At 44.8% G+C, this 143,041-nt stretch overlaps 4 protein-coding genes across 4 annotated transcripts in view; 1 reads left to right on the top strand and 3 right to left on the bottom strand.

The window, feature by feature from the left end:
• Positions 1 to 22,645: 22,645 nt before the first annotated feature.
• On the bottom strand, positions 22,646 to 87,603 carry LOC311221794 (zinc finger CCCH domain-containing protein 11A-like; the record flags this gene model as incomplete). Its single annotated transcript, XM_084307191.1, is given in 26 exon segments — positions 22,646 to 22,787; positions 25,061 to 25,203; positions 73,728 to 73,844; positions 74,179 to 74,266; positions 75,495 to 75,517; positions 76,040 to 76,102; positions 76,783 to 77,052; positions 77,326 to 77,408; positions 78,277 to 78,539; positions 79,084 to 79,145; positions 79,560 to 79,729; positions 80,370 to 80,559; positions 81,135 to 81,140; positions 81,248 to 81,324; positions 81,549 to 82,040; positions 82,560 to 82,625; positions 82,829 to 82,930; positions 83,194 to 83,256; positions 83,988 to 84,098; positions 84,396 to 84,473; positions 84,979 to 85,098; positions 85,695 to 85,784; positions 85,787 to 85,897; positions 86,328 to 86,451; positions 87,227 to 87,346; positions 87,550 to 87,603. Coding segments are annotated over 26 exon segments (3,228 nt in total), but the record flags the coding sequence as incomplete, so codon positions are not given.
• Positions 87,604 to 91,732: 4,129 nt separating this feature from the next.
• LOC311221793 (zinc finger CCCH domain-containing protein 11A-like) lies at positions 91,733 to 106,260 on the bottom strand (the record flags this gene model as incomplete). The annotated part of the gene is given in 25 exon segments (XM_084307190.1): positions 91,733 to 91,780; positions 92,373 to 92,489; positions 92,824 to 92,911; positions 94,140 to 94,162; positions 94,685 to 94,747; positions 95,428 to 95,697; positions 95,953 to 96,035; positions 96,903 to 97,165; positions 97,710 to 97,771; positions 98,186 to 98,355; positions 98,996 to 99,188; positions 99,779 to 99,784; positions 99,892 to 99,968; positions 100,193 to 100,684; positions 101,204 to 101,269; positions 101,473 to 101,574; positions 101,847 to 101,909; positions 102,644 to 102,754; positions 103,052 to 103,129; positions 103,634 to 103,753; positions 104,353 to 104,442; positions 104,445 to 104,555; positions 104,986 to 105,109; positions 105,884 to 106,003; positions 106,207 to 106,260. Coding segments are annotated over 25 exon segments (2,994 nt in total).
• Positions 106,261 to 110,328: 4,068 nt separating this feature from the next.
• Positions 110,329 to 126,848, bottom strand: LOC311221792 (zinc finger CCCH domain-containing protein 11A-like; the record flags this gene model as incomplete). The annotated part of the gene is given in 23 exon segments (XM_084307189.1): positions 110,329 to 110,376; positions 110,968 to 111,084; positions 111,416 to 111,503; positions 112,630 to 112,702; positions 113,275 to 113,341; positions 114,022 to 114,291; positions 114,539 to 114,621; positions 115,490 to 115,752; positions 116,297 to 116,358; positions 116,773 to 116,942; positions 118,353 to 118,358; positions 118,767 to 119,258; positions 121,800 to 121,865; positions 122,069 to 122,170; positions 122,434 to 122,496; positions 123,230 to 123,340; positions 123,638 to 123,715; positions 124,221 to 124,340; positions 124,940 to 125,029; positions 125,032 to 125,142; positions 125,573 to 125,696; positions 126,472 to 126,591; positions 126,795 to 126,848. Coding segments are annotated over 23 exon segments (2,778 nt in total).
• Positions 126,849 to 136,769: 9,921 nt separating this feature from the next.
• LOC311221796 (phosphoenolpyruvate carboxykinase [GTP], mitochondrial-like) overlaps positions 136,770 to 143,041 on the top strand; it is a gene marked incomplete at both ends in the record, with an annotated part of 12,063 nt that continues 5,791 nt past the window's right edge. The window contains 2 exons of the mRNA XM_084307192.1: positions 136,770 to 136,905; positions 140,147 to 140,283. Coding sequence (XP_084163318.1) covers positions 136,770 to 136,905; positions 140,147 to 140,283 — 273 coding nt within the window. The remainder of the gene's footprint in view (positions 136,906 to 140,146; positions 140,284 to 143,041) is intronic.

The following is a 143,041-nucleotide window of genomic DNA, read 5'->3' as shown; positions in this document are numbered from 1 at the left end:
GACCCTAAACCTACCTGATGTTCTCCAAAACCAACAATTTACAATTTTTCACTATGATGACCATAGAAAAACCAACGAAACCCAACGGAGACCCCAAAACACGTCAAAAACATGCAAAGCAAGAACGGGATAACACCCAAAAAAGAAATAAAACACCAAAAACTATAGATCCACCCCAAAACCACCCTGAACTCACCTGATCTTCTCAAAAACCCACAATCCACTCCCATTTACCTTAACGACCAAGGAGAACACAACAAAACCGAACGGAGACCACAAAACACATCAAAAACACCACAAAAAAGAACAGGATCAACCCCAAAAAAGAAAGAGAACGCCAAAAACATTAGATCCTCCCCAAAATGACCCTAAACTTACCTGATGTTCTCCAAAACCCACAATTTACCCTTTTCCACATGATGACCACGGAAAACGCAACGAATTCCAACGGAGAACCCAAAACACGTCAAAAACACCCCAAAAAAACAACTGGATCAAAAGAAAAAACAGAAGAAAGCCCTAAAAACGATGAATATGCCCCAAAAGTCCTCATAAACCTACCTGATGTTCTCCAAAACCCACAATGTACCATTTTGCACCATGATGACCACGGAAAACCCAACGAAACCCAACGGAGAACCCAAAACATGTCAAAACCACACCAAAAATGAACTGGATCAGAAGTAAAAAGCCCCAAAACTATGAATTTTTCTACAAAACCACCCTAAACTCACCTGATCTTCTCCAAAACCCACAATCCACACCCATTTACCTTACCGACCAACGAGAACCCAACAAAACCCAACGGAGACCCCAAAACACGTCAAAAACACCCCAAAAGCAAACCGGATCAGAAGAAAAAACGTGATTTAACCCCAAAAGAACCCTTAAACCTACCTGATGTTCTCCTAAATGTACAATCCACACCCAACCACCAGAAAACCTAATGGAAACCCAGTAAACAACAATGGAGACCCCAAAACAAGTAAGAAAAAAAAAAAAACAACAATAATAAAAAAAAAAAAAAACGAACTGGATCAAAAGAAAAAACACCAAAAACTATGAATTTCCCCCGAAAACCAGCCTAAACTCACCTGATCTTCTCCAAAACACCCAATCCACTCCCATTTACCTTAAAGACCTGCAAGAACCCTACGAAACCCAACGGAGACACAAAAACACGTCAAAAACACCCCAAAAAAGAACGGGATCACCCCCAAAACTGGAAGAAAATCCACATAAAAACATAGGTCCACCCCAAAACCACCCTAAACCTACCTGATGTTCTCCAAAACCCGCAATTTACACTTTTCCACCATGATGACCACGGAAAACGCAACGAATTCCAACGGAGAACCCAAAACACGTCAAAAACACCGCAAAAAACAACTGGATCAGAAGAAAAAACAGAAGAAAACCCTAAAAACGATGAATCTGCCCCAAAAGTCCTCATAAACCTACCTGATGTTCTCCAAAACCCACAATTTACCATTTTGCGCCATGATGACCACGGAAAACCCAACGAAACCCAACAGAGAACCCAAAACACGTCAAAACCACACCAAAAAAGAACTGGATCAGAAGTAAAAAACCCCAAAACTATGAATTTTTCGACAAAAGCACCCTAAACTCACCTGATCTTCTCCAAAACCCACAATCCACTCCCATTTACCTTAACGACCAACGAGAACCCAACGAAACCCAACGGAGACCCCAAAACACGTCAAAAAAAATCCAAACACGAACGGGATCACCCCCAAAACTGGAAGAAAATCCCACAAAATCATAGACCCACCCCAAAACCACCCTAAACCTACCTGATGTTCTCCAAAACCCGCAATTTACATTTCTCCAACATGATGACCAACAAAAACACAACGAAACCCAACGGAGACCCCAAAACACGTCAAAAACATGCCAAACAAGAACGGGAACACCAGAAAACTGGAAGAAAATCCAAAAACCAAAAAGGATCCAATCCCCAAAGCAACCTAAACCTACCTGATGTTCTCCAAATCCCAAAGTCCACTCCCAACCACCATTAAACCCATTAGGAACTCAACGAAACGCAACGGAAACCCCAAAACACCTCAAAAACACCCCAAAAAAGAACTGGATCAGAAGAAAAAACACCTAAAACTATGAATTTCCCCACAAAACCACCCTAAACTCACCTGATCTTCTTCAAAACCCACAATCCACTCCCATTTACCTTAACGACCAACGAGAATCCAACTAAAACCCAACGGAGACCCCAAAACAAGTCAGAAACACCCCAAACAAGAACGGGATAACCCCCAAAAAAGAAAGAAAACCCCAAAAACCATAGATCCACCCCAAAAACACACTAAACCTACCTGATGTTCTCCAAATCCCAAAGTCCACTCCCAACAAACTTAAAACACAGTAGGAAATCAACGAAACGCAACGGAAACCCCAAAACACGTCAAAAACACCACCAAAAAAAAGCGGGAGCACCCCCAAAACCGAAAGAAAACCCTAAAAGCCATTGATCCACCCCAAAAGTCCCCCTAAACCTACCTGATGTTCTCCAATACCCACAATTTACCCGTTTTCACCATGATGAACAACAAGAACCCAACAAAAACCAATGGAGACCCCAAAATATGTCAAAAACACCCCAAAAAAGAACGGGACCACCCCAAAAACAGAAGAAAACGCTAAAAGACAAACAGAAGAATTCCCCCAAAACCATAGATTCACCACCCAAAAAAACTTAAACTCACCTGATGTTCTCCAAAACCCGCAATTTACACTTTTCCAACATGATGACCAACAAGAACCCAACAAAACCCAACGAAGACCCCAAAACACATCAAAAACACCCCGAAATATAACGGGATCACCCCAAAAATAACAGAAAAAAAAAAAACAAATACCATGAATCCACACCAAAAGTCCCCCTAAACCTACCTGATGTTCTCCAAAACCCACAATTTACAATTTTCCACCATGATGCCAACGGAAAACCCAATGAAACCCAACGGAGAACCCAAAACACATCAAAAACACCCGTAACAAGAACGGCATCACCCCCAAAACTGGAAGAAAATCCCGAAAAAGCATGGATCCAATCCCCCAAAAAAACGTAAACCTACCTGATATTCTCCAAATTCAAAGTCCACTCCCAACCACCATAAAACCCAATAGGAACTCAACGAAACGAAATGGAAACTCCAAAACACATAAAAACACCCCAAAAAAGAACTGGATCAGAAGAAAAAACACCAAAAACTATGAATTTCCAACCCCAAACCACCCTAAACTCACCTGATCTTCTCCAAAACCCACAATCCACTCCCATTTACCTTAACGACCAACGAGAACCCAACGAAACCCAACGGAGACCCCAAAACACGTCAAAAAAAATCCAAACACGAACGGGATCACACCCAAAATTCGAAGAAAATCCGCCAAAACCATAGATCCACACCAAAACCACCCTAAACCTACCTGATGTTCTCCAAAACCCACAATTTAATCTTTTCCACTATGATGACCACAGAAAACCCAACGAAACCCAATGGAGAACCCAAAACACATCAAAAACACGCCAAACAAGAACGGATCACCCCCAAAACTGGAAGAAAATCCCCCAAAATTATAGATCCACACCAAAACGACCCTAAACCTACCTGATGTTCTCCAAAACCAACAATTTACAATTTTTCACTATGATGACCATAGAAAAACCAACGAAACCCAACGGAGACCCCAAAACACGTCAAAAACATGCAAAGCAAGAACGGGATAACACCCAAAAAAGAAATAAAACACCAAAAACTATAGATCCACCCCAAAACCACCCTGAACTCACCTGATCTTCTCAAAAACCCACAATCCACTCCCATTTACCTTAACGACCAAGGAGAACACAACAAAACCGAACGGAGACCACAAAACACATCAAAAACACCACAAAAAAGAACAGGATCAACCCCAAAAAAGAAAGAGAACGCCAAAAACATTAGATCCTCCCCAAAATGACCCTAAACTTACCTGATGTTCTCCAAAACCCACAATTTACCCTTTTCCACATGATGACCACGGAAAACGCAACGAATTCCAACGGAGAACCCAAAACACGTCAAAAACACCCCAAAAAAACAACTGGATCAAAAGAAAAAACAGAAGAAAGCCCTAAAAACGATGAATATGCCCCAAAAGTCCTCATAAACCTACCTGATGTTCTCCAAAACCCACAATGTACCATTTTGCACCATGATGACCACGGAAAACCCAACGAAACCCAACGGAGAACCCAAAACATGTCAAAACCACACCAAAAATGAACTGGATCAGAAGTAAAAAGCCCCAAAACTATGAATTTTTCTACAAAACCACCCTAAACTCACCTGATCTTCTCCAAAACCCACAATCCACACCCATTTACCTTACCGACCAACGAGAACCCAACAAAACCCAACGGAGACCCCAAAACACGTCAAAAACACCCCAAAAGCAAACCGGATCGAAGAAAAAACGTGATTTAACCCCAAAAGAACCCTTAAACCTACCTGATGTTCTCCTAAATGTACAATCCACACCCAACCACCAGAAAACCTAATGGAAACCCAATAAACAACAATGGAGACCCCAAAACAAGTAAGAAAAAAAAAAAAAACAATAATAATAATAAAAAAAACCGAACTGGATCAAAAGAAAAAACACCAAAAACTATGAATTTCCCCCGAAAACCAGCCTAAACTCACCTGATCTTCTCCAAAACACCCAATCCACTCCCATTTACCTTAAAGACCTGCAAGAACCCTACGAAACCCAACGGAGACACAAAAACACGTCAAAAACACCCCAAAAAAGAACGGGATCACCCCCAAAACTGGAAGAAAATCCACATAAAAACATAGATCCACACCAGAAGTCCCCCTATACCTACCTGATGTTCTCCAAAACCCAGAATTTACACTTCTACAACGTGATGATCATGGAAAACCCAACGAAACCCAACGGAGACCCCAAAACACATCAAAAACACCCCATAAAAGAACGGGATCACCCCCAAAACTGGAAGAAAATCCACATAAAAACATAGGTCCACCCCAAAACCACCCTAAACCTACCTGATGTTCTCCAAAACCCGCAATTTACACTTTTCCACCATGATGACCACGGAAAACGCAACGAATTCCAACGGAGAACCCAAAACACGTCAAAAACACCGCAAAAAAACAACTGGATCAGAAGAAAAAACAGAAGAAAACCCTAAAAACGATGAATCTGCCCCAAAAGTCCTCATAAACCTACCTGATGTTCTCCAAAACCCACAATTTACCATTTTGCGCCATGATGACCACGGAAAACCCAACGAAACCCAACAGAGAACCCAAAACACGTCAAAACCACACCAAAAAAGAACTGGATCAGAAGTAAAAAGCCCCAAAACTATGAATTTTTCTACAAAACCACCCTAAACTCACCTGATCTTCTCCAAAACCCACAATCCACTCCCATTTACCTTACCGACCAACGAGAACCCAACGAAACCCAACGGAGACCCCAAAACACGTCAAAAAAAATCCAAACACGAACGGGATCACCCCCAAAACTGGAAGAAAATCCCACAAAATCATAGACCCACCCCAAAACCACCCTAAACCTACCTGATGTTCTCCAAAACCCGCAATTTACATTTCTCCAACATGATGACCAACAAGAACACAACGAAACCCAACGGAGAACCCAAAACACGTCAAAAACATGCCAAACAAGAACGGGAACACCAGAAAACTGGAAGAAAATCCAAAAACCAAAAAGGATCCAATCCCCAAAGCAACCTAAACCTACCTGATGTTCTCCAAATCCCAAAGTCCACTCCCAACCACCATTAAACCCATTAGGAACTCAACGAAACACAACGGAAACCCCAAAACACCTCAAAAACACCCCAAAAAAGAACTGGATCAGAAGAAAAAACACCTAAAACTATGAATTTCCCCCCAAAACCACCCTAAACTCACCTGATCTTCTTCAAAACCCACAATCCACTCCCATTTACCTTAACGACCAACGAGAATCCAACTAAAACCCAACGGAGACCCCAAAACAAGTCAGAAACACCCCAAACAAGAACGGGATAACCCCCAAAAAAGAAAGAAAACCCCAAAAACCATAGATCCACCCCAAAAACACACTAAACCTACCTGATGTTCTCCAAATCCCAAAGTCCACTCCCAACAAACTTAAAACACAGTAGGAAATCAACGAAACGCAACGGAAACCCCAAAACACGTCAAAAACACCACCAAAAAAAAGCGGGAGCACCCCCAAAACCGAAAGAAAACCCTAAAAGCCATCGATCCACCCCAAAAGTCCCCCTAAACCTACCTGATGTTCTCCAAAACCCACAATTTACAATTTTCCACCATGATGCCAACGGAAAACCCAACGAAACCCAACGGAGAACCCAAAACACATCAAGAACACCAAAATTAAGAACGGAATCACCCCCAAAACTGGAACAAAATCCCCAAAAAGCACGGATCAAATCCCAAAACCACCCTAAACCTACCTGATGTTCTCCAATACCCACAATTTACCCGTTTTCAACATTATGAACAACAAGAACCCAACAAAAACCAACGGAGACCCCAAAATATGTCAAAAACACCCCAAACAAGAACGGAATCACCCCCAAAACTGGAAGAAAATCCCCCAAAAACATAGATCCACCCCAAAATGACACTAAACCTACCTGAGGTTCTCCAAAACCCGCAATTTACACTTTTCCAACATGATGACCAACAAGAACCCAACAAAACCCAACGGAGACCCCAAAACACGTCAAAAACATGCCAAACAAGAACGGGATCACCCCGCAAAAAAAAAACAGATGAAAACCCCGAATACCTTGAATCCACCCCAAAAGCCCCCCTAAACCTACCTGATGTTCTCCAAAACCCACAATTTACACTTTTCCACCATGATGACCACGGAAAACCCAATGAAACCCGACGGAGACCCTAAAACACGTCAAAAACACGCCGAAAAAAACCTGGATCAGTAGAATAAATCAGAAGAAAACCCTAAAAACCATGAATCTGCCCCAAAAGTCCTCATAAACCTACCTGATGTTCTCCAAAACCCACAATTTACACTTTTCCACCATGATGACCACGGAAAACCCAATGAAACCCAACGGAGACCACAAAACACGTCAAAAACACCCCAAAAATGAATTGGATCACCCCCCCCCCAAAAAAAAACCCAAAAAACCAGAAGAATCATAGAATCATAGAATATCCTGAGTTGGAAGGGACCCTTAAGGATCATCAAGTCCAACTCTTGACACCGCACAGGTCTACCCAAAAGTTCACACCATGTGACTAAGTGTACAGTCCAATCTCTTCTTAAATTCAGACAGGCTCGGTGCAGTGACCACTTCCCTGGGGAGCCTGTTCCAGTGTGCAACCACCCTCTCTGTGAAGAACCCCCTCCTGATGTCAAGCCTAAATTTCCCCTGCCTCAGCTTAACCCCGTTCCCGCGGGTCCTGTCACTGGTGTTAATGGAGAAAAAGTCTCCTGCCTCTCGACACCCCCTTACGAGGAAGTTGTACACTGTGATGAGGTCTCCCCTCAGCCTCCTCTTCTCCAGGCTGAACAGGCCCAGTGACCTCAGCCGTTCTTCGTACGTCTTCCCCTCCAGGCCTTTCGCCATCTTCGTAGCCCTCCTCTGGACACTTTCCAACAGTTTCATGTCCTTTTTATACTGCGGTGCCCAGAACTGCACACAGTACTCGAGGTGAGGCCGCACCAGCGCAGAGTAGAGTGGGACAATCACCTCCCTTGACCTACTAGCGATACCGTGCTTGATGCACCCCAGGACACGGTTGGCCCTCCTGGCTGCCAGGGCACACTGCTGGCTCATATTCAACTTGCTGTCTACCACGACCCCCAGATCCCTCTCTTCTAGGCTGCTCTCCAGCGTCTCATCGCCCAGTCTGTACATGCAGCCAGGGTTTCCCCGTCCCAGGTGCAGGACCCGGCACTTGCTCTTATTGAACTTCATGCGGTTGGTGATTGCCCAGCTCTCCAACCTATCCAGATCCCTCTGCAAGGCCTTTACGCCCTCATTTGAGTCCACAACTCCTCCAAGTTTGGTGTCATCAGCAAACTTGCTCAAAATACCCTCTATTCCTACATCTAGATCGTTTATAAAAATATTGAAAAGTACCAGCCCTAAAATGGAGCCTTGAGGGACCCCACTGGTGACCACCCGCCAGCCTGATGCAGCCCCATTTACCATAACCCTTTGGGCCCTGCCCGTTAGCCAATTGCTCACCCATCGTATAATGTTTTTATTTAGCTGTATGGTGGACATTTTGTCCAGTAGGATCCTATGGGAAACCGTGTCAAAAGCCTTGCTGAAGTCCAAAAAAATCACATCAGCTGGTTTCCCTTGGTCCACCATACGGGTGATCTTATCATAAAAGGAAATCAGGTTAGTTAGGCAGGACCTACCCTTCACAAACCCATGCTGGCTGGGACCAATGACTGCTTTGTCCCCCAGGTGCGCCTCAATAAGTTCGAGAACCAACTTCTCCATGATTTTACCAGGCACTGACGTGAGACTGACAGGCCTGTAATTGCTAGGGTCTTCTTTCTGACCCTTCTTGAAAATCGGCACAACATTTGCCAGCTTCCAGTCTACCGGGACCTCTCCAAATTCCCAGGATCGTTGAAAAATAATTGAGAGAGGTTCCGCGATGACGTCCGCCAGCTCTTTCAGCACCCGGGGATGAATCCCATCCGGACCCATGGACTTGTAGGGATCCAGGTGGAGTAGCAAATCCCGCACACGTTCAGGGTCAGTTGGGAGTTTGTCATCCCCACCGTCCCGGTCCTCCAGCTCAGGGCACCCTGGGTCCCGAAGCCCATCATCGGCATTGAAGACAGAGGCAAAGAAGGCGTTAAGCGTCTCTGCTTTGCCTATGTCATCGTCTGTGAGGAGACCTTCCCTATCAAGGAGCGGCCCTATGTATTCTTTAGTTCTCCTTTTTCCATTTACATATCTAAAAAAACCCTTTTTATTTTCTCTCACAGACACAGCCAGCTTCAACTCTAGCTGTGCTTTGGCCACACGAACTTTCTCCCTACAAACACGAACAGCATCTCTGTATTCTTTCCATGACGCCTGGCCCTCCTTCCAGTAGCGAAACACTCTCTGTTTCCGCCTAATCTCCATTAGAACGTTCCTGGTCAGCCACGCCGGCCTCCTGCCCCGCCTGCCTGACTTGCGATATTTAGGAATTGCCTGATCTTGTGCTTCTAGGAGGCATCGCTTAAAGAGTGACCAGCACTGGTGGACATCGAGGCCTTCAAGAGCAGTTTCCCAGGGGACCTTGCTGACTAGTTCCCTGAGCAGCCTGAAGTCTGCTTTCCCCATATCTAGGGATGAGGTTTTGGTGGCACTTTTCCTTCTGTCACCATAAATTTTGAACTCAACCACTTCATGGTCGCTATGACCGAGGCGGCCACCAATCACCACATCTCCCACCAGACCCTCTCTGTTTTCTAGCAACAGGTCTAGGAGGGCACCTTTCCTAGTTGGCTCCGTTAGCACCTGCACCAAGAAGTTATCATCTAGGTGCTTCATGAACCTCCTGGACTTGCTCGTGTCAGCCGTGTGGCACTCCCAGTTAACGTCCGGCAAGTTGAAGTCCCCCATAAGGACAAGAGGAGTTAATCTCGAGGCCTCTCTTAGTTCTGTAAAGAATAATTTATCGGCGCTATCGTCCTGGCCAGGCGGTCTGTAATAGACTCCCACAACGACATCCCCTTTATTCGTTCATCCCTTGATCCTTACCCAGAGGCTCTCAACTTTGCCATCGCCGACCTGAAGTTCCACACAGTCCAGCCCCTGCTTCACATACATCGCAACCCCACCACCTCGCCTACCCTGCCTGTCCCTCCTGAAGAGCCTGTAACCATCTATCGCAACACCCCAGTCACAGGACTCATCCCACAAGGTTTCGCTTATGCCGATGATGTCGTAGTTGCGGGACTGGGCCAGGACTTCTAGCTCATCCATTTTATTCCTCATACTGCGTGCGTTTGTGTAAAAGCATTTCAAGTGCATCTCCTTGACCCCAAATACCATGAATCCACCCCAAAAGTCCCCCTAAACCTACCTGATGTTCTCCAAAACCCACAATTTACACTTTTCCACCATGATGACCACGGAAAACCCAACGAAACCCAACGGAGAACCCAAAACACATCAAAAACACCCCAAACAAGAACAGGATCACCCCCAAAACTGGAAGAAAATCCCCCAAAAGCACGGATCAAAACCCCAAAACCACCCTAAACCTACCTGATGTTCTCCAAATCCCAAAGTCCACTCCCAACCACTATAAAAACCATTAGGAAATCAATGAAACGCAATGGAAACCCCAAAACACGTCTAAAACACCCCAAAAAAGAACGGGATCACCCCTAAAACCGAAAGAAAACCCTAAAAGCCATTGATCCACCCCAAAAGTCCCCCTAAACCTACCTGATGTTCTCCAAAACCCACAATTTACCCGTTTTCACCATGATAAACAACAGGAACCCAACAAAAACTAACGGAAACTCCAAAACATGTCAAAAACACCCCCAAAAAGAACAAGACCACTTCAAAAACAGAAGAAAACGCTAAAAAAAAACAGAAGAATTCCCCCAAAACCAATATATTCACCACCCAAAAAATCTTAAACTAACCTGATTTTCTCCAAAACCCACAATTTACATTTTTCCACCATGATGCCAACGGAAAACCCAACGAAACCCAACGGAGAACCCCAAAACATGTCAAAAACAACCCAAAAAAGAACGGAATCACCCCCAAAACTGGAAGAAAATCTCCAAAAGCATAGATCCAACCCCAAACCACCCTAAACCTACCTGATGTTATCCAAGACCCACAATTTACTTTTCTCCAACATGATGACCAACAAGAACCCAACAAAACCCAACCGAAACCACAAAACACGTCAAAACCACCCCAAAAATGAATAGGATCACCCCCCCAAAAAAAGAAAAAAAACCCAAATACCATGAATCCACCACAAAAGTCCCCCTAAACCTACCTGATGTTCTCCAAAACCCACAATTTACACTTTTCCAACATGATGACCACGGAAAACCCAATGAAACCCAACTGAGACCCAAAAACACGTCAAAAACACCCCAAAAAAGAACAGAATCACCCCCAAAGCTGGAAGAAAATCCCCAAAACCATAGATCCACCCCCAAAACCACCCTAAACCTACCTGATATTCTCCAAAACCCACAATTTACACTTTTTCAAAATGATGACCAACAAGAACCCAATGAAAGAAAACAGATACCCCAAAACACGTCAAAAACACCAAAACAAGAACGGGATAACCCCCCAAAAAGAAAGAACACCCCCAAAACAATAGATCCACCCCAAAACCACCCTAAACTTACCTGATGTTCTCCAAAACCCAGAATTTACACTTTTCAACCATGATGACCAAGGAAAACCAAACGAAACTCAACGGAGAACCCAAAACACGTCAAAAATACCCAAAAAAGAACTGGATCAGAAGAAAAAACAGAAGAAAACCCTAAAAACCATGAATCAGCCCCAAAAGTCCTCATAAACCTACCAGATGTTCTCCAAAACCCACAGTTTAACACTTTCCACATTAATGACCACGGAAAAAGAACGAAACACAACGGAGATACAAAAACCGTCAAAAACACCCCAAACAAGAACGGGATCCCCCCCAAAACTGGAACAAAATCCCCCAAAACCATAGAACCACCCCAAAACCACCCCAAACCTACCTGATGTTCTCCAAAACCCATAATTTACACTTTTCCACCATGATGGCAATGGAAAACCCAACGAAACCCAATGGAGAAAACACCAAAACACGTCAAAAACACGCCGAAAAACAACTGGATCAGTAGAAAAAAACAGAAGAAAACCCTAAAAACCATGAACCTGCCCCCAAAGGCCTCATAAACCTACCTGATGTTCTCCAAAACCCACAATTTACACTTTTCCACCATGATGACCACGGAAAACCCAACGAAACCCAACGGAGTACCCAAAACACTTCAAAAACACCCCAAACAAGAACAGGATTACCCCCAAAACGAGAGAAAATCCCCCAAAAGCCCGGATCCAATCCCAAAACCACCCTAAACCTGCCTGATGTTCTCCAAATCCAAATGTCCACTCCCAACCACCATAAAACCCATTAGGAACTCAACGAAACCCAACGGAAACCCCAAGAAACCTCAAAAACACCCCAAAAAAGAACTGGATCAAAAGAAAAAACACCAAAAACTATGAATTTCCCCCCAAAAGCATCCTAAACTCACCTGATCTTCTTCAAAACCCACAATCCAATCCCATTTACCTTAATGACAAAGGCGAACCCAAGGAAACCCAACGGAGACCACAAATCACGTCAAAAACACCCCAAACAAGAACGGGATCAACCCCAAAACTGGAAGAAAATCCCGAAAAAAACATACATCCACAGAAAAAATCCCCCTAAACCTACCTGATGTTCTCAAAAACCCACAATTTACACTTTTCCACCATGATGACCATCAAGAACCCAAGTAAAACCCAACGGAGACCAGAAAATATGTCAAAATCACCCCAAAAAAGAACGGGACCACGCCAAAAAAACAGAAGAAAACACTCAAAAAAAATGGAAGATTTGCCCCAAAACCATAGATTCATCACCCAAAAAAACTTAAACTCACCTGATGTTCTCCAAAACCCACAATTTACACTTTTCCAACATGATGACCACGGAAAACGCAACGAAACCCAACGGAGAACCCAAAACACGTCAAAAACACCACAAACAAGAACGGAATCAGCCCCAAAACTGGAACAAAATCCCCAAAAAGCACGGATCAAATCCCAAAACCACCCTAAACCTATCTGATATTCTCCAAAACCCACAATTCAGCCTTTTCCACCAAAATGAACAAGAAAAACACAACGAAACAAAACAGAGACCACAAAACACGTCAAAAACACCCCAAACAAGAACAGAACACACCCAAAACTGGAAAAACATCCCCCAAAAACATAGATCCACCCCAAAACGACACTAAACCTACCTGAGGTTCTCCAAAACCCACAATTTACACTTTTCCAACATGATGACCAACAAGAACCCAACAAAACCCAACGGAGACCCCAAAACACGTCAAAAACACCCCAAAAATGAATAGGATCACCCAAAAGAAAAAACTGAAGAAAACCCGAATACCTTGAATCCACCCCAAAAGTCCCCCTAAACCTACCTAATGTTCTCCAAAACCCAAAATTTACACTTTTCCACCATGATGACCAACAAGAACCAAACTGAAACCCAACGGAGAACCCAAAACAAGTCAAAAACACCCCAAAAAAGAACTGCATCAGAAGAAAAAACACGAAAAACTATGAATTTCCCCCCAAAAACACCCTAAACTCTCCTGATCTTCTCCAAAACCCACAATCCACTCCCATTTACCTTAACGACCAACGAGAACCTAACGAAACGCCACGGAGACCACAAAACAAGTCCAAAACACCCCGAAAAAGAACAGGATCACACCCAAAAAAAAAAAGAAAACGCCAAAAACCATAGATCCACCCCAAAACCACCCTAAACCTACCCGATGTTCTCCAAAACCCACAATTTAACATTTTCCACAATAATGACCACGGAAAAAGAACGAAACACAACGGAGACCTCAAAACACGTCAAAAACACCCCAAAAAAGAACGGGATCACCCCAAAAAAAACAGAAAAAAAAAACAATAAATACCATGAATCCACCCCAAAAGTCCGCCTAAACCTACCTGATGTTCTCCAAAACCCACAATTTACAATTTTTAACCATGATGCCAACGGAAAACCCAACGAAACCCAACGGAGAACCCAGAACACATCAAAAACACCACAAACAAGAACGGAATCAGCCCCAAAACTGGAACAAAATCCCCAAAAAGCACGGATCAAATCCCAAAACCACCCTAAACCTACCTGATGTTCTCCAAAACCCACAATTCAGCCTTTTCCACCAAAATGAACAAGGAAAACACAACGAAACAAAACAGAGACCACAAAACACGTCAAAAACACCCCAAACAAGAACGGAATCACCCCCAAAACTGGAAGAAAATCCCCCAAAAACATAGATCCACCCCAAAACGACACTAAACCTACCTGATGTTCTCAAAAACCCGCAATTTATACTTTTCCAACATGATGACCAACAAGAACCCAACAAAACCCAACGGAGACCCCAAAACACGTCAAAAACACCCCAAAAATGAATTGGATTACAGAAAAAAAAAAACTGAAGAAAACCCAAATACCTTGAATCCACCCCAAAAGTCCCCCTAAACCTACCTGATGTTCTCCAAAACCCACAATTTACACTTTTCCACCATGATGACCACGGAAAACCCAACGAAACCCAACGGAGAACCCAAAACACGTCAAAAACAACCCAAAAAAAAAACGGGATCACCCCAAACTGGAACAAAATCCCCCAAAACCATAGATCCACCCCAAAAACACCCTAAACTTACCTGATGTTCTCCAAAACCCACAATTTACACTTTTCCACCATGACGACCACGGAAAACCCAATGAAACCCAACGGAGACCCCAAAACACGTCAAAAACACGCCGAGAAACAACTGGATCACTAGAAAAAAACAGAAGAAAACCCTAAAAACCATGAATCTGCCCCAAAACTCCTCATAAACCTACCTGATGTTCTCCAAAACCCACAATTTACACTTTTCCACCATGATGACCACGGAAAACCCAATGAAACCCAACGGAGAACACAAAACACGTCAAAAACACCCCAAAAAAGAACGGGACCACCCCAAAACCAGAAGAAAACGCTAAAAAAAAAGAATTCCCCCAAAGCCATAGATTCACCACCCAAAAAAACAGAAACTCACCTGATATTCTCCAAAACCCACAACTTACACTTTTCCAACATGATGACCAACAAGAACCCAACAAAACCCAACGGAGACCCCAAAACACATCAAAAACACCCCAAAAAAGAACGGGATCACCTCAAAAACTGGAAGAAAGACCCGCAAAACTATAGATCCAACCCAAAACCACCCTAAACCTACCTAATGTTCTCCAAAATCCACAATTTACACTTTTCCACCATAATGACCACTGAAAACCCAACGAAACCCAACGGAGACCCCAAAACACGTCAAAAACACCCAAAAAAACAACTGGATCAGAAGAAAAAACAGAAGAAAACCCTAAAAACCATGAATCTGCCCCAAAAGTCCTCATAAACCTACCTAATGTTCTCCAAAATCCACAATTTACACTTTTCCACCATAATGACCACTGAAAACCCAACGAAACCCAACGGAGACCCCAAAACACGTCAAAAACACCCCAAAAAGAACTGCATCACCCCAAACCTGGAAGAAAATCCCACAAAATCATATATCCACCCCATAACCACCTTAAATCTACCTAATGTTCTCCAAAACTAACAATTTACACTTTTCCACCATGATGACCACGGAAAACACAACGAAACCCAACAGAGAACCCAAAACACGTCAAAAACACCCCAAACAAGAACAGGATCACCCCCAAAAACGAAAGAAAACCCCAAAAAGCACGGATCCAATCCCAAAACCACTCTAAACGTACCTGATGTTCTCCAAATCCAAATGTCCACTCCCAACCACCATAAAACCCATTAGGAACTCAACGAAACCCAACGGAAACCCCAAAACACCTCAAAAACACCCCTAAAAAGAACTGGATCAGAAGGAAAAAAAAAATAAAAACCTATGAATTTCCCCCCAAAACCACCCTAAACTCACCTGATCTTCTCCAAAACCCACAATTTAACCTTTTACACCGCAATGACCACGGAAAATGAACGAAACACAACGGAGACACAAAAACCGTCAGAAACACCCCAAACAAGAACGGGATCACCCCCATTACTGGAAGAAAATCTCCAAAACCATAGATCCACCCCAAAACCACCCTAAACCTACCTGATGTTCTCCAAAACCCACAATTTACACTTTTCCACCATGATTACCACGGAAAACCCAACGAAAACCAACGGAGACCCCAAAACACGTCAAAAACACGCCAAACAAGAACGGGATCACCCCAAAACTGGAAGAAAATCCGAAAACAAAAAAGGATCCAATCCCCAAACCAGCCTACACCTACCTGATGTTCTCCAAATCCAAATGTCCACTCCCAACCACCATTAAACCCATTAGGAACTCAACGAAACGCAACGTAAACCCCAAAACACGTCAAAAACACCCCAAAAGCAAACCGGATCAGAAGAAAAAACGTGATTTAACCCCAAAAAAACCCTTAAACCTACCTGATGTTCTCCTAAATGTACAATCCACTCCCAACCACCAGAAAACCCAATGGAAACCAAACAAAACCCAACGGAGAACCCAAAACAAGTCAAAACAAACAAACAAACAAAAAAAAACGAACTGCATCATAAGAAAAAACACCAAAAACTATGAATTTCCCCACAAAACCACCCTAAACTCACCTGATCTTCTCCAAAACCCACAATCCACTCCCATTTACCTTAACGACCAACGAGAACCTAACGAAACCCAGTGGAGACCCCAAAACACGTCAAAAGCAGTCCAAACACGAACGGGATCACCCCCCAAAAAAAGAGAAAATGCCAAAAACCATAGATCCACCCCAAAACCACCCTAAACCTACCTGATGTTCTCCAAAACCCACAATTTACCATTTTTCACCATTATGACCATGGAAAACCAAACGAAACCCAACGGAGAACCCAGAACACGTCAAAACCACACCAAAAAAGAACTGGATCAGAAGTAAAAAACCCCAAAACTATGAATTTTTCTACAAAACCAGCCTAACTGACCTCACTTTCTCCAAATCCCAAAGTCCACCCCCAACCACCATTAAACCCATTAGGAACTCAACGAAACGCAACGGAAACCCCAAAACACGTCAAAAACACCCCAAAAGCGAACTGGATCAGACGAAAATTCGTGATTTAACCTCAAAAAAACCCTTAAACCTACCTGATGTTCTGCTAAATGTACAATCCACTCCCAACCACCATGAAACCCATTAGGATCTCAACGAAACCCAACAGAGACCCCAAAACACCTCAAAAACACCCCAAAAAAAGAACTGCATCAGAAGAAAAACCCCAAAAACTATGAATTGCCCCCTAAACCACCCTAAACTCACCTGATCTTCTCCAAAACCCACAATCCACTCCCATTTAACTTAACGACCAACGAGATCGCAACGAAACCCAGCAGAGACCCCAAAACAAGTCAAAAACACCCCAAACATGAACGGGATAACCCCTAAAAATGAAAGAAAACCCACAAAACTATAGATTTACAACAAAAGTCCCCCTAAACCTACCTGATGTTCTCCAAAACCCAGAATTTACAATTTTCCACCATGATGACCACGGAAAACCCAACGAAACCCACCGGAGACACCAAAACACGTTAAAAACACCCCCCAAAAAAAACAGGATCAACCCCAAAAACGAAAGAAAACACCAAAAGCCATAGATCCATCCCTAAAGTCCCCCTAAACCTACCTGATGTTCTCCAAAACCAACAATTTACACTTTTCCACCATGATGACCATGGAAAACCCAACGAAACCCAACGGAGACCACAAAACACGTCAAAAAAACACCCCCAAAAAAACAGGATCAACCCCAAAAAAGAAAGAAAAACCCAAAAGCCATAGATCCACCCCAAAAGTCCCGCTAAACCTACCTGATGTTGCCATGGCACCCCATGGCTGCCATGGCAACAGAAACCATGGTTACCTTGGCAACACAACTGACTGGTTGCCATGGCAACACAACCCTATAATTACTATGGCAACACCACCCCATGGTTGCTATGGCAACAGAAAACCTTGGTTGCCATGGCAACGCAACCACATGGTTGCCATGGCAACACAAAACCATGGTTCCCATGACAACACAACCCTATGGTTACCATGGCAACACACCCCCATGGCTGCCATGGCAACAGAAAACCATGGTTACCATGGCAACACAAAGACATGGTTACAATGGCAAAACATCCCCATGGTTGCCATGGAAACAGAACCCCAGGGTTGCCATGGCAGCACAACCCCACGGTTGCCATGGCAGCAGAAAACCATGGTTGCCATGGCAACACAAGGCCACGTTGCTGTAGGGACCATTACAGTGTTGCCATGGCAACATCCCCAGAGACTTCTTCCATGTTTGGGGGAATCCTGGTGGCTTCACACTACCAAGCTGATACAAATCCTCATGGATAAGGTGGTTGTGCTTTTGCAGCTAGGTGTTTTTTTGAAAACAACCTAGAGCATATTACTGAGCCACCGAATGGGTCTCTGCTGAGCCAGGATGGAAATAACTAAACTAAGGCAGGATTTGGAAAGGCAGAAAGACCCGTGACATTTCTCAACCAACCTTTGATCCCCTTTTATGTCTGTGTTCTGCTGCAGAGCCAATGCTGATTGATGCTGGAGTGTCGAATCCTTCTAGTTTGATTTTTCAAAATTCAGGAGCCCCGCAATTGTTTTTAATGATGCTCTGTGGCATACACCTTTACACGAAGGGAAAGTGCCATGGGCAGCATCACACAACCTGGGTTGTCTAGTACCTGTACAGTGCTTTGTACATAAACAGAAGAGTTGGCAGGGATTTTTGTATCGTTCTTTTCTACTTCTTTTCTACAGTTTTTCAAAGACTGTATGCAAACTGTGTTTACAAATTGATTTTGCTGTCAGTATTGTAGATTATCGCATGTCCATTTTGCTGTTTTCTACCGTCTTGTGAGTACTTGTGTGTTACGTGTTGTCCTTCCTTCTTAAAAAGAATTCATACGCTTCCATCCAACATGTCCTGTGGCCTTCTTAAATATATCCCATTCCCCATGGTCCAGTGTGAGCTGTAGCTTGTAGAATGCATGAGAAAACACCGCACATATATTAATATAAATATGATATGCTCAATACTGATGTAGTTATTAATATAGGTTTTAGGGGGTTGTACTTGTTCTCTGGAAACTACAGTTTAGACTGAACTAAATTGCCTAGTATCTGTAATTTACAGACACTCATATTTTCTTATAATATTTTCTATATGACCATATAAGATAGGGGGATAGGCCTTTAAAGGTGATCTGTACCTTAGAACAAAACCAGTTTTCTCATAGCATTTAGGATCAATGAAATGTTTCTGTGTTATGTTTAGTGATGAATTATAAACAAAGCACAAAATGCAAGAAGCAAAAAGGAATTTCAAGATGTCCTTAAATGCCGCAGTTCATTACAGATCAACGTTATAATAACCTGAACAATCTTCTAGATTGACTGTCTTGGGCAATTGCCCCTCATTTTTGTCATTTTTCCCGGTATTACCTTTGCCAAATCTTGCAGTTCTTTCTTACGACCTGATCATGTGTAATTGACTCACTCAGACTTCTGATGAAAGAAAATTGCAGATCTGGGTAGACAAAAGATAGGTTGTCAGTTACCTAGTCCATCTTGCTATAATGTAATGTACTTGAGTTTAGCCTGCAGAAAGACTTCATGACTTGGCCACCAAGCTTTGCCTTCTTGAAAGGGGACCAACAGAACCATCATGGGACCACTGCAATTGGGTAGCATCTGTACAAATACCTCCTGCATTCTTATGTATTTTAAAGAGATCAAACACTATTTTTTTGACCAGGACAAGTAAAGGTTGCTTCTCTTTTATGGTCGACTGTTCCCATTAGGCAAATACCTATTGGCATTAAGGCCATGGTTACAATAATTTTATTTAATGAACAAAGGACGGTTTGGAGAGGAATAAACATGATTTAATATAAATATTAATAACACTTACATCACAGAAGGTTTCCCTTATGGTCAACAAGTTCGTGATTAAAAACGAAGAAAACATTGAACAGCTAGTATTGCTACCGCAGTGTGACTGATAACTGGGCAGCTCTTCATCTATTCAGAAACCTGTGGGTTGTGTTATTGTGCTGAGGTTTTGGAGACTAAATTTCTGGTAGATATACATGTAGGAAATGTGTTGATGTACCCTTGTATTTTAATCTCTTTCTTGTATTTTAAATCAGTTTTACCAGGTATTATCTTAATAGGAACTGCAGGTAGAATAGAGCTAAGTGAGTCACTGATAGCTGTAAAACCTTATTGATACCAGTTTTGACATTTTGTTGAAGCATGATGTCCAGTGCCTCTCCGCACTTAGTGTAGATAATGCAGCTATCAATGTGTAATTTCAGTGAAATGGTGTATACAGTATGGGTAGCGGTGCTTTAATTTAAATTTACTCGTTGGTGTGTATTGAACAGTAGCATCAAATTAGGCCATCTTTTAAAACTCTGTTCCACTTTTGTTTTTTGTTCTTTTGTCTGAGTTTGTTTTCCTTCTGGCCATTCAACTGAGTCAATTATGTAGTTTAGTAGCTGCTTTATCCTTCAATTATGGGCTATCTTGTTCTGATAACATTCAGAATAATGTATTCAGTCAAGTTATTGTAAATACATTGGTTTTACTTTTCAGGTCTCTAACCAGCATGGTACGTGCTAGTACCTGCATGGGTGTGTTTCCCTGGCAGTGAGCGAAAGTGATGCCAGCATAGATGTGTTCGTCATGAGTACGTTTGTTATGACACTAAAAATTAATGCACGCATAGAATGATTAGTTTATGTTTTGTTTTATTCTTGTTTGTCTGATGCGCTGGGACTCTACCACCAGAAGTTCAGTAAGTCACTGCTTAAATTAGCACAATGAGTAAGGGAGAAATCAATCTAGCTGCCTTATGCTGGATACCCTGTCTGCTACTTGCGCAGCGTGCTGCATGCTGCGGGCAGCAAGGGTCTGCCTGTCCTCTCTGGAGCACCAGCCCCTGCTGTGTCCCCTTGGTAGGAACAGACTGTAAGGTAAATTCACAGACTCATGGGCAAGGATCCACTGCTTCTGACATTGTTAGACGAGGATATTGATAGCTACTGGAAATTAAGTGTAAAGCTAAGTGCTTCTCAAGCTACTGTAGTTGATGTCCAGGATGCCTGTTATATACAAGAAGGATGTCTTTTCATAAAATAGATAATAAAACAGACATACGTATTCAGTGGCAAAATTATTCTGAAATCAGGGCTATAATCTGTAAGAAAATTCCTCTTTTTTTGTGGACAAAAACTGAAAGTGGTTCTTAAAGATTTTGTCACAGCAAGAAAAAAAAAATCTGGATCATGCCCAGGGTACCTGAGCCTGCTTCTCGTAAATACATATGTTCATTCCCCGTTTTGATCCCTGCCCAGTGATGGGCAGGGCTATGGGGTGTCTCTGAGGTCACAAAGGGCAGGCGAATGCTGCACCAGACCTCGCCTAGGAGGCTATAGGGACGGCCTCCACTGTTACTTTGCAGTCTTATGGGCCTTCACCTGCTGGCTCTTCACTGTCTCCCTTGTCATTGCAGAGACCTGTTTAGAACAAAGACTCCTCAGATTCAATTATCCCCCTAAAAGATACACCTAAAGATTCTTCTTCGGATGGTCACTCATTTTACGAGGTCCTAATGGAGTGGGTCCTACCCATTGAGCACTGAGCACGTTGTTCCTGCAGATCCCCTGACATGTCCCGACAGCTCCAAATTCCTCTGCAGGCCTTCATCGGCCATCAGCCCCACTGCAGGAGGTGCAGTCCCATCGAGATCAATCCACTCGTCTACTTAGGCAAGTGCCACCATAAAGAGAGCTCTTGGTGCAACCCTTGATCCCTCACAGAACACTCTGGGACTTTTTAAGGCTGAACTCCACAAAGATGCCCAGAAAATAGAAGAGCAGAGAGCAACCCCTTGGCTGTGTTCCTGGCAGCAGCTTTGGAAGAGGCGTCTGGGCTTCCGGGTTTGCCCTGAGCAAGACCCTCTTGTTACTGTGGTCCTAGCAGGGAGGCCAGCTGTGACCCAGGGCTGCACTGTACTTGCTGCTTCCTGCAGCCACAGAGATGCCACTGTAGAGACAATAGGACTGTCACATAGGTACACGAGATCTGATGGCTTATCCAAATAAAAGAGAAAAGGAAAAAATGTGGAGACCAAAAGAGAGTAGCAGTGAAAAGGCCACGTTCTGCTGCTGGCCATGGCCCTGGCTCCAGGGAAGCAGCAGCCCTGATCCAACCTCCATGTGACAACAGGGCTCCTGGTCCAGAGCCCCTCCTGCATGCTGGGGCTGCTCCCCCAGCTCCAGAGGAGATGGGAAGAGATGATAACTGATAACAATGTGGTTCTGATGTTTGTTTTTGTTTTAGTTTTTCTTTTTGGATGTGTTTCTCTACATGGTAATCCTGCTTCTTTAGGTAATCAGAAGATTGGGTATTTTAAATGAAAAAAAATCAGGTAGCAGGTTAAGGATAACATTATTTAAATCAAAAGAAATAATTTGAAGTAAATATTGTAGAGAAATGGAATAATTATTTTTTCTTTGCAGTTCCTGAAATAATCAGGGAACTCACCGTCAGTTTTGATTCCAAAAAAGCAGGTTTCCAAAGAGTTTCCTTACTGCATCCTTGAGCTCCTGGTTCCTCATGCTGTAGATGAGGGCGTTCACAACTGGAGGTACCACTGAGTACAGAACTGCCACAACAAGATCCATGGATGGGAAGGAGATGGAGGGGGGCTTCAGGTAGGCAAACATGGCAGTGCTGATAAACAGAGAGACAACAGCCTACAGGGTTTGGATTAGGGTTAGGGTTAGGGTTTGAGCGTTAGGTTAGGGTTAGGGTTAGGGTTGGGGTTGGCTTAGGGTTAGGGTTGGGTTAGGGTTCGGTTTAGTTTCTGACTACAGAAACTGGAACAACCAATAAAAATCATCCTTGTTGGCTTTACGAGCAAATCAATGGCTTCTATATCATCAATTAATTGTACATGCCCTTGGAAAAAGCCAAGGCAATACCTCCCTTGCTTGGACCTGTATCCAAACGCAGTTATGGATACAATCTGTAGCAGCAGCTATTATTAGACAGGGAGAAGGAGGAACTTTGCCCACTGAAATTCGAAAATTGATTTGGGATACTGCTTCAGAATTTGAAAAAGATTTTCAAGTGTGGTGGCAATTAGTCAACTTTACCCTTTATGCAGAAAATGATCAAATTGTTGCCTTTATACTTACTATAAGTAATGCCACCGTATGCAATGTATAGCCAGTCATTGCATTAGGACTCAATCATAATGGAACTATACTTTATCCTAAAGGGCATAATGTATGGGCCCATCAAAAGGGAGGAAAGTGGCAAACGATGTAAATGCATGCATTGTGCGTGAACAAAAAGGTTCCATCTGTGAAAGTAACACGCTGGAATCCCAAGATATTTGTCTTGACACTGAGCAAAATATTTGCCACTTTGAGATACATCCTAATGAAACCCTTGATACTGTACTTGTACATATTGGGAAAGGTTGTGTTTGCATGAGAACTCATTGTGATTCTATAGTCGTAGATAATGCTGTGGTAGGTACCAGTAATCACTCTAATGTTTGTGTTTGCAATTTTACCAAAATCTCAACCATATCACACTATCAGGTAGACCTGCGCAACAGGTATAAGGCCCTGGAGGCCGAAAGGCAATCGATGGATGGAAAAGGCTACAATCCCTCTCCACCAGAGATATTGGCAGGGTTGGAAAAGCTAATCCCCCCTGTATAGTGACCACAGGCAGCAGGAAGAAAAGGTGAGTTTTAGTTGTGGGTGATTTATCAATCAGCGGAACAGAGGGTCCAATATGTAGAAGGGACCCTCCTCTAAGGGAAATCTGCTGCCTTCCTGGGGCCTGGGTTAGGACATCACAAGGAGGCTTCCCAGCTTGGTTCAACCGTCAGACTATTACCGATTGCTCGTCCTATATCTGGGAGGAGAAGGAGTGGCAACGCATAGCCTGCGAGCAATCAAAAGGGACTTCAAGGATTTGGGATAAGGAACTCGGGTGTGCAGGTCGTCTTATCCTCAACTCTCCCTGATACTTTCTTGCCCTTTTTGTACCAATTTTCCAATTGGCTATACGTACAGACTGGGCGACAAGACTCTGGAGAACAGCCTCACAGAGAGGGATCTGGGGGTTGTGGTTGTCAGCAAGTTGAATATGAGCCAGCAGTGTGCCCTGGCAGCCAGGAGCGCCAACCGTATCCTGGGGTGCATCAAGCACAGCATCGGTAGTCAGTCAAGTGAAATGTTTGTACCGCTCTGCTCTGCACTGGTGCAGTCTCGCCTCGAGTACTGTGTGCAGTTCTGGGCAGCACAGTACAAGAAGGCAATCTATGGGCCCTGATGTGATGCAACTTAGGGTGCTGAGAGAGTTGGCAGATGTGATTGCTTGGTCGCTGTCCATCATCTAACAGTGGTCATGGTCATCCGGAGAGGTCCTGGATGACTGAAGACTTGCTAATGTGATGTCCATTTATAGGAAGTGTTTTAATGAGGAACTGTGGAATTATAGCCTCGGTGCCATCAAAGGTGATGGAACAGGTCATCTTGAATGCAATCATAGCATATGCAGGACAACATGGGGATCAAGCCCAGTCAGCATGGGTTCATGAAAGTCAAGTCCTGCCTGACCAACCTCATGTCCTTCTATGACTGGGTGACCCTCCTGGTCGATGAGGGAAAGGCATGGTCTTTCATAGTCTACCCAGACTTCATCAAGGCCTTTGACATGGTCTCCCACAGGATTCTCCTAGAGAAGCTGGAGGCCCATGGCTTGGACAGGTACATGTTTTTCTGGGTTAAAACCTGGCTGGATCACCAGGCCCAGAGAGCAGCAGTGAACGGACTGAAGTCCAGCTGGCGACCAGTCATCAGTGGTGTTCCCCAGAGGTCGGTGTTGTGGTGCATCCTCTCTAATATCTTTATTGATGATTTAGACAAGGGAATTGAGTGCACCCTCATTAAGTTTGCAGATGACACCAAGCTGGGGGAAAATACTGATCCGACAGAAGGGTGGAAGGTCCTGAAGAATGACCTGGACAGGTTGGATCGATGCGCAGAGGAACAAGAGGTTGAGGTTCAACATGGCTAAGTGCTGGGTCCTGCAATTCGGCTACAACAACCACATGCAGCACTACAGTCTGCGCAGAGGGAAGGGATCTAGGGGTGTTGGTCAACACTTACCTGAACATGAGCCAGAAGTGTGCCCAGGTGGCCAAGAAGGCCAATGGCATTTTGGCAATTTTCAGCAGCAGTGTAACCAGAAGGAGCAGGTGAAGGCTTGTCCCCCTGTACTCTGCTCCGGTGAGGCCACCCCTCAAGTACTGAGTACCTCTTGCTCTGGCCTGGGCAGAGGGGCTGGCCCAGAGGGGCACAGGCGCTGTGTGCTAGGGCTCTGTTGGACCCGGCAGCAGGGGTCCCGGCATCTCACAGACCTGCATTTCCTGGTGCCGTGGCTGACCCTGGACCTGGGGCCGCTGGGGAGGCTGAGTAGCTTTTGTCCCAGCAGCTGCGGTGCCTTGTGAGGGACTGGGGCTGCGGTGGCCATGCCCTGAGCTCTGCAGCAGCCTGTGGCAAGGCAACCGTGAGTGTGTTTGCCACAAGCCCTGCCTGCCCTCCTCCTGCCATGCTCCGTCAGGCGGCTGCAGCAGAGGGGTCCCCCAGCCAGCCCCTGGCTGGGCTCTGCCACTCACCTCGCCAGTGTCATCCCTGCTGCCTTGGGGTGCTCTGTGCCACTGCCTTGCCCACTGCCTGTTCCTGTCTGCACTCCCAGCACAACCCCACAGCAGCACTGGCACCAAGTTCCAGGAGGAGCCAGGCCTGACCCCACCAGCAGGGCTCAGCAGGACAGGGCGTCAGTGGCAAGAGAGCAGCGCTGCATGCCCCAAGCGCTGGTGCTCCCTGGCTGTGCTGCTGGGACGGAACTCTTTTCCTCTGCACCCCTGCACACGGGCACTGCCCCTGCAGAGCCAGACCAGGTCTCAGAGGAAGGATGTCAGACAAAAAAGGCAGTTAAATCTTAACTTCCTTAAGGTTAAATTCATATAGAGCATAGCTTCACATGCACAGAGCCTATGAGCTATGTTCAAATGTACATCCATATCATTTTAATGGGTGTTTATTAGCTGACTTAATGTAATAAGAACATGCACCAACACAACCACAAACATAAACAAAAAAAAAAACCACAAATAAAACACAAACAGGTATACTGGCTCTTCCTCCAATTATTGATATTCCAAGTCATTTACAGAAGCAGATCAGAAATTTCTTGCATCCAATACACATCTAATCATCAATTTCTAAAAGGCATGCTTGAGCTCTTGGATCATTAAGGTACAGATGGGGAAGTGCTCTGCTGGAGGCACCACTGAGTTCAGAACTGCCACCACCACGTCCAGGGATGGGGAGGAGATGGAGGGGGGCTTCAGGCACGCAAACATGACAGGCCTGAGAAAGACGGACACCATGGCCAGGTGAGGGAGGCACGTGGAAAAGGCTTCTTGCCAGCCCTGCTATAGAGACAAGAGGACTCTCACCTAGATACACTAGTTCTAATCCAAATACACTGTGTCACGTTAAGGGGTGTAGCTGATTAACCGTTACGGGCGCGGTCGGATTCAGAGCACTGAACTGGTCGGACACTCACCAAAAACACGTCAACCGAATGGGGGTCCGTCAGACGTTCATCATCAACGCATTAACGGTCTGGGGGTCCGTTCAGACAGTCAACAAAAATGCATTAACCGTCTGGGGGTCTGATTGGATTCAGAACACTGAACTATCACTGATAACCACCCTCACCCTAGTTGCACTTTCCATCATTCGATGTATTTCTTGTGTATCATGATGGACAGTAATCGGAGTCTTTTGTCTATTTCCTCGGGCTTGTATCATCAGCTGCTTCAGGTCCTCATGTACCAGCAATTTCTTCACAAAGGTGAGGTTCATTCCTATAGGAGTAGGCAGCAGTTCATGAAGCAGAATATAATTAGATGCAATAAGTTGATAAAAAATGACAGGAATTGAGTATTTAAAATAACAACCTAGAATTTAGGTAAAATTGCAAACACAAACATTAGAATGATTACTGGTACCTACCACAGCATTATCTACGACTATAGAATCACAAAGAGTTCTCATGCAAACGCAACCTTTCCCAATATATACAAGTACAGTTTCAAGGGTTGCATTAGGATGTATCTCAACGTGTCAAATATTTTGCTCAGTGTCAAGACAAAGCACCCTAAGTTGCATCACATCAGGGCCCATAGATTGCCTTCTTGTACTGTGCTGCCCAGAACTGCACACAGTACTCGAGGCGAGACAGGTAGGTGTAGGCTGGTTTGGGGATTGGATCCTTTTTTGTTTTCGGATTTTCTTCCAGTTTTGGGGTGATCCCGTTCTTGTTTGGCGTGTTTTTGACGTGTTTTGGGGTCTCCGTTGGTTTTCGTTGGGCTTTCCGTGGTAATCATGGTGGAAAAGTGTAAATTGTGGGTTTTGGAGAACATCAGGTAGGTTTAGGGTGGTTTTGGGGTGGATCTATGGTTTTGGAGATTTTGTTCCAGTTTTGGGGGTGATCCCGTTCTTGTTTGGGGTGTTTCTGACGGTTTTTGTGTCTCCGTTGTGTTTCGTTCATTTTCCGTGGTCATTGCGGTGTAAAAGGTTAAATTGTGGGTTTTGGAGAAGATCAGGTGAGTTTAGGGTGGTTTTGGGGGGATATTCATAGTTTTTGGTGTTTTTTCTTCTGATCCAGTTCTTTTTTGGGGTGTTTTTGAGGTGTTTTGGGGTCTCCGTTGGGTTTTGTTGGGTTCTTGTTGGTCATCATGTTGGAAAAGTGTAAATTGTGGGTTTTGGAGAACATCAGGTGAGTTTAAGTTTTTTTGGGTGGTGAATCTATGGTTTTGGGGGAATTCTTCTGTTTTTTTAGCGTTTTCTTCTGTTTTTGGGGTGGTCCCGTTCTTGTTTGGGGTGTTTTTGGTGTGTTTTGGGTTCTCCATTGGGTTTCGTTGGGTTTTCCGTGGTCATCATGGTGGAAAAGTGTAAATTGTGGGTTTTGGAGAACATCAGGTAGGTTTAGGGGGACTTTTGGGGTGGATTCATGGTATTTGCTTTTTTTTTTTCTTTTTTTTTTGCGGTGATCCCGTTCTTTTTTGGGGTGTTTTTGACGTGTTTTGGGGTCTCCGTTGGGTTTCATTGGGTTTTCCGTGGTCGTCATGGTGGAAAAGTGTAAATTGTGGGTTTTGGAGAACATCAGGTAGATTTAGGGTGTTTTTGGGGTGGATCTATGGTTTTGGGGGATTTTGTTCCAGTTTTGGGGTGATCCCGTTTTTTTTTTGAGTTGTTTTTGACGTGTTTTGGGTTCTCCGTTGGGTTTCGTTGGGTTTTCCGTGGTCATCATGGTGGAAAAGTGTAAATTGTGGGTTTTGGAGAACATCGGGTAGGTTTAGGGGGACTTTTGGGGTGGATTCATGGTATTTTGGTTTTCTTCTGTTTTTTTTGGGGGGGTGATCCAATTCATTTTTGGGGTGTTTTTGACGTGTTTTGGGGTCTCCGTTGGGTTTTGTTGGGTTCTTGTTGGTCATCATGTTGGAAAAGTATAAATTGCGGGTTTTGGAGAACATCAGGTAGGTTTAGTGTCGTTTTGGGGTGGATCTATGTTTTTGGGGGATTTTCTTCCAGTTTTGGGGGTGATTCCGTTCTTGTTTGGGGTGTTTTTGACGTGTTTTGTGGTCTCTGTTTTGTTTCGTTGTTTTTCCTTGTTCATTTTGGTGGAAAAGGCTGAATTGTGGGTTTTGGAGAACATCAGGTAGGTTTAGGGTGGTTTTGGGATTTGATCCGTGCTTTTTGGGGATTTTGTTCCAGTTTTGGGGCTGATTCCGTTCTTGTTTGTGGTGTTTTTGATGTGTTTTGGGTTCTCCGTTGGGTTTCGTTGGGTTTTCCGTTGGCATCATGGTTAAAAATTGTAAATTGTGGGTTTTGGAGAACATCAGGTACGTTTAGAGTGGTTTTGGGATTGGATCCGTGCTTTTTGGGGTTTTCTTTCGTTTTTGGGGGTGATCCTGTTCTTGTTTGGGGTGTTTTTGACGTGTTTTGGGTTCTCCGTTGGGTTTCGTTGGGTTTTCCGTGGTCATCATGGTGGAAAAGTGTAAATTGTTAGTTTTGGAGAACATTAGGTAGGTTTAGGGTGGTTTTGGGTTGGATCTATAGTTTTGCGGGTTTTTCTTCCAGTTTTTGAGGTGATCCCGTTCTTTTTTGGGGTGTTTTTGATGTGTTTTGGGGTCTCCGTTGGGTTTTGTTGGGTTCTTGTTGGTCATCATGTTGGAAAAGTGTAAGTTGTGGGTTTTGGAGAATATCAGGTGAGTTTCTGTTTTTTTGGGTGGTGAATCTATGGCTTTGGGGGAATTCTTTTTTTTTAGCGTTTTCTTCTGTTTTTGGGGTGGTCCCGTTCTTTTTTGGGGTGTTTTTGACGTGTTTTGTGTTCTCCGTTGGGTTTCGTTGGGTTTTCCGTGGTCATCATGGTGGAAAAGTGTAAATTGTGGGTTTTGGAGAACATCAGGTAGGTTTATGAGGAGTTTTGGGGCAGATTCATGGTTTTTAGGGTTTTCTTCTGTTTTTTTCTAGTGATCCAGTTGTTTTTCGGCGTGTTTTTGACGTGTTTTGGGGTCTCCGTTGGGTTTCGTTGGGTTTTCCGTGGTCGTCATGGTGGAAAAGTGTAAATTGTGGGTTTTGGAGAACATCAGGTAGAATTAGGGTGTTTTTGGGGTGGATCTATGGTTTTGGGAGATTTTGTTCCAGTTTTGGGGTGATCCCGGTTTTTTTTGGGGTTGTTTTTGACGTGTTTTGTGTTCTCCGTTGGGTTTCGTTGGGTTTTCCGTGGTCATCATGGTGGAAAAGTGTAAATTGTGGGTTTTGGAGAACATCAGGTAGGCTTAGGGGGACTTTTGGGGTGGATTCATGGTATTTTGGTTTTCTTCTAGTTTTTTTGGGGGGGTGATCCAATTCATTTTTGGGGTGTTTTTGACGTGTTTTGGGGTCTCCGTTGGGTTTTGTTGGGTTCTTGTTGGTCATCATGTTGAAAAAGTATAAATTGCGGGTTTTGGAGAACATCAGGTAGGTTTAGGGTGGTTTTGGGATTTGATCCGTGCTTTTTGGGGATTTTGTTCCAGTTTTGGGGGTGATTCCGTTCTTGTTTGGGGTGTTTTTGACGTGTTTTGTGGTCTCTGTTTTGTTTCGTTGTGTTTTCCTTGTTCATTTTGGTGGAAAAGGCTGAATTGTGGGTTTTGGAGAACATCAGGTAGGTTTAGGGGGACTTTTGGGGTGGATTCGTGGTTTTTAGGGTTTTCTTCTGTTTTTTCTAGTGATCCAGTTGTTTTTCGGCGTGTTTTTGACGTGTTTTGGGGTCTCCGTTGGGTTTCATTGGGTTTTCCGTGGTCATCATGGTGGAAAAGTGTAAATTGTGGGTTTTGGAGAACATCAGGTAGGTTTAGGGGGACTTTTGGGGTGGATCAATGGCTTTTAGGGTTTTCTTTCTGTTTTGGGGGTGCTCCCGCTTTTTTTTGTGGTGTTTTTGACGTGTTTTGGGGTTTCCGTTGCGTTTCGTTGATTTCCTACTGTGTTTTAAGTTTGTTGGGAGTGGACTTTGGGATTTGGAGAACATCAGGTAGGTTTAGGGTGTTTTTGGGGTGGATCTATGGTTTTTGGGGTTTTCTTTCTTTTTTAGGGGTTATCCCGTTCATGTTTGGGGTGTTTTTGACTTGTTTTGGGGTCTCCGTTGGGTTTTATTTGGATTCTCGTTGGTCGTTAAGGTAAATGGGAGTGGGTTGTGGGTTTTGAAGAAGATCAGGTGAGTTTAGGGTGGTTTTGCGGGGAAATTCATAGTTTTTGGTGTTTTTTCTTCTGATGCAGTTCTTTTTTGGGGTGTTTTTGAGGTGTTTTGGGGTTTCCGTTGGGTTTCGTTGAGTTCCTAATGGGTTTTATGGTGGTTGGGAGTGGACATTTGGATTTGGAGAACATCAGGTACGTTTAGAGTGGTTTTGGGATTGGATCCGTGCTTTTTGGGGTTTTCTTTCGTTTTTGGGGGTGATCCTGTTCTTGTTTGGGGTGTTTTTGACGTGTTTTGGGTTCTCCGTTGGGTTTCGTTGGGTTTTCCGTGGTCATCATGGTGGAAAAGTGTAAATTGTGGGTTTTGGAGAACATCAGGTAGGTTTAGGGGGACTTTTGGGGTGGATTCATGGTTTTTAGGGTTTTCTTCTTTTTTTTTTGGGAAGTGATCCAATTCATTTTTGGGGTGTTTTTGACGTGTTTTGGGGTCTCCGTTGGGTTTTGTTGGGTTCTTGTTGGTCATCATGTTGGAAAAGTGTAAATTGTGGGTTTTGGAGAACATCAGGTGAGTTTAAGTTTTTTTGGGTGGTGAATCTATGGTTTTGGGGGAATTCTTCTGTTTTTTTAGCGTTTTCTTCTGGTTTTGGGGTGGTCCCGTTTTTTTTTTGAGTTGTTTTTGACGTGTTTTGTGTTCTCCGTTGGGTTTCGTTGGGTTTTCCGTGGTCGTCATGGTGGAAAAGTGTAAATTGTGGGTTTTGGAGAACATCAGGTAGAATTAGGGTGTTTTTGGGGTGGATCTATGGTTTTGGGGGATTTTGTTCCAGTTTTGGGGTGATCCCGTTTTTTTGGGGGGTTGTTTTTGACGTGTTTTGCGTTCTCCGTTGGGTTTCGTTGGGTTTTCCGTGGTCATCATGGTGGAAAAGTGTAAATTGTGGGTTTTGGAGAACATCAGGTAGGCTTAGGGGGACTTTTGGGGTGGATTCATGGTATTTTGGTTTTCTTCTGTTTTTTTTGGGGGGGTGATCCAATTCATTTTTGGGGTGTTTTTGACGTGTTTTGGGGTCTCCGTTGGGTTTTGTTGGGTTCTTGTTGGTCATCATGTTGAAAAAGTATAAATTGCGGGTTTTGGAGAACATCAGGTAGGTTTAGGGTGGTTTTGGGATTTGATCCGTGCTTTTTGGGGATTTTGTTCCAGTTTTGGGGGTGATTCCGTTCTTGTTTGGGGTGTTTTTGACGTGTTTTGTGGTCTCTGTTTTGTTTCGTTGTGTTTTCCTTGTTCATTTTGGTGGAAAAGGCTGAATTGTGGGTTTTGGAGAACATCAGGTAGGTTTAGGGGGACTTTTGGGGTGGATTCGTGGTTTTTAGGGTTTTCTTCTGTTTTTTCTAGTGATCCAGTTGTTTTTCGGCGTGTTTTTGACGTGTTTTGGGGTCTCCGTTGGGTTTCATTGGGTTTTCCGTGGTCATCATGGTGGAAAAGTGTAAATTGTGGGTTTTGGAGAACATCAGGTAGGTTTAGGGGGACTTTTGGGGTGGATCAATGGCTTTTAGGGTTTTCTTTCTGTTTTGGGGGTGATCCCGCTTTTTTTTGTGGTGTTTTTGACGTGTTTTGGGGTTTCCGTTGCGTTTCGTTGATTTCCTAATGTGTTTTAAGTTTGTTGGGAGTGGACTTTGGGATTTGGAGAACATCAGGTAGGTTTAGGGTGTTTTTGGGGTGGATCTATGGTTTTTGGGGTTTTCTTTCTTTTTTAGGGGTTATCCCGTTCATGTTTGGGGTGTTTTTGACTTGTTTTGGGGTCTCCGTTGGGTTTTATTTGGATTCTCGTTGGTCGTTAAGGTAAATGGGAGTGGGTTGTGGGTTTTGAAGAAGATCAGGTGAGTTTAGGGTGGTTTTGCGGGGAAATTCATAGTTTTTGGTGTTTTTTCTTCTGATGCAGTTCTTTTTTGGGGTGTTTTTGAGGTGTTTTGGGGTTTCCGTTGGGTTTCGTTGAGTTCCTAATGGGTTTTATGGTGGTTGGGAGTGGACATTTGGATTTGGAGAACATCAGGTACGTTTAGAGTGGTTTTGGGATTGGATCCGTGCTTTTTGGGGTTTTCTTTCGTTTTTGGGGGTGATCCTGTTCTTGTTTGGGGTGTTTTTGACGTGTTTTGGGTTCTCCGTTGGGTTTCGTTGGGTTTTCCGTGGTCATCATGGTGGAAAAGTGTAAATTGTGGGTTTTGGAGAACATCAGGTAGGTTTAGGGGGACTTTTGGGGTGGATTCATGGTTTTTAGGGTTTTCTTCTTTTTTTTTTGGGAAGTGATCCAATTCATTTTTGGGGTGTTTTTGACGTGTTTTGGGGTCTCCGTTGGGTTTTGTTGGGTTCTTGTTGGTCATCATGTTGGAAAAGTGTAAATTGTGGGTTTTGGAGAACATCAGGTGAGTTTAAGTTTTTTTGGGTGGTGAATCTATGGTTTTGGGGGAATTCTTCTGTTTTTTTAGCGTTTTCTTCTGGTTTTGGGGTGGTCCCGTTTTTTTTTTGAGTTGTTTTTGACGTGTTTTGTGTTCTCCGTTGGGTTTCGTTGGGTTTTCCGTGGTCGTCATGGTGGAAAAGTGTAAATTGTGGGTTTTGGAGAACATCAGGTAGAATTAGGGTGTTTTTGGGGTGGATCTATGGTTTTGGGGGATTTTGTTCCAGTTTTGGGGTGATCCCGTTTTTTTGGGGGGTTGTTTTTGACGTGTTTTGCGTTCTCCGTTGGGTTTCGTTGGGTTTTCCGTGGTCATCATGGTGGAAAAGTGTAAATTGTGGGTTTTGGAGAACATCAGGTAGGCTTAGGGGGACTTTTGGGGTGGATTCATGGTATTTTGGTTTTCTTCTGTTTTTTTTGGGGGGGTGATCCAATTCATTTTTGGGGTGTTTTTGACGTGTTTTGGGGTCTCCGTTGGGTTTTGTTGGGTTCTTGTTGGTCATCATGTTGAAAAAGTATAAATTGCGGGTTTTGGAGAACATCAGGTAGGTTTAGGGTGGTTTTGGGATTTGATCCGTGCTTTTTGGGGATTTTGTTCCAGTTTTGGGGGTGATTCCGTTCTTGTTTGGGGTGTTTTTGACGTGTTTTGTGGTCTCTGTTTTGTTTCGTTGTGTTTTCCTTGTTCATTTTGGTGGAAAAGGCTGAATTGTGGGTTTTGGAGAACATCAGGTAGGTTTAGGGGGACTTTTGGGGTGGATTCGTGGTTTTTAGGGTTTTCTTCTGTTTTTTCTAGTGATCCAGTTGTTTTTCGGCGTGTTTTTGACGTGTTTTGGGGTCTCCGTTGGGTTTCATTGGGTTTTCCGTGGTCATCATGGTGGAAAAGTGTAAATTGTGGGTTTTGGAGAACATCAGGTAGGTTTAGGGGGACTTTTGGGGTGGATCAATGGCTTTTAGGGTTTTCTTTCTGTTTTGGGGGTGATCCCGCTTTTTTTTGTGGTGTTTTTGACGTGTTTTGGGGTTTCCGTTGCGTTTCGTTGATTTCCTAATGTGTTTTAAGTTTGTTGGGAGTGGACTTTGGGATTTGGAGAACATCAGGTAGGTTTAGGGTGTTTTTGGGGTGGATCTATGGTTTTTGGGGTTTTCTTTCTTTTTTAGGGGTTATCCCGTTCATGTTTGGGGTGTTTTTGACTTGTTTTGGGGTCTCCGTTGGGTTTTATTTGGATTCTCGTTGGTCGTTAAGGTAAATGGGAGTGGGTTGTGGGTTTTGAAGAAGATCAGGTGAGTTTAGGGTGGTTTTGCGGGGAAATTCATAGTTTTTGGTGTTTTTTCTTCTGATGCAGTTCTTTTTTGGGGTGTTTTTGAGGTGTTTTGGGGTTTCCGTTGGGTTTCGTTGAGTTCCTAATGGGTTTTATGGTGGTTGGGAGTGGACATTTGGATTTGGAGAACATCAGGTACGTTTAGAGTGGTTTTGGGATTGGATCCGTGCTTTTTGGGGTTTTCTTTCGTTTTTGGGGGTGATCCTGTTCTTGTTTGGGGTGTTTTTGACGTGTTTTGGGTTCTCCGTTGGGTTTCGTTGGGTTTTCCGTGGTCATCATGGTGGAAAAGTGTAAATTGTGGGTTTTGGAGAACATCAGGTAGGTTTAGGGGGACTTTTGGGGTGGATTCATGGTTTTTAGGGTTTTCTTCTTTTTTTTTTGGGAAGTGATCTAATTCATTTTTGGGGTGTTTTTGACGTGTTTTGGGGTCTCCGTTGGGTTTTGTTGGGTTCTTGTTGGTCATCATGTTGGAAAAGTGTAAATTGTGGGTTTTGGAGAACATCAGGTGAGTTTAAGTTTTTTTGGGTGGTGAATCTATGGTTTTGGGGGAATTCTTCTGTTTTTTTAGCGTTTTCTTCTGGTTTTGGGGTGGTCCCGTTTTTTTTTTGAGTTGTTTTTGACGTGTTTTGTGTTCTCCGTTGGGTTTCGTTGGGTTTTCCGTGGTCGTCATGGTGGAAAAGTGTAAATTGTGGGTTTTGGAGAACATCAGGTAGAATTAGGGTGTTTTTGGGGTGGATCTATGGTTTTGGGGGATTTTGTTCCAGTTTTGGGGTGATCCCGTTTTTTTGGGGGGTTGTTTTTGACGTGTTTTGCGTTCTCCGTTGGGTTTCGTTGGGTTTTCCGTGGTCATCATGGTGGAAAAGTGTAAATTGTGGGTTTTGGAGAACATCAGGTAGGCTTAGGGGGACTTTTGGGGTGGATTCATGGTATTTTGGTTTTCTTCTGTTTTTTTTGGGGGGGTGATCCAATTCATTTTTGGGGTGTTTTTGACGTGTTTTGGGGTCTCTGTTGGGTTTTGTTGGGTTCTTGTTGGTCATCATGTTGAAAAAGTATAAATTGCGGGTTTTGGAGAACATCAGGTAGGTTTAGTGTCGTTTTGGGGTGGATCTATGTTTTTGGGGGATTTTCTTCCAGTTTTGGGGGTGATTCCGTTCTTGTTTGGGGTGTTTTTGACGTGTTTTGTGGTCTCTGTTTTGTTTCGTTGTGTTTTCCTTGTTCATTTTGGTGGAAAAGGCTGAATTGTGGGTTTTGGAGAACATCAGGTAGGTTTAGGGGGACTTTTGGGGTGGATTCGTGGTTTTTAGGGTTTTCTTCTGTTTTTTCTAGTGATCCAGTTGTTTTTCGGCGTGTTTTTGACGTGTTTTGGGGTCTCCGTTGGGTTTCATTGGGTTTTCCGTGGTCATCATGGTGGAAAAGTGTAAATTGTGGGTTTTGGAGAACATCAGGTAGGTTTAGGGGGACTTTTGGGGTGGATCAATGGCTTTTAGGGTTTTCTTTCTGTTTTGGGGGTGATCCCGCTTTTTTTTGTGGTGTTTTTGACGTGTTTTGGGGTTTCCGTTGCGTTTCGTTGATTTCCTAATGTGTTTTAAGTTTGTTGGGAGTGGACTTTGGGATTTGGAGAACATCAGGTAGGTTTAGGGTGTTTTTGGGGTGGATCTATGGTTTTTGGGGTTTTCTTTCTTTTTTAGGGGTTATCCCGTTCATGTTTGGGGTGTTTTTGACTTGTTTTGGGGTCTCCGTTGGGTTTTATTTGGATTCTCGTTGGTCGTTAAGGTAAATGGGAGTGGGTTGTGGGTTTTGAAGAAGATCAGGTGAGTTTAGGGTGGTTTTGCGGGGAAATTCATAGTTTTTGGTGTTTTTTCTTCTGATGCAGTTCTTTTTTGGGGTGTTTTTGAGGTGTTTTGGGGTTTCCGTTGGGTTTCGTTGAGTTCCTAATGGGTTTTATGGTGGTTGGGAGTGGACATTTGGATTTGGAGAACATCAGGTACGTTTAGAGTGGTTTTGGGATTGGATCCGTGCTTTTTGGGGTTTTCTTTCGTTTTTGGGGGTGATCCTGTTCTTGTTTGGGGTGTTTTTGACGTGTTTTGGGTTCTCCGTTGGGTTTCGTTGGGTTTTCCGTGGTCATCATGGTGGAAAAGTGTAAATTGTGGGTTTTGGAGAACATCAGGTAGGTTTAGGGGGACTTTTGGGGTGGATTCATGGTTTTTAGGGTTTTCTTCTTTTTTTTTTGGGAAGTGATCCAATTCATTTTTGGGGTGTTTTTGACGTGTTTTGGGGTCTCCGTTGGGTTTTGTTGGGTTCTTGTTGGTCATCATGTTGGAAAAGTGTAAATTGTGGGTTTTGGAGAACATCAGGTGAGTTTAAGTTTTTTTGGGTGGTGAATCTATGGTTTTGGGGGAATTCTTCTGTTTTTTTAGCGTTTTCTTCTGGTTTTGGGGTGGTCCCGTTTTTTTTTTGAGTTGTTTTTGACGTGTTTTGTGTTCTCCGTTGGGTTTCGTTGGGTTTTCCGTGGTCGTCATGGTGGAAAAGTGTAAATTGTGGGTTTTGGAGAACATCAGGTAGAATTAGGGTGTTTTTGGGGTGGATCTATGGTTTTGGGGGATTTTGTTCCAGTTTTGGGGTGATCCCGTTTTTTTGGGGGGTTGTTTTTGACGTGTTTTGCGTTCTCCGTTGGGTTTCGTTGGGTTTTCCGTGGTCATCATGGTGGAAAAGTGTAAATTGTGGGTTTTGGAGAACATCAGGTAGGCTTAGGGGGACTTTTGGGGTGGATTCATGGTATTTTGGTTTTCTTCTGTTTTTTTTGGGGGGGTGATCCAATTCATTTTTGGGGTGTTTTTGACGTGTTTTGGGGTCTCCGTTGGGTTTTGTTGGGTTCTTGTTGGTCATCATGTTGAAAAAGTATAAATTGCGGGTTTTGGAGAACATCAGGTAGGTTTAGTGTCGTTTTGGGATTTGATCCGTGCTTTTTGGGGATTTTGTTCCAGTTTTGGGGGTGATTCCGTTCTTGTTTGGGGTGTTTTTGACGTGTTTTGTGGTCTCTGTTTTGTTTCGTTGTGTTTTCCTTGTTCATTTTGGTGGAAAAGGCTGAATTGTGGGTTTTGGAGAACATCAGGTAGGTTTAGGGGGACTTTTGGGGTGGATTCGTGGTTTTTAGGGTTTTCTTCTGTTTTTTCTAGTGATCCAGTTGTTTTTCGGCGTGTTTTTGACGTGTTTTGGGGTCTCCGTTGGGTTTCATTGGGTTTTCCGTGGTCATCATGGTGGAAAAGTGTAAATTGTGGGTTTTGGAGAACATCAGGTAGGTTTAGGGGGACTTTTGGGGTGGATCAATGGCTTTTAGGGTTTTCTTTCTGTTTTGGGGGTGATCCCGCTTTTTTTTGTGGTGTTTTTGACGTGTTTTGGGGTTTCCGTTGCGTTTCGTTGATTTCCTAATGTGTTTTAAGTTTGTTGGGAGTGGACTTTGGGATTTGGAGAACATCAGGTAGGTTTAGGGTGTTTTTGGGGTGGATCTATGGTTTTTGGGGTTTTCTTTCTTTTTTAGGGGTTATCCCGTTCATGTTTGGGGTGTTTTTGACTTGTTTTGGGGTCTCCGTTGGGTTTTATTTGGATTCTCGTTGGTCGTTAAGGTAAATGGGAGTGGGTTGTGGGTTTTGAAGAAGATCAGGTGAGTTTAGGGTGGTTTTGCGGGGAAATTCATAGTTTTTGGTGTTTTTTCTTCTGATGCAGTTCTTTTTTGGGGTGTTTTTGAGGTGTTTTGGGGTTTCCGTTGGGTTTCGTTGAGTTCCTAATGGGTTTTATGGTGGTTGGGAGTGGACATTTGGATTTGGAGAACATCAGGTACGTTTAGAGTGGTTTTGGGATTGGATCCGTGCTTTTTGGGGTTTTCTTTCGTTTTTGGGGGTGATCCTGTTCTTGTTTGGGGTGTTTTTGACGTGTTTTGGGTTCTCCGTTGGGTTTCGTTGGGTTTTCCGTGGTCATCATGGTGGAAAAGTGTAAATTGTGGGTTTTGGAGAACATCAGGTAGGTTTAGGGGGACTTTTGGGGTGGATTCATGGTTTTTAGGGTTTTCTTCTTTTTTTTTTTGGGAAGTGATCCAATTCATTTTTGGGGTGTTTTTGACGTGTTTTGGGGTCTCCGTTGGGTTTTGTTGGGTTCTTGTTGGTCATCATGTTGGAAAAGTGTAAATTGTGGGTTTTGGAGAACATCAGGTGAGTTTAAGTTTTTTTGGGTGGTGAATCTATGGTTTTGGGGGAATTCTTCTGTTTTTTTAGCGTTTTCTTCTGGTTTTGGGGTGGTCCCGTTTTTTTTTTGAGTTGTTTTTGACGTGTTTTGTGTTCTCCGTTGGGTTTCGTTGGGTTTTCCGTGGTCGTCATGGTGGAAAAGTGTAAATTGTGGGTTTTGGAGAACATCAGGTAGAATTAGGGTGTTTTTGGGGTGGATCTATGGTTTTGGGGGATTTTGTTCCAGTTTTGGGGTGATCCCGTTTTTTTGGGGGGTTGTTTTTGACGTGTTTTGCGTTCTCCGTTGGGTTTCGTTGGGTTTTCCGTGGTCATCATGGTGGAAAAGTGTAAATTGTGGGTTTTGGAGAACATCAGGTAGGCTTAGGGGGACTTTTGGGGTGGATTCATGGTATTTTGGTTTTCTTCTGTTTTTTTTGGGGGGGTGATCCAATTCATTTTTGGGGTGTTTTTGACGTGTTTTGGGGTCTCTGTTGGGTTTTGTTGGGTTCTTGTTGGTCATCATGTTGAAAAAGTATAAATTGCGGGTTTTGGAGAACATCAGGTAGGTTTAGGGTGGTTTTGGGATTTGATCCGTGCTTTTTGGGGATTTTGTTCCAGTTTTGGGGGTGATTCCGTTCTTGTTTGGGGTGTTTTTGACGTGTTTTGTGGTCTCTGTTTTGTTTCGTTGTGTTTTCCTTGTTCATTTTGGTGGAAAAGGCTGAATTGTGGGTTTTGGAGAACATCAGGTAGGTTTAGGGGGACTTTTGGGGTGGATTCGTGGTTTTTAGGGTTTTCTTCTGTTTTTTCTAGTGATCCAGTTGTTTTTCGGCGTGTTTTTGACGTGTTTTGGGGTCTCCGTTGGGTTTCATTGGGTTTTCCGTGGTCATCATGGTGGAAAAGTGTAAATTGTGGGTTTTGGAGAACATCAGGTAGATTTAGGGTGTTTTTGGGGTGGATCTATGGTTTTGGGGGATTTTGTTCCAGTTTTGGGGTGATCCCGTTTTTTTTTTGAGTTGTTTTTGACGTGTTTTGGGTTCTCCGTTGGGTTTCGTTGGGTTTTCCGTGGTCATCATGGTGGAAAAGTGTAAATTGTGGGTTTTGGAGAACATCAGGTAGGTTTAGGGTGGTTTTGGGATTTGATCCGTGCTTTCTGGGGATTTTGTTCCAGTTTTGGGGCTGATTCCGTTCCTGTTTGTGGTGTTTTTGATGTGTTTTGGGCTCTCCGTTGGGTTTCGTTGGGTTTTCCGTTGGCATCATGGTTAAAAATTGTAAATTGTGGGTTTTGGAGAACATCAGGTAGGTTTAGGGGGACTTTTGGGGTGGATTCGTGGTTTTTAGGGTTTTCTTCTGTTTTTTCTAGTGATCCAGTTGTTTTTCGGCGTGTTTTTGACGTGTTTTGGGGTCTCCGTTGGGTTTCATTGGGTTTTCCGTGGTCATCATGGTGGAAAAGTGTAAATTGTGGGTTTTGGAGAACATCAGGTAGGTTTAGGGGGACTTTTGGGGTGGATCAATGGCTTTTAGGGTTTTCTTTCTGTTTTGGGGGTGCTCCCGCTTTTTTTTGTGGTGTTTTTGACGTGTTTTGGGGTTTCCGTTGCGTTTCGTTGATTTCCTACTGTGTTTTAAGTTTGTTGGGAGTGGACTTTGGGATTTGGAGAACATCAGGTAGGTTTAGGGTGTTTTTGGGGTGGATCTATGGTTTTTGGGGTTTTCTTTCTTTTTTAGGGGTTATCCCGTTCATGTTTGGGGTGTTTTTGACTTGTTTTGGGGTCTCCGTTGGGTTTTATTTGGATTCTCGTTGGTCGTTAAGGTAAATGGGAGTGGGTTGTGGGTTTTGAAGAAGATCAGGTGAGTTTAGGGTGGTTTTGCGGGGAAATTCATAGTTTTTGGTGTTTTTTCTTCTGATGCAGTTCTTTTTTGGGGTGTTTTTGAGGTGTTTTGGGGTTTCCGTTGGGTTTCGTTGAGTTCCTAATGGGTTTTATGGTGGTTGGGAGTGGACATTTGGATTTGGAGAACATCAGGTACGTTTAGAGTGGTTTTGGGATTGGATCCGTGCTTTTTGGGGTTTTCTTTCGTTTTTGGGGGTGATCCTGTTCTTGTTTGGGGTGTTTTTGACGTGTTTTGGGTTCTCCGTTGGGTTTCGTTGGGTTTTCCGTGGTCATCATGGTGGAAAAGTGTAAATTGTGGGTTTTGGAGAACATCAGGTAGGTTTAGGGGGACTTTTGGGGTGGATTCATGGTTTTGAGGGTTTTCTTCTGTTTTTTTCTACTTATCCAGTTGTTTTTCGGCGTGTTTTTGACGTGTTTTGGGGTTTCTGTTGGGTTTCGTTGGGTTTTCCGTGGTCATCATGTTGGAAAAGTGTAAATTGTAGGTTTCGGAGAAAATCAGGTAGGTTTATGGTTGTTTAGGGGTGGATCTATTGTTTTGGTGGATTTTCTTCCAGTTTTGGGAGTGATCTTTTTCTTTTTTGGGATGTTTTTGATGTGTTTTGGGGCCTCCGTTGGGTTTTAGTTGGATTCTTGTTCGTCATCATAGTGGAAAATGGTAAATTGTGGGTTTTGGAGAAGATCAGGTAGGTTTAGGGTGGTTTTGGGGTGGATCTATGGTTTTGGGGGATTTTCTTCCAGGTTTGGGGGTGATCCCGTTCTTCTTTGGGGCGTTTTTGACGTGTTTTCGGGTCTCCGTTGGGTTTCTTTGGCTTCTCGTTGGTCATCATGTTTAAAAAGTGTAAATTGTGGGTTTTGGAGAAGATCAGGTAGGTTTAGGGTGGTTTTGGGGTGGATCTATGGTTTTGGGGGATTTTCTTCCATGTTTGGTGATGATCCTGTTCTTTTTTGGGTTGTTTTTGACGTGTTTTGGTGTCTCCGTTTGCTTTCGTTGGGTTTTCCGTGGTCTTCTTGGTGGAACTGTGTAAATTGTGGGTTTTGGAGAAGATCAGGTAGTTTTAGGGTGATTTTGGGGTGGATCTATGTTTTTTGGGGTTTTCTTTCATTTTTGGGGGATATCTCGTTCTTGTTTGGGGTGCTTTTGACGTGTTTTGGGGTCTCCATTGGGTTCTGTTTGGGGAGGAAATTCAAGTTTTTTTTTTTTTTTTTTTTTTTTTTTTTCTTCACGTCTAGTTCTTTTTTGGGGTGTTTTTGACGTGTTTTGGGGTCTCCGCTGCGTTTCGTTGGGTTTTTGTTGTTCATTATGTTAAATAGGACTTTGGGATTTGGAGAACATCAGGTAGGTTTAGGGTGGTTTTGGGGTGGATCTATGGTTTTGGGGATTTTTTTCCAGTTTTGGGGGTGATCCCGTTCTAGTTTAGGGTGTTTCTGACGTGTTTTGGAGTCTCCATTGGGTTTCGTTGGGTTTTCCGTGGTCATCATGGTGGAAAAGTGTAAATTGTGGGTTTTGGAGAACATCATGTAGGTTTATGGTGGTTTTGCGGTGGATCGATGGTATTTGGGGTTTTCTTCTGTTTTTTGGGGGTTATCCTCTTCTAGTTTGGGGTGTTTTTGACGTGTTTTGGGGTCTCCGTTGGGTTTTAGTTGGGTTCTTTTTGGTCATCATGGTGAAAAAGAGTAAATTGTGGGTTTTGGAGAACATTAGGTAGGTTTAGGGGGACTTTTGGGGTGGATCTATGGCTTTTGGGGTTTTCTTTCGATTTTGGTGTGATCCTGTTCTTTTTTGGGGTGTTTTTGACGTGTTTCGTTCTCCATTGTGTTTCGTGGGGTTTTCATTTATCGTTAAGTTAAATGGGAGTGGATTGTTGGTTTTGGAGAAGGTCAAGTGAATTTAGTTTGTTTTTTTGGGGGGAAATTCTTAGTTTTTGGTGTTTTTTCTTCTGATCCCGTTCTTTTTTGGGGTGTTTTTAACGTGTTTTGGGGTCTCCGTTGGGTTTCGTTGGGTTCGCGTTGGTCATCATGGTGGAAAATTGTAAATTGTGGGTTTTGGAGAACATCAGGTGAGTTTAAGGTTTTTTGGGGTGTGAATCTATGGTTTTGGGGGATTTCTTCTGTTTTATATATTTTTTTTCTGTTTTTCGTGTGGTCCCGTTTTTTTTTGGGTGTGTTTTTGACATGTTTTGGGGTCTCCGTTGGGTTTTGTTGAGTTTTTGTTGGTCATTATGTTAAATAGTAGTGGATTGTGGGTTTTGGAGAACATCAGGTAGGTTAAAGGGTTTTTTGTGGTGATATCATGGTATTTTGTTTTTTTTTTTAGGATCTGGGTTGATTTTGGGGTGGTTTTAAGGTGTTTTCAGGTCTTCATTGGGTTTCGTTGGGTTCTTGTTTGTCATGATGGTGAATGGGAGTGAAATGTGGGATTTGGAGAAGATCAGGTGAGTTTAGGGTGGTTTTGGGGGGAAATTCATGGTTTTTGTGTTTTTTTTTTTCTTCACGTCTGGTTCTTTTTTGGGGTGTTTTTTATTTGTTTTGAGGTCTCCGTGTGGTTTTGTTGGGTTTCCATTCAGTTTTCTGGTGGTTGGGAGTGGATTGTACATATAGGAGAACATCAGGTAGGTTTAAGTTTTTTTTGGGGGTTAAATGACGTTTTTTCTTCTGATCCGTTTTGCTTTTGGGGTGTTTTTGACGTTTTTTGGGGTTTCCGTTGGGTTTCGTTGAGTTCCTAATGGGTTTTATGTTGGTTGGAAGTGGACTTTGGGATTTGGAGAAGATCAGGTAGGTTTAGGGTGGTTTTGGGATTGGATCCGTGCTTTTTGGGGATTTTCTTTCAGTTTTGGGGGTGATGCCGTTCTTTTTTGGGGTGTTTTTGACGTGTTTTGGGGTCTCTGTTTGGTTTCGTTGTGTTTTGCGTGGTCATCATGGTGTAAAAGTGTAAATTGCGGGTTTCGTAGAACTTCAGGTAGGTTTAGGGGGACTTTTGGGGTGGATCTATGGTATTTGGGGTTTTCTTCTGTTTTTTGGGGTGATCCTGTTCTTGTTTGGGAAGTTTTTGATGTGTTTTGGGGTCTCCGTTGGGTCTTAGTTGGGTTGTTGTTGGTCATCATGTTAAAAATGGTAAATTGTGGGTTTGGGAGAACATCAGGTAGGTTTAGGGGGATTTTTGGGGCAGATTCATGATTTGCGGGGTTTTCTTCTGTTTTTTGGGGGCTGGTTCCGTTCTTTTTTGGAAACTTTTGTGGTTTTTGGGGGTCTCCGTTGGGTTTTGTTGGGTTCGCGTTGGTCATCATGGTGGAAAGTTGTAAATTGTGGGTTTTGGAGAACATCAGGTGAGTTTTAGTTTTTTTGGGGTGTGAATCTATGGTTTTGGGGGATTTCTTCTGTTTTTTTTTTTTTTTTTTTTTTTTTTTTTTTTTTTTTTTTTTGGAGTGGACCCGTTCTTTTTCGGGGACTTTTTGACATGTTTTGGGGTCTCCTTTGGGTTTCGTTGGGTTCTTGTTGGTCATTATGTTTAATAGGACTTTGGGATTTGGAGAAGATCAGGTAGGTTTAGGGTGGTTTTGGGATTGGATCCGTGCTTTTTGGGTATTTTCTTCCAATTTTGGGGGTGATCCCGTTATTATTGGGGTGTTTTTGACATGTTTTGTGGTTTCTATTGGGTTTTGTTGGGTTTTCCGTGATCATCGTGGTGGAAAAATGTAAATTGTGGGTTTTGGAGAAGATCAGGTAGGTTTAGGGTGGTTTTGGGGTGAATCGATGGTATTTGGGGTTTTCTTCTGTTTTTTCGGGGTGATCCTCTTCTTGTTTGGGGTGTTTTTGACGTGTTTTGTGGTCTCCATTGGGTTTTAGTTGGGTTCTTGTTGGTCAGTATTTTAAATAGGAGTGGATTGTGGGTTTTGGAGAACATCAGGTAGGTTTAGGGTGGTTTTGGGTTGGATCTATGCTTTTGGCGGTTTTCTTTCATGTTTGGGGGTGATCCTGTTCTAGTTTGTGGTGTTTTTGACGTGTTTTGTAGTCTCCGTTGGGTTTCGTTGGGTTTTCCATGGTCATAGTTTTGGAAAAGTGTAAATTGTGGGATTTGGAGAACATCAGGTAGGTTTAGGGTTGTTTTGGGGTGGATCTATGGTTTTGGGGGATTTTCTTCCAGTTTTGGGGGTGATCCCGTTCTTGTTTGGGGTGTTTTTGATGTGTTTTGGGGTCTCCGTTGGGTTTCATTGTGTTTTCCGTGGTCATCATGGTGGAAAAGTTTAAATTGTGGGTTTTGGAGAACATCATGTAGGTTTAGGGTGGTTTTTGGGTGGATCTATGGTATTTGTGGATTTCTTCTGTTTTTCGTGGTGATCCCGTTCTTTTTTGGGGTGTTTTTGACGTGTTTTGGGTTCTCCGTTGGGTTTCGCTGCGTTCTCCTTGGTCGTTAAGGTAAATGGGAGTGGATTGTGTATTTTGGAGAAAATCAGGTGAGTTCAGGGTGGTTTTGGGGTTGGATCCGTTCTTTTTGGAGATTTTCTTCCACTTTTGGGGGTGATCCCGTTCTTGTTTGGGGTGTTTTTGACGTGGTTTGGGGTCTCCATTGGGTTTCGTTGGGTTTTCCGTGGTCATAGTTGTGGAAAAGCGTAAATTTTGGGTTTTGGAGAAGATCAGGTAGATTTAGGGTGGTTTGCGGGTGGATCTATGGTTTTGGGGGATTTTCTTCCAGTTTTGGGGGTGATCCCGTTCTTGTTTGGGGTGTTTCTGACGTGTTTTGGGGTCTCCGTTGTGTTTCGTTGGGTTTTGCGTGGTCATCATGGTGGAAAAGTGTAAATTTTGGGTTTTGGAGAGGATTAGGTAGGTTTAGGTTTGTTTTGGTGTGGATCTATGGTTTTGGGGGATTTTCTTCCAGTTTTGGGGGTGATCCCGTTCTTGTTTGGGGTGTTTTTGACGTGTTTTGTGTCTCCGTTGGGTTTCATTGGGTTTTGCGTTGTCATCGTGGTCGAAAAGTTTAAATTGTGGGTTTTGGAGAAGATCAGGTAGATTTAGGGTGGTTTTTGGGTGGATCTATGGTTTTGGGGGATTTTCTTCCAGTTTTGGGGGTGATCCCTTTCTTGTTTGTGGTGTTTTTGACGTGTTTTGGGGTCTCCGTTGGGTTTCGTTGGGTTTTCCGTGGTCATCGTGGTGGAAAAGTTTAAATTGTGGGTTTTGGAGAAGATCAGGTAGATTTAGGGGGGTTTGCGGGTGGATCTATGGTTTTGGGGGATTTTCTTCCAGTTTTGGGGGTGATCCCATAATTGTTTGGGGTGTTTTTGACGTGTTTTAGGGTTTCTGTTGGGTTTTGTTGGGTTTTCCGTGGTCATCGTGGTGGAAAAGTTTAAATTGTGGGTTTTGGAGAAGATCTGGTTGGTTTAGGGTGGTTTTGGTGTGGATCTATGGTATTTGGTGTTTTCTTCTGTTTTTTGGGATGATCCTCTTCTTTTTGGGGGTGTTTTTGAAGTGTTTTTTGGTCTCCGTTTGGTTTCGTTGGGTTCTCGTTGGTCATTAAGATAAATGAGAGTGGATTGTGGGTTTTGGAGAAGATCAGGTGAGTTTAGGGCAGTTTTAGGATCGGATCCGTGCTTTTTGGGGATTTTCTTCCAGTTTTGGGGGTGATCCCGTTCTTGTTTGGGGTGTTTTTGACGTGTTTTGGGGTCTCCGTTGGGTTTCGTTGTGTTTTGCATGGTCATCATGGTGGAAAAGAGTAAATTGTGTGTTTTGGAGAACATCCTGTAGGTTTAGGGTGGTTTTGGGATTGGATCCGTGCTTTTTGGGGATTTTCTTTTTTTTTTGGGAGTGATCCTGTTCTTGTTTGGGTGTTTTTGACGTGTTTGGGGGTCTCTGTTGGGTTTCGTTGGGTTTTCCGTGGTCATAGTTGTGGGAAAGTGTAAATTGTGGGTTTTGGAGAACATCAGGTAGGTTTAGGGTTTTTTTTGGGGTGGATCTATGGTTTTGGGGGATTTTCTTCCAGTTTTGGGGGTGATCCCGTAATTGTTTGGGGTGTTTTTGACGTGTTTTGGGGTCTCCGTTGGGTTTCATTGTGTTTTCCGTGGTCATCATGGTGGAGAAGTTTAAATTGTGGGTTTTGGAGAACATCATGTAGGTTTAGGGTGGTTTTTGGGTGGATCTATGGTATTTGTGGATTTCTTCTGTTTTTCGTGGTGATCCCGTTCTTGTTTGGGGTGTTTCTGACGTGTTTTCGGGTCTCCGTTGTGTTTCGTTGGGCTTTGCGTGGTCATCATGGTGGAAAAGTGTAAATTTTGGGTTTTGGAGAGGTTTAGGTAGGTTTAGGTTTGTTTTGGGGTGTATCTATGGTTTTGGGGGATTTTCTTCCAGTTTTGGGGGTGATCCCGTTCTTGTTTGGGGTGTTTTTGACGTGTTTTCGGGTCTCCATTGGGTATCGTTGGGTTTTCCGTGGTCATAGTTGTGGAAAAGCGTAAATTGTGGGTTTGGGAGATCATCAGGTAGGTTTAGGGTGGTTTTGGGGTGGATCTATGGTTTTGGGGGATTTTCTTCCAGTTTTGGGGGTGATCCCGTTCTTGTTTGGGGTGTTTTTGACGTGTTTTGGGGTCTCCGTTGGGTTTCGTTGTGTTTTGCATGGTCATTATGGTGGAAAAGAGTAAATTGTGTGTTTTGGAGAACATCCTGTAGGTTTAGGGTGGTTTTGGGATTGGATCCGTGCTTTTTTGGGATTTTCTTTGTTTTTTGGGCGTGATCCTGTTCTTGTTTGGGGTGTTTTTGACGTGTTTTGGGGTCTCTGTTGGGTTTCGTTGGGTTTTCCGTGGTCATAGTTGTGGGAAAGTGTAAATTGTGGGTTTTGGAGAACATCAGGTAGGTTTAGGGTTTTTTTTGGGGTGGATCTATGGTTTTGGGGGATTTTCTTCCAGTTTTGGGGGTGATCCCGTTCTTGTTTGGGGTGTTTCTGACGTGTTTTCGGGTCTCCGTTGAGTTTCGTTGGGTTCTCGATGGTCGTTAATTTAAATGGGAGTGGATTATGGGTTTTGGAGAAGATCAGGTGAGTTTAGAGTGTGTTTGGGATTGGATCCGTGCTTTTTGGGGATTTTCTTCTGTTTTTGCGGTGGTCCCGTTCTTTTTTGGTTTTTTTTTGACTTGTTTTGGGGTCTCCATTGGGTTTCTTTGGGTTTTTCGTGGTCTTCATGGTGGAAAAGTGTAAATTGTGGGTTCTGGAGAACATCAGGTAGTTTTAGGGTGGTTTGCGGGTGGATCTGTGGTTTTGGGGGATTTTCTTCCAGTTTTGGGGGTGATCCCGTTCTTGTTTGTGGTGTTTTTGACGTGTTTTGAGGTCTCTGTTGGGTTTCATTGTGTTTTCCATGGTCATCATGGTGGAAAAGTTTAAATTGTGGGTTTTGGAGAACATCATGTAGGTTTAGGGTGGTTTTTGGGTGGATCTATTGTATTTGTGGATTTCTTCTGTTTTTGGTGGTGATCCCGTTCTTTTTTGGGGTGTTTTTGACGTGTTTTGGGGTCTCCGTTGGGTTTCATTGGGTTCTCGTTGGTCGTTAAGTTAAATGGGAGTGGATTGTGTATTTTGGAGAAAATCAGGTGAGTTCAGGGTGGTTTTGATGTTGGATCCGTTCTTTTTGGAGATTTTGTTCCAGTTTTGGGGGTGATCCCTTTCTTGTTTGTGGTGTTTTTGACGTGTTTTGGGGTCTCCGTTGTGTTTCTTTGGTTTTGCGTGGTCATCATGGTGGAAAAGTGTAAATTGTGGGTTTTGGAGAAGATCAGGTAGGTTTAGGGTTGTTTTGGGGTGTATCTATGGTTTTGGGGGATTTTCTTCCAGTTTTGGGGGTGATCCCGTTCTTGTTTGGGGTGTTTTTGACGTGTTTTGGGGTTTCTGTTGGGTTTTGTTGGGTTTTCCGTGGTCATCGTGGTGGAAAAGTTTAAATTGTGGGTTTTGGAGAACATCATGTAGGTTTAGGGTGGTTTTGGGGTGGATCTATGGTATTTGGGTTTTTCTTCTGTTTTTTTGGGATGATCCTGTTCTTTTTGGGGGTGTTTTTGAAGTGTTTTTTGGTCTCCGTTTGGTTTCGTTGGGTTCTCGTTGGTCATTAAGATAAATGGGAGTGGATTGTGGGTCTTGGAGAAGATCAGGTGAGTTTAGGGCAGTTTTAGTATTGGATCCGTGCTTTTTGGAGATTTTCTTCTGTTTTTGCGTTGGTCCCGTTCTGGTTTGGGGTGTTTTTGACATGTTTTGGGGTCTCCTTTGGGTTATGTTGGGTTGTCCGTGGTCATCATTGTGGAAAAGTGTAAATTGTGGGTTTTGGAGAACATGAGGTTGGTTTAGGGTTTTTTTTGGGGTGGATCAATGGTATTTGGGGGATTTTCTTCCAGTTTTGGGGGTGATCCCGTAATTGTTTGTGGTGTTTTTTACGTGTTTTGTGGTCTCCGTTGGGTTTCGTTGGGTTCTCGATGGTCGTTAACGTAAATGCGAGTGGATTGTGGTTTTTGGAGAAGATCAGGTGAGTTTAGAGTGGGTTTGAGATTGGATCCGTGCTTTTGGGGGATTTTCTTCTGTTTTTTTGGGATGATCCCATTCTTGTTAGGGGTGTTTTTGACGTGTTTTATAGTGTCCGTTGGGTTTCGTTGGTTTTCCGTCGTCATAGTTGTGGAAAGTGTAAATTGTGGGTTTTGGAGAACATCAGGTAGGTTTAGGGTGGTTTTGGGGTGGATCTATGGTTTTGGGGGATTTTGTTCCAGTTTTGGGGGTGATCCCGTAATTTTTTGGGGTGTTTTTGATTTGTTTTGTGGTTTCTGTTTGTTATAAATGGCTCAGGATTCAAATTAGAATTAAATGAAAAATAGGATTTATTAAAGGATATAAAGGAATAGAGGTAAGCAAACAGCGCTGGGTGCACCGGGAGTCTCCGCTCCACCAGGACGCACCCCAATTACATCAAGCAACTGATTTTTATGCTCCTAGACTAATACATATTCATTACTACTTCTAAAAAAAATAGATTATTAAAATTAGCTTCCGGGGTGCAGTCCCTCCTACTGGAGCATGCGCAGTCTCCTCTGGGGTCTCTTCTGGGGGTCTCTAGGGGTCTTCCATGCTGAAGGCTCGCAGTCTTCCTCTTCCCCTTTGTACTTACTGGGCACCATCCCAAGTTTACGGAACACCTTCTTCAAAACACCTTCTTCAAATCTTGTCTCCCAGCCGCTTTTCAGCTTCTTTCTCAGCCCCCCCCTAACCAGATACCAAAGATCCACATAGTATCCCATAACAGTCATTAGTTGTTATCAGTTGTTCTGAAACTCCCAGACACACGGGTAATTAAAACATTCTTCCCCAGCCATTCACAGACACATCTATAGCAGTGTTAGAAATAGAAGTCTGGAACAAAAGAAAACAGGTTCATAAATTTAAGAAGTGATAAATTGGCTAGAATGAGGAATGAGGGGGAGACTGGGACACACTGCAGCTGTGGTTCAAGCATTGAATTGCCAGTGCAGGGCCCAGAGGCAGACAGGGTTCAAACATTTCAAACAGAATTGTTCTTTATGGACACGAATTGTTAAAACATTCCTCACAATCCCTTATCTTCTTTTCAATATCCCCAATTCGTGTCTCTTCTGTTATCAATAATTGGATTTCATCAGTTTGTTCTTGGAGGGTCCAATTCTTAAGCATCATAATTGACATATTCCCTTCTTTTTTTAATGAAGTTATTACTAATGTACTATTTATCACCCGGCGTATTAATAGTGTAAGACAAGGTATCATACAAGGTACAAATAATAACGTCATTATACCACATAATAATAAAAATAACACCCTTTTAACCCATGGTCCACCAGGCAGCCATGAAAATAAATCCCATTCCATATCCTTCCAGGTTTGTGTTGGGACGTGGGCTAATTTTCTAATTTCCTTGGTTATCTTTTTAACTACTTTCCCATTATCGTCAATTTGTAAACAACAATTAGAATAATTTAGTTTACCACACACACCCCCTTCTTCTGCTAGTAAATAGTCCAAGACCATTCTATGTTGGAAAATAGCATTCCTCATCTGGGTAGATTGGTCAGCTAGGAGATCCAGAGCTGTTGCTGTTTGATTAGTTATTATTTCGAGAACTGCTTGTAACCTAATTATGCGATTCAAATTATAAATAGGTTCTCGAGCTCCAGATATTACTTCATTCGGATTCCATGTAGCTGGTCCATAATACTGTATGATTCTTTCAGGGGGCCATTCATTTTCTCTCCATTTTTGAGCACTACCTCCAGCTAAAGAGGTATCAATATATCGTTTCTCCCTATTGAGATCATCATATAATTTTACTCCTAAGTGATTCCCTTGTATTTGAGATAATAAAAAGAATAAAGGTCTTATGTATCCCACGTAGCATATTCCTGACCAATCTTTTGGTAACCTTTTATAGGCCCGTTTGCCACATATCCAATAATGTCCTTTTAAAGCCCACGTCCCATTTGGAAAAGGACCATCCCAGTTTTTTCTATTCCTTGGGGCATGAAAATACAAGGTGTTCTCGTTACCAAGTGGCCCAGTTACAATGTTTGCTTCCTTAATACTCGTATATATACACTTCCAAGCCCCTACACTAGATTCCCACTCACAATTACAGCTAATTTCTCCTTCACGACTTGTCATATTATTGCCTGACCAGAAATGTTTAAAAAACACTTGCGTCCCGTTCTCATTTTGCCACCTCCAGCGATAGATCTTTACCACATGCTGTTCCCTAGTGGTGTTATCTCGCTGACAACTCAAGATTTGAACATCGAATTGTCCTTTTGATTGTGCTCTTGCCATGGCTTTACACCCAGGTCCAAAGAATTCCTTAGATGAGCATTTCAGCCAAGTCCCATTCTTCAGCTGGACATGTGTAGCATTCCATTTTCCTTTACTTGCTGTACAGTTTATAGGTCTACATTCAGGATCAGTACATTCATATCCAGGGGACAGAGTCCATTTACAAATGCTTTCTCCCACCTTTACTGTCCCTGTTCTGTTTAAACAATATATACCTTTTTCTGATGAATACAATTGCCACGGGCCTTCTTCCTCTTTCCAGAATTGTGTTCCATTATGAACTTCACTTAGATTACTAACCCACCATTTAGGTTCAACTGGGCCAGCTACCCAAGGCCAACTTTCAGCTCCTCTTGGTCCCCCACAAACCCAGCAATTGCTAAGATTAAAAGTCTTAGCCACTTCCTCCCCCAGAATAAAAAAGTTATTCCCATGGCTTAATTGCCCTTGTAAGAATAGTACCAGGAAGTATAGCATCCTTCTCATCCTTCTACGTCGTCCGGGGGGGAGGTATGTAGGGATGTGAGAAATGTCCTCAATCAAGGGGTTGGATCCACTTCCAGAATCTACTTAAACTGGTGTCACTGTTCAGCCTTCGAGGGTGGTTCAGCTCCTGGAAAACTAATTACAATAGGTTAAAAAAACCTCTTACTACATACATACATTTTTCGTCTGCTCATTTGTTTCTTTTTCTGGGACAGCTTGATTTCAGTGCGGGAGAAGTCCGGTCGAGGCCCTCACACTCGGCAGTCAATACCCGTAGGGGTTGCCTCCCTCGGTAGACTATACACACTATACACACCGCAGTGGAGAGTCCTGCCCCGGTCTTGCCTCCTCCCCTTTCTTCATTGCAGGCTTGTCCCCTTCTTCTGGTATTTCATGCAGAGCAGGTCCTATTTCCGGAACATTAGTTTTTTTTTTTTTTTTTTTTTTTTTTTTTTTTTTTTTTAACTTCAGTTCCCCAGGAGCGGACTCAACCTTCCAGGTTTTGGGTATTTATTGGTCCTTTCACTCTGGATGCATGGGTCCAACCCCTTTCTGCTGTTCTCACAGCTGTTTCAGTGGTAAGTAAAACAAGATACGGTCCCTCCCACCGGGGTTGTAAGGATTCTTCTTTCCAAGTTTTTATTAAGACCTTATCCCCTGGTTGTATTTGATGGATGGCAAACCCTAAAGGTGGTGTCTGAACCAGTACTCCAATTTCTCTTAGTTCTTGCAACCTCTTCCCAATAGTAATTATATATTTCTGGATACTTCGATCCTCAACTACATTATCCCCCAGGGGCATTCCCTGTGAGTAAGGCATACCGTATAACATTTCATATGGTGATAATCCAGTCTCACTGTGTGATTTAGTTCTTATGTTTAAAAGTGCCAATGGTAAACATCGAGTCCAGGGCAGTTGTGTCTCAATCATCAATTTAGCCAATTGCTGTTTTATTGTTTGATTCATTCTCTCTACTTTCCCTGAGCTTTGTGGGTGCCATGGAGTATGATATTCCCACTGAATACCTAATGATTGACATAATAATTTTATTATTTTAGAAGTAAAGTGTGTGCCTTGGTCAGAATCAATGTACTGGATTATCCCATATCTAGGTATCAGGTGTTCCAATAAAATTTTTGTCACCGTTTGTGCCGTAGCTCGTGCCACAGGATAAGCTTCCACCCATTGTGTTAAATGATCAACAATTACCAATAAATACTTGATTCTCCCTACTTTAGGCAATTCAGTAAAATCAACTTGTACTCTCTCAAAAGGCCGATATGCTGTTTTTCTTCCTCCCGCTGCTGCCTGTCGAAATATTTTCTTATTTATTTTCTGGCAAGTTAAACAACCTTGTGTGATTTGCTTTGCTATTTCAAAAACCCCTATACAACCAAATTGTTTAAGTAAGTGATTACTTAATGCTCTTGTACCCCAGTGTGTTTGGGTATGCAAACGTTCCAATATTTGTCTTGCATAAGCTTTTGGTAACATTTCTCGTCCATCTGGCAATGTCCATTTTCCTTGTTCTAATTTAGCACCTATTTTCTCCAGTTTTGTTTGTTCTTCAGGAGTAAACTTCTTTTCTTCTTGTTGTTTTTCTTCTTCTTGTCTTACTTCTTCCTGTACTATATTAATTTTAGCAGCCTGAATTCTTAAAGCTGCTTCCTGAGCTTCTTTATCTGCTAGATTATTTCCCCTAGTGTGGTATTCCAATCCTTTCTGATGCCCTCTTACATGTACTACTGCTATTTCTTTAGGTTCCCTTAAAGCTTTTAAAATTTTCCTTATTAATTCTTGATGTATAAGATTCTTCCCTTGAGTATTAATTAAACCTCTTTCCTCCCAAATTTTTCCAAAGGTGTGAACCACTCCATATGCATATTTAGAATCTGTATATATAGTTCCACTTTTTCCCTTTAATAGTTCCAGGGCCCTGTATAGGGCATACAGCTCACAAGCCTGAGCTGACCATGATGGACTCAGGGGGCCTGATTCCACAGATTCCAGGTGTTTATTAATTATGGCATACCCTGTTTTTCTTTTTCCCTCTACTACTCGAGAGGAACCATCTATGAATAGTATCTCTCCCTTTTCTAATTCAGTATCTCTCAAATCGGGTCTCACTTTAGTCTGGGTCTCGATTACCTCCAAACAATTATGTTGTAGTTCCTCTGAGGGTTTTCCAAATAAAAATTGTGCTGGGCTCTGAGCAGAGGTTACCTTCAGTTCTAAATCAGGGGAGTCAATTAGTATAGCTTCATACTTTAGGATCCGGCTGTCCGTTAACCATTTCTCCGCTCTCTGTTGTAAGACACTTCTGACATTGTGTGGAGTATACACTTTTAAGGGAGCACTAAAAGTAATCTTTCTCACTTCTTCTATCAATAATGCTGTAGCAACCAAGGCTTGAAGACAAGCAGGCCACCCCCTACTTACTGGATCAAGTAATTTGGAACAATACCCCACGGGTTTTTTAATTCCTGCCCAATCTTGAGTAAGGACTCCATAGGCTGTCTGGTTTGATGTGTTCACAAAGAGATAAAAGGGTTTCTCTAGATCTGGGAGACTTAACACAGGTGCTTGTATTAATGCTTTTTTTATTTCTTCAAATTTTTGATCATCTTCTGTGGACCACTTGAATCGATTATCAATTAGTTTTTCATATAAAAATTTAACTTTTTCACTGTAGCCTTCAAGCCACGGTCTACAATATCCTAATAATCCCAATACTTGCCGAATTTCCTTTTTAGTTTGTGGGGGTCTTAAGGAGAGGATCCCAGATACCCTGTCAGGATCCAATTTCTTTTCTCCCCTGCTTAACCAGTGTCCTAAGTATTTTACCTCCTGTTCCACAAATTGTAACTTTGATCGGGACACTTTTAATCCCTTTTCCCCCAGAAAATTTAACAAATTAATAGTGGCTTTTCGGGTTCCTTCTTCAGTCTCTCCAGCTATTAACAAATCATCCACATATTGCAATAACTTTACCTCCCCAGGTAATGTAAAATCTTGTAGAACTTTTTCCAAAGTTTGTCCAAATAGATTCGGTGACTCAGTAAACCCTTGTGGTAGCACAGTCCACCTTAATTGTTGTTTTCGTCCTGTCTCCGGGTCTTCCCACTCGAAAGCAAAGTAATCCCTGGAATTTTCATCTAAAGGACAGGTCCAAAAAGCATCTTTCAGATCTATTACACTATACCAAGTATATTTGGGAGAGACATGACTCAGCAGGGTGTAAGGATTTGCTACCACAGGGAATTTAGTGATTGTTCGCTGATTTACAGCTCTCAGATCCTGTACCAGTCTGTATGACCCATCCGATTTCTTCACAGGGAGGATGGGTGTATTATGAGGTGACATACATGGTTCTAAAGTCCCTTCCTCCAAAAGTCTATCAACTATAGGTTTTAATCCCCTTCGACCCTCCATTGGTATAGGATATTGTTTAATTCGAATAGGACGATGTGGATCCATTATCTGAACATTTATGGGGTCCATTTCCATTTTTCCAATTTCTCCCTCCTTATACCACACTAAAGGGTTAATTACTTCTTCATCTTTTTGGGTTAAAGTGTATAATTTGATTTGCAATTTATCCCCTTGACTCTGAATGCTTAAGTTCAATTTTAAAATCAAATCCCTTCCTAGTAAATTGTACCCCGCTTCAGGAAGCAAAAGTAAATCATTAAGACAAATCTTTTGATCAGTTTCTATTTCCACATCTTTTAAAACAGGAACCTTAAAGGGCTCCCCTCTTGCCCCTATTACAGACGTATAACTCTTCCCTTCTTTTATTCCCTCTGGGAGCTTTTGAATAGTCGATCTTTCAGCTCCTGTATCTACTAAAAATAGTACTTCTTCTTTATGGGGACCAATTAATAGTTTTATCAAGGGCTCTGTTGATGTTGAAGTCCCCAGAAGATATAGCCCCTGACACCCCTATTCTTCTTTAAACATTTTCTCGTCTTGTTCCCGCTTACGACAATTCTTCTGTAAATGTCCTCTTTTTTGACAATAGTAACAAGTGGGGATCGCTGAATTCCCTTGAGAAGGCTGACCTCTAGGGGTTTCTTCTATACTTCTTCTCTTCTCCCTCTCCCCTAACAAGGGCTTTTTCTGACTTTCTTTTACTGCTGCTACAAAGATCTTGGCTTTTGTTTTTTGTTTCTCCTCATCTCTCCTGACATATACTTTTTGCGCTTCTCTAAGCAACTCTTCTAATCCTCTCTCTTGCCAATTTTCTAACTTTTCCAATTTCTTTCTTATGTCCACCCAGGATTTGGCTACGAATTGTGTTCTAAGGAGTGCGGTTCCAATTGCTGTATTCGGATCGATCCCCGAATACATTTGTAAACTTTTCTTTAATCTCTCCAACCATTCTGTTGGAGATTCCTCTTTTCCTTGTTGTTCATTGAATGTTTTATTAATGTTTTTTCCTCGTGGAACCGCTTCTCTGATCCCTTGTATAATCATTGTTCTCAAATCTCTCATGTTTTGTCTTCCCTGGGGTTGCTGGTGATCCCAGTGGGGATCCACATTTGGCCATTTTTGATCTCCTGGGGGTCCAGCTTGATTTTGTCTTTCCCAAATCCTCATTCCAGCTTGCCTAATCATTCCCCTTTCCTCAACAGTAAATAAGATTGCTAAAATGGATTGTATTTCTTCCCAGGTATAAGTGTTAGGACCCAGGAATTGATCTAGTCTTTCGGCTACTCCGAGGGGGTCATTTAACAGAGTCCCCATTTCTTTCCTAAAAGATCTCACCTCTGTGGTGTTTAAAGGGACTGCCACGAACCCAAATCCTCCCTGATTGCCTCCAAGGGGTACTTCTCTTAATGGATATAGAGAGGTTTCTTCAGGTACGGCAGTCTTACTTCTTGTGCATGCAGCCGGAGGCAGGTCTAATGGTGCTGTTTGTGGTGGGGGCAGGGACCATGGCTGCACTGCCAGAGAGATTACCAGAGGGGGAGCCGGGAGAGCCGGGAGTGTGTTATTAGGACCCAGAGGTGGTGGTGGTGGTGGTGGTAAATTATCCAGCGGCTCCCATTCATCATTCTTTCTTTTTTCCTCCCCTCCAGAATCCTCATTTGTTTTTAGTGCTAATATTGAGGCTGGACGTGGAGTCCCAATCCACAATTCTGCATACTCACTTTCTTCCTGACAGAAAGGCTCTTTTGAATTAACGTATATATTCAAAGCCTGACAAATCCAATCATCAAACGATCCAAAAACAGGCCAGGAAACACACGGTCTTAAAGGTTTTTTTGGCCATTCTATCATACAGTAATGAACCAATTTTAATTTATTTTTTCCTTTTCTGGGGCCCCTATTGTTCCAATTTCCAATCTTTATTCCTAATGGACTTTCTGGTGGTATATCTGGTATTTCGCTCCCTTTCTGGTCCTTGGTCTTTGATTTTATCTGACCCATCTGGGAATTTTACTAGTGGCAATTCCCACAGCCCTTGGTTGCCCCGAGTGAGAGTGTCTTGCAGGGGGCTTAGGACCTATCACCCACCCACGTATCACTCCATTCACCAGCCCAGCCCCCCCCGACAGGAGATTAGAACCAGTGAGAAAACAAAAAGGCTTCTACGCCTCAGACTTTAGAAGCCTCAGTCACACTCTCACACACAAACACGGGCAACCGTACCTTTACCCAACCGGACGGTATCTTACGAATCAGTCGTCTTCGTCCCGAGTCCAACCGGACGGTATCCACAAGTGTCTTCGTCTGGGATCGAACCAGATGGTATCCAAACGACTGTCGTCTTCGTCCGGTTCGATCCCGGACACCGGAACCCAACCAAACGGTATCCAAACGATCCTGTCGTCTTCGTCCGGATCTTCGCGCGCAGAATTACGGGCACAAAAACACAGCCGGCAAGGGAGCTCAAAAAAATCAAAATTCTTTGCTTACCTTTATTCAGGTTCAGGATGGCATTAGTCCCGATCTGACTCAAACAGGAGCCACCAAATGGTGGGGTGCCCCTCCTAGAGTAAATCAGAATTCAGGAACTATAGCCATCCCGGACGAGCCCCCAAATTGTTATAAATGGCTCAGGATTCAAATTAGAATTAAATGAAAAATAGGATTTATTAAAGGATATAAAGGAATAGAGGTAAGCAAACAGCGCTGGGTGCACCGGGAGTCTCCGCTCCACCAGGACGCACCCCAATTACATCAAGCAACTGATTTTTATGCTCCTAGACTAATACATATTCATTACTACTTCTAAAAAAAATAGATTATTAAAATTAGCTTCCGGGGTGCAGTCCCTCCTACTGGAGCATGCGCAGTCTCCTCTGGGGTCTCTTCTGGGGGTCTCTAGGGGTCTTCCATGCTGAAGGCTCGCAGTCTTCCTCTTCCCCTTTGTACTTACTGGGCACCATCCCAAGTTTACGGAACACCTTCTTCAAAACACCTTCTTCAAATCTTGTCTCCCAGCCGCTTTTCAGCTTCTTTCTCAGCCCCCCCCTAACCAGATACCAAAGATCCACATAGTATCCCATAACAGTCATTAGTTGTTATCAGTTGTTCTGAAACTCCCAGACACACGGGTAATTAAAACATTCTTCCCCAGCCATTCACAGACACATCTATAGCAGTGTTAGAAATAGAAGTCTGGAACAAAAGAAAACAGGTTCATAAATTTAAGAAGTGATAAATTGGCTAGAATGAGGAATGAGGGGGAGACTGGGACACACTGCAGCTGTGGTTCAAGCATTGAATTGCCAGTGCAGGGCCCAGAGGCAGACAGGGTTCAAACATTTCAAACAGAATTGTTCTTTATGGACACGAATTGTTAAAACATTCCTCACATGTTGGGTTTCGTTGGGTTTTCCGTTGTCATCGTTGCGGAAAATTGTCAATTGTGGGTTTTAGAGAACATCACGTAGGTATAGGGTGGTTTTGGAGTGGATCTGTGGTTTTGGGGGATTTTCTTCCAGTTTTGGGGGTGATCCCGTTCTTGTTTGGGGTGTTTTTGACGTGTTTTGTGTTCTCCTTTGGGTTTCGTTGGTTTTTCCGTGGTCATCATGGTGGAAAAATGTAAATTGTGGGTTTTGGAGAACATCAGGTAGGTTTAGGGTGGTTTTGGGGTGGATCTATGATATTTGGGGTTTTCTTCTGTTTTTGGGGTTGATTCCGTTCCTGTTTGGGGAGTTTTTGACGTGTTTTGGAGTCTCCGTTGGGTTTCCTTGGATTCTCGATGGTTGTTAATTTACAAGGGAGTGGAGTTTGGGTTTAGAGAAGATCAGGTGAGTTTATAGTGGTTTTGGGATTGGATCCGTGCTTTTTAGTGATTTTCTTCTAATTTTGCGGTGTTCCCTTTCTTTTTTTTCTTTTTTTTTTTTTTTTTTTTTTTTTTGACGTGTTTTGGGGTCTCCTTTGTGTTTTGTTGGGTTTTCCATGGTCATCATGTTGTAAAAGTGTAAATTGTTAGTTTTGGGGAAAATCAGGTTGGTTTAGGGTGGTTTTTGGGTGGATCTATGGTTTTTGGGGATTTTCTTCCTGTTTTGGGGGTTATCCTGTTCTTTTTTGGGGTGTTTTGTGGTCTACGTTGGGTTTCTTTGGGTTTTCCGTGGTCTTCATGGTGGAAAATTGTAAATTGTGGGTTTTGGAGAAGATCAGGTAGGTTTAGGGTGGTTTTGGGGTGGATCTTTGGTATTTGTTTTTTTTTTTTCTGTTTTTTTTTTTTTTTTTTTTTTTTGTGATAATATTGTTCTTTTTTGGGGTGTTTTTGGCTTGTTTTGGGGTGTCCGTTGCGTTTCCTTGGGTTCTCGTTGGTCGTTAATATAAATCAGTGTGGATTGTGGGATTTGGAGAAGATCAGGTGAGTTTAGGGTGGTTTTGGGGTTGGATCCGTGCTTTTTGGAGATTTTCTTTTAGATTTGGGTGTGATCCCGTTCTTTTTTGGGGTGTTTTTGATGTGTTTTCGGGTCTCCGTTGGGTTTCGTTGGGTTTTCCGTGGTCATCATGTTGGAAAAGTTTACATTGTGGGTTTTGGAGAAGATCAGGTAGGTTTAGGGTGGTTTTGGGGTTGGATCTATGATTTTGGGGGATTTTCTTCCAGTTTTAGGGGTGATCCCGTTCTTTTTTGTGGTGTTTTTGACGTGTTTTGGGGTCTCCGTTTGGTTTCGTTGGGTTTTCCGTGTGATCATGGTGGAAAAATCTAAATTGTGTGTTTTGGAGAACATCAGGTAGGTTTAGGGTGGTTTTTGGGTGGATCTATGGTATTTGTGGATTTCTTCTGTTTTTGGGGGTCATCCTATTCTTGTTTTGGTTGTTTTTGACGTGTTTTGGGGTCTCCGTTGGGTTTCGTTGGGTTTTCCGTTGTCATAGTGGTGGAAAAGTGTAAATTGTGGGTTTTGGAGAACATCAGGTAGGTGTAGGGTTGTTTTGGGGTGGATCTATGGTTTTGTGAGATTTTCTTCCAGTTTTGGGGGTGATCCCGTTCTTGTTTGTGGTGTTTTTTACGTGTTTTGTGGTCTCCGTTGGGTTTCGTTGGGTTCTCGATGGTCGTTAACGTAAATGGGAGTGGATTGTGGTTTTTGGAGAAGATCAGGTGAGTTTAGAGTGGGTTTAGGATTGGATCCGTGCTTTTTGGGGATTTTCTTCTGTTTTTTTGGGAATGATCCCGTTCTTGTTAGGGGTGTTTTTGACGTGTTTTGTAGTGTCCGTTGGGTTTCGTTGGTTTTCCGTCGTCATAGTTGTGGAAAGTGTAAATTGTGGGTTTTGGAGAACATCAGGTAGGTTTAGGGTGGTTTTGGGGTGGATCTATGGTTTTGGGGGATTTTCTTCCAGTTTTGGGGGTGATTCCGTAATTTTTTGGGGTGTTTTTGATTTGTTTTGTGGTTTCTGTTGGGTTTCGTTGGGTTTTCCGTTGTCATCGTTGCGGAAAATTGTCAATTGTGGGTTTTAGAGAACATCACGTAGGTATAGGGTGGTTTTGGAGTGGATCTGTGGTTTTGGGGGATTTTCTTCCAGTTTTGGGGGTGATCCCGTTCTTGTTTGGGGTGTTTTTGACGTGTTTTGTGTTCTCCTTTGGGTTTCGTTGGTTTTTCCGTGGTCATCATGGTGGAAAAATGTAAATTGTGGGTTTTGGAGAACATCAGGTAGGTTTAGGGTGGTTTTGGGGTGGATCTATGATATTTGGGGTTTTCTTCTGTTTTTGGGGGTGATTCCGTTCCTGTTTGGGGAGTTTTTGACGTGTTTTGGAGTCTCCGTTGGGTTTCCTTGGATTCTCGATGGTTGTTAATTTACAAGGGAGTGGAGTTTGGGTTTAGAGAAGATCAGGTGAGTTTATAGTGGTTTTGGGATTGGATCCGTGCTTTTTAGTGATTTTCTTCTAATTTTGCGGTGTTCCCTTTCTTTTTTTTTTTTTTTTTTTTTGACGTGTTTTGGGGTCTCCTTTGTGTTTTGTTGGGTTTTCCGTGGTCTTCATGGTGGAAAATTGTAAATTGTGGGTTTTGGAGAAGATCAGGTAGGTTTAGGGTGGTTTTGGGGTGGATCTTTGGTATTTGTTTTTTTTTTTCTGTTTTTTTTTTTTTTTTTTTTTTTTGTGATAATATTGTTCTTTTTTGGGGTGTTTTTGGCGTATTTTGGGGTGTCCGTTGCGTTTCCTTGGGTTCTCGTTGGTCGTTAATGTAAATCAGTGTGGATTGTGGGATTTGGAGAAGATCAGGTGAGTTTAGGGTGGTTTTGGGGTTGGATCCGTGCTTTTTGGAGATTTTCTTTTAGATTTGGGTGTGATCCCGTTCTTTTTTGGGGTGTTTTTGACGTGTTTTCGGGTCTCCGTTGGGTTTCGTTAGGTTTTCCGTGGTCATCATGGTGGAAAAGTTTACATTGTGGGTTTTGGAGAAGATCAGGTAGGTTTAGGGTGTTTTGGGGTTGGATCTATGATTTTGGGGGATTTTCTTCCAGTTTTGGGGGTGATCCCATTCTTTTTTGTGGTGTTTTTGACGTGTTTTGTGGTCTCCATTGGGTTTCGTTGGGTTTTACGTGTCATCATGGTGGAAAAATCTAAATTGTGTGTTTTGGAGAACATCATGTAGGTTTAGGGTGGTTTTTGGGTGGATCTATGGTATTTGTGGATTTCTTCTGTTTTTGGGGGTCATCCTATTCTTGTTTTGGTTGTTTTTGATGTGTTTTGGGGTCTCCGTTGGGTTTCGTTGGGTTTTCCGTTCTCATCGTGGTGGAAAAGTGTAAATTGTGGGTTTTGGAGAACATCAGGTAGGTGTAGGGTTGTTTTGGGGTGGATCTATGGTTTTGGGGGATTTTCTTCCAGTTTTGGGGGTGATCCCGTTCTTGTTTGTGGTGTTTTTGACGTGTTTTGTGTCTCCGTTGGGTTTCATTGGGTTTTCCGTGGTCATCGTTGTTGAAAAGTTTAAATTGTGGGTTTTGGAGAATATCAGGTAGGTTTAGGGTGGTTTTGGAGTGGATCTGTGGTTTTGGGGGATTTTCTTTCAGTTTTGGGGGTGATCCCGTTCTTGTTTGGGGTGTTTTTGACGTGTTTTGGGGTCTCCGTTGGGTTTCATTGTGTTTTCCGTGGTCATCATGGTGGAAAAGTTTAAATTGTCGGTTTTGGAGAACATCATGTAGGTTTAGGGTGGTTTTTGGGTGGACCTATGGTATTTATGGATTTCTTCTGTTTTTGGGGGTGATCCCGTTCTTGTTTGGGTTGTTTTTGACGTGTTTTGGGGTCTCCGTTGGGTTTCGTTGGGTTCTCGTTTTTCCTTAAGGTAAATGGGAGTGGATTGTGGGTTTTGGAGAAAATCAGGTGAGTTTTTGGGTTGGATCCGTTCTTTTTGGAGATTTTGTTCCAGTTTTGGGGGTGATCCCGTTCTTGTTTGGGGTGATTTTGACGTGTTTTGGGGTCTCCGTTGGGTTTCGTTGGGTTTTCTTGTTCATCATGTTGTAAAAGTGTAAATTGTTGGTTTTGGAGTACATCAGGTAGGTTTTGGGTGACTTTTGGGGTGGATTCTTGGTATTTGGGGTTTTCTTCTGTTTTGGTGGGTGACTCTGTTCTTTTTTGTGGTGTTTTTGACGTGTTTTGGGGTCTCCGTTTTGTTTCGTTGGGTTTTCCGTGGTCATCATTTTGAAAAAGTGTAAATTTTGGGTTTAGGAGAACAGCAGGTAGGTTTAGCGTTGTTTTGGGGTGGATCTATGATTTTGGGGGATTTTCTTTCAGTTTTGGGGGTGATCCCGTTCTTGTTTGAGGTGTTTTTTACATTGTTTTGGGGTCTCTGTTGGGTTTAGTTGGGTTCTTGTTGGTTGTTACGGTAAATGGGAGTGGATTGTGGGTTTTGGAGAAGATCAGGTAGGTTTAAGGGTTTTTTTGGTGAAATCATGGCATTTTTTTTTTTTTTTTTAAGATCTGGGTTGATTGTGGGGTGGTTTTGAGGTGTTTTGGGGTCTTCATTGGATTTCGTTGGGTTCTTTTTGCTCATGATGGTGAATGGGAGTGAAATGTGGGATTTGGAGAAGATCAGGTGAGTTTAGGGTGGTTTTGGGGGGAAATTCATGGTTTTTGTTTTTTTTTTCTTTTCTGATCCATTTGTTTTTTGGGGTGTTTTTGACGTATTTTGGGGTCTCTGTGTGGTTTTGTTGGGTTTCCATTGCGTTTTCTTGTGGTTGGGAGTGGATTGTACATTTAGGAGAACATCAGATAGGTTTAAGGTTTTTTTTGGGGTTAAATCACGTTTTTTCTTCTGATCTGGTTCGCTTTTGGGGTGTTTTTGACGTTTTTTGGGGTTTCCGTTGCGTTTTGTTGAGTTCCTAATGGGTTTTATGGTGGTAGGGAGTGGACTTTGGGATTTGGAGAACATCAGGTAGGTTTAGGGTGGTTTTGGGATTGGATCAGTGCTTTTTGGGGATTTTCTTCCAGTTTGGGGGTGATCCCGCTCTTTTTTGCGGTGTTTTTGATGTGTTTTAGGGTCTCTGTTGGGTTTCGTTGTGTTTTCCGTGGGTTTTGGAGAACATCAGGTAGGTTTAGGATGATCTTGGGACGGATCTATGGTTTTGGGGAATTTTCTTCCAGCTTTGGGGTGATCCTGTTCTTGTTTGTGGTGTTTTTGACGTGTTTTGGGGTCTCCGTTGGTATTTAGTTGGGTTCTTGTTCGTCATCATGGTGAAAAAGTGTAAATTGTGGGTTTTGGAGAACATCAGGTAGGTTTAGGTGGACTTTTGCGGTGGATCTATGGCTTTTGGGGTTTTCTTTCGTTTTTGGGTGTGATCCTGTTCGTTTTTGGGGTGTTTTTGACGTGTTTTGGGGACTCCGTTGGGTTTCGTTGGGTTCTCGTTTGTCGTTAAGGTAAATGGGAGTGGATTGTCGGTTTTGGAGACGATCAGGTGTGTTTAGGGTGATTTTGGGGGTAAATTCATAATTTTTGGTGTTTTTTCTTTTGATCCCGTTCTTTTTTGGGGTGTTTTTGATGTGTTTTGGGGTTTCTGTTGGGTTTTGTTGGGCTTTCCGTGGTCTTCATGGTGGAAAAGTGTAAATTGTGGGTTTTGGAGAACATCAGGTAGGTTTAGGGGGACTTTTGGGGCATATTCATAGTTTTTGGCGTTTTCTTCTGTTTTTTTTTGGTGTGGTCCCGTACTTTTTTGGGCAGTTTTTGAGGTGTTTGCCAGTGTCTGTTGGGTTTCGTTGGGTTCGCTTTGGTCATCATGGTGGAAAATGGTAAATTGTGGGTTTTGGAAAACATCGGGTAGGTTTAGGGTGGTTTCGGGGTGGATGTATGGCTTTTGGTGTTCTCTTTCTTTTTTGGGTTTGATCCTAATCTTTTTTTGGGGTGTTTTTGACGTTTTTTGGGGTCTCCGTTGAGTTTCGTTGGGTTCTTGTTTGTCGTTAAGGTAAATGGGAGTGGATTGTGGGTTTTGGAGAAGATCAGGTGAGTTTAGGGTGGTTTTGGGACAAATTCATATTTTTTGGTGTTTTTTCTTCTGATCCTGTTCTTTTTTGGGGTGTTTGAGGTGTTTTTGACGTGTTTTTGGGTTTCCTTGGAGTTTCGTTGGGTTTTCCATGGTTATCGTGGTGGAAACGGGTAAATTGCGGGTTTTGGAGAGCTTCAGGTAGGTTTAGGGGTCTTTTGGGGTGTATTCATGGTATTTGGGGTTTTCTTCTGTATTTTGGGGTGATCCTTTTCTTGTTTGCTTTTTTTTTTTTACGTGTTTTGGGGTCTCATTTGTGTTTTAGTTGGGTTCTTGTTGGTCATCATGGTGAAAAAGAGTAAATTGTTGGTTTTCGAGAACATCAGGTAGGTTTAGGGGGACTTTTGGGGTGGATCTATGGCTTTTGGATTTTTCTTTCGTTTTTGGGTGTGATCTTTTTTATTTTTGGGGTGTTTTTGACGTTTTTTGGGGTCTCCGTTGGGTTTCGTTGGGTTCTCGTTTGTCGTTAAGGTAAATGGGAGTGGATTGTGGGTTTTGGAGACGATCAGGTGAGTTTAGGGTGGTTTTGGGGGGAAATTCATAGTTTTTGGTGTTTTTTCTTCTGATTCCGTTCTTTTTTGGGGTGTTTTTGACGTGTTTTGGGGTCTCCGTTGGGTTTTGTTGGGTTCTGGTTGGTCATCATGGTGGAAAAGTGTAAATTGTGGGTTTTGGAGAACATGAGATGAGTTTAAGTTTTTTTGGGGGGTGAATCTATGTTTTTGGGGGATTTCTTCTGTTTTTTAGGGTTTTCTTCTTTTTTGGGGGTTGTCTCATTCTTTTTGGGGGTGTTTTTGACGTGTTTTTGGGTTTTGTTGGGTTTTTGTTGGTCATTATTTTAAATAGGAGTGGTTTGTGGATTTTGGAGAACATCAGGTAGGTTTAAGGTTTTTTTGTGGTGAAATCATGGCTTTTTTTTTTTTAGGATCTGTGTTGATTTTGGGGTGGTTTTGAGGTGTTTTGGGGTCTTCATTGGGTTTCGTTGGGTTCTTGTTGGTCATTATGTTGAATGGGAGTGAAACGTGGGATTTGGAGAAGATCAGGTGAGTTTAGGGTGGTTTTGGGGGGAAATTCATGGTTTTTGTTTTTTTTTTTTCTTCACGTTGTGAGGAATGTTTTTGATTAAGAGCAATTGATTAAGAATGAATATGTGCTGCATTTGTGCCTGCACTTATACCACCAGATAACAGGAGCCTCTCGGACCCCGAGAACCAGATCAAAAACAACCTCATGGTTCAGATTTTAATCAAGGGGTCTGAGATAAGGAGGACTGTTCACAAAGGGACAGGTTAGGAATATGTATATGTATAGGAATGTTTATGTATATGTAACTCTTTACTAAAGCAATTTGCCATGTTAGGCGTGTACGACTTTGGTGGGACTACCCGCCCCGTGCTGCATGGAACTGAGTAAACATACCTACTTTACAATCTTACGGATTGTGGAGTCAGCTTTCTGTGAGTCATTTTGGTGAGCCAGGCAGGAGACACTCTGCTCGGCTGTGGGATCGGCTGCAGCGTGGACACCCCTAGGTGCACCCTGAGCGTTTTGCTCGGAGGGGACTCCACTCTCGGCTGCTCACCGCAGGAGCAAAGATCTCCCGAAACTGCAGACAAACGGTATGTTTTCAGCTGCTGGAGGGATACTAACTGGAGTGTTAATAATTGTATGTGTTTTTATGTATGTATTTTGTGTTGAAAGTATTTGTGTAAGTGTAAGGGTTTGAAACAAAGTGTTACAAGTCACTTCACGAAGAACACAGTCAGAGACAACACTTGTTTGGTTGGTTTGGTTGGTTATCATTCTAAATTATATTCCTGTAGTATGAATGAGATGTGCTGGAGGCCTCCGTGTGCGATTGTGCTGTGTGAGTGAGACGCAGCGTTGCTGCAAAGCGAGTGCAGAGTTCCGATCCGTGGTTCTGTACTCTCCGCAAGGGGAGTGGGCAGAGATGAACAAAGTGCTTGACAGACTGAAAAGAAGTGCTGTTTTATCCAAGTTTGAGTGGTGGTGCCTAATATATGGGCCCGGTGTATCTTGTGTATCTCGTGTATCCTATTTTTGCTCTTAAATGTTTTGACTGTGACAAGAACAAGGCAGGAGCATGATCTGACTCTACTGGTGCTTTCGGCTGTGCTTCCTGCAACATATGAGGCCCGCACAGGCCGAGACCTGGACTCGCTGAGACCTGAACAGGCCGAGAGACTGGAGCGGCGCCGAGAGACTGGAGCGGCGCTGGGAGACCAGAGAAACTACGGAGGGACTACCGCTGGACGGAGAGAGCCCTGGGACGCTGCAGAGCCACGGACGGCTCTGAGAGACAAAGAATAGACCTGACAGAAGCTGCAAAACGCGGGGAAATTGAAGTAATTGCGGAACATCCGAGATCGAGTTGCTACGGGAGATCAGAGGCGTCAGTGGACACCGGCAGTCGACTCTCACCGTGAGGCGAGTCGGCACAGAGCAGAGGGGCGGACATCAGGACCCTGCAGCCTGTCTGACGTAACCATGGAGGCAGCGGCAGCAGCGGCTGTGCTGCTTCACTCTAGCATTCTTTTTATAAAAGGTTTATCTTGCAATGCAAAAAGGACTATTAGTCCCCAGATTGGTGTTATAACCATTACTAATGACGACTTAGCTCTATTGCAGGGCAGGAGTGCAGAGACGCAGATTACACTGCCAAATGACCACCAGCAGGCTCTTTCACAAACCTAAGGTTGCAGCTGGCACTGCCTGCAGCCGTATAGCAGACGTTACACTCTCTTTCCTAACTAGTAATCATATGTCTCATCCATTTGTGGTGAATGGTCAGTGGCAAAAAGGAGGATGCCACTGACACTAACAGCATGGGTAATAGGAGTAGTATAAGTGACACAGGTGACGGTGCGGAGCGCTCTGCCTGCTGCTCACCTTCGCCTGACAATGTGACTTGTATCTACAAGAATGTATCTACAAGAAGTGGCGATGTGACAGAGATCCTTATTGTAAGGATGGAAGTGATGAAATTAACTGCCCTTCCTGGACCTGCAGGCCAGACCAGTTCAGATGTGAAGATGGGAACTGTGTCCATAGGAGTAGGCAGTGCAGTGGTGTGAGAGACTGTCTGGATGGCACTGATGAAACAATGTTATTCAGTGCTCTGGACCTGGCAAATTCAAGTGCAGAAGTGGAGAATGCATAGATATCAATAAAGTGTGTAACCAGCAGAGAGACTGCAAGGACTGGGGTGATGAGCCCCTGAAGGAATGCAACATAAATGAATGTGACTGTCCAGCTGAGTTTGAGTTTGTAAACAAGAGAAACTGTGGAGGTATTGATGAATGCCAAAACCCTGGTATCTGTAGTCAAATCTGTATCAACCTGAAAGGTGGCTACAAATGTGAATGTAGCCGTGGCTATCAGATGAATCCTGCTACAGGAACCTGGAAAGGGCCATACGGCAAAGCAAATTAGATAACTGTTATTTAACTTGTCAGAAGATAAAAAAGAAAGTGTTTCAACAAGCAGCCATGGGAGGGAAGAATCACTGAACCCCCGATGTGGGGTGACCTTATCGCTCTTTTTAGGTACCTCAAGGGAGGCTGTAGCGAGGTGGGGGTTGGCCTGTTCTCCCACGTGCCTGGTGACAGGACGAGGGGGAATGGGCTTAAGTTGAGCCAGGGGAGTTTTAGGTTAGATGTTAGGAAGAATTTCTTCACTGAAAGGGTTGTTAGACATTGGAACAGGCTGCCCAGGGAAGTGGTGGAGTCACCATCCCTGGAAGTCTTCAAAAGACGTTTAGATGTAGAGCTTAGGGATATGGTTTAGTGGAGGGCTGTTAGCGTTAGGTTGGAGGTTGGACTCGATGACCTTGAGGTCTCTTCCAACCTAGAAATTCTGTGATTCTGTGATTCTGTGACTGTACCTTGTTTTACTGACTACTGAAACAGCTGTGAGAACTGCAGAAAGGGACCCACGCATCCAGAATAAAAGGACCAGTAACTACTGAAACTTGGAGGGTTGAGTCCGCTCCTGGGAAACTGAAACTCAAGCTAAGGGAGAACTAATATTCTGGCAACGAGGCTCTGCATGAATTAAGGATGCTAAATAAAGGGGACAAGCCTAAAGGGAGAAAACGGAGAAGGCAAGACCGGGGCAGGACCCTCCACTGCGGTGTGTATGGTCTACCGAGGGAGGCAACCCCTATGGGTATTGACTGCCGAGTGAGAGGGCCTCGACCGGACTTCTCCCACACTAAGATCAGGTTGTCCCGAGAAAATAACATAAAAAAAACTTTTTTTTTAAACCTATATAAAATTGTGATTCGTTTTACAGGAGCTGGATCACCCTGACAGGCCGAACGGTAACACAAGCCTGAAGTGACCCTGAAAGCGGGCCTAACTCCTTGACTGAAGGCGTTTGCCTATTATGATCCAGCTACGTGGGCAGAAGACAGATCCTGGGACTATAGGACCCCAGTATATATACTTAATAGAATAATTAGGTTATTAGCTGTAATAGGAATAGTTATAAACGATGAGAACTGATTTAAATGAGTTATAAAGATGAGAACTGCTTTGTATCAAAATTGCCTAGCTTTGGATTATTTACTAGCACAAGAAGGAGAAGTCTGTGGAAAATTTAGCTTTAGTAATTGCTGTTTAAAGATTGATAAAAAGGGTGTTTCTTCCTATTAACTGATAGAATGTTATGTTCTGGTTTAGGATGAGAAGAATGTTAATAATATGCTGGTGTTTTAATTGTTTTTAATTGTTACAGAGCAGTGCTTACACCAAGCCAAGGACCAAGACAAATTCAGCTTCTCACTGTCCTGTCAGCAGGCAGGCTGGGAGGAGAGCTGGACTGCTCGGGGTTAGGTTGGGCATCGGACAGCAGGTGGTGAGCAATTGCATTGTGCATCACTTGTTTTGTACACATTATTACTAGTAGTACTATTATCATCATTGTTATTATTATTATTGTTATTATTTTCTTGTTTTTATCTCAACTCACAGGCTTCACTTTCCCATTTCTCTCTCCCATCCCAGAGAAGGAAGGGGGGGAGGTGAGCGAGCAAACACAAACCTGGAAGGATATGGAATGGGATTTATTTTCATGGCTGCCTGGTGGACCATGGGTTAAAAGAGTGTTATTTTTATTGTCATGTGGTGTAATTATGTTATTGTATATACCTTGTATGATACCTTGTCTTACATTATTAATACACCGGGTGATAAATAGTACATTTGTAATAACTTCATTAAAAAGGGAAGGGGATATGTCAATTATGATGTTTAAGAATTGGACCCTCCAAGAACAAACTGATGAAATCCAATTATTAATAACAGAAGAGACACGAATTGGGGATATTGAAAAGAAGATAAGGGATTGTGAGGAATGTTTTAACAATTCGTGTCCATAAAGAACAATTCTGTTTGAAATGTTTGAATCCTGTCTGCCTCTGGGCCCTGCACTGGCAATTCAATGCTTGAACCACAGCTGCAGTGTGTCCCAGTCTCCCCCTCATTCCTCATTCTAGCCAATTTATCACTTCTTAAATTTATGAACCTGTTTGCTTTTGTTATTCCGGACTTCTATTTCTAACACTGCTATAGATGTGTCTGTGAATGGCTGGGGAAGAATGTTTTAATTACCCGTGTGTCTGGGAGTTTCAGAACAACTGATAACAACTAGTGACTGTTATGGGATACTATGTGGATCTTTGGTATCTGGTTAGGGGGGGGCCGAGAAAGAAGCTGAAAAGCGGCTGGGAGACAAGATTTGAAGAAGGTGTTTTGAAGAAGGTGTTCTGTAAACGTGGGATGGTGCCCAGTAAGTACAAAGGGGAAGAGGAAGACTGCGAGCCTTCAGCATGGAAGACCCCCAGAAGAGACCCCAGAGGAGACTGCGCATGCTCCAGTAGGAGGGACTGCACCCCGGAAGCTAATTTTAATAATCTATTTTTTTAGAAGTAGTAATGAATATGTATTAGTCTAGGAGCATAAAAATCAGCTGCTTGATGTAACTGGTGTGCGTCCTGGTGGAGCGGAGACTCCCGGTGCACCCAGCACTGTTTGCTTACCTCTATTCCTTTATATTCTTTCAATAAATCCTATTTTTTTATTTAATCCTAATTTGAATCCTGAGCCATTTATAACAACGTCTAGTTTTTTTTGGGGTGTTTTTGACGTGTTTTGGGGTCTCCATTGGGTGTCTTTGTGTTTTCCGTGATCATCATGGTGGAAAAGGGTAAATTGTGGATTTTGGAGAACATCAGGTAGGTTTAGGGCTGTTTTGGGGTGGATTTATGTTTTTTTTTTGTTTTTTTTTTTTTCTCCCAAGATCCATATAAATTACATGCAAATCATTTTACATAGGGATTTATATCAAAATGCAATACACATCACGTGCACTTTAAGCTGGACTCTAGTATATGGCAAACACACCAGGGTACATATTGCTTTGAAGCCACCATTTTTTTTTAATATCATGCATACCACATAATATTCAGTCTTTTGTTTTGTGTTTCTCTGATTTTATACAAAAATACCAGTGCTTATTACACTATTTACTGGAAAATAAAAAAAAAATCAGATCTGTGTGCCCTCTTCAAATCAAAATTTTGTTGTGAGAACAACAAAATGTGTTGAACCTTTTGTACCAAAGAATTAGAGATGCGCTACAGTGCCAGTAGCTGGGGGTCTGGAAATACACACCAACAAGTGTCATAAGCTTTGCCTTTGCTGAAGGAAGATGAATAGTACAAAGAAAATCTGTCTAGTTTGTTTTACAAGCTTGTCTTTCTCAGTACGGAACAAACTGACCTCCCTGGTCTAACTTTGCAGTTGCCTATTCTGCCTTTGTCCTGCAGAGAAGAGCAAGAAAGGAACAAATCTATTTTTGCACCCCAAAAACGCATTAGAGGAGGATTATCACACCCACCTAAGGGTACTGCCTTGTTTGTTTATAAAGCACAAAGCATTTCTCTTGGACAGTCTCTGTTGCTGGCCTGTTTTGTGCCTTCCATTTATAATAAAGATATTAAGATGCTTACCCCTTGTTTTTTTTTGTTGTTGTTTGTTTGTTTTTGTTTTTTTTTTTTTTGAAGAACAGTGGAAGTGGAGAGTCGGATGACAAGCAAGAACAAACACTAGAAACACCTTGTTCCGCCCCTGCTTTTTAATCACCCAGCATCACCCTGGCTGCAAAGCAGCCTCTGCTGATTTACCTGCTTGTTAAAGCACCCCACAGGCTGCAAGTGCGGTGTGCTAGGTGTCAAGTTATATTTAACGGTGCACACGTAACCATTCATCTTCCCACAGTCGAAGCACAGAACAGCCTCTTGCTAACAGAACTCATCCCTGCTGCTGCAAGAAACCTCATGGCTTGCAGGAAAACCTCAAGCTAAGAGTTCCAAAGCAAAAGCAGAAAACGCATCATTTGTACTCTTTCTATTTGAGGGAATTCTAGCTGCTAAACGCTGCCTACATCTGAGGGCACGGTCTGAGGCGGGGGGGACGGACACTCAACACCGACTGACAGCAGGAGTGCAAAGATGCCAGCCAAGAAGGCAAAGGTTAGAGCTGAACGCTGCCTCAGCTTCCTCCAGCAGCCAGCTGGGGGTCACCTTTCACCACGCTCTCTGAGACTCGGAGCCCCGAGTTACTGCAGCCGCCACGTACAGCTGCTCCTTGCTGGCCCAAACTATTTGAAGAGTCTTCAAACTTCAGGGACCTGTTTTATGACAGCCTCAAGATCAAATTCATCTGTTCCTGAAGGCGCTGATCGTCCTGCTGTTTCTGTAGCTGTCAAAGAACAATCCTGAACTGAGGCACTCGTCTGATCAGACAGTGCTTCGGCACAGATTTGTCTTTAGCTTGACACATCAAGGTGAAGAGGAATCGATTCTTGCAAGCAACCTCTCAAGCAGGGATCTAATAAGGTGACCAAAACGACAGATCTGTTGTGCAGATCTGAGCACGTCACTCTGCAGGGAATCACTTTCAAGCCTAAGATATTTCACCCATCTCCCTGCCCCAGAGCGACACAAGGAAAGCTCTTAAGCAATTGCTAACCTCTTCTCAGTGCTCACGAGTCCCAAATCACTAATTTTACAATATATAAACCATGGCAGCTGGCACCTAGTTGGCACACGGTGACACTGCACACGTTGGCAGTGTCGTCAGGAGCTGGAAAGTCAGGGGTGAGGGGGTTAAGGGAAAACCACACATCAGTTTAGCAACTTGGCTCCCGTAGGATACTTCCTACGGCAGGAGTTTTAGCAAAGTCCCTCCCTCAGAGAGACCTGCTGGCTAATTAAAACGGGACTTCTGCTGGAGCAGTCAGAAGGCAGCAGGGTATCAGGAGATATCCAGTGGGCATCACTGTCAGTCTGTGGCAGTTTGGGGTCCAGGTATCAGTGGTTATGTGTGGTTTTCTCTGCTTCACTTTCTCCAAAGCTGTGAAAAAATATTTCTTTTACAGCACTGTACAGTCACACTTTACGGATGGAACCAGCTGCATCAACTTCCAGTACGACAGTGTTGGAAAAAGGTGCCTTTGCTGGTCAGGAGCACAACAGCTCTGGTGAGGTGTTATTTAAGTGTGTTCTTACATCTGAGTTTCCTCATAGCAGTATGTAGCTGAGGGGCTCCAGGTTTCCCAGGTAAGATTTATGTTTTTTCTCCTACCAAGCACCAGCTCAGTATACAAAGCTCTGTTAATAACACCCAAGCATGTAGATGTTAAACTGAAACTGCTTTTAAACCTATTTGTTGTTACGAAAATAGCTTCATACACCATCTTCACAGGGTAAAAATTCACATGGAAGGACAGAAAAACCCAGAAGCGCTTCCTGAGCTTCAGTTTACCAACAGCACCATCGGATTTAGATCCTGGCTGCCAGGCCAGGATGCAGGGTCTGTAAGCATTGCTGCGATGTGCAAGTGCCAAGGCAGGTTTCTGGCCTGCCCTGACTAAAACACCTTTTTTTTTTTTTTAATACAAACAGCGTGCCAGGTACGCTGTAATGCCAATGTGCCCGGTCAAAAGAGGATGTCAAACAACAGAGGCGTTTATCCTAATTTCTGGCATGAAAACACTTTTAACAGCATTCTTTTCACGAAGAAACCCCTCTCTATCTTCTCCAATGCTCCAGGATCTGCTGCAGCTGCAGCAGCCGCACTGGTACAACCCACATCTTTGCCAAATATTTTCCATAATTGTGCTTTACCTCGGCAATGTTGAGGTCACTCCTCTTCCTCCTCCAGCTGAGGAAGCAGCTCGCTGGGTCTGCCACACCACAGGTGCGCAAGCGAAAGCTGGGAACACAGGAGTCAAACTCTCAGTGCTCACGAAGCCACCAGGGCAGAGGGCTGACACAGAGGCACCCCGGATCCGCTCTCCCTTCCCGCTGCGAGGCTCGCAGCAGCCCCGACCCGAAGCGCACACAATGCTTCGCATGGTGATGTCATTGCTGATTCTGAGTCCCCAGGTGAGGATCTGCTTCACCACTCTCAACGTTGGTGTTGTTTTTTTTTTTTTTTTTTTTTTTTCTTTTAAACATTCACAGCTTATGGGAAACCATCAGGTAAACCACAGATCGCTAGGGAAGAAGTCCCACACGAGGGAAGTCCGTGCTTTTCTTCCAGGCAGTGGCACGTGCTTTAACACGCCGCGTTCGACAAAGCAGCTCTCCCCGTTTTGCTCAGTGGCAACAGGCACGACTGCAACGCACACAGCTGTAGGCAGCACCTGCAGGTCCCAAACCCTTAACCCGTTTTTAGAGAGCACCAATTTTTTAAGTAGTGCTTTTCCCTTAATCCATGACCCCTTCTTTCCTTTATTTCTATCGGGTGGCTCTCCTCCATTTTCCTCCTCAGTGTCTGAGCAGACACTGGGAATCGTTTCCGGAGGAAGGGCACTGCTGAAGCTCCTCCATCTACTCTCCGAGAAAAGAGAGTATGGTAAAGAATACATCTTTCCTTTCTTTTCCCTTTTTTAAATACAATTTCTGAAATCAACGCTGCGGCCTGGCAGCAAATACCTACAGGACTAAAGATGATTCCTCATCCTCACTGTAACGTTGTAGTTAACCTCCCAACGAACCCATCTCCCCAGGAAGCGGCCATTTGAGATGGGAAGGGGCAGAGCAAGAGGAAGCTCTCCTTAGCCTAGCTCTTCCCCCAACACCACCTCGCCACCCAGCACCAAATTCAATTCACCTGCTCCGCCCAATCACTCGAACGGGCGTCCGACGCTGGCACACGCCACAGCGGTGGTTCTGACGTGCCTTAAATCACCTCTCCGCAGAATATCTCGGGTCTGTACGCTCAAATAACGCAGTATTTGAGAAATAACGCCCAGAGCTCACACTCTGAGTGCAGCCCAACAGCACCGAAGCACTGGTAGGATAAACATTCCGAACCTGGCAACAAGGCTGACCCAAGCAACAGCACGGAACCCTTCTGCACCTTCAGCGTGGACATCAGCGTAAGGAAACACAGACCTCCTCGATCTAAATTTTAAGCGAGAAACGCAAAAGGTCACCCAACCGGCTTGTTTTCAGCAAGCTAAAGGAGAAATTAAGGCGACAACCGGGTGCATTCAGAGTCAGTCAGATCCTGAAGGCAGTTCCTTGGGGGAACGGAGGAGCAACGCGCCAGATGAGGGCTGCCTTACAGCGCACCCCTTAGAGGCACTGCTACGGAAGGAAGGCAGAAAGTTGGAACTTGAAATAGCTCGCAAGGCGCCCGTTAAGGGGGAAATCTTTCATTTTTTTCTCAGCAGAACCTCCCCTCTTCCCCCCCCCCAAGAAGGCAGCCCGGGGACTCTTTGCTTCCTTAAGGAGAGGGCAGGGACGGGGCAGGGTGGTGGGACAGATGGCCAGAGGGTCGGATGGACGGACAGACAGCCGGACAGAGGGCCCAGCAAGGCCTGAGGAAGGGCTCAGGAGCGGGAGGGAAGGGCAGGGCGAGGGGAAGGGCAGAGAAGTACAAATCTTTTTTTCCTTGTGATAACTTTTCTTGACCAAAAAACACGATTGTGAATGAGGCAAAATGAAAGATGAAACATGGGGACGTGCGGATACTCACGATGATGCAGCCTTCTATCCGCATGTTCACCTGCTCATAGAGCCACACCTGGATCCTCGACCTCTGCAGAACGAAGGAGGAGAGTAAGTTGGGCCACAAACATAGAGCACTTTTGTTCTCTCATGTGTTCAGAAATACCTGCTAGCCACAGCCACGACAGCTCCCAAACGCTCCGAGGAGCAACTCTCAGGGGCAGTTTCAATGAGCAATCTGACATTTGAGCGTTATACCATCGGGTGAATACTACACGTTCGGTGAAGAACACGTTTCCAGTCACAAGGGAAAACCCCTGCATGCCCAGCTACACGAGGGGGAAACGCTGGGCTCCTTGTGCCCACCAGCACGCCGCACAGTTCTCCATCCCCCACAAACTCGTCCCGGGACACGGCCAGGAGCCAAAAACTCACCAAGGGGAATCCCCAGACCCTCCCCACTCCCCCCACACCCCCAAATCCCCATCCCCACCCCCTCCCCGCAGTACTCACGTTCTGCAGGTAGCGGAAGATGAGGTTCTGGGGCGCTGCGTTAAGGGCTCAGCACGGGGACAACAGTTCCGGGCTCGGGGCAAGGCCCCAAACCCCACAACGAGGCCTCAGGGCCCCGGGACAAGGCCTCAAGGCTCGGGCCGAGCCCCCAGGGCCCCAGATCCGAGCCCCCTGAGGTCCGAGCCGCCCCCCACCCACCTCCCCGGCACCCCCCAGCCGCAGGAAGGATACGATGGGCTGCACCATCACCTTCTACACCTTCTGGCCCTGCCCGCGGTACGCCATGGCTGCCGCCGCCTCGCCGCTCCCGCTGCCAGCACCGCAGGCAGAAGAGGCGAAGGCTGATCGTAGAACAGGGCTTGGGGTGAAGGGAAAGCGAGGGCAGGTGGGCGCAGTCTCTGAGCTCTCCTCCTCCTGATTTTGCTTTTTCTCCCCCATTACTGAGCCGGCAGAAGTCCCCGTGAAGTCCTTTGGCACGATGAAGGCCTGCGTGAGCTCCAGCAGCAGTTTCGTCGGCGGAGGTTTTCCCTGGTGGGGCCGGGGCGTCACAGCACACACACACACACACACACACACACACACACACACACACACACACACACAGACGCGTGGTTTTGTCCAAACATTAAGTATTTACAACAAATTCGACAAGCGCTTTTCCTCTGCCAGCAGCAAATGCCTGAGGGCCCCCACAGCTTCACAAATCATAGCTGGAAGAGCCTACCGTGCCGCGAAAAGTTCGGAAAATAATTCAAAATTGATCTGCTAGGGGAAAAAAAACGATGGCTGGTGGCAGGGTACACAATACACCCGAATCTCAGCTTTGTCCTCCGCAGAGTCAGTGCCCACGCCCAAGCGCGATGCTGATGGCACCCGAACATTTGCTGTAGCAGGCAGCAGAGCCAGCAGCTCAGGGGAGCAACTTTTAAAACCAAGAGGCACTTAAACAACCCTTCATCGACCCCGTAACTGCGGCAGAGTCCCGACTGCTTGCCCCGGAGTCCTCACACCAGCAAAAAGCACCAACCAAAGCCTGGGGGAACTTTGGTACAGCACAAGAGAAGGGAGTGGGGGTAGCGGAGCCGCATGGCAGAGCTGCTGCTTTTCACCATTTGATCCTCCCTGATAATTGAAAGGAAGGCTGGGTGGGCTGACCCCCACCCCCACTCCTGGCAGCAAGTTTGGTCCACAACACACTGGAATAACGATTCTGCTCCCTCCCACCCCTACAGCTTCATCATCTGACACGGGTACAGTCAAAACAATGGCATACACGAGTAAAAGTCAAGAGTTGACATAGTAACTCCAGGATTTGGCTATCAGCTGTCTGAGAAATCAGAACACCAAAGCTTCACAATGTGCCCAACATCGAGTTGTGCCAAGGGCGGAGGAAGGAAGAAGCTTTACGTTTAAGCCTTCAGAGCATCGCTCCATCAGAAGATCGATTTGCAGCCACCATGGCGTGCCAATGGAGATCTTTCTGTGCCAAAAGAAGTGCTTTGTCCTCTCGATATCGAAGGTAACCACCTATAGTTACAGAACGGATGCACAAGACCTTAACTCTGACCAGCAGGGAAATTTAGGACAACTGAGTGCAGATCCTGCCAATTTCTACCACTTTGGACTGTGCTTTAAGTCTCATTGCAAAGCCTCAGTTAGAAAAAGGATCACCTCGGGGTATCCAACAAGAAGAACAGTTTTATTTTTGTTTTAATTTTTTTTTAATTCTACCATAGGACTACGCAGTTCAACTGTCAATCATCTCGGAGAGTTCAAGGAGGAGGTCATCCTCGTCCTTCCCTGGGTCTAAGTCGATTTCGGCTTCCAGTCTGCCTCCTGAGATTTCCCAAAGTAGCTTCTCAAAATCTTCATCCGCAGATAAGGGCGCGTTCCCTGTGGAACTCAGCCGGCGTGTCCGTGCCTCTTCTAGCTGGGAAGAAGCTGAGGTCGAGGTCTCGAGATCCATCTCCATCTGCTCCTCAAATCTTTCCGGGCTTCCAAGACGCACTTCAGGTCTTGGGAGAGCAAGAAAGAACAATCAGGATATGCCATTTCTTAACGGGAAATCCCTTTCCTGCAAACCGGCTCTTAAAACTGTAGGCAAGCCCTCCTACGCTTCAATCTTACACAGGGATTGTTATCAATCAACCCAGGGCTACATTTAGAGCCCGATGCGTTACCAGGTACATTTTTCAGTCTGGGGGTTTATCTGTGAAGCCAGGGCACCTGGAGTTGAGGTGGCATTCTTGAGGACCAAAAGGCAGAGGACACTACTCATCATCTATCACCTCACGAGGAAGTAGAACTTCACCTCATCCTCGTTCAGGTATTCAGACAACCCAAGAAGTCACCGGAAAGCTGTGCTGACTTGCAGCATTTCAAGAAAGCCTAATTAAGTAATCCTGCTAGCTGCTAGAAAGTGGTTTCAGGTGACTTATTCCTTTGATGGATTTGGGCTTTAATTATCTCAGAACCCTCATTTTTTCCCACATGTGACAGAACTTATGTTTCCCTGGGGATATACACTGATTAAGAAAAAGAGCAAGTTGGGGTTGTCACCTGTTTGGGGGATTTTCTTCAAGTCTGATGGCTGGGACGTGCTCCGGCACGTCTGAAACACCCTAGAAAGCAGCAAAACAGTATTTATGACACATGGGTAAAAGATTCCTTAATAGCTTTTTCCTCCACACTGCTTCTCCTCTGGCATTGCGGAGCTGTGGCCAAAATACAAAAGCAAGGTGCTCCTGAAGAAAGTTCACATTCACATGGAGGTTACTCATGATCTTGTGTCTTTTAAGAACATGGCATTAATGGACAAAATCCCCCACACCAGAGAAATCACAGCATCAGAGTACCGGTTAAAGAGTGCCATTCATCTCATAAATACAGAAGGGTTCTACAAGCATCCTGGAGACAGCTACTGGATTTCAAAGGAAACAGAAGGCCTGCAGAACGTTTGAGTTTTCCACCTTTTCTCCTAGAGGAGGGTAGAAATTTAGCAAGGGATCCATCTCTGCATTAGCCCCTGGCCTTACCATGGCTGCTTTTTTGGCTGGAGGTCCCATCATGTCAGCATCAAAGGCAGTCTGTAGTTCCACAGCTGCTATGGCAGAGGGATAACTCCCAGGTGCCTTACGTTTCAGTGCCTTCTTCTTGGGGAAAGTGACTTTCCCACGCGAAGGCTTCGCAGGTGTCATAAAGTTGGCTAGAGTAAAAGGAAGAGAGAACTGATACAGTCTTGCTCTGCCTCAGGAAAAATCCAGGTTCTCTTAATCATTTCCACAGTCCTTCTACACAGTTAAATGCATTTGGCCAGCAGAATTTCACCGCCATTGCCTGGATTCTCAGGAATCTTTTCCACATAGTAAACTCTGTCTACCAACAAGCCATACAAAGGAACAAAGAAACCAAAGAGCTACAGTAAATAATAATCCAGGACAAGGGAAACCTCCGACACATAGCAATCCTAAGTGCAAGCTAGGTTCACAAATATAGACGGCTTTTATATTTAAAGTCCTGCTCCCGCTAGGAAAGGAAAAAGCAGCAGTTATAGTAGGACAAGAGTGTATGCAACTGTTGTACCAGCTTCCTCTCCCTTGCAGTGATGTCCCACAGTTAAGTTGTTCTACAAAGTCCACACTTGTAGTGTCATTTTCTAGTCTCCCGTTCCTTACCTAACATCTGGCTGGCAGGAAAAGAAACAAACTAAGAAAAAGAAAGTACACCCTTCGCTTCGTAGCATTGCGTGGCAAAATGCACCCAGCCAGAGTTACAGCATGAGAATTGTCATCTTCTGTCTGTATTTCAGAAGACAACCTAAGTAACTCATAACCTTCAACTCTTACTTTTAGCTTCCTGGCCCTGAAATTGAGCTGCCACTTTCCCTGCTGGTTCAGTATTAAAGAAGCCAGCAGTAGATTTGACAGCAGCTTCCTCCTTCCGAAGCTTCTCTTGTTCTCTCTGTTGCCACTTCTCCCACCGTCTCTCTTCAAAGCTCTTCTCTGGACATTTACGAGTTCCACTCTGCTGAGTGGGCTAGAAGGAAAGAAAAGTAGTGCATGAAAAGGACAAAAAAAAAAAAAAAAATCCGTGGAGATATCGTTAAGAAAATCTGATCAGCAATCCCTCCAAAATGGTCTTGATGTGGAACAGCATATTAATATTGTTCAGGTTACTGTTGTGTTTTTTTTTCTCCATAAAATTCTGCCTGTAGCAAGAGCCATGCTTTACTATGGACACAGTCTCACATATCTGCAATATCCACCATGGCAAGCTTCTTTAAACAGATAGGATGTTCTGCTGTACATCTATTTATCACATTCTTTTTAAGCAGCAGAAAGTCATACAAGTTCCCCTATACAGTATCCACTGACTGATTGATTTCCTTGAACACAGAACTCTGGCCTTCTGTATTAAATCCTTCGTGTCTGACAGATCAAGTCAGTAAGAACAAAAAGAATTCCCTCCACGTTAACTGTGTAGATTTCAGCTGGTGCTAACAGGGTTTCTTTGTTGCTGTGGTATAAACAGACTGATTCCAAGTTTGAGGATTACAGAGCTGTCTGGAAATGCTGCTGGCGATAGGATTTAGACTGCACTGCAGCTCCTACCAGGTGCTGAAGGGTAAGAACACACTCAAGAGGGTGGCACACGGTGAGTAACAAAACTTGTCAGAATTATCAGAAATTGTACGAATGTATGTGTGTCTTCACAGAGGACTCACCTGTACATCAGGTCCAGAGGAAAGTTTAGGAAAAGGCCGGTTCAATTCCACTGTCTTCTTTTCTTCTTTTTCAGGTGCTTTAAAAAAAGACAAAAAAAAAGTTTTGTCAACGGCAGAAATAAAGAAAGCTGGGTACTTGTTTCCTTTGTGCATTTATTTCCTTGTGTCCCATGAGAGAGAGAGAGAAAGGCTACAATGTGCAAGCCATTCAGCATTTATCCATGAAGCAGATCCTGAGCAAACTGAACTTGCTCAATATGGGAAGCACCTCTCTGGGGCAGGCATTAAAGCATCTTATTACCTGTTAGTTTTGTGCTCCATAAAGATTTCTGCTCTGCTGGGGCAGGTCCGGGTTGTGCTGAGGGAGCTGGCACATTTCCTTCACTCTGCTGCATCCGCAGAGCTTTCTCACGCTTTATTTCTTCCAAGGTTTTAACACGCACTTCTCCTTCTGGCTTGACTTTTCCTGCCGGCTCCTTCGCCTGCCCTTTGCTGGGCCCGGGCAGAGCGAGCTGCTTCTTGGACTCACCCTGAATTTTGCTCTTGCTATGGGATTCTCCCGCTTTTTTCTTCTCTTCTACCAAGCGATTATTCTTTTTTTCAGACAAGGCTTCAGAGAAAGTTTTGATGCCACCTGCATGAGCAGCTCTTGCCCCTGCGCTGGAATCTTCAGTTTTACCATGCCCTTCAGCCTTGGCTTTGGCTTGAGTTTCGTGTCTCTGAAGAGCTTTCTCGCGACGGATTTCCTCCAGTGTTTTCACATGGATCTCTCCCATCGGCTTAGCAGCCTTCCCTGTCATCATCAAGAAATGAGGAGAAGCACCAACATTTAAAGAGAGTCCAGCAATATTTTAAGTCTCCAAAATTTGTCAGAGCACTAAGGAAAACTAATCTTGACTGTTCCCAATAATGCATCTTAGAACAATATTCCTAGGACAACATTCTCCTCTTCCTTTGAGCCACTTGTATTTTGAAGACCAGCCCTATCCAGAGAGAACTGCTACACAGAAATGCTGCTTTACTTTATTACTTTTTTAGTCTGCATTTCAAATTCCTGCTCCTGGCAGTGGTTCTATTCTAATTGTACGTAACGCTTCACAGAAGCAGCTAAAAACCTTGACAAGGCACAAGTAGAAAATAAACACACACCTAGAGCCAGAGTTCTGATAGTGGCTGTCAGAAGAGCTTCAGCACTCAAGCAAGAGGCGTCAGTTCTTTGTTTTCGTTTAAATTAGTTTTTAGGGATGTATGAAAGCACTCCAAGTTCATGGAAAGGAAGGAGGAGAAAGCACATTTAATATCCAGCTGTTACCTCTCTCAGTACTGGTCTGTTTAGGAGGTAATCCCAGCCTGTCCTTCAGAGACTTGGGAACTCGAACTGCAAAACAGAAAAAGAACGAATTAGGGAGGCTGCATAATGTCAACTTCAGGTTCACATTTCAAAACAAGACAGGAAAGGTGACTTTGAATCCCAGTGATTACGACCTCAGCCAACATGCAAAAAGAAACATCACTGGAAAAGGACAAACAGAAAGACTAAATACAAAACCCAGGAATCCAATCCAGATGCCCGTTTAGTACCTGTCTCTCTCTTGGGTGCTTTGTCAGCATTTCCCGGAGCCTCTACCTTCTTCCCCAGCCTTTCAGCAAGGCTGCGCTTCACTGGAAGGCTGCTTACATCATCTTCAGAGAAAACAAGGAATATTGTAAGAACTTTTCTTTGCAGGAAGGTTTGAGAACAGTCAACAATAAGCTTCTATTTTTCAAGCATATTTTCATAGAATTGCCTTTCAGCTGCTAAATGATTTTTTTTTTTTTTTTGCCATTTCTGCAGTCAATACAGATCTCCACTGCAATGTATTTTCCTTTCATACATCACAAATACTCTTTAATGCAGTCATATATAGAAGGCAGCACCTACATAACAGCTCATAAAAAGTTCTTACCCGCAGAGGCTTTTCGTTTTCCTTGTCTATCAGCAAGATCTACTCGAACCACAGGTTCCTCCCCTAAAACAAAAGGGAATTTTTTTTTCTATTTCACAGAAACCAGTAGCCAACAGAAATAGTATCCTGTTAGCCCATGTCCAAAAAACCCCAGTCAGACACTCTTTTGACAGCTAAACCACATAAACTCATATTTTAACTATAATTAACATAGAAAAAAATATTAATAGTCTCAGTGCTTGCTTCAAATTCCAGCTGAGATAGTAGAGAGTGAATCTGAGTCTGCTTGACACCTATACTTTGTGCAGAACAAAGCTGCATAAGCAAGCAGAATATTCTTAGGTACAAATGCTGAGAAATATTCCTTTCTAAGGTGAATGTCTACGAGTAAAAGTACTTCCACACTTTTTTCCCTTTAAAAGGCATTTGCACAGCTCTAAACAATTTATACACAAACTCCTGTCATACTGTGTCCACACCTGCCACTGTCAGCCTCTTTAATGCTTCAGAAATTGCTTCGTATATAGCACTGACTTCTACAGCTCTTTCTTCTCGTTACTCTTCTGTTTTTCAGTTACCCCCCTATTGGCATACTGACACTTTTTTTTTTTTCTCCTGCCACTGCACTTAACCTGAGCACCAAATCTTTCCAGTACAACCAGGGACTTTAAGCATAAAAGCATGTTTTGAACAGAAGGCAGCACCAGAAGGCTAACATGGGTGAATTGTTTTAAGTATTGCTTAACCCTCCAGTTTAGGAGTAATGAAATCAAAACAAAAGCATTCATTATTACCTTTCTTGGAAGACAGTGTCACAGTTCTCACCACTGTCCGGACATTTTCCTTTTCTGGAGCAGGAAAAATCATAGAATCAACGGGACGAAGAGAAGATCTTGAAGAACCTTCTGTTCAGAGCAACCAAAACATAAGGAAGTTTACCCAACATAAAAAACTATCACAAAGAACAAAAAACTTTAAATGATTTGTTACTGTCAAAAATACAGCAAGCAGAGCATGTAAAGAAGAGAGGTGACTAATTTGCCTCTGGTTGCCCTTTGAACTCCCATTTAGAATACCAGCTGGCTGAGAATCAGGTTGCTTTATGCCCCCAGCTAAAAATGGAAGTCTGTCCCTCAAGCAGCTCCCAGTCACCATCACCTGCCGTGAACAGGATAAGAAAGTAGGGAATATTAACTCAGCACCGTGTCTCTTATTTTTTTCCTTCATCTTCTGCCATTTGATTTCCTCAAGTGTTTTTATTCCAAAATTCAGATTGCCCTCTGAAAACAGGAAACAGTTCATGAGACAGGCTTAGAGGCACTCACTGAGGACCACAGGTCCTCAGGCTTCTTAGCGCTCAGGAACTTTCTGAAGTATTTAGAATAAAGCCTGTCAACACTCCTCACAAGTGAAAGAGCCATAGAACCAATGGCATTTTGCCCCTCCTTTCATCCTTCAGGGTTCAAAATGTAGTTTTAATTTTAATCCATTTACACGATATTAGATCCCTCTATCGTTAGATATGGCTTATCAACAGTGGTTGCAAGGCTGCACGTGCAGCCATTTAAACTCCATGCTGTGGCCCTGTTTTGTTCTCCAAAAGTAAAGAAAAGGAGTTCACCTTTCTGACCCAATGGGCACATGATGGTATTAATGGCAGAAATGAGATCATGGAAATAACCGACTCCATTCAGCACCCCTACATTTTGTTGTGTTTTTACACCACACTGCTTTTGAGTTAACTGTCAAGTTCTTCTGATTTATCCTACTAAGGTGCTGGCATACCTTGTTTAGTAGTAGTAGAACTGCCTTTCCAAGTGGAAATCACCCGTAATCCATTTTTGCCTTCCGCAGCTGGATGCTGGACGGGAGTTTTAGTTTCTTCTCCTTCCTCAGAAAGTTGGTCTGAAGGGGAAAAATCGATTCAGTTATGCATAGACCAGATTGGTCATGATTACATAGCTCATGCAGTGACACTTCAGCCCATGGTTCATATAAAAAACTTTGTTGCTGTTTTGTGTTTTTTTTTTTTTTGTTTGTTTGTTTTGTTTGTTTGTTTTTAAACAGCTACACTGACCTGATGAACTCCTAAGTAGAATACACTAGAACAAAACATCTAGGACTCTAGATTCTCTCTGCAGCTTTAACTACTACACAACACATTGCTCTTCAGACAGAAAAAAGAAATTTCCTTCCTAGTTTCACATAGAACTTTACACAACAGACCAGCTAAAGCCAGGAGTGGTTCTAAGCTTTCCTCCAACGTTTCAGGTTCTGTCCACCGACTGCCAGACAAAGCCACCAGTGACCTGGCCAGACTGCCTGCCCTATTGCTAGTCAGACCTCAGGTCATCTGTGATTTATACATTCATTTACAGCACAGATTCCTTCAAGAACCAAAGATTTAACACATTCATTTACAGCACAGATTCCTTCAAGAACCAAAGATTTACACAATCATTTACAGCACAAATTCGTTCCAAGAACCAAAACATGCTCACCATCATCACCTTCATCATCATCTGCAGCATTGATTACAACTGGAGGGTGTGTAAGGCTTGGGACATTTTCAGAGTTTTCCACTTTCGTTACCCCCTTAGCTGTGGAGAGGGATTTGACTGGACAGAAAGTTTGTTTTGCTGCAGTGACATCTGAGCCACTTTCAAATCATTGTCCGCGGACTCAGGCGGACTTGGCAGTGTAGCTAGAGGAAGAGGAGGATCATCGGTAATATGGTAGTTTAAAACTTTGACCACAATGCAAAGAGATGGTAGCAAAGGCAGATAACCCGCACAGACAACGAGTTCAGCATCTCCTTTTGCCCATCCCATCACTGCTTACGCCGTGAACAATGACTTCCCTTCGAACAACAACACATCTCCCTACCACCCAGCAAAAGAGGAAACAACAGGAAGCAAACTGCAAGGCAAACATCACACTAAGCAAAGAGAAGCTGAGCACGAAAGCAGAAAACAAACACCAGCAGTACACTCGGTGCAGTACACCTATGACTGCAGACCTTTTCCTGCACTCACAAATGAACAGTTACCTGATGCCCCCTACAGGATTGGCACCCACTAAGTACTACTCAAAATTAATTCTTCAGCGCTTAAAGAAAAAGGACCTAAACTCACTCTTGCTTGGTGGTAAGAATTGTCCATCGATGTAACGTCCCTTTGCATGATGAAAAGCACAGTTGGCTTTCTGACAGCCTCCCGGCTGGTTCTCCCAGTAGCAAGGAATCTCACTGCGCTTTTTCTGAAGACAGAAAGAAAGAAAAGCTTGTGATAACATGCACCTGAGGCTTGCAAAGAGATGCACAGCTCCAGATCGTGACAGCTGTCACAACACAGTGCTGAAACATCATTCCAAAGGTCAGTTTCTCAGTTAAGTGTAGTATTTCTGGGCATATTCACAAAGTTTGCATAAGCTGTAACCACTATGCACATTTAGATTGGTCATCATTCAGTTTGAGAAGACAGGCACTCTCAGACATCCGTTGAGGGTGGGTTAAACTAATACACCTAGGATTATACTAGGATTATTCAGAGGGAAAAAGAACATCTGAAATTGCCTAGGCTAACCCTGTCTAGAACTACTTCTTGGACACTTAGTTCTGCTGCACCTTTAACTTTCCCCACTTCCTACCCCAGGCAGCTACAACAGCGTTATCTGAAGGACTGTGGGTCAGAAGAGACCTGATAGTTCATTATCAAGCCTGCTCCCATGAGGATAGAACAGCCTGTTTATTACCCCCCTGCTCCAGCAGGTTTGAGCAGTCTATTTAACAGCTATTCTGCATCTCTTGAGAAAACTGTCAGCATCTAATAAAAAAAAAAAAATATCTTGCTAAGACATACCTAAGGCATTGATTTTATTTCCCTCTGCTTCCTCCCACCCCCCCTCTTGGTAACAGAAACCAGCATGATTTTGAAGCAAACGAATCTATCCTGCAAAAGCACAATCAGTACACCTACGGCACTGAAAAATGCTTTTGTTGATTTATTTTGAGAACACATCATTAGGCACTCACGTCAATTTCCATGTGTCTGAATCGGCAGACATTTCTGAAACAACGACCCTCCTGCCACAGCTTGCAGACCGTCTCATTGCCCAGAGCAGCTTTGCAGTGGCGGTAGGCACATTTGTCTCCCTGGAACCAAAAGGAAACCAACAAGGAAAATAGAGTACAGCCTCAAAAATGGCCATGCTGCTGCCTCATGTTGCTACAACTGAATTCAGAATCTATCTGGTTCTCAAGTTAACCAAAGACCAGTGTGCTTCCTCCTCCTAATCTACTCCTTCCTGAAAAAAAAAAGGGGAAAAAAAAGCAAGGCAAAGGAAAACCAGCCATACCTTGGTACAGGTAGAATAGAAATAGAAGTAGCAGTCGTCTCCTTGTTTAGACATGCCGACGAGTTCTGCTAACAAGCTTGGGTTCTCTCCACTGGGACTTCCTCTGCTCTTGGAGAGAGCTGTCTTCACCCTTGCTTGGGCTGAAAGTCTTCTACTGGCTTGTGATCGGTGAAATCTTCTTTTTAAAAGTAACCCGAAAGAAAGTAACAAGTGAAAAATAATGAGGAACGAACATTTTTCCAGCTTTCTTCAGTTAATCAAATCAAGTTATCAGTCTCTCGAAGAGAGCAAAGCCTTGAAATCAGCTGTTACATGAACTAACTAAATATTAAAGTTCTGTAAAGCTGCCAGGAGCTTTGTCAGCAAGCGTTCTCTTCCACATCCTCAATAATATGACTTGGAGCACATCTGGATGCCTGAAAACGGAGTCACTCCTTAAAAAACCACCTGATGATACATGCAAGTCAATAATCAACTATGGCTACAAATTACTTCTCTAGAACACAGTTAGGACACATTAAACAGCACGTTCCAGGCACTGTGGGTCTTCGATTTCACCTACCTGGACAACCTCAGCAAAGTTATCGATCTTCAAAGGCTTCCAGTTAACTGCTCCTGTAGGCCGAACCAAGACTGAATCCGTGAATTAATAATAAAGGGGTAGGAAGAATTTTCCTCCTCACTTTGCCAAGGGAACCTCTCATCCACAATTCAAACATAGGATGCACTTTTAAACAGCTTATAACTAATAGAGGAAGCAAGTCCATTTGAATGCTCTCTCAGACTGGACGCAGCCAGGGTTAGTTAGCTCTTCAAAAAAATAAAAACCAAAAAGCAAAACAAAACAAAAACAAAAAAAACCCAGCGCATTTAGAGATGAACTCGTGATTCAAAGGGACTGCAAAAATGAGGCTCTATCTTCCACAGCCGGACAATTTAACTTTTTTTTTTTTTTTTTTAATTTAAAATTCAGCATATTCCAATCTCTGGTCTTCAAGATTTCTTCACCTATTAAGAAAACACAAAAACCTTTCCCCGTCTTTATTACCTGTACAGCAAAAAACATACCAGTGCATCTAAAGCCACGGATGTGCATACGCATACACACATCTGTGTTTATACACACACGAGGAGGGAGTGAGAGAAAGTTAGCGAGAGCGACAGTGAAAATCAGAATTTTTGCCTTTTCGACACAGAGAGCGCATAAAAATTCTCTCATTTTGAGGGAACTAGAAAAAAATGGAGGCTCTACAAAAGATTTTGATGAGTATGCCTTCGAGGCCGATGCTTTGTAACATGAGGGATCTGGGGGCCAGCACACAAATATGCATACGGATGTACATGCATACAGGATAAACATATCTATACACACAAGCGTGCACAGTATATGTTGTATGATCTCCATATCGAGAACAACTCGTAGCCCTGATCAGACACGTAGAGTTGCAATCAATTAACAGCAGCAAGACAGCAGATCAAGGGTACAGCAAGCTTTGAGAGGCAGGGGAATGCTCACTTTGCCAGTGGCATGGCTGCATGATACCAAGGATTTTGAATTAGTTTGATTTTTTGGAAGCAATTTGGTTTTTCTTTCTGCGCTGTAGCAAATACCACAGGTTTGCCATCACGTGCTGTTCCCTAATCCATATATCCATCACCATCCATTGCTGCAGGATCATGAAAGGTTAGAGAAGACGACTTAGGTCCAATTTAACAGCCAATGATTTTTCGATGAGCAGAGCTGCAACAGATTTTATTTAGCCACAAGCATTTTTTTTTCTTTTTTCTGATATGAAGCTAGAAATTTTGATTTTTTTTTTTTTAAAGACACTAAATGTCACAAAACCTGCAACCAGACCAGATAAAGTTCAAATTAGAGTGATTCTGAATCCTTTCATTAAAACGCTGCACATTTCTGTGCAAATTATTTCTGACTCTTCTGGACAAAAGTGGATGAAATAGTTCTTACAAATTCATAATAAAAGGTTGGAAGCTTTTACTCACACAAACACTAGTGAATTTTCCAGGAAATATTTTTTTGGCAGGGAATTTTCCCAAATCTAAAATAAAGAGAGGAAAAGTTGGGTTCTCATATTAGTTACTGCTTTTGACTGCTGGACAAAGGGAATAAAAACAGTAGTTAAGTGCAAAGTTTCCTTCTCTTCTTTAGTATGGATAGGAATCGTCACTTTGGACCTTTAGCACCTTCAGAAACACACCCAGTGCCATGCAGGTTCCTCTGCAGCTACTTCTAACAATTACTGGTGCTCCTTAGCATGGAAGTTTGACTCAAAACTCTCTCCAGATCTAGCTCTTTTGACTGCCCAAAGAGCTCATCATTTTGCTTGTTGCCTTCCATTTTCCTGAACAGACCGGGAACGCTGTTCAGAATCTGAATGGATCTGGTCTAAGGAATGGGAAGAAAGCAAAACCAACAATACCTTGCGGTATTCCAAATTCCAAAAAAGCAGTCTCATTTTAAAAAGGACCTCAAAAGCTTTTTTTTTTTTTAAACTGACATCTGCCAACATAGCAATCCAAGTGCTAAACCAACTGAAGTTGCCCCTGAAAGCCTGAATAAAAGTGAGTAACTCTGGTGCACTCAGCAGGTCTGTAATAGAAGTCGGTAAGATTTTTCGATTTCTTTTTTTTTTGCTCCAGGGTGCTGGTAAAATTTTTGCATTAAGAGATTTTGAACCTTTTGTACCAAAGAATTAGAGATGCGCTACAGTGCCAGTAGCTGGGGGTCTGGAAATACACACCAACAAGTGTCATAAGCTTTGCCTTTGCTGAAGGAAGATGAATAGTACAAAGAAAATCTGTCTAGTTTGTTTTACAAGCTTGTCTTTCTCAGTACGGAACAAACTGACCTCCCTGGTCTAACTTTGCAGTTGCCTATTCTGCCTTTGTCCTGCAGAGAAGAGCAAGAAAGGAACAAATCTATTTTTGCACCCCAAAAACGCATTAGAGGAGGATTATCACACCCACCTAAGGGTACTGCCTTGTTTGTTTATAAAGCACAAAGCATTTCTCTTGGACAGTCTCTGTTGCTGGCCTGTTTTGTGCCTTCCATTTATAATAAAGATATTAAGATGCTTACCCCTTGTTTTTTTTTGTTGTTTGTTTGTTTTTGTTTTTTTTTTTTTTAAAGAACAGTGGAAGTGGAGAGTCGGATGACAAGCAAGAACAAGCACTAGAAACTCCTTGTTCTGCCCCTGCTTTTTAATCACCCAGCATCACCCCGGCTGCAAAACAGCCTCTGCTGATTTACCTGCTTGTTAAAGCACCCCACAGGCTGCAAGTGCGGTGTGCTAGGTGTCAAGTTATATTTAACGGTGCACACGTAACCATTCATCTTCCCACAGTCGAAGCACAGAACAGCCTCTTGCTAACAGAACTCATCCCTGCTGCTGCAAGAAACCTCATGGCCTGCAGGAAAACCTCAAGCTAAGAGTTCCAAAGCAAAAGCAGAAAACGCATCATTTGTACTCTTTCTATTTGAGGGAATTCTAGCTGCTAAACGCTGCCTACATCTGAGGGCACGGTCTGAGGCGGGGGGGACGGACACTCAACACCGACTGACAGCAGGAGTGCAAAGATGCCAGCCAAGAAGGCAAAGGTTAGAGCTGAACGCTGCCTCAGCTTCCTCCAGCAGCCAGCTGGGGGTCACCTTTCACCACGCTCTCTGAGACTCGGAGCCCCGAGTTACCGCAGCCGCCACGTACAGCTGCTCCTTGCTGGCCCAAACTATTTGAAGAGTCTTCAAACTTCAGGGACCTGTTTTATGACAGCCTCAAGATCAAATTCATCTGTTCCTGAAGGCGCTGATCGTCCTGCTGTTTCTGTAGCTGTCAAAGAACAATCCTGAACTGAGGCACTCGTCTGATCAGACAGTGCTTCGGCACAGATTTGTCTTTAGCTTGACACATCAAGGTGAAGAGGAATCGATTCTTGCAAGCAACCTCTCAAGCAGGGATCTAATAAGGTGACCAAACGACAGATCTGTTGTGCAGATCTGAGCACGTCACTCTGCAGGGAATCACTTTCAAGCCTAAGATGTTTCACCCATCTCCCTGCCCCAGAGCGACACAAGGAAAGCTCTTAAGCAATTGCTAATCTCTTCTCAGTGCTCACGAGTCCCAAATCACTAATTTTACAATATATAAACCATGGCAGCTGGCACCTAGTTGGCACACGGTGACACTGCACACGTTGGCAGTGTCGTCAGGAGCTGGAAAGTCAGGGGTGAGGGGGTTAAGGGAAAACCACACATCAGTTTAGCAACTTGGCTCCCGTAGGATACTTCCTACGGCAGGAGTTTTAGCAAAGTCCCTCCCTCAGAGGGACCTGCTGGCTAATTAAAACGGGACTTCTGCTGGAGCAGTCAGAAGGCAGCAGGGTATCAGGAGATATCCAGTGGGCATCACTGTCAGTCTGTGGCAGTTTGGGGTCCAGGTATCAGTGGTTATGTGTGGTTTTCTCTGCTTCACTTTCTCCAAAGCTGTGAAAAAATATTTCTTTTACAGCACTGTACAGTCACACTTTACGGATGGAACCAGCTGCATCAACTTCCAGTACGACAGTGTTGGAAAAAGGTGCCTTTGCTGGTCAGGAGCACAACAGCTCTGGTGAGGTGTTATTTAAGTGTGTTCTTACAGCTGAGTTTCCTCATAGCAGTATGTAGCTGAGGGGCTCCAGGTTTCCCAGGTAAGATTTATGTTTTTTCTCCTACCAAGCACCAGCTCAGTATACAAAGCTCTGTTAATAACACCCAAGCATGTAGATGTTAAACTGAAACTGCTTTTAAACCTATTTGTTGTTACGAAAATAGCTTCATACACCATCTTCACAGGGTAAAAATTCACATGGAAGGACAGAAAAACCCAGAAGCGCTTCCTGAGCTTCAGTTTACCAACAGCACCATCGGATTTAGATCCTGGCTGCCAGGCCAGGATGCAGGGTCTGTAAGCATTGCTGCGATGTGCAAGTGCCAAGGCAGGTTTCTGGCCTGCCCTGACTAAAACACCTTTTTTTTTTTTTTAATACAAACAGCGTGCCAGGTACGCTGTAATGCCAATGTGCCCGGTCAAAAGAGGATGTCAAACAACAGAGGCGTTTATCCTAATTTCTGGCATGAAAACACTTTTAACAGCATTCTTTTCACGAAGAAACCCCTCTCTATCTTCTCCAATGCTCCAGGATCTGCTGCAGCTGCAGCAGCCGCACTGGTACAACCCACATCTTTGCCAAATATTTTCCATAATTGTGCTTTACCTCGGCAATGTTGAGGTCACTCCTCTTCCTCCTCCAGCTGAGGAAGCAGCTCGCTGGGTCTGCCACACCACAGGTGCGCAAGCGAAAGCTGGGAACACAGGAGTCAAACTCTCAGTGCTCACGAAGCCACCAGGGCAGAGGGCTGACACAGAGGCACCCCGGATCCGCTCTCCCTTCCCGCTGCGAGGCTCGCAGCAGCCCCGACCCGAAGCACACACAATGCTTCGCATGGTGATGTCATTGCTGATTCTGAGTCCCCAGGTGAGGATCTGCTTCACCACTCTCAACGTTGGTGTTGGTTTTTTTTTTTTTTTTTTTTTTTCTTTTAAACATTCACAGCTTATGGGAAACCATCAGGTAAACCACAGATCGCTAGGGAAGAAGTCCCACACGAGGGAAGTCCGTGCTTTTCTTCCAGGCAGTGGCACGTGCTTTAACACGCCGCGTTCGACAAAGCAGCTCTCCCCGTTTTGCTCAGTGGCAACAGGCACGACTGCAACGCACACAGCTGTAGGCAGCACCTGCAGGTCCCAAACCCTTAACCCGTTTTTAGAGAGCACCAATTTTTTAAGTAGTGCTTTTCCCTTAATCCATGACCCCTTCTTTCCTTTATTTCTATCGGGTGGCTCTCCTCCATTTTCCTCCTCAGTGTCTGAGCAGACACTGGGAATCGTTTCCGGAGGAAGGGCACTGCTGAAGCTCCTCCATCTACTCTCCGAGAAAAGAGAGTATGGTAAAGAATACATCTTTCCTTTCTTTTCCCTTTTTTAAATACAATTTCTGAAATCAACGCTGCGGCCTGGCAGCAAATACCTACAGGACTAAAGATGATTCCTCATCCTCACTGTAACGTTGTAGTTAACCTCCCAACGAACCCATCTCCCCAGGAAGCGGCCATTTGAGATGGGAAGGGGCAGAGCAAGAGGAAGCTCTCCTTAGCCTAGCTCTTCCCCCAACACCACCTCGCCACCCAGCACCAAATTCAATTCACCTGCTCCGCCCAATCACTCGAACGGGCGTCCGACGCTGGCACACGCCACAGCGGTGGTTCTGACGTGCCTTAAATCACCTCTCCGCAGAATATCTCGGGTCTGTACGCTCAAATAACGCAGTATTTGAGAAATAACGCCCAGAGCTCACACTCTGAGTGCAGCCCAACAGCACCGAAGCACTGGTAGGATAAACATTCCGAACCTGGCAACAAGGCTGACCCAAGCAACAGCACGGAACCCTTCTGCACCTTCAGCGTGGACATCAGCGTAAGGAAACACAGACCTCCTCGATCTAAATTTTAAGCGAGAAACGCAAAAGGTCACCCAACCGGCTTGTTTTCAGCAAGCTAAAGGAGAAATTAAGGCGACAACCGGGTGCATTCAGAGTCAGTCAGATCCTGAAGGCAGTTCCTCGGGGGAACGGAGGAGTAACGCGCCAGATGAGGGCTGCCTTACAACGCACCCCTTAGAGGCACTGCTACGGAAGGAAGGCAGAAAGTTGGAACTTGAAATAGCTCGCAAGGCGCCCGTTAAGGGGGAAATCTTTCATTTTTTTCTCAGCAGAACCTCCCCTCTTCCCCCCCCCCAAGAAGGCAGCCCGGGGACTCTTTGCTTCCTTAAGGAGAGGGCAGGGACAGGGCAGGGTGGTGGGACAGATGGCCAGAGGGTCGGATGGACGGACAGACAGCCGGACAGAGGGCCCAGCAAGGCCTGAGGAAGGGCTCAGGAGCGGGAGGGAAGGGCAGGGCGAGGGGAAGGGCAGAGAAGTACAAATCTTTTTTTCCTTGTGATAACTTTTCTTGACCAAAAAACACGATTGTGAATGAGGCAAAATGAAAGATGAAACATGGGGACGTGCGGATACTCACGATGATGCAGCCTTCTATCCGCATGTTCACCTGCTCATAGAGCCACACCTGGATCCTCGACCTCTGCAGAACGAAGGAGGAGAGTAAGTTGGGCCACAAACATAGAGCACTTTTGTTCTCTCATGTGTTCAGAAATACCTGCTAGCCACAGCCACGACAGCTCCCAAACGCTCCGAGGAGCAACTCTCAGGGGCAGTTTCAATGAGCAATCTGACATTTGAGCGTTATACCATCGGGTGAATACTACACGTTCGGTGAAGAACACGTTTCCAGTCACAAGGGAAAACCCCTGCATGCCCGGCTACACGAGGGGGAAACGCTGGGCTCCTTGTGCCCACCAGCACGCCGCACAGTTCTCCATCCCCCACAAACTCGTCCCGGGACACGGCCAGGAGCCGAAAACTCACCAAGGGGAATCCCCAGACCCTCCCCACTCCCCCCACACCCCCAAATCCCCATCCCCACCCCCTCCCCGCAGTACTCACGTTCTGCAGGTAGCGGAAGATGAGGTTCTGGGGCGCTGCGTTAAGGGCTCAGCACGGGGACAACAGTTCCGGGCTCGGGGCAAGGCCCCAAACCCCACAACGAGGCCTCAGGGCCCCGGGACAAGGCCTCAAGGCCCGGGCCGAGCCCCCAGGGCCCCAGATCCGAGCCCCCTGAGGTCCGAGCCGCCCCCCACCCACCTCCCCGGCACCCCCCAGCCGCAGGAAGGATACGATGGGCTGCACCATCACCTTCTACACCTTCTGGCCCTGCCCGCGGTACGCCATGGCTGCCGCCGCCTCGCCGCTCCCGCTGCCAGCACCGCAGGCAGAAGAGGCGAAGGCTGATCGTAGAACAGGGCTTGGGGTGAAGGGAAAGCGAGGGCAGGTGGGCGCAGTCTCTGAGCTCTCCTCCTCCTGATTTTGCTTTTTCTCCCCCATTACTGAGCCGGCAGAAGTCCCCGTGAAGTCCTTTGGCACGATGAAGGCCTGCGTGAGCTCCAGCAGCAGTTTCGTCGGCGGAGGTTTTCCCTGGTGGGGCCGGGGCGTCACAGCACACACACACACACACACACACACACACACAGAGACGTGTGGTTTTGTCCAAACATTAAGTATTTACAACAAATTCGACAAGCGCTTTTCCTCTGCCAGCAGCAAATGCCTGAGGGCCCCCACAGCTTCACAAATCATAGCTGGAAGAGCCTACCGTGCCGCGAAAAGTTCGGAAAATAATTCAAAATTGATCTGCTAGGGGAAAAAAAACGATGGCTGGTGGCAGGGTACACAATACACCCGAATCTCAGCTTTGTCCTCCGCAGAGTCAGTGCCCACGCCCAAGCGCGATGCTGATGGCACCCGAACATTTGCTGTAGCAGGCAGCAGAGCCAGCAGCTCAGGGGAGCAACTTTTAAAACCAAGAGGCACTTAAACAACCCTTCATCGACCCCGTAACTGCGGCAGAGTCCCGACTGCTCGCCCCGGAGTCCTCACACCAGCAAAAAGCACCAACCAAAGCCTGGGGGAACTTTGGTACAGCACAAGAGAAGGGAGTGGGGGTAGCGGAGCCGCATGGCAGAGCTGCTGCTTTTCACCATTTGATCCTCCCTGATAATTGAAAGGAAGGCTGGGTGGGCTGACCCCCACCCCCACTCCTGGCAGCAAGTTTGGTCCACAACACACTGGAATAACGATTCTGCTCCCTCCCACCCCTACAGCTTCATCATCTGACACGGGTACAGTCAAAACAATGGCATACACGAGTAAAAGTCAAGAGTTGACATAGTAACTCCAGGATTTGGCTATCAACTGTCCGAGAAATCAGAACACCGAAGCTTCACAATGTGCCCAACATCGAGTTGTGCCAAGGGCGGAGGAAGGAAGAAGCTTTACGTTTAAGCCTTCAGAGCATCGCTCCATCAGAAGATCGATTTGCAGCCACCATGGCGTGCCAATGGAGATCTTTCTGTGCCAAAAGAAGTGCTTTGTCCTCTCGATATCGAAGGTAACCACCTATAGTTACAGAACGGATGCACAAGACCTTAACTCTGACCAGCATGGAAGTTTAGGACAACTGAGTGCAGATCCTGCCAATTTCTACCACTTTGGACTGTGCTTTAAGTCTCATTGCAAAGCCTCAGTTAGAAAAAGGATCACCTCGGGGTATCCAACAAGAAGAACAGTTTTAATTTTTTTTAATTTTTTTTTAATTCTACCATAGGACTACGCAGTTCAACTGTCAATCATCTCGGAGAGTTCAAGGAGGAGGTCATCCTCGTCCTTCCCTGGGTCTAAGTCGATTTCGGCTTCCAGTCTGCCTCCTGAGATTTCCCAAAGTAGCTTCTCAAAATCTTCATCCGCAGATAAGGGCGCGTTCCCTGTGGAACTCAGCCGGCGTGTCCGTGCCTCTTCTAGCTGGGAAGAAGCTGAGGTCGAGGTCTCGAGATCCATCTCCATCTGCTCCTCAAATCTTTCCGGGCTTCCAAGACGCACTTCAGGTCTTGGGAGAGCAAGAAAGAACAATCAGGATATGCCATTTCTTAACGGGAAATCCCTTTCCTGCAAACCGGCTCTTAAAACTGTAGGCAAGCCCTCCTACGCTTCAATCTTACACAGGGATTGTTATCAATCAACCCAGGGCTACATTTAGAGCCCGATGCGTTACCAGGTACATTTTTCAGTCTGGGGGTTTATCTGTGAAGCCAGGGCACCTGGAGTTGAGGTGGCATTCTTGAGGATCAAAAGGCAGAGGACACTACTCATCATCTATCACCTCACGAGGAAGTAGAACTTCACCTCATCCTCGTTCAGGTATTCAGACAACCCAAGAAGTCACCGGAAAGCTGTGCTGACTTGCAGCATTTCAAGAAAGCCTAATTAAGTAATCCTGCTAGCTGCTAGAAAGTGGTTTCAGGTGACTTATTCCTTTGATGGATTTGGGCTTTAATTATCTCAGAACCCTCATTTTTTCCCACATGTGACAGAACTTATGTTTCCCTGGGGATATACACTGATTAAGAAAAAGAGCAAGTTGGGGTTGTCACCTGTTTGGGGGATTTTCTTCAAGTCTGATGGCTGGGACGTGCTCCGGCACGTCTGAAACACCCTAGAAAGCAGCAAAACAGTATTTATGACACATGGGTAAAAGATTCCTTAATAGCTTTTTCCTCCACACTGCTTCTCCTCTGGCATTGCGGAGCCGTGGCCAAAATACAAAAGCAAGGTGCTCCTGAAGAAAGTTCACATTCACATGGAGGTTACTCATGATCTTGTGTCTTTTAAGAACATAGCATTAATGGACAAAATCCCCCACACCAGAGAAATCACAGCATCAGAGTACCGGTTAAAGAGTGCCATTCATCTCATAAATACAGAAGGGTTCTACAAGCATCCTAGAGACAGCTACTGGATTTCAAAGGAAACAGAAGGCCTGCAGAACGTTTGAGTTTTCCACCTTTTCTCCTAGAGGAGGGTAGAAATTTAGCAAGGGATCCATCTCTGCATTAGCCCCTGGCCTTACCATGGCTGCTTTTCTGGCTGGAGGTCCCATCATGTCAGCATCAAAGGCAGTCTGTAGTTCCACAGCTGCTATGGCAGAGGGATAACTCCCAGGTGCCTTACGTTTCAGTGCCTTCTTCTTGGGGAAAGTGACTTTCCCACGCGAAGGCTTCGCAGGTGTCATAAAGTTGGCTAGAGTAAAAGGAAGAGAGAACTGATACAGTCTTGCTCTGCCTCACGAAAAATCCAGGTTCTCTTAATCATTTCCACAGTCCTTCTACACAGTTAAATGCATTTGGCCAGCACAATTACACCGCCATTGCCTGGATTCTCAGGAATCTTTTCCACATAGTAAACTCTGTCTACCAACAAGCCATACAAAGGAACAAAGAAACCAAAGAGCTACAGTAAATAATAATCCAGGACAAGGGACACCTCCGACACATAGCAATCCTAAGTGCAAGCTAGGTTCACAAATATAGACGGCTTTTATATTTAAAGTCCTGCTCCCGCTAGGAAAGGAAAAAGCAGCAGTTATAGTAGGACAAGAGTGTATGCAACTGTTGTACCAGCTTCCTCTCCCTTGCAGTGATGTCCCACAGTTAAGCTGTTCTACAAAGTCCACACTTGTAGTGTCATTTTCTAGTCTCCCATTCCTTACCTAACATCTGGCTGGCAGGAAAAGAAACAAACTAAGAAAAAGAAAGTACACCCTTTGCTTCGTAGCATTGCGTGGCAAAATGCACCCTGCCAGAGTTACAGCATGAGAATTGTCATCTTCTGTCTGTATTTCAGAAGACAACCTAAGTAACTCTTAACCTTCAACACTTACTTTTAGCTTCCTGGCCCTGAAATTGAGCTGCCACTTTCCCTGCTGGTTCAGTATTAAAGAAGCCAGCAGTAGATTTGACAGCAGCTTCCTCCTGCCGAAGCTTCTCTTGTTGTTCTCTCTGTTGCCACTTCTCCCACCGTCTCTCTTCAAAGCTCTTCTCTGGACATTTACGAGTTCCGCTCTGCTGAGTGGGCTAGAAGGAAAGAAAAGGAGTGCATGAATAGGACAAAAAAAAAAAAAAAAAATCCGTGGAGATTTCGTTAAGAAAATCTGATCAGCAATCCCTCCAAAATGGTCTTGATGTGGAACAGCATATTAATCTCGTTCAGGTTACTGTTGTGGTTTTTTTTTTTTTTTTTTTTTTTCCCATAAAATTCTGCCTGTAACAAGAGCTATGCTTTACTATGGACGCAGTCTCACGTATCTGCAATATCCACTACGGCAAGCTTCTTTAAACAGCTAGGGTGTTCTGCTGTACATCTATTTATCACATTCTTTTTAAGCAGCAGAAAGTCATACAAGTTCCCCTATACAGTATCCACTGACAGATTGATTTCCTTGAACACAGAACTCTGGCCTTCTGTATTAAATCCTTCGTGTCTGACAGATCAAGTCAGTAAGAACAAAAAGAATTCCCTCCACGTTAACTGTGTAGATTTCAGCTGGTGCTAACAGGGTTTCGTTGTTGCTGTGGTATAAATAGACTGATTCCAAGTTTGAGGATTACAGAGCTGTCTGGAAATGCTGCTGGCGATAGGATTTAGACTGCACTGCAGCTCCTACCAGGTGCTGAAGGGTAAGAACACACTCAAGAGGGTGGCACACGGTGAGTAACAAAACTTGTCAGAATTATCAGAAATTGTACGAATGTATGTGTGTCTTCACAGAGGACTCACCTGTACATCAGGTCCAGAGGAAAGTTTAGGAAAAGGCCGGTTCAATTCCACTGTCTTCTTTTCTTCTTTTTCAGGTGCTTTAAAAAAAGACAAAAAAAAAGTTTTGTCAACGGCAGAAATAAAGAAAGCTGGGTACTTGTTTCCTTTGTGCATTTATTTCCTTGTGTCCCATGAGAGAGAGAGAGAAAGGCTACAATGTGCAAGCCATTCAGCATTTATCCATGAAGCAGATCCTGAGCAAACTGAACTTGCTCAATATGGGAAGCACCTCTCTGGGGCAGGCATTAAAGCATCTTATTACCTGTTAGTTTTGTGCTCCATAAAGATTTCTGCTCTGCTGGGGCAGGTCCGGGTTGTGCTGAGGGAGCTGGCACATTTCCTTCACTCTGCTGCATCCGCAGAGCTTTCTCACGCTTTATTTCTTCCAAGGTTTTAACACGCACTTCTCCTTCTGGCTTGACTTTTCCTGCCGGCTCCTTCGCCTGCCCTTTGCTGGGCCCGGGCAGAGCGAGCTGCTTCTTGGACTCACCCTGAATTTTGCTCTTGCTATGGGATTCTCCCGCTTTTTTCTTCTCTTCTACCAAGCGATTATTCTTTTTTTCAGACAAGGCTTCAGAGAAAGTTTTGATGCCACCTGCATGAGCAGCTCTTGCCCCTGCGCTGGAATCTTCAGTTTTACCATGCCCTTCAGCCTCGGCTTTGGCTTGAGTTTCGTGTCTCTGAAGAGCTTTCTCGCGACGGATTTCCTCCAGTGTTTTCACATGGATCTCTCCCATCGGCTTAGCAGCCTTCCCTGTCATCATCAAGAAATGAGGAGAAGCACCAACATTTAAAGAGAGTCCAGCAATATTTTAAGTCTCCAAAATTTGTCAGAGCACTAAGGAAAACTAATCTTGACTGTTCCCAATAATGCATCTTAGAACAATATCCCTAGGACAACATTCTCCTCTTCCTTTGAGCCACTTGTATTTTGAAGACCAGCCCTATCCAGAGAGAACTGCTACACAGAAATGCTGCTTTACTTTATTACTTTTTTAGTCTGCATTTCAAATTCCTGCTCCTGGCAGTGGTTCTATTCTAATTGTACGTAACGCTTCACAGAAGCAGCTAAAAACCTTGACAAGGCACAAGTAGAAAATAAACACACACCTAGAGCCAGAGTTCTGATAGTGGCTGTCAGAAGAGCTTCAGCACTCAAGCAAGAGGCGTCAGTTCTTTGTTTTCGTTTAAATTAGTTTTTAGGGATGTATGAAAGCACTCCAAGTTCATGGAAAGGAAGGAGGAGAAAGCACATTTAATATCCAGCTGTTACCTCTCTCAGTACTGGTCTGTTTAGGAGGTAATCCCAGCCTGTCCTTCAGAGACTTGGGAACTCGAACTGCAAAACAGAAAAAGAACGAATTAGGGAGGCTGCATAATGTCAACTTCAGGTTCACATTTCAAAACAAGACAGGAAAGGTGACTTTGAATCCCAGTGATTACGACCTCAGCCAACATGCAAAAAGAAACATCACTGGAAAAGGACAAACAGAAAGACTAAATACAAAACCCAGGAATCCAATCCAGATGCCCGTTTAGTACCTGTCTCTCTCTTGGGTGCTTTGTCAGCATTTCCCGGAGCCTCTACCTTCTTCCCCAGCCTTTCAGCAAGGCTGCGCTTCACTGGAAGGCTGCTTACATCATCTTCAGAGAAAACAAGGAATATTGTAAGAACTTTTCTTTGCAGGAAGGTTTGAGAACAGTCAACAATAAGCTTCTATTTTTCAAGCATATTTTCATAGAATTGCCTTTCAGCTGCTAAATGATTTTTTTTTTTTTTTGCCGTTTCTGCAGTCAATACAGATCTCCACTGCAATGTATTTTCCTTTCATACATCACAAATACTCTTTAATGCAGTCATATATAGAAGGCAGCATAACATAACAGCTACATAACAGCTCATAAAAAGTTCTTACCCGCGGAGGCTTTCCGTTTTCCTTGTCTATCAGCAAGATCTACTCGAACCACAGGTTCCTCCCCTAAAACAAAAGGGAATTTTTTTTTCTATTTCACAGAAACCAGTAGCCAACAGAAATAGTATCCTGTTAGCCCATGTCCAAAAAACCCCAGTCAGACACTCTTTTGACAGCTAAACCACATAAACTCATATTTTAACTATAATTAACATAGAAAAAAATATTAATAGTCTCAGTGCTTGCTTCAAATTTCAGCTGAGATAGTAGAGAGTGAATCTGAGTCTGCTTGACACCTATACTTTGTGCAGAACAAAGCTGCATAAGCAAGCAGAATATTCTTAGGTACAAATGCTGAGAAATATTCCTTTCTAAGGTGAATGTCTACGAGTAAAAGTACTTCCACACTTTTTTCCCTTTAAAAGGCATTTGCACAGCTCTAAACAATTTATACACAAACTCCTGTCATACTGTGTCCACACCTGCCACTGTCAGCCTCTTTAATGCTTCAGAAATTGCTTCGTATATAGCACTGTCTTCTACAGCTCTTTCTTCTCGTTACTCTTCTGTTTTTCAGTTACCCCCCTATTGGCATACTGACACTTTTTTTTTTTTTTTCTCCTGCCACTGCACTTAACCTGAGCACCAAATCTTTCCAGTACAACCAGGGACTTTAAGCATAAAAGCATGTTTTGAACAGAAGGCAGCACCAGAAGGCTAACATGGGTGAATTGTTTCAAGTATTGCTTAACCCTCCAGTTTAGGAGTAATGAAATCAAAACAAAAGCATTCATTATTACCTTTCTTGGAAGACAGTGTCACAGTTCTCACCACTGTCCGGACATTTTCCTTTTCTGGAGCAGGAAAAATCATAGAATCAACGGGACGAAGAGAAGATCTTGAAGAACCTTCTGTTCAGAGCAACCAAAACATAAGGAAGTTTACCCAACATAAAAAACTATCACAAAGAACAAAAAACTTTAAATGATTTGTTACTGTCAAAAATACAGCAAGCAGAGCATGTAAAGAAGAGAGGTGACTAATTTGCCTCTGGTTGCCCTTTGAACTCCCATTTAGAATACCAGCTGGCTGAGAATCAGGTTGCTTTATGCCCCCAGCTAAAAATGGAAGTCTGTCCCTCAAGCAGCTCCCAGTCACCATCACCTGCCGTGAACAGGATAAGAAAGTAGGGAATATTAACTCAGCACCGTGTCTCTTATTTTTTTCCTTCATCTTCTGCCATTTGATTTCCTCAAGTGTTTTTATTCCAAAATTCAGATTGCCCTCTGAAAACAGGAAACAGTTCATGAGACAGGCTTAGAGGCACTCACTGAGGACCACAGGTCCTCAGGCTTCTTAGCGCTCAGGAACTTTCTGAAGTATTTAGAATAAAGCCTGTCAACACTCCTCACAAGTGAAAGAGCCATAGAACCAATGGCATTTTGCCCCTCCTTTCATCCTTCAGGGTTCAAAATGTAGTTTTAATTTTAATCCATTTACACGATATTAGATCCCTCTATCGTTAGATATGGCTTATCAACAGTGGTTGCAAGGCTGCACGTGCAGCCATTTAAACTCCATGCTGTGGCCCTGTTTTGTTCTCCAAAAGTAAAGAAAAGGAGTTCACCTTTCTGACCCAATGGGCACATGATGGTATTAATGGCAGAAATGAGATCATGGAATAACCGACTCCATTCAGCACCCCTACATTTTGTTGTGTTTTTACACCACACTGCTTTTGAGTTAACTGTCAAGTTCTTCTGATTTATCCTACTAAGGTGCTGGCATACCTTGTTTAGTAGTAGTAGAACTGCCTTTCCAAGTGGAAATCACCCGTAATCCATTTTTGCCTTCCGCAGCTGGATGCTGGACGGGAGTTTTAGTTTCTTCTCCTTCCTCAGAAAGTTGGTCTGAAGGGGAAAAATCGATTCAGTTATGCATAGACCAGATTGGTCATGATTACGTAGCTCATGCAGTGACACTTCAGCCCATGGTTCATATAAAAAACTTTGTTGCTGTTTTGTGGTTTTTTTTGTTTGTTTGTTTGTTTGTTTTGTTTGTTTGTTTTTAAACAGCTACACTGACCTGATGAACTCCTAAGTAGAATACACTAGGACAAAACATCTAGGACTCTAGATTCTCTCTGCAGCTTTAACTACTACACAACACATTGCTCTTCAGACAGAAAAAAGAAATTTCCTTCCTAGTTTCACATAGAACTTTACACAACAGACCAGCTAAAGCCAGGAGTGGTTCTAAGCTTTCCTCCAACGTTTCAGGTTCTGTCCACCGACTGCCAGACAAAGCCACCAGTGACCTGGCCAGACTGCCTGCCCTATTGCTAGTCAGACCTCAGGTCATCTGTGATTTATACATTCATTTACAGCACAGATTCCTTCAAGAACCAAAGATTTAACACATTCATTTACAGCACAGATTCCTTCAAGAACCAAAGATTTACACAATCATTTACAGCACAAATTCGTTCCAAGAACCAAAACATGCTCACCATCATCACCTTCATCATCATCTGCAGCATTGATTACAACTGGAGGGTGTGTAGGGCTTGGGACATTTTCAGAGTTTTCCACTTTCGTCACCCCCTTAGCTGTGGAGAGGGATTTGACTGGACAGAAAGTTTGTTTTGCTGCAGTGACATCTGAGCCACTTTCAAATCATTGTCCGCGGACTCAGGCGGACTTGGCAGTGTAGCTAGAGGAAGAGGAGGATCATCGGTAATATGGTAGTTTAAAACTTTGACCACAATGCAAAGAGATGGTAGCAAAGGCAGATAACCCGCACAGACAACGAGTTCAGCATCTCCTTTTGCCCATCCCATCACTGCTTACGCCGTGAACAATGACTTCCCTTCGAACAACAACACATCTCCCTACCACCCAGCAAAAGAGGAAACAACAGGAAGCAAACTGCAAGGCAAACATCACACTAAGCAAAGAGAAGCTGAGCACGAAAGCAGAAAACAAACACCAGCAGTACACTCGGTGCAGTACACCTATGACTGCAGACCTTTTCCTGCACTCACAAATGAACAGTTACCTGATGCCCCCTACAGGATTGGCACCCACTAAGTACTACTCAAAATTAATTCTTCAGCGCTTAAAGAAAAAGGACCTAAACTCACTCTTGCTTGGTGGTAAGAATTGTCCATCGATGTAACGTCCCTTTGCATGATGAAAAGCACAGTTGGCTTTCTGACAGCCTCCCGGCTGGTTCTCCCAGTAGCAAGGAATCTCACTGCGCTTTTTCTGAAGACAGAAAGAAAGAAAAGCTTGTGATAACATGCACCTGAGGCTTGCAAAGAGATGCACAGCTCCAGATCGTGACAGCTGTCACAACACAGTGCTGAAACATCATTCCAAAGGTCAGTTTCTCAGTTAAGTGTAGTATTTCTGGGCATATTCACAAAGTTTGCATAAGCTGTAACCACTATGCACATTTAGATTGGTCATCATTCAGTTTGAGAAGACAGGCACTCTCAGACATCCGTTGAGGGTGGGTTAAACTAATACACCTAGGATTATACTAGGATTATTCAGAGGGAAAAAGAACATCTGAAATTGCCTAGGCTAACCCTGTCTAGAACTACTTCTTGGACACTTAGTTCTGCTGCACCTTTAACTTTCCCCACTTCCTACCCCAGGCAGCTACAACAGCGTTATCTGAAGGACTGTGGGTCAGAAGAGACCTGATAGTTCATTATCAAGCCTGCTCCCATGAGGATAGAACAGCCTGTTTATTACCCCCCTGCTCCAGCAGGTTTGAGCAGTCTATTTAACAGCTATTCTGCATCTCTTGAGAAAACTGTCAGCATCTAATAAAAAAAAAAAATATCTTGCTAAGACATACCTAAGGCATTGATTTTATTTCCCTCTGCTTCCTCCCACCCCCCCTCTTGGTAACAGAAACCAGTATGATTTTGAAGCAAACGAATCTATCCTGCAAAAGCACAATCAGTACACCTACGGCACTGAAAAATGCTTTTGTTGATTTATTTTGAGAACACATCATTAGGCACTCACGTCAATTTCCATGTGTCTGAATCGGCAGACATTTCTGAAACAACGACCCTCCTGCCACAGCTTGCAGACCGTCTCATTGCCCAGAGCAGCTTTGCAGTGGCGGTAGGCACATTTGTCTCCCTGGAACCAAAAGGAAACCAACAAGGAAAATAGAGTACAGCCTCAAAAATGGCCATGCTGCTGCCTCATGTTGCTACAACTGAATTCAGAATCTATCTGGTTCTCAAGTTAACCAAAGACCAGTGTGCTTCCTCCTCCTAATCTACTCCTTCCTGAAAAAAAAAAGGGGAAAAAAAAGCAAGGCAAAGGAAAACCAGCCATACCTTGGTACAGGTAGAATAGAAATAGAAGTAGCAGTCGTCTCCTTGTTTAGACATGCCGACGAGTTCTGCTAACAAGCTTGGGTTCTCTCCACTGGGACTTCCTCTGCTCTTGGAGAGAGCTGTCTTCACCCTTGCTTGGGCTGAAAGTCTTCTACTGGCTTGTGATCGGTGAAATCTTCTTTTTAAAAGTAACCCGAAAGAAAGTAACAAGTGAAAAATAATGAGGAACGAACATTTTTCCAGCTTTCTTCAGTTAATCAAATCAAGTTATCAGTCTCTCGAAGAGAGCAAAGCCTTGAAATCAGCTGTTACATGAACTAACTAAATATTAAAGTTCTGTAAAGCTGCCAGGAGCTTTGTCAGCAAGCGTTCTCTTCCACATCCTCAATAATATGACTTGGAGCACATCTGGATGCCTGAAAACGGAGTCACTCCTTAAAAAACCACCAGCACGTTCCAGGCACTGTGGGTCTTCGATTTCACCTACCTGGACAACCTCAGCAAAGTTATCGATCTTCAAAGGCTTCCAGTTAACTGCTCCTGTAGGCCGAACCAAGACTGAATCCGTGAATTAATAATAAAGGGGTAGGAAGAATTTTCCTCCTCACTTTGCCAAGGGAACCTCTCATCCACAATTCAAACATAGGATGCGCTTTTAAACAGCTTATAACTAATAGAGGAAGCAAGTCCATTTGAATGCTCTCTCAGACTGGACGCAGCCAGGGTTAGTTAGCTCTTCAAAAAAATAAAAACCAAAAAGCAAAACAAAACAAAAACAAACAAAAAAAAAAACCAGCGCATTTAGAGATGAACTCGTGATTCAAAGTGGCTGCAAAAATGAGGCTCTATCTTCCACAGCCAGACAATTTAACTTTTTTTTTTTTTTTTTTTTTTAATTTAAAATTCAGCATATTCCAATCTCTGGTCTTCAAGATTTCTTCACCTATTAAGAAAACACAAAAACCTTTCCCCGTCTTTATTACCTGTACAGCAAAAAACATACCAGTGCATCTAAAGCCACGGATGTGCATACGCATACACACATCTGTGTTTATACACACACGAGGAGGGAGTGAGAGAAAGTTAGCGAGAGCGACAGTGAAAATCAGAATTTTTGCCTTTTCGACACAGAGAGCGCATAAAAATTCTCTCATTTTGAGGGAACTAGAAAAAAATGGAGGCTCTACAAAAGATTTTGATGAGTATGCCTTCGAGGCCGATGCTTTGTAACATGAGGGATCTGGGGGCCAGCACACAAATATGCATACGGATGTACATGCATACAGGATAAACATATCTATACACACAAGCGTGCACAGTATATGTTGTATGATCTCCATATCGAGAACAACTCGTAGCCCTGATCAGACACGTAGAGTTGCAATCAATTAACAGCAGCAAGACAGCAGATCAAGGGTACAGCAAGCTTTGAGAGGCAGGGGAATGCTCACTTTGCCAGTGGCATGGCTGCATGATACCAAGGATTTTGAATTAGTTTGATTTTTTGGAAGCAATTTGGTTTTTCTTTCTGCGCTGTAGCAAATACCACAGGTTTGCCATCACGTGCTGTTCCCTAATCCATATATCCATCACCATCCATTGCTGCAGGATCATGAAAGGTTAGAGAAGACGACTTAGGTCCAATTTAACAGCCAATGATCTTTCGTTGAGCAGAGCTGCAACAGATTTTATTTAGCCACAAGCATTTTTTTTTCTTTTTTCTGATATGAAGCTAGAAATTTTGATTTTTCTTTTTTTTTAAAGACACTAAATGTCACAAAACCTGCAACCAGACCAGATAAAGTTCAAATTAGAGTGATTCTGAATCCTTTCATTAAAACGCTGCACATTTCTGTGCAAATTATTTCTGACTCTTCTGGACAAAAGTGGATGAAATAGTTCTTACAAATTCATAATAAAAGGTTGGAAGCTTTTACTCACACAAACACTAGTGAATTTTCCAGGAAATATTTTTTTGGCAGGGAATTTTCCCAAATCTAAAATAAAGAGAGGAAAAGTTGGGTTCTCATATTAGTTACTGCTTTTGACTGCTGGACAAAGGGAATAAAAACAGTAGTTAAGTGCAAAGTTTCCTTCTCTTCTTTAGTATGGATAGGAATCGTCACTTTGGACCTTTAGCACCTTCAGAAACACACCCAGTGCCATGCAGGTTCCTCTGCAGCTACTTCTAACAATTACTGGTGCTCCTTAGCATGGAAGTTTGACTCAAAACTCTCTCCAGATCTAGCTCTTTTGACTGCCCAAAGAGCTCATCATTTTGCTTGTTGCCTTCCATTTTCCTGAACAGACCGGGAACGCTGTTCAGAATCTGAATGGATCTGGTCTAAGGAATGGGAAGAAAGCAAAACCAACAATACCTTGCGGTATTCCAAATTCCAAAAAAGCAGTCTCATTTTAAAAAGGACCTCAAAAGCTTTTTTTTTTTTTTAAACTGACATCTGCCAACATAGCAATCCAAGCGCTAAACCAACTGAAGTTGCCCCTGAAAGCCTGAATAAAAGTGAGTAACTCTGGTGCACTCAGCAGGTCTGTAATAGAAGTCGGTAAGATTTTTCGATTTCTTTTTTTTTTTGCTCCAGGGTGCTGGTAAAATTTTTGCATTAAGAGATTTTGAACCTTTTGTACCAAAGAATTAGAGATGCGCTACAGTGCCAGTAGCTGGGGGTCTGGAAATACACACCAACAAGTGTCATAAGCTTTGCCTTTGCTGAAGGAAGATGAATAGTACAAAGAAAATCTGTCTAGTTTGTTTTACAAGCTTGTCTTTCTCAGTACGGAACAAACTGACCTCCCTGGTCTAACTTTGCAGTTGCCTATTCTGCCTTTGTCCTGCAGAGAAGAGCAAGAAAGGAACAAATCCATTTTTGCACCCCAAAAACGCATTAGAGGAGGATTATCACACCCACCTAAGGGTACTGCCTTGTTTGTTTATAAAGCACAAAGCATTTCTCTTGGACAGTCTCTGTTGCTGGCCTGTTTTGTGCCTTCCATTTATAATAAAGATATTAAGATGCTTACCCCTTGTTTTTTTTTGTTGTTTGTTTGTGTTTTTTTTTTTTTTTTTTAAAGAACAGTGGAATTGGAGAGTCGGATGACAAGCAAGAACAAGCACTAGAAACTCCTTGTTCTGCCCCTGCTTTTTAATCACCCAGCATCACCCCGGCTGCAAAACAGCCTCTGCTGATTTACCTGCTTGTTAAAGCACCCCACAGGCTGCAAGTGCGGTGTGCTAGGTGTCAAGTTATATTTAACGGTGCACACGTAACCATTCATCTTCCCACAGTCGAAGCACAGAACAGCCTCTTGCTAACAGAACTCATCCCTGCTGCTGCAAGAAACCTCATGGCCTGCAGGAAAACCTCAAGCTAAGAGTTCCAAAGCAAAAGCAGAAAACGCATCATTTGTACTCTTTCTATTTGAGGGAATTCTAGCTGCTAAACGCTGCCTACATCTGAGGGCACGGTCTGAGGCGGGGGGGACGGACACTCAACACCGACTGACAGCAGGAGTGCAAAGATGCCAGCCAAGAAGGCAAAGGTTAGAGCTGAACGCTGCCTCAGCTTCCTCCAGCAGCCAGCTGGGGGTCACCTTTCACCACGCTCTCTGAGACTCGGAGCCCCGAGTTACCGCAGCCGCCACGTACAGCTGCTCCTTGCTGGCCCAAACTATTTGAAGAGTCTTCAAACTTCAGGGACCTGTTTTATGACAGCCTCAAGATCAAATTCATCTGTTCCTGAAGGCGCTGATCGTCCTGCTGTTTCTGTAGCTGTCAAAGAACAATCCTGAACTGAGGCACTCGTCTGATCAGACAGTGCTTCGGCACAGATTTGTCTTTAGCTTGACACATCAAGGTGAAGAGGAATCGATTCTTGCAAGCAACCTCTCAAGCAGGGATCTAATAAGGTGACCAAACGACAGATCTGTTGTGCAGATCTGAGCACGTCACTCTGCAGGGAATCACTTTCAAGCCTAAGATGTTTCACCCATCTCCCTGCCCCAGAGCGACACAAGGAAAGCTCTTAAGCAATTGCTAATCTCTTCTCAGTGCTCACGAGTCCCAAATCACTAATTTTACAATATATAAACCATGGCAGCTGGCACCTAGTTGGCACACGGTGACACTGCACACGTTGGCAGTGTCGTCAGGAGCTGGAAAGTCAGGGGTGAGGGGGTTAAGGGAAAACCACACATCAGTTTAGCAACTTGGCTCCCGTAGGATACTTCCTACAGCAGGAGTTTTAGCAAAGTCCCTCCCTCAGAGGGACCTGCTGGCTAATTAAAACGGGACTTCTGCTGGAGCAGTCAGAAGGCAGCAGGGTATCAGGAGATATCCAGTGGGTATCACTGTCAGTCTGTGGCAGTTTGGGGTCCAGGTATCAGTGGTTATGTGTGGTTTTCTCTGCTTCACTTTCTCCAAAGCTGTGAAAAAATATTTCTTTTACAGCACTGTACAGTCACACTTTACGGATGGAACCAGCTGCATCAACTTCCAGTACGACAGTGTTGGAAAAAGGTGCCTTTGCTGGTCAGGAGCACAACAGCTCTGGTGAGGTGTTATTTAAGTGTGTTCTTACAGCTGAGTTTCCTCATAGCAGTATGTAGCTGAGGGGCTTCAGGTTTCCCAGGTAAGATTTTTTTTTTTCTCCTACCAAGCACCAGCTCAGTATACAAAGCTCTGTTAATAACACCCAATCATGTAGATGTTAAACTGAAACTGCTTTTAAACCTATTTGTTGTTACGAAAATAGCTTCATACACCATCTTCACAGGGTAAAAATTCACATGGAAGGACAGAAAAACCCAGAAGCGCTTCCTGAGCTTCAGTTTACCAACAGCACCATCGGATTTAGATCCTGGCTGCCAGGCCAGGATGCAGGGTCTGTAAGCATTGCTGCGATGTGCAAGTGCCAAGGCAGGTTTCTGGCCTGCCCTGACTAAAACACCTTTTTTTTTTTAATACAAACAGCGTGCCAGGTACGCTGTAATGCCAATGTGCCCGGTCAAAAGAGGATGTCAAACAACAGAGGCGTTTATCCTAATTTCTGGCATGAAAACACTTTTAACAGCATTCTTTTCACGAAGAAACCCCTCTCTATCTTCTCCAATGCTCCAGGATCTGCTGCAGCTGCAGCAGCCGCGCTGGTACAACCCACATCTTTGCCAAATATTTTCCATAATTGTGCTTTACCTCGGCAATGTTGAGGTCACTCCTCTTCCTCCTCCAGCTGAGGAAGCAGCTCGCTGGGTCTGCCACACCACAGGTGCGCAAGCGAAAGCTGGGAACACAGGAGTCAAACTCTCAGTGCTCACGAAGCCACCAGGGCAGAGGGCTGACACAGAGGCACCCCGGATCCGCTCTCCCTCCCCGCTGCGAGGCTCGCAGCAGCCCCGACCCGAAGCACACACAATGCTTCGCATGGTGATGTCATTGCTGATTCTGAGTCCCCAGGTGAGGATCTGCTTCACCACTCTCAACGTTGGTGTTGGTTTTTTTTTTTTTTTTTTTTGTTTTTCTTTTAAACATTCACAGCTTATGGGAAACCATCAGGTAAACCACAGATCGCTAGGGAAGAAGTCCCACACGAGGGAAGTCTGTGCTTTTCTTCCAGGCAGTGGCACGTGCTTTAACACGCTGCGTTCGACAAAGCAGCTCTCCCCGTTTTGCTCAGTGGCAACAGGCACGACTGCAACGCACACAGCTGTAGGCAGCACCTGCAGGTCCCAAACCCTTAACCCGTTTTTAGAGAGCACCAATTTTTTAAGTAGTGCTTTTCCCTTAATCCATGACCCCTTCTTTCCTTTATTTCTATCGGGTGGCTCTCCTCCATTTTCCTCCTCAGTGTCTGAGCAGACACTGGGAATCGTTTCCGGAGGAAGGGCACTGCTGAAGCTCCTCCATCTACTCTCCGAGAAAAGAGAGTATGGTAAAGAATACATCTTTCCTTTCTTTTCCCTTTTTTAAATACAATTTCTGAAATCAACGCTGCGGCCTGGCAGCAAATACCTACAGGACTAAAGATGATTCCTCATCCTCACTGTAACGTTGTAGTTAACCTCCCAACGAACCCATCTCCCCAGGAAGCGGCCATTTGAGATGGGAAGGGGCAGAGCAAGAGGAAGCTCTCCTTAGCCTAGCTCTTCCCCCAACACCACCTCGCCACCCAGCACCAAATTCAATTCACCTGCTCCGCCCAACCACTCGAACAGGCGTCCGACGCTGGCACACGCCACAGCGGTGGTTCTGACGTGCCTTAAATCACCTCTCCGCAGAATATCTCGGGTCTGTACGCTCAAATAACGCAGTATTTGAGAAATAACGCCCAGAGCTCACACTCTGAGTGCAGCCCAACAGCACCGAAGCACTGGTAGGATAAACATTCCGAACCTGGCAACAAGGCTGACCCAAGCAACAGCACGGAACCCTTCTGCACCTTCAGCGTGGACATCAGCGTAAGGAAACACAGACCTCCTCGATCTAAATTTTAAGCGAGAAACGCAAAAGGTCACCCAACCGGCTTGTTTTCAGCAAGCTAAAGGAGAAATTAAGGCGACAACCGGGTGCATCCAGAGTCAGTCAGATCCTGAAGGCAGTTCCTTGGGGGAACGGAGGAGCAACGCGCCAGATGAGGGCTGCCTTACAACGCACCCCTTAGAGGCACTGCTACGGAAGGAAGGCAGAAAGTTGGAACTTGAAATAACTCGCAAGGCGCCCGTTAAGGGGGAAATCTTTCATTTTTTTCTCAGCAGAACCTCCCCTCTTCCCCCCCCCAAGAAGGCAGCCCGGGGACTCTTTGCTTCCTTAAGGAGAGGGCAGGGACGGGGCAGGGTGGTGGGACAGATGGCCAGAGGGTCGGATGGACGGACAGACAGCCGGACAGAGGGCCCAGCAAGGCCTGAGGAAGGGCTCAGGAGCGGGAGGGAAGGGCAGGGCGAGGGGAAGGGCAGAGAAGTACAAATCTTTTTTTCCTTGTGATAACTTTTCTTGACCAAAAAACACGATTGTGAATGAGGCAAAATGAAAGATGAAACATGGGGACGTGCGGATACTCACGATGATGCAGCCTTCTATCCGCATGTTCACCTGCTCATAGAGCCACACCTGGATCCTCGACCTCTGCAGAACGAAGGAGGAGAGTAAGTCGGGCCACAAACACTGAGCACTTTTGTTCTCTCATGTGTTCAGAAATACCTGCTAGCCACAGCCATGACAGCTCCCAAACGCTCCGAGGAGCAACTCTCAGGGGCAGTTTCAATGAGCAATCTGACATTTGAGCGTTATACCATCGGGTGAATACTACACGTTCGGTGAAGAACACGTTTCCAGTCACAAGGGAAAACCCCTGCATGCCCGGCTACACGAGGGGGAAACACTGGGCTCCTTGTGCCCACCAGCACGCCGCACAGTTCTCCATCCCCCACAAACTCGTCCCGGGACACGGCCAGGAGCCGAAAACTCACCAAGGGGAATCCCCAGACCCTCCCCACTCCCCCCACACCCCCAAATCCCCATCCCCACCCCCTTCCCGCAGTACTCACGTTCTGCAGGTAGCGGAAGATGAGGTTCTGGGGCGCTGTGTTAAGGGCTCAGCACGGGGACAACAGTTCCGGGCTCGGGGCAAGGCCCCAAACCCCACAACGAGGCCTCAGGGCCCCGGGACAAGGCCTCAAGGCCCGGGCCGAGCCCCCAGGGCCCCAGATCCGAGACACCTGAGGTCCGAGCCGCCCCCCACCCACCTCCCCGGCACCCCCCAGCCGCAGGAAGGATACGATGGGCTGCACCATCACCTTCTACACCTTCTGGCCCTGCCCGCGGTACGCCATGGCTGCCGCCGCCTCGCCGCTCCCGCTGCCAGCACCGCAGGCAGAAGAGGCGAAGGCTGATCGTAGAACAGGGCTTGGGGTGAAGGGAAAGCGAGGGCAGGTGGGCGCAGTCTCTGAGCTCTCCTCCTCCTGATTTTGCTTTTTCTCCTCCATTACTGAGCCGGCAGAAGTCCCCGTGAAGTCCTTTGGCACAATGAAGGCCTGCGTGAGCTCCAGCAGCAGTTTCGTCAGCGGAGGTTTTCCCTGGTGGGGCCGAGGCGTCACAGCACACACACACACACACACACACACAGACGCGTGGTTTTGTCCAAACATTAAGTATTTACAACAAATTCGACAAGCGCTTTTCCTCTGCCAGCAGCAAATGCCTGAGGGCCCCCACAGCTTCACAAATCATAGCTGGAAGAGCCTACCGTGCCGCGAAAAGTTCGGAAAATAATTCAAAATTGATCTGCTAGGGGAAAAAAAACGATGGCTGGTGGCAGGGTACACAATACACCCGAATCTCAGCTTTGTCCTCCGCAGAGTCAGTGCCCACGCCCAAGCGCGATGCTGATGGCACCCGAACATTTGCTGTAGCAGGCAGCAGAGCCAGCAGCTCAGGGGAGCAACTTTTAAAACCAAGAGGCACTTAAACAACCCTTCATCGACCCCGTAACTGCGGCAGAGTCCCGACTGCTCGCCCCGGAGTCCTCACACCAGCAAAAAGCACCAACCAAAGCCTGGGGGAACTTTGGTACAGCACAAGAGAAGGGAGTGGGGGTAGCGGAGCCGCATGGCAGAGCTGCTGCTTTTCACCATTTGATCCTCCCTGATAATTGAAAGGAAGGCTGGGTGGGCTGACCCCCACCCCCACTCCTGGCAGCAAGTTTGGTCCACAACACACTGGAATAACGATTCTGCTCCCTCCCACCCCTACAGCTTCATCATCTGACACGGGTACAGTCAAAACAATGGCATACACGAGTAAAAGTCAAGAGTTGACATAGTAACTCCAGGATTTGGCTATCAGCTGTCTGAGAAATCAGAACACCAAAGCTTCACAATGTGCCCAACATCGAGTTGTGCCAAGGGCGGAGGAAGGAAGAAGCTTTACGTTTAAGCCTTCAGAGCATCGCTCCATCAGAAGATCGATTTGCAGCCACCATGGCGTGCCAATGGAGATCTTTCTGTGCCAAAAGAAGTGCTTTGTCCTCTCGATATCGAAGGTAACCACCTATAGTTACAGAACGGATGCACAAGACCTTAACTCTGACCAGCAGGGAAATTTAGGACAACTGAGTGCAGATCCTGCCAATTTCTACCACTTTGGACTGTGCTTTAAGTCTCATTGCAAAGCCTCAGTTAGAAAAAGGATCACCTCGGGGTATCCAACAAGAAGAACAGTTTTATTTTTGTTTTAATTTTTTTTTAATTCTACCATAGGACTACGCAGTTCAACTGTCAATCATCTCGGAGAGTTCAAGGAGGAGGTCATCCTCGTCCTTCCCTGGGTCTAAGTCGATTTCGGCTTCCAGTCTGCCTCCTGAGATTTCCCAAAGTAGCTTCTCAAAATCTTCATCCGCAGATAAGGGCGCGTTCCCTGTGGAACTCAGCCGGCGTGTCCGTGCCTCTTCTAGCTGGGAAGAAGCTGAGGTCGAGGTCTCGAGATCCATCTCCATCTGCTCCTCAAATCTTTCCGGGCTTCCAAGACGCACTTCAGGTCTTGGGAGAGCAAGAAAGAACAATCAGGATATGCCATTTCTTAACGGGAAATCCCTTTCCTGCAAACCGGCTCTTAAAACTGTAGGCAAGCCCTCCTACGCTTCAATCTTACACAGGGATTGTTATCAATCAACCCAGGGCTACATTTAGAGCCCGATGCGTTACCAGGTACATTTTTCAGTCTGGGGGTTTATCTGTGAAGCCAGGGCACCTGGAGTTGAGGTGGCATTCTTGAGGACCAAAAGGCAGAGGACACTACTCATCATCTATCACCTCACGAGGAAGTAGAACTTCACCTCATCCTCGTTCAGGTATTCAGACAACCCAAGAAGTCACCGGAAAGCTGTGCTGACTTGCAGCATTTCAAGAAAGCCTAATTAAGTAATCCTGCTAGCTGCTAGAAAGTGGTTTCAGGTGACTTATTCCTTTGATGGATTTGGGCTTTAATTATCTCAGAACCCTCATTTTTTCCCACATGTGACAGAACTTATGTTTCCCTGGGGATATACACTGATTAAGAAAAAGAGCAAGTTGGGGTTGTCACCTGTTTGGGGGATTTTCTTCAAGTCTGATGGCTGGGACGTGCTCCGGCACGTCTGAAACACCCTAGAAAGCAGCAAAACAGTATTTATGACACATGGGTAAAAGATTCCTTAATAGCTTTTTCCTCCACACTGCTTCTCCTCTGGCATTGCGGAGCCGTGGCCAAAATACAAAAGCAAGGTGCTCCTGAAGAAAGTTCACATTCACATGGAGGTTACTCATGATCTTGTGTCTTTTAAGAACATGGCATTAATGGACAAAATCCCCCACACCAGAGAAATCACAGCATCAGAGTACCGGTTAAAGAGTGCCATTCATCTCATAAATACAGAAGGGTTCTACAAGCATCCTGGAGACAGCTACTGGATTTCAAAGGAAACAGAAGGCCTGCAGAACGTTTGAGTTTTCCACCTTTTCTCCTAGAGGAGGGTAGAAATTTAGCAAGGGATCCATCTCTGCATTAGCCCCTGGCCTTACCATGGCTGCTTTTCTGGCTGGAGGTCCCATCATGTCAGCATCAAAGGCAGTCTGTAGTTCCACAGCTGCTATGGCAGAGGGATAACTCCCAGGTGCCTTACGTTTCAGTGCCTTCTTCTTGGGGAAAGTGACTTTCCCACGCGAAGGCTTCGCAGGTGTCATAAAGTTGGCTAGAGTAAAAGGAAGAGAGAACTGATACAGTCTTGCTCTGCCTCACGAAAAATCCAGGTTCTCTTAATCATTTCCACAGTCCTTCTACACAGTTAAATTCATTTGGCCAGCAGAATTACACCGCCATTGCCTGGATTCTCAGGAATCTTTTCCACATAGTAAACTCTGTCTACCAACAAGCCATACAAAGGAACAAAGAAACCAAAGAGCTACAGTAAATAATAATCCAGGACAAGGGACACCTCCGACACATAGCAATCCTAAGTGCAAGCTAGGTTCACAAATACAGACGGCTTTTATATTTAAAGTCCTGCTCCCGCTAGGAAAGGAAAAAGCAGCAGTTATAGTAGGACAAGAGTGTATGCAACTGTTGTACCAGCTTCCTCTCCCTTGCAGTGATGTCCCACAGTTAAGTTGCTCTACAAAGTCCACACTTGTAGTGTCATTTTCTAGTCTCCCGTTCCTTACCTAACATCTAGCTGGCAGGAAAAGAAACAGACTAAGAAAAAGAAAGTACACCCTTCGCTTCGTAGCATTGCGTGGCAAAATGCACCCTGCCAGAGTTACAGCATGAGAATTGTCATCTTCTGTCTGTATTTCAGAAGACAACCTAAGTAACTCTTAACCTTCAACACTTACTTTTAGCTTCCTGGCCCTGAAATTGAGCTGCCACTTTCCCTGCTGGTTCAGTATTAAAGAAGCCAGCAGTAGATTTGACAGCAGCTTCCTCCTGCCGAAGCTTCTCTTGTTGTTCTCTCTGTTGCCACTTCTCCCACCGTCTCTCTACAAAGCTCTTCTCTGGACATTTACGAGTTCCACTCTGCTGAGTGGGCTAGAAGGAAAGAAAAGTAGTGCATGAATAGGACAAAAAAAAAAAAAAAAAATCCGTGGAGATTTCGTTAAGAAAATCTGATCAGCAATCCCTCCAAAATGGTCTTGATGTGGAACAGCATATTAATATTGTTCAGGTTACTGTTGTGTTTTTTTTTTCTCCATAAAATTCTGCCTGTAGCAAGAGCCATGCTTTACTATGGACACAGTCTCACATATCTGCAATATCCACTATGGCAAGCTTCTTTAAACAGATAGGATGTTCTGCTGTACATCTATTTATCACATTCTTTTTAAGCAGCAGAAAGTCATACAAGTTCCCCTATACAGTATCCACTGACTGATTGATTTCCTTGAACACAGAACTCTGGCCTTCTGTATTAAATCCTTCGTGTCTGACAGATCAAGTCAGTAAGAACAAAAAGAATTCCCTCCACGTTAACTGTGTAGATTTCAGCTGGTGCTAACAGGGTTTCTTTGTTGCTGTGGTATAAACAGACTGATTCCAAGTTTGAGGATTACAGAGCTGTCTGGAAATGCTGCTGGCGATAGGATTTAGACTGCACTGCAGCTCCTACCAGGTGCTGAAGGGTAAGAACACACTCAAGAGGGTGGCACACGGTGAGTAACAAAACTTGTCAGAATTATCAGAAATTGTACGAATGTATGTGTGTCTTCACAGAGGACTCACCTGTACATCAGGTCCAGAGGAAAGTTTAGGAAAAGGCCGGTTCAATTCCACTGCCTTCTTTTCTTCTTTTTCAGGTGCTTTAAAAAAAGACAAAAAAAAGTTTTGTCAACGGCAGAAATAAAGAAAGCTGGGTACTTGTTTCCTTTGTGCATTTATTTCCTTGTGTCCCATGAGAGAGAGAGAGAAAGGCTACAATGTGCAAGCCATTCAAGCATTTATCCATGAAGCAGATCCTGAGCAAACTGAACTTGCTCAATATGGGAAGCACCTCACTGGGGCAGGCATTAAAGCATCTTATTACCTGTTAGTTTTGTGCTCCATAAAGATTTCTGCTCTGCTGGGGCAGGTCCGGGTTGTGCTGAGGGAGCTGGCACATTTCCTTCACTCTGCTGCATCCGCAGAGCTTTCTCACGCTTTATTTCTTCCAAGGTTTTAACACGCACTTCTCCTTCTGGCTTGACTTTTCCTGCCGGCTCCTTCGCCTGCCCTTTGCTGGGCCCGGGCAGAGCGAGCTGCTTCTTGGACTCACCCTGAATTTTGCTCTTGCTATGGGATTCTCCTGCTTTTTTCTTCTCTTCTACCAAGCGATTATTCTTTTTTTCAGACAAGGCTTCAGAGAAAGTTTTGATGCCACCTGCACGAGCAGCTCTTGCCCCTGCGCTGGAATCTTCAGTTTTACCATGCCCTTCAGCCTTGGCTTTGGCTTGAGTTTCGTGTCTCTGAAGAGCTTTCTCGCGACGGATTTCCTCCAGTGTTTTCACATGGATCTCTCCCATCGGCTTAGCAGCCTTCCCTGTCATCATCAAGAAATGAGGAGAAGCACCAACATTTAAAGAGAGTCCAGCAATATTTTAAGTCTCCAAAATTTGTCAGAGCACTAAGGAAAACTAATCTTGACTGTTCCCAATAATGCATCTTAGAACAATATCCCTAGGACAACATTCTCCTCTTCCTTTGAGCCACTTGTATTTTGAAGACCAGCCCTATCCAGAGAGAACTGCTACACAGAAACGCTGCTTTACTTTATTACTTTTTTAGTCTGCATTTCAAATTCCTGCTCCTGGCAGTGGTTACAGAATCACAGAATCACAGAATTTCTAGGTTGGAAGAGACCTCAAGGTCATCGAGTCCAACCTCCAACCTAACGCTAACAGCCCTCCACTAAACCATATCCCTAAGCTCTACATCTAAACGTCTTTTGAAGACTTCCAGGGATGGTGACTCCACCACTTCCCTGGGCAGCCTGTTCCAATGTCTAACAACCCTTTCAGTGAAGAAGTTCTTCCTAACATCTAACCTAAAACTCCCCTGGCTCAACTTAAGCCCATTCCCCCTCGTCCTGTCACCAGGCACGTGGGAGAACAGGCCAACCCCCACCTCGCTACAGCCTCCCTTGAGGTACCTAAAAAGAGCGATAAGGTCACCCCTGAGCCTCCTTTTCTCCAGGCTGAACAAGCCCAGCTCCCTCAGCCGCTCCTCGTAGGACTTGTTCTCCAGGCCCCTCACCAGCTTCGTCGCCCTTCTCTGCACCCGCTCAAGCACCTCGATGTCCTTCTTGTAGCGAGGGGCCCAAAACTGAACACAGTACTCGAGGTGCGGCCTCACCAGAGCTGAGTACAGGGGGACGATCACCTCCCTAGCCCTGCTGGTCACGCTGTTCCTGATACAAGCCAGGATGCCGTTGGCCTTCTTGGCCACCTGAGCACACTGCTGGCTCATATTCAGCCGACTATCCACCATCACTCCCAGGTCCTTCTCTGCCTGGCAGCTCTCCAACCATTCCTCTCCCAGTCTGTAGCTCTGCTTGGGGTTATTGCGCCCCAGGTGCAGGACCCGGCACTTGGCCTTGTTGAACTTCATGCAGTTGACCTCAGCCCATCGGTGCAGCCTATCCAGATCCTCCTGCAGAGCTTTCCTACCCTCAAGCAGATCGACACACGCACCTAACTTGGTGTCATCTGCGAACTTACTGAGGGTGCACTCGATGCCCTCGTCCAGATCATCAATGAAGATATTAAAGAGGACCGGCCCCAGCACCGAGCCCTGGGGGACGCCACTAGTGACTGGCCTCCAACTGGACTTGGCTCCATTCACCACGACTCTTTGGGCCCGGCTATCCAGCCAGTTTCTAACCCAGCGAAGCGTGCGCCAGTCCAAGCCAAGAGCAGCCAGTTTCTTGAGGAGAATGCTGTGGGAGACGGTGTCAAAAGCCTTGCTGAAGTCAAGGTAGACCACATCCACAGCCTTTCCCTCATCCACCCAGCGCGTCACTCTGTCATAGAAGGAGATCAGGTTCGTCAGGCATGACCTGCCTTTCATAAAGCCATGCTGACTGGGCCTGATCGCCTGCTTCCCCTGCAATTGCTGCATGATGACTCTCAGGAGGATCTGCTCCATGAGCTTTCCTGGCACTGAGGTCAAACTGACAGGCCTGTAGTTTCCCGGGTCTGTCCTCCGGCCCTTCTTGTAGATGGGCGTCACGTTTGCTAGCCGAAAAATCCTCCTCCTTGAGCTCCGCCACCATGCGGACCAGGTCATCCACCTGCTCGCACCTCACGCACGCAGTTTCTCTGCCTCCCGCCGATGGCAGCAACAGGCTCAGACACTCCTTGCATCCGGTGACCTGAACTGCGGCATTTTTTAACGGGTAGTCGGTCTGCGTGCGTACCGACTTCCTGGAGAGCGCGCCGTGCCTGGTGGCGACCATTATCACCTAGCTACGGCTGTTGTTAACGAGGTGTTGTTTGTGTGTAGGGGGAGTGCTCTGCCCTTCCTGCGCGCCCTGCCTGCGCGAACTGCCGCGCTAACTGCCGCGCCACTCCCTTCTGACGCGCCACGCCCTGTTTGCCCGTCCTGGTCGCCGCGCTCCTGGTCGCTCGCGCTCCCTAGGGGCAGCTTTTGAATGGCTGGGGAGGGGGCGCTGCTGGCTCCGCCTTCGCCTCGTCAGCCTCCCTCACGAGGGCTGCCGGGTCCTGGCGGCTCCCTCCAGTAGGCTCGATGCCGGAAAAAATTAGCCCTGCCTGGCCCGATCCCCCGCTCCGCTGCAGAACGCGTCTGCCCCGGAGCCGATCGCCTCGGCAAATGGCCAATGGTTCTATTCTAATTGTACGTAACGCTTCACAGAAGCAGCTAAAAACCTTGACAAGGCACAAGTAGAAAATAAACACACACCTAGAGCCAGAGTTCTGATAGTGGCTGTCAGAAGAGCTTCAGCACTCAAGCAAGAGGCGTCAGTTCTTTGTTTTCGTTTAAATTAGTTTTTAGGGATGTATGAAAGCACTCCAAGTTCATGGAAAGGAAGGAGGAGAAAGCACATTTAATATCCAGCTGTTACCTCTCTCAGTACTGGTCTGTTTAGGAGGTAATCCCAGCCTGTCCTTCAGAGACTTGGGAACTCGAACTGCAAAACAGAAAAAGAACGAATTAGGGAGGCTGCATAATGTCAACTTCAGGTTCACATTTCAAAACAAGACAGGAAAGGTGACTTTGAATCCCAGTGATTACGACCTCAGCCAACATGCAAAAAGAAACATCACTGGAAAAGGACAAACAGAAAGACTAAATACAAAACCCAGGAATCCAATCCAGATGCCCGTTCAGTACCTGTCTCTCTCTTGGGTGCTTTGTCAGCATTTCCCGGAGCCTCTACCTTCTTCCCCAGCCTTTCAGCAAGGCTGCGCTTCACTGGAAGGCTGCTTACATCATCTTCAGAGAAAACAAGGAATATTGTAAGAACTTTTCTTTGCAGGAAGGTTTGAGAACAGTCAACAATAAGCTTCTATTTTTCAAGCATATTTTCATAGAATTGCCTTTCAGCTGCTAAATGATTTTTTTTTTTTTTTTGCCATTTCTGCAGTCAATACAGATCTCCACTGCAATGTATTTTCCTTTCATACATCACAAATACTCTTTAATGCAGTCATATATAGAAGGCAGCACCTACATAACAGCTCATAAAAAGTTCTTACCCGCGGAGGCTTTTCGTTTTCCTTGTCTATCAGCAAGATCTACTCGAACCACAGGTTCCTCCCCTAAAACAAAAGGGAATTTTTTTTTCTATTTCACAGAAACCAGTAGCCAACAGAAATAGTATCCTGTTAGCCCATGTCCAAAAAACCCCAGTCAGACACTCTTTTGACAGCTAAACCACATAAACTCATATTTTAACTATAATTAACATAGAAAAAAAATATTAATAGTCTCAGTGCTTGCTTCAAATTCCAGCTGAGATAGTAGAGAGTGAATCTGAGTCTGCTTGACACCTATACTTTGTGCAGAACAAAGCTGCATAAGCAAGCAGAATATTCTTAGGTACAAATGCTGAGAAATATTCCTTTCTAAGGTGAATGTCTACGAGTAAAAGTACTTCCACACTTTTTTCCCTTTAAAAGGCATTTGCACAGCTCTAAACAATTTATACACAAACTCCTGTCATACTGTGTCCACACCTGCCACTGTCAGCCTCTTTAATGCTTCAGAAATTGCTTCGTATATAGTACTGTCTTCTACAGCTCTTTCTTCTCGTTACTCTTCTGTTTTTCAGTTACCCCCCTATTGGCATACTGGCACTTTTTTTTTTTTTCTCCTGCCACTGCACTTAACCTGAGCACCAAATCTTTCCAGTACAACCAGGGACTTTAAGCATAAAAGCATGTTTTGAACAGAAGGCAGCACCAGAAGGCTAACATGGGTGAATTGTTTTAAGTATTGCTTAACCCTCCAGTTTAGGAGTAATGAAATCAAAACAAAAGCATTCATTATTACCTTTCTTGGAAGACAGTGTCACAGTTCTCACCACTGTCCGGACATTTTCCTTTTCTGGAGCAGGAAAAATCATAGAATCAACGGGACGAAGAGAAGATCTTGAAGAACCTTCTGTTCAGAGCAACCAAAACATAAGGAAGTTTACCCAACATAAAAAACTATCACAAAGAACAAAAAACTTTAAATGATTTGTTACTGTCAAAAATACAGCAAGCAGAGCATGTAAAGAAGAGAGGTGACTAATTTGCCTCTGGTTGCCCTTTGAACTCCCATTTAGAATACCAGCTGGCTGAGAATCAGGTTGCTTTATGCCCCCAGCTAAAAATGGAAGTCTGTCCCTCAAGCAGCTCCCAGTCACCATCACCTGCCGTGAACAGGATAAGAAAGTAGGGAATATTAACTCAGCACCGTGTCTCTTATTTTTTTCCTTCATCTTCTGCCATTTGATTTCCTCAAGTGTTTTTATTCCAAAATTCAGATTGCCCTCTGAAAACAGGAAACAGTTCATGAGACAGGCTTAGAGGCACTCACTGAGGACCACAGGTCCTCAGGCTTCTTAGCGCTCAGGAACTTTCTGAAGTATTTAGAATGAAGCCTGTCAACACTCCTCACAAGTGAAAGAGCCATAGAACCAATGGCATTTTGCCCCTCCTTTCATCCTTCAGGGTTCAAAATGTAGTTTTAATTTTAATCCATTTACACGATATTAGATCCCTCTATCGTTAGATATGGCTTATCAACAGTGGTTGCAAGGCTGCACGTGCAGCCATTTAAACTCCATGCTGTGGCCCTGTTTTGTTCTCCAAAAGTAAAGAAAAGGAGTTCACCTTTCTGACCCAATGGGCACATGATGGTATTAATGGCAGAAATGAGATCATGGAAATAACCGACTCCATTCAGCACCCCTACATTTTGTTCTGTTTTTACACCACACTGCTTTTGAGTTAACTGTCAAGTTCTTCTGATTTATCCTACTAAGGTGCTGGCATACCTTGTTTAGTAGTAGTAGAACTGCCTTTCCAAGTGGAAATCACCCGTAATCCATTTTTGCCTTCCGCAGCTGGATGCTGGACGGGAGTTTTAGTTTCTTCTCCTTCCTCAGAAAGTTGGTCTGAAGGGGAAAAATCGATTCAGTTATGCATAGACCAGATTGGTCATGATTACGTAGCTCATGCAGTGACACTTCAGCCCATGGTTCATATAAAAAACTTTGTTGCTGTTTTGTGTTTTTTTTTGTTTGTTTGTTTGTTTGTTTTGTTTGTTTGTTTTTAAACAGCTACACTGACCTGATGAACTCCTAAGTAGAATACACTAGGACAAAACATCTAGGACTCTAGATTCTCTCTGCAGCTTTAACTACTACACAACACATTGCTCTTCAGACAGAAAAAAGAAATTTCCTTCCTAGTTTCACATAGAACGTTACACAACAGACCAGCTACAGCCAGGAGTGGTTCTAAGCTTTCCTCCAACGTTTCAGGTTCTGTCCACTGACTGCCAGACAAAGCCACCAGTGACCTGGCCAGACTGCCTGCCCTATTGCTAGTCAGACCTCAGGTCATCTGTGATTTATACATTCATTTACAGCACAGATTCCTTCAAGAACCAAAGATTTAACACATTCATTTACAGCACAGATTCCTTCAAGAACCAAAGATTTACACAATCATTTACAGCACAAATTCGTTCCAAGAACCAAAACATGCTCACCATCATCACCTTCATCATCATCTGCAGCATTGATTACAACTGGAGGGTGTGTAGGGCTTGGGACATTTTCAGAGTTTTCCACTTTCGTCACCCCCTTAGCTGTGGAGAGGGATTTGACTGGACAGAAAGTTTGTTTTGCTGCAGTGACATCTGAGCCACTTTCAAATCATTGTCCGCGGACTCAGGCGGACTTGGCAGTGTAGCTAGAGGAAGAGGAGGATCATCGGTAATATGGCAGTTTAAAACTTTGACCACAATGCAAAGAGATGGTAGCAAAGGCAGATAACCCGCACAGACAACGAGTTCAGCATCTCCTTTTGCCCATCCCATCACTGCTTACGCCGTGAACAATGACTTCCCTTCGAACAACAACACATCTCCCTACCACCCAGCAAAAGAGGAAACAACAGGAAGCAAACTGCAAGGCAAACATCACACTAAGCAAAGAGAAGCTGAGCACGAAAGCAGAAAACAAACACCAGCAGTACACTCGGTGCAGTACACCTATGACTGCAGACCTTTTCCTGCACTCACAAATGAACAGTTACCTGATGCCCCCTACAGGATTGGCACCCACTAAGTACTACTCAAAATTAATTCTTCAGCGCTTAAAGAAAAAGGACCTAAACTCACTCTTGCTTGGTGGTAAGAATTGTCCATCGATGTAACGTCCCTTTGCATGATGAAAAGCACAGTTGGCTTTCTGACAGCCTCCCGGCTGGTTCTCCCAGTAGCAAGGAATCTCACTGCGCTTTTTCTGAAGACAGAAAGAAAGAAAAGCTTGTGATAACATGCACCTGAGGCTTGCAAAGAGATGCACAGCTCCAGATCGTGACAGCTGTCACAACACAGTGCTGAAACATCATTCCAAAGGTCAGTTTCTCAGTTAAGTGTAGTATTTCTGGGCATATTCACAAAGTTTGCATAAGCTGTAACCACTATGCACATTTAGATTGGTCATCATTCAGTTTGAGAAGACAGGCACTCTCAGACATCCGTTGAGGGTGGGTTAAACTAATACACCTAGGATTATACTAGGATTATTCAGAGGGAAAAAGAACATCTGAAATTGCCTAGGCTAACCCTGTCTAGAACTACTTCTTGGACACTTAGTTCTGCTGCACCTTTAACTTTCCCCACTTCCTACCCCAGGCAGCTACAACAGCGTTATCTGAAGGACTGTGGGTCAGAAGAGACCTGATAGTTCATTATCAAGCCTGCTCCCATGAGGATAGAACAGCCTGTTTATTACCCCCCTGCTCCAGCAGGTTTGAGCAGTCTATTTAACAGCTATTCTGCATCTCTTGAGAAAACTGTCAGCATCTAATAAAAAAAAAAAAATATCTTGCTAAGACATACCTAAGGCATTGATTTTATTTCCCTCTGCTTCCTCCCACCCCCCCTCTTGGTAACAGAAACCAGTATGATTTTGAAGCAAATGAATCTATCCTGCAAAAGCACAATCAGTACACCTACGGCACTGAAAAATGCTTTTGTTGATTTATTTTGAGAACACATCATTAGGCACTCACGTCAATTTCCATGTGTCTGAATCGGCAGACATTTCTGAAACAACGACCCTCCTGCCACAGCTTGCAGACCGTCTCATTGCCCAGAGCAGCTTTGCAGTGGCGGTAGGCACATTTGTCTCCCTGGAACCAAAAGGAAACCAACAAGGAAAATAGAGTACAGCCTCAAAAATGGCCATGCTGCTGCCTCATGTTGCTACAACTGAATTCAGAATCTACCTGGTTCTCAAGTTAACCAAAGACCAGTGTGCTTCCTCCTCCTAATCTACTCCTTCCTGAAAAAAAAAAGGGGAAAAAAAAGCAAGGCAAAGGAAAACCAGCCATACCTTGGTACAGGTAGAATAGAAATAGAAGTAGCAGTCGTCTCCTTGTTTAGACATGCCGACGAGTTCTGCTAACAAGCTTGGGTTCTCTCCACTGGGACTTCCTCTGCTCTTGGAGAGAGCTGTCTTCACCCTTGCTTGGGCTGAAAGTCTTCTACTGGCTTGTGATCGGTGAAATCTTCTTTTTAAAAGTAACCCGAAAGAAAGTAACAAGTGAAAAATAATGAGGAACGAACATTTTTCCAGCTTTCTTCAGTTAATCAAATCAAGTTATCAGTCTCTCGAAGAGAGCAAAGCCTTGAAATCAGCTGTTACATGAACTAACTAAATATTAAAGTTCTGTAAAGCTGCCAGGAGCTTTGTCAGCAAGCGTTCTCTTCCACATCCTCAATAATATGACTTGGAGCACATCTGGAAGCCTGAAAACGGAGTCACTCCTTAAAAAACCACCTGATGATACATGCAAGTCAATAATCAACTATGGCTACAAATAACTTCTCTAGAACACAGTTAGGACACATTAAACAGCACGTTCCAGGCACTGTGGGTCTTCGATTTCACCTACCTGGACAACCTCAGCAAAGTTATCGATCTTCAAAGGCTTCCAGTTAACTGCTCCTGTAGGCCGAACCAAGACTGAATCCGTGAATTAATAATAAAGGGGTAGGAAGAATTTTCCTCCTCACTTTGCCAAGGGAACCTCTCATCCACAATTCAAACATAGGATGCGCTTTTAAACAGCTTATAACTAATAGAGGAAGCAAGTCCATTTGAATGCTCTCTCAGACTGGACGCAGCCAGGGTTAGTTAGCTCTTCAAAAAAATAAAAACCAAAAAGCAAAACAAAACAAAAACAAAAAAAAAAAACAGCGCATTTAGAGATGAACTTGTGATTCAAAGTGGCTGCAAAAATGAGGCTCTATCTTTGTCCTGGTTTCAGTTAGCACAGAATTAATTTTCTTCCTAGTAGCTGGTGGAATGCTGTGTTTTGGCTTAGAATGAGAAGAGTGCTGATAACACCCCGATGCTTTAATTGTTGCAGAGCAGTGCTTATACTAAGCCAAGGACATCTCAGCCTTTGCTCTGTCCTGCCAACGGGCAGGCTGGGGGGTGCAGTAAGAGCTGGGAGGGGACAGACCCAGGACAGGTGACCCAAACTAGCCAAAGGGGTATTCCATACCATCTGACGTCATGCTAAACAATATATAGGGGTGGCTAGCCGGGGGGAGGGGGCCGGACTGCTCGGGGTTAGGCTGGGCATCGGTCAGCGGGTGGTGAGCAATTGCATTGTGCATCACTTGTTTGTACATACTATTATTACTTTCGTATTATCCCCATTGTATCATCATTATTATTATTGTTATTATTATTTTTGTTATTTTTTTTTTTTTCCTGTCTTATTAAACTGTCTTTATCTCAACTCACGGGCTTCACTTTCCATTTCTCTCCCCCGTCCCAGAGAGGGAGGGGGGAGGGTGAGCGAACGGCTGCGTGGTGTTTAGCTGCCGGTCGGGTTAAACCACGACAATCTTCCACAGCCGGACAATTTAACTTTTTTTTTTTTTTTTTTTTTTAATTTAAAATTCAGCATATTCCAATCTCTGGTCTTCAAGATTTCTTCACCTATTAAGAAAACACAAAAACCTTTCCCCGTCTTTATTACCTGTACAGCAAAAAACATACCAGTGCATCTAAAGCCACAGATGTGCATACGCATACACACATCTGTGTTTATACACACACGAGGAGGGAGTGAGAGAAAGTTAGCGAGAGCGACAGTGAAAATCAGAATTTTTGCCTTTTCGACACAGAGAGCGCATAAAAATTCTCTCATTTTGAGGGAACTAGAAAAAAATGGAGGCTCTACAAAAGATTTTGATGAGTATGCCTTTGAGGCCGATGCTTTGTAACATGAGGGATCTGGGGGCCAGCACACAAATATGCATACGGATGTACATGCATACAGGATAAACATATCTATACACACAAGCGTGCACAGTATATGTTGTATGATCTCCATATCGAGAACAACTCGTAGCCCTGATCAGACACGTAGAGTTGCAATCAATTAACAGCAGCAAGACAGCAGATCAAGGGTACAGCAAGCTTTGAGAGGCAGGGGAATGCTCACTTTGCCAGTGGCATGGCTGCATGATACCAAGGATTTTGAATTAGTTTGATTTTTTGGAAGCAATTTGGTTTTTCTTTCTGCGCTGTAGCAAATACCACAGGTTTGCCATCACGTGCTGTTCCCTAATCCATATATCCATCACCATCCATTGCTGCAGGATCATGAAAGGTTAGAGAAGACGACTTAGGTCCAATTTAACAGCCAATGATCTTTCGTTGAGCAGAGCTGCAACAGATTTTATTTAGCCACAAGCATTTTTTTTTCTTTTTTCTGATATGAAGCTAGAAATTTTGATTTTTCTTTTTTTTTAAAGACACTAAATGTCACAAAACCTGCAACCAGACCAGATAAAGTTCAAATTAGAGTGATTCTGAATCCTTTCATTAAAACGCTGCACATTTCTGTGCAAATTATTTCTGACTCTTCTGGACAAAAGTGGATGAAATAGTTCTTACAAATTCATAATAAAAGGTTGGAAGCTTTTACTCACACAAACACTAGTGAATTTTCCAGGAAATATTGTTTTGGCAGGGAATTTTCCCAAATCTAAAATAAAGAGAGGAAAAGTTGGGTTCTCATATTAGTTACTGCTTTTGACTGCTGGACAAAGGGAATAAAAACAGTAGTTAAGTGCAAGGTTTCCTTCTCTTCTTTAGTATGGATAGGAATCGTCACTTCGGACCTTTAGCACCTTCAGAAACACACCCAGTGCCATGCAGGTTCCTCTGCAGCTACTTCTAACAATTACTGGTGCTCCTTAGCATGGAAGTTTGACTCAAAACTCTCTCCAGATTTAGCTCTTTTGACTGTCCAAGGAGCTCATCATTTTGCTTGTTGCCTTCCATTTTCCTGAACAGACCAGGAACGCTGTTCAGAATCTGAATGGATCTGGTCTAAGGAATGGGAAGAAAGCAAAACCAACAATACCTTGCAGTATTCCAAATTCCAAAAAAGCAGTCTCATTTTAAAAAGGACCTCAAAAGCTTTTTTTTTTTTTTTAAACTGACATCTGCCAACATAGCAATCCAAGCGCTAAACCAACTGAAGTTGCCCCTGAAAGCCTGAATAAAAGTGAGTAACTCTGGTGCACTCAGCAGGTCTGTAATAGAAGTCGGTAAGATTTTTCGATTTCTTTTTTTTTTTGCTCCAGGGTGCTGGTAAAATTTTTGCATTAAGAGATTTTGAACCTTTTGTACCAAAGAATTAGAGATGCGCTACAGTGCCAGTAGCTGGGGGTCTGGAAATACACACCAACAAGTGTCATAAGCTTTGCCTTTGCTGAAGGAAGATGAATAGTACAAAGAAAATCTGTCTAGTTTGTTTTACAAGCTTGTCTTTCTCAGTACGGAACAAACTGACCTCCCTGGTCTAACTTTGCAGTTGCCTATTCTGCCTTTGTCCTGCAGAGAAGAGCAAGAAAGGAACAAATCTATTTTTGCACCCCAAAAACGCATTAGAGGAGGATTATCACACCCACCTAAGGGTACTGCCTTGTTCGTTTATAAAGCACAAAGCATTTCTCTTGGACAGTCTCTGTTGCTGGCCTGTTTTGTGCCTTCCATTTATAATAAAGATATTAAGATGCTTACCCCTTGTTTTTTTTTGTTGTTTGTTTGTTTTTGTTTTTTTTCTTAAAGAACAGTGGAAGTGGAGAGTCGGATGACAAGCAAGAACAAACACTAGAAACTCCTTGTTCTGCCCCTGCTTTTTAATCACCCAGCATCACCCCGGCTGCAAAACAGCCTCTGCTGATTTACCTGCTTGTTAAAGCACCCCACAGGCTGCAAGTGCGGTGTGCTAGGTGTCAAGTTATATTTAACGGTGCACACGTAACCATTCATCTTCCCACAGTCGAAGCACAGAACAGCCTCTTGCTAACAGAACTCATCCCTGCTGCTGCAAGAAACCTCATGGCCTGCAGGAAAACCTCAAGCTAAGAGTTCCAAAGCAAAAGCAGAAAACGCATCATTTGTACTCTTTCTATTTGAGGGAATTCTAGCTGCTAAACGCTGCCTACATCTGAGGGCATGGTCTGAGGCGGGGGGGACGGACACTCAACACCGACTGACAGCAGGAGTGCAAAGATGCCAGCCAAGAAGGCAAAGGTTAGAGCTGAACGCTGCCTCAGCTTCCTCCAGCAGCCAGCTGGGGGTCACCTTTCACCACGCTCTCTGAGACTCGGAGCCCCGAGTTACCGCAGCCGCCACGTACAGCTGCTCCTTGCTGGCCCAAACTATTTGAAGAGTCTTCAAACTTCAGGGACCTGTTTTATGACAGCCTCAAGATCAAATTCATCTGTTCCTGAAGGCGCTGATCGTCCTGCTGTTTCTGTAGCTGTCAAAGAACAATCCTGAACTGAGGCACTCGTCTGATCAGACAGTGCTTCGGCACAGATTTGTCTTTAGCTTGACACATTAAGGTGAAGAGGAATCGATTCTTGCAAGCAACCTCTCAAGCAGGGATCTAATAAGGTGACCAAACGACAGATCTGTTGTGCAGATCTGAGCACGTCACTCTGCAGGGAATCACTTTCAAGCCTAAGATGTTTCACCCATCTCCCTGCCCCAGAGCGACACAAGGAAAGCTCTTAAGCAATTGCTAATCTCTTCTCAGTGCTCACGAGTCCCAGATCACTAATTTTACAATATATAAACCATGGCAGCTGGCACCTAGTTGGCACACGGTGACACTGCACACGTTGGCAGTGTCGTCAGGAGCTGGAAAGTCAGGGGTGAGGGGGTTAAGGGAAAACCACACATCAGTTTAGCAACTTGGCTCCCGTAGGATACTTCCTACGGCAGGAGTTTTAGCAAAGTCCCTCCCTCAGAGGGACCTGCTGGCTAATTAAAACGGGACTTCTGCTGGAGCAGTCAGAAGGCAGCAGGGTATCAGGAGATATCCAGTGGGCATCACTGTCAGTCTGTGGCAGTTTGGGGTCCAGGTATCAGTGGTTATGTGTGGTTTTCTCTGCTTCACTTTCTCCAAAGCTGTGAAAAAATATTTCTTTTACAGCACTGTACAGTCACACTTTACGGATGGAACCAGCTGCATCAACTTCCAGTACGACAGTGTTGGAAAAAGGTGCCTTTGCTGGTCAGGAGCACAACAGCTCTGGTGAGGTGTTATTTAAGTGTGTTCTTACATCTGAGTTTCCTCATAGCAGTATGTAGCTGAGGGGCTCCAGGTTTCCCAGGTAAGATTTATGTTTTTTCTCCTACCAAGCACCAGCTCAGTATACAAAGCTCTGTTAATAACACCCAAGCATGTAGATGTTAAACTGAAACTGCTTTTAAACCTATTTGTTGTTACGAAAATAGCTTCATACACCATCTTCACAGGGTAAAAATTCACATGGAAGGACAGAAAAACCCAGAAGCGCTTCCTGAGCTTCAGTTTACCAACAGCACCATCGGATTTAGATCCTGGCTGCCAGGCCAGGATGCAGGGTCTGTAAGCATTGCTGCGATGTGCAAGTGCCAAGGCAGGTTTCTGGCCTGCCCTGACTAAAACACCTTTTTTTTTTTTTAATACAAACAGCGTGCCAGGTCCGCTGTAATGCCAATGTGCCCGGTCAAAAGAGGATGTCAAACAACAGAGGCGTTTATCCTAATTTCTGGCATGAAAACACTTTTAACAGCATTCTTTTCACGAAGAAACCCCTCTCTATCTTCTCCAATGCTCCAGGATCTGCTGCAGCTGCAGCAGCCGCACTGGTACAACCCACATCTTTGCCAAATATTTTCCATAATTGTGCTTTACCTCGGCAATGTTGAGGTCACTCCTCTTCCTCCTCCAGCTGAGGAAGCAGCTCGCTGGGTCTGCCACACCACAGGTGCGCAAGCGAAAGCTGGGAACACAGGAGTCAAACTCTCAGTGCTCACGAAGCCACCAGGGCAGAGGGCTGACACAGAGGCACCCCGGATCCGCTCTCCGTCCCCGCTGCGAGGCTCGCAGCAGCCCCGACCCGAAGCACACACAATGCTTCGCATGGTGATGTCATTGCTGATTCTGAGTCCCCAGGTGAGGATCTGCTTCACCACTCTCAACGTTGGTGTTGGTTTTTTTTTTTTTTTTTTGTTTTTTTGTTTTTTTGTTTTTTTGTTTTCTTTTAAACATTCACAGCTTATGGGAAACCATCAGGTTAACCACAGATCGCTAGGGAAGAAGTCCCACACGAGGGAAGTCCGTGCTTTTCTTCCAGGCAGTGGCACGTGCTTTAACACGCCGCGTTCGACAAAGCAGCTCTCCCCGTTTTGCTCAGTGGCAACAGGCATGACTGCAACGCACACAGCTGTAGGCAGCACCTGCAGGTCCCAAACCCTTAACCCGTTTTTAGAGAGCACCAATTTTTTAAGTAGTGCTTTTCCCTTAATCCATGACCCCTTCTTTCCTTTATTTCTATCGGGTGGCTCTCCTCCATTTTCCTCCTCAGTGTCTGAGCAGACACTGGGAATCGTTTCCGGAGGAAGGGCACTGCTGAAGCTCCTCCATCTACTCTCCGAGAAAAGAGAGTATGGTAAAGAATACATCTTTCCTTTCTTTTCCCTTTTTTAAATACAATTTCTGAAATCAACGCTGCGGCCTGGCAGCAAATACCTACAGGACTAAAGATGATTCCTCATCCTCACTGTAACGTTGTAGTTAACCTCCCAACGAACCCATCTCCCCAGGAAGCGGCCATTTGAGATGGGAAGGGGCAGAGCAAGAGGAAGCTCTCCTTAGCCTAGCTCTTCCCCCAACACCACCTCGCCACCCAGCACCAAATTCAATTCACCTGCTCCGCCCAATCACTCGAACGGGCGTCCGACGCTGGCACACGCCACAGCGGTGGTTCTGACGTGCCTTAAATCACCTCTCCGCAGAATATCTCGGGTCTGTACGCTCAAATAACGCAGTATTTGAGAAATAACGCCCAGAGCTCACACTCTGAGTGCAGCCCAACAGCACCGAAGCACTGGTAGGATAAACATTCCGAACCTGGCAACAAGGCTGACCCAAGCAACAGCACGGAACCCTTCTGCACCTTCAGCGTGGACATCAGCGTAAGGAAACACAGACCTCCTCGATCTAAATTTTAAGCGAGAAACGCAAAAGGTCACCCAACCGGCTTGTTTTCAGCAAGCTAAAGGAGAAATTAAGGCGACAACCGGGTGCATCCAGAGTCAGTCAGATCCTGAAGGCAGTTCCTTGGGGGAACGGAGGAGCAACGCGCCAGATGAGGGCTGCCTTACAGCGCACCCCTTAGAGGCACTGCTACGGAAGGAAGGCAGAAAGTTGGAACTTGAAATAACTCGCAAGGCGCCCGTTAAGGGGGAAATCTTTCATTTTTTTCTCAGCAGAACCTCCCCTCTTCCCCCCCCCCAAGAAAGCAGCCCGGGGACTCTTTGCTTCCTTAAGGAGAGGGCAGGGACGGGGCAGGGTGGTGGGACAGATGGCCAGAGGGTCGGATGGACGGACAGACAGCCGGACAGAGGGCCCAGCAAGGCCTGAGGAAGGGCTCAGGAGCGGGAGGGAAGGGCAGGGCGAGGGGAAGGGCAGAGAAGTACAAATCTTTTTTTCCTTGTGATAACTTTTCTTGACCAAAAAACACGACTGTGAATGAGGCAAAATGAAAGATGAAACATGGGGACGTGCGGATACTCACGATGATGCAGCCTTCTATCCGCATGTTCACCTGCTCATAGAGCCACACCTGGATCCTCGACCTCTGCAGAACGAAGGAGGAGAGTAAGTCGGGCCACAAACACTGAGCACTTTTGTTCTCTCATGTGTTCAGAAATACCTGCTAGCCACAGCCACGACAGCTCCCAAACGCTCCGAGGAGCAACTCTCAGGGGCAGTTTCAATGAGCAATCTGACATTTGAGCGTTATACCATCGGGTGAATACTACACGTTCGGTGAAGAACACGTTTCCAGTCACAAGGGAAAACCCCTGCATGCCCGGCTACACGAGGGGGAAACGCTGGGCTCCTTGTGCCCACCAGCACGCCTCACAGTTCTCCATCCCCCACAAACTCGTCCCGTGACACGGCCAGGAGCCGAAAACTCACCAAGGGGAATCCCCAGACCCTCCCCACTCCCCCCACACCCCCAAATCCCCATCCCCACCCCCTCCCCGCAGTACTCACGTTCTGCAGGTAGCGGAAGATGAGGTTCTGGGGCGCTGCGTTAAGGGCTCAGCACGGGGACAACAGTTCCGGGCTCGGGGCAAGGCCCCAAACCCCACAACGAGGCCTCAGGGCCCCGGGACAAGGCCTCAAGGCCCGGGCCGAGCCCCCAGGGCCCCAGATCCGAGCCCCCTGAGGTCCGAGCCGCCCCCCACCCACCTCCCCGGCACCCCCCAGCCGCAGGAAGGATACGATGGGCTGCACTACCACCTTCTACACCTTCTGGCCCTGCCCGCGGTACGCCATGGCTGCCGCTGCCTCGCCGCTCCCGCTGCCAGCACCGCAGGCAGAAGAGGCGAAGGCTGATCGTAGAACAGGGCTTGGGGTGAAGGGAAAGCGAGGGCAGGTGGGCGCAGTCTCTGAGCTCTCCTCCTCCTGATTTTGCTTTTTCTCCCCCATTACTGAGCCGGCAGAAGTCCCCGTGAAGTCCTTTGGCACGCTGAAGGCCTGCGTGAGCTCCAGCAGCAGTTTCGTCGGCGGAGGTTTTCCCTGGTGGGGCCGGGGCGTCACAACACGCACGCGCGCGCGCACACACACACACACACACACACACACACACACACACGCGTGGTTTTGTCCAAACATTAAGTATTTACAACAAATTCGACAAGCGCTTTTCCTCTGCCAGCAGCAAATGCCTGAGGGCCCCCACAGCTTCACAAATCATAGCTGGAAGAGCCTACCGTGCCGCGAAAAGTTCGGAAAATAATTCAAAATTGATCTGCTAGGGGAAAAAAAACGATGGCTGGTGGCAGGGTACACAATACACCCGAATCTTAGCTTTGTCCTCCGCAGAGTCAGTGCCCACGCCCAAGCGCGATGCTGATGGCACCCGAACATTTGCTGTAGCAGGCAGCAGAGCCAGCAGCTCAGGGGAGCAACTTTTAAAACCAAGAGGCACTTAAACAACCCTTCATCGACCCCGTAACTGCGGCAGAGTCCCGACTCCTCCCCCCCCAAGAAGGCAGCCCGGGGACTCTTTGCTTCCTTAAGGAGAGGGCAGAGACGGGGCAGGGTGGTGGGACAGATGGCCAGAGGGTCGGATAGATGGACAGACAGCTGGACAGAGGGCCCAGCAAGGCCTGAGGAAGGGCTCAGGAGCGGGAGAGAAGGGCAGGGCGAGGGGAATTGCAGCCCCGGGCCTGACAGGCGACCTTGGGCCTAACCCCGGGTAGCAGCTCCGCGTCTCACAGGGCCCAGAAGGGGCTGATACAGGGGGAGGGAACACTTCAGCTCCCAGCCCTGCCTACAGGCCCTGCGACCTGCACCCCCCCCCCCTCCCCTCAGGGCATCCCGACCCACAGGGCTCGGGACGCAGCCTGCTCCCCCTCAGGGCAGCGGAGGGGAGCCCGGCCGGGCAGGAGGCCTTTCTCCCCCCCCCCGGTGGTCTATGAAGGGCTCTAGTTCCCGGCGAACAGGGATTTTTACCGATCCTGGCTGGACAACGAAGACTACTTATTAGAGAAGTACAATTCTTTTTTTCCTTGTGATAACTTTTCTTGACCAAAAAACACGATTGTGAATGAGGCAAAATGAAATATGTAACATGGGGACGTGCGGATACTCACGATGATGCAGCTGATTTGGGATTTTGGGGTCTGATTTGGGGTTTTTGTGTCCCGTCCCACAGCTGGCTGGCCCGCACTGACCCCCGGGAGGTGGCGCGGGTGGAGAGCCACATGGCGCTGGTGACGGAGCGGGAGCGGGATGCTGTGCCCGCCCGATCCCAAAACGGGACCCCGCAGCTGGGCAACTGGATGAGCCCCCAGCAGCTGGAGCAGGCCCTACAGCAGCGCTTCCCGGGCTGCATGGAAGGTCAGACCCCAAAACGGGGAGAAATCCTATAAAAATGGGGAGGGAGAATGTCCTAAAAGAAACGGGAAAAAAATCCCATAGAAAAGGGGACAAATCCTACAAAAAAAGGGGAAATCCTACAGAAAGGGGAGAAATCCTATAGAAAATGGGGAAATCCTAAAAAAAGGGGGGTAAATCCTATAAAGAGGGGAGAAATCCTATAAGGAGGGTGAAAATCCTATAAAAATGGGAGAAATCCTATAAAAATGGGAGAAATCCTATAGAAAAGGGGCAAATCCTATAAAAAGGGGACAAATCCTATTAAAACGGGGGAAATCCTCTAAAGGTAGGGGGAAAAATCCTATAAAAATGGGGAAAATCCTATAAAAATGGATGAAAAATCCTAAAAAAATGGGAGGGAGAAAGTCCTAAAAGAAACGGGAAAAAATCCTATTAAAAAGGGAGAAATCCTATAGAAAAGGGGGAAAATCCTATAAAGGAGGGTGGGAGAGCCCTATAAAGGAAGGGGAGGGGGAAATCCTATAAAAAGGGGGAAAATCCTATAAAGAAGGAGGAGAAATCCTATAAAGGAAGGGGAAAATCCTATAAAAATGGGGACAAATCCTATAAAAAGGGGGGAACCCAACTAGATGAGCCCCCAGCAGCTGGAGCAGGCCCTACAGCAGCGCTTCCCGGGCTGCATGGAAGGTCAGACCCGAAAACGGGGAGAAATCCTACAAAAATGGGTGAACAATCCTAAAAAAAAAATGGGGAGGGAGAAAGTCCTAGAAGAAACGGGAAAAAAATCCCATAAAAAAGGGAGAAATCCTATAGAAAAGGGGGAAATCCTGTAAAGAAGGGGGAAATCCTATAAAGGAAGATGGAAAAATCCTATAAAAATGGGGAGGGGAATCCTATAAAAAAGGGGAGGGAGAAAAATCCTATAAAAAGGGTGAAAATCCTATAAACAATGGGGAGAAATCCTATAAAGGAAGGAGAAAATCCTATCAAAAAGGAGGAAATCCTATAAAGGGAGGGGGAAAAATCCTATAAAAAAGGAGAGGGGGAAAAATTCTATAAAACTGGGGACAAATCCTATTAAAAAAAGGGGGAAAATCCTATTAAAAAAAAGGGAAAAATCCTATAAAAATGGGGACAAATCCTATAAAAAGGGGGGAACCCAACTGGATGAGCCCCCAGCAGCTGGAGCAGGCCCTACAGCAGCGCTTCCCGGGCTGCATGGATGGTCAGACCCCAAAACGGGGAGAAATCCTATAAAAAGGGGGGAAAAATCCTAAAAAAATGGGGAGGGAGAAAGTCCTATAAGAAACGGGAAAAAAAATCCCATAAAAAAGGGGGAAATCCTTTAGAAAAAGGAAAAAATCCTATGAAAAGGGGGTAAATCCTATAAAAAAGGTGGAGAAATCCTATAAAAAGGGTGAAAATCCTATAAAAAGGGGAGAAATCCTATAAGGGAGGGGAAAAATCCTATAAGGAGAGTGAAAATCCTATAAAAATAGGGAGAAATCCTATAGAAAAGGGGGAAATCCTGTAAAGAAGGGGGAAATCCTATAAAGGAAGGTGGAAAAATCCTATAAAAAAAGGGGGGGGAATCCTATAAGGGAAGAGAGAATTCCTAAAAGAGCGGGGAAGAAATCCTATAAAAAGGGGGCAAAATCCTTTAAAAGGATTCTTTCTTCCTCAACCTTTTTGGGGTCTTCCTCAAATCTTTTTGGGTTCTCCACATCTCCTTTTTCAACCTTTTTTGGGGTCTTCTCCCTCGACCCTTTTTTTGGGGTCTTCTTCAACCTTTTTTGGTGTCTCCAGCCTTTTTTTGGGGTCTCCAACCCATTTTCGGGTCTTCATGTCTCCTCTCTCAACCTTTTTTGGGGTCTTCTTCAACCTTTTTTGAGCTCTCCTTTTTGGGGTCTTCTCCAACCTTCTTTGGGGTCTCCAACCTTTCTTTAGGGTCTCCAATCCTTTTTTGGGGTCTCCTTCCTCACCCTTTTTGGGGTCTTCCTCACCCTTTTTGGGGTCTTCATGTCTCCTTCCTCAACCGTTTTTGGGGTCTTCTTCTTCAACCTTTTTTTTTGGGGTCTTCTCCAAACTTTTTTGGGGTCTTCCTCACCCATTTTAGGGTTTCAAACCCTTTTTGGGGTCTCCTTTTTGTGGTCTCCTCCCTCAATCTTTTTGGGGCCTCCATGCCTTCAATTCAATGTTTTTTTTTGGGGTCTCCACATCTCCTGCTTTCTCAACCTTTTTTTGGGGTCTTCTTCAACCTTTTTTGAGCTCTCCTTTTTGGGGTTTTCTCCAACCTTCTTTGGGGTCTCCAACCCTTTTTGGGGTCTCCTTCCTCAACCCTTCTTTGGGGTCTTCTCCAACCCTTTTTGGGGTCTCTTTCCTCCCCCTTTTTGGGGTCTTCATGTCTTCAACCTTTTTTTGGGGTCTCCACATCTCCTCCTTTCTCAACCTTTTTTTGGGGTCTTCTTCAACCTTTTTTGAGCTCTCCTTTTTGGGATCTTCTCCAACCTTCTTTGGGGTCTCCAACCTTTCTTTAGGGTCTCCAATCCTTTTTTGGGGTCTCCTTCCTCACCCTTTTTGGGGTCTTCCTCACCCTTTTTGGGGTCTTCATGTCTCCTTCCTCAACTCTTTTTGGGGTCTTCTTCCTCAGCCTTTTTTGGGGTCTTCTCCATCCTTTTTTGGGGTCTCCTTCTTCACCTTTTTTGGTGTCTCTTCTTCAACCTTTTTTGGGATCTTCCTCACCCTTTTTGGGGTCTTCCTCACCCTTTTTTGGGGCCTTCTCCAACCCTTTTTGGGGTCTCCATGTCTCCTCTCTCAGCACTTTTTGGGGTCTTTTTCAACCCTTTTTGGGGTCTTCTTCAACCCTTTTTGGGGTTTCCTTCTCCAATGCTTTTTTGGGGTCTTCTCCAACCCTTTTATGGGGTCTCCTCCCTCACACTTCTTGGGGTCTTCACGTCTCCTTCCTCAACCCTTTTTTGGGGGTCTTCTTCAATCCTTTTTAGGGTCTCCTTCCTCACCCTTTTTGGGGTCTTCTCCAACCCTTTTTGGGGTCTTCAACTCAACCTTTTTTGGGGTCTTCTTCTCCAACCTTTTTTTGTGGTCTTCCTCACCCTTTTTGGGGTCTCCTTTTTAGGGTCTCGTTCCTCACCCTATTTGGGGTCTTCAACCTTTCTTTGGGGTCTCCAACCCTTTTTGGGGTCTCCTTTTTGGGGTCTCCAACCCTTTTTTTGGGGTCCCCCAGGCCGCACCATGTACATCATCCCCTTCAGCATGCCCCCTCCCCCATCACCCCTGGCCAAGGCGGGCGTGCAGCTCACCGACTCGCCCTACGTCGTGGCCTCCATGCGCATCATGACCCGCGTGGGTGTCCTGGTTTCAGTTAGCACAGAATTAATTTTCTTCCTAGTAGCTGGTGGAATGCTGTGTTTTGGCTTAGAATGAGAAGAGTGCTGATAACACCCCGATGCTTTAATTGTTGCAGAGCAGTGCTTATACTAAGCCAAGGACATCTCAGCCTTTGCTCTGTCCTGCCAACGGGCAGGCTGGGGGGTGCAGTAAGAGCTGGGAGGGGACAGACCCAGGACAGGTGACCCAAACTAGCCAAAGGGGTATTCCATACCATCTGACGTCATGCTAAACAATATATAGGGGTGGCTAGCCGGGGGGAGGGGGCCGGACTGCTCGGGGTTAGGCTGGGCATCGGTCAGCGGGTGGTGAGCAATTGCATTGTGCATCACTTGTTTGTACATACTATTATTACTTTCGTATTATCCCCATTGTATCATCATTATTATTATTGTTATTATTATTTTTGTTATTTTTTTTTTTTTCCTGTCTTATTAAACTGTCTTTATCTCAACTCACGGGCTTCACTTTCCATTTCTCTCCCCCGTCCCAGAGAGGGAGGGGGGAGGGTGAGCGAACGGCTGCGTGGTGTTTAGCTGCCGGTCGGGTTAAACCACGACAGTCTTTTTGGCGCCCAACGTGGGGCCCGAAAGGTTGAGATAACGGCAGATCTGATCAGAGTGTGTTAAACTAAAATTGGTGTAAGGATTAGACCTGCTTAATAGTCACTTGTCATGATGCTGATTGCTTTAATCACAACTCTGCTGCGCCTGTTTTCCAAATTGAGTATTATAGTACATTATTTTCCGTATTTGCTCTCTGTAGTGTTGTTTCTCCTCTCCGGGCCCTGGTTTCAGACCATTATGGTACTAAGTGTTATAGCAATGGCTTATGAGACGATAAGATATCTGGTCATGACTCTAACTTGGTATTTATACTCAGTAACATCGTGGACTCTGTACTTTGGAAACAGCATCTTGGGAACTATTAGCAATTATACCTATTGTTTTTCTCCATTAGAGAGTCAATCTGTGGAGGGGAAAGGGGAGGATATTTTTCCTTACTTGCTTACTCTCCCTTTCTCCTTCACCACCCCTGTATCCTCCTGGGTCACTCTGCCTTCCTCCTTCACCACCCTCTTATCCCCTGAGCTTGTTACAATAGCTCTCCAAGATATTGAATATTTCTGGAATACTCAGAATACCATAGTCTTGTTGTTCTGCCTCATGAATGCACTTCAGATTCTGCTTAAAGTTAAACAACTACTTATGAAGCTCATCCGGAGATCTGCCCGGAGGCAGTATAGTTGTGGGTGGCAGGGAGTATGGGTGGATATGGGCAGGCATCTAGAGCAGTTGGCACCCCCAGTGTGTTGGAAATTCACCCCTGAACAATGGCAAAATCCTCAAAAACTGGCAGAATGCTTGAAAAAAAGGTGTAATGATTCTGGCAGTTCCAAAGTAACACAAATCATTGTAACGTGCTGGGGCCTGGCTCATGCCTATCGAGCTGCCATTGATACTGCTGTCAACTTAGTGACAGACCCTGCGGCCACTCCAAACCCTGTGACAGATCCAACGGCCACTGTGACCCCTACGGTGGATTCTGCAGCCGCTCCAGTCCCAGCTCCTGCAGCCGCTCCAGTCCCAGCTCCTGCAGCCGCTCCAGTCCCAGCTCCTGCAGCCGCTCCAGTCCCAGCTCCTGCAGCCGCTCCAGCTCCAGCTCCTGCAGCCGCTCCAGTCCCAGCTCCTGCAGCCGCTCCAGTCCCAGCTCCTGCAGCTGCTCCAGTCCCAGTTCCTGCAGTCGCTCCAGTTCCAGCTCCGGCCGCTACTCCAGTCCCAGTTCCTGCAGTCGCTCCAGTTCCAGCTCCGGCCGCTACTCCAGTCCCAGTTCCTGCAACTGCTCCAGTCCCAGCTTCTGAAGCCGCTCCAGCTCCAGCTCCTGAAGCCGCTCCAGCTCCAGCTCCTACTGCTGCTCCAGTCCCAGCTCCTGCAACTGCTCCAGCTCCAGCTCCAGCTCCTGTAGCCGCTACAGCTCCGGTTCCTGCAACTGCTCCAGCTCCTGTAGCCGCTCCAGCTCCTGTGGCCGTGTCAGAGAAACGAGCTGTAGCAGTGCAAGTTGACCCTGCAGAGGGCATTCCAACCCCTGTGGCAGACCCTGTAACAAAGTCAGAGAAACGAGCAGTAGCAGTGCAAGCTGCCCCTGTAGAGAAGGTGAAAATATGGTACAGAAATTCAAGTCGTTTAGAACGCAGAGAGTCTTCTGCCAATCCAGGTAAGGCTTCTGCCAAAACTAAGTATAGAGATGACGAAGATGATGACGACGCTGGGCCGTCAAGGATTCAGGAGGAGGAAGATGAGGATGCCGAAAGAGCAACAGTAACTACCCGAAGCCTAAACGAGCGCGAGCTACGAGATGTGCGAAAAGATTTTGGTCGCTGTATAGGTGAGCAGCTTGTCACCTGGCTGCTCCGGTGCTGGGACTCTGGAGCCAATTGTGTGGAATTAGACGGCAGGGAAGCCAAGCGGCTGGGATCCCTTGCTCGAGACGCCGGCATTGACAAAGCAATTGCAGATGGAGCACGACCCACCAGCCTCTGGAGGCGTCTCCTCTCAGCTGTGAGGGAAAGGTATCCCTTCAAGGAAGATATTTTATGTCTACCAGGCAAGTGGACCACTATGGAGAAGGGAATCCAGTACCTGAGGGAATTAGCCGTACGGGAAGTGATTTATGAGGATCCAGACCTCAATCAAACATCCACAGATCCAGATGAAGTCAAGTGTACACGACC

Source organism: Netta rufina, assembly GCF_964035555.1.
Source record: "Netta rufina genome assembly, contig: SCAFFOLD_53, whole genome shotgun sequence".
Classification (NCBI taxonomy): domain Eukaryota; kingdom Metazoa; phylum Chordata; class Aves; order Anseriformes; family Anatidae; genus Netta; species Netta rufina.
The sequence above is the reverse complement of the archived record's forward strand: the minus strand, read 5'-3'. Positions and strand labels throughout refer to the sequence as shown.